The 144,179-nt window shown below is 44.3% G+C and overlaps 2 protein-coding genes across 3 annotated transcripts; one reads left to right on the top strand and one right to left on the bottom strand.

Moving 5' to 3' along the window:
- Positions 1 to 29,819: 29,819 nt before the first annotated feature.
- suclg1 (succinate-CoA ligase GDP/ADP-forming subunit alph) lies at positions 29,820 to 117,214 on the bottom strand. Of its 2 annotated transcripts, none has more exons than XM_052042446.1 (9): positions 117,120 to 117,214; positions 94,546 to 94,652; positions 82,966 to 83,082; positions 80,631 to 80,843; positions 79,297 to 79,354; positions 69,092 to 69,175; positions 67,746 to 67,897; positions 44,251 to 44,439; positions 29,820 to 30,063 (listed from the first exon to the last, which is right to left on the bottom strand). In XM_052042446.1, the coding sequence occupies exons 1-9, from the start codon at positions 117,151 to 117,153 to the stop codon at positions 30,037 to 30,039; spliced, it is 981 nt and encodes a 326-aa protein (XP_051898406.1). In that variant the 5' UTR covers positions 117,154 to 117,214; the 3' UTR covers positions 29,820 to 30,036. The 2 variants fall into 2 exon arrangements, with proteins under 2 accessions (XP_051898406.1, XP_051898416.1); XM_052042456.1 differs by having other exon boundaries at positions 94,546 to 94,646; positions 117,120 to 117,171.
- A 3,029-nt stretch (positions 117,215 to 120,243) lies between these two features.
- rpia (ribose 5-phosphate isomerase A (ribose 5-phosphate epimerase)) lies at positions 120,244 to 142,420 on the top strand. The gene is made up of 9 exons (XM_052042469.1): positions 120,244 to 120,443; positions 124,044 to 124,104; positions 132,382 to 132,437; positions 133,652 to 133,711; positions 135,580 to 135,644; positions 136,409 to 136,477; positions 138,785 to 138,926; positions 140,045 to 140,144; positions 141,142 to 142,420. The coding sequence occupies exons 1-9, from the start codon at positions 120,276 to 120,278 to the stop codon at positions 141,237 to 141,239; spliced, it is 819 nt and encodes a 272-aa protein (XP_051898429.1). The 5' UTR covers positions 120,244 to 120,275; the 3' UTR covers positions 141,240 to 142,420.
- Positions 142,421 to 144,179: the final 1,759 nt, after the last annotated feature.

Here is a 144,179-nt window from a genome sequence, read left to right as displayed (position 1 = left end):
ACGATCTACATACTGATTTAAGAAACCCTCCTAGTTGCACCTAACAAATTCTGCCCCATCTAAACCTCTTGCACTAAGGAGGTCCCAGTCTATAGTGGGGAAGTTGAAATCACTCGTGATGCTGTTTTTACATCTTTCCCTGATGTGGATTGTTCTTCTTTCAGTGAGAAAGGTTAAGAATGAATTTAATTAAGGTATTTATAATGGTTAACACTTTCCACTGGCAGATACTTGGTAACAAGAGGACACTGAAATCGTTAGCTGCTTCTCTTTCCACGGATGCTGCCTGACTTACTGAGTGTTTCAGAATCAGAATCAGGTTTATTGTCACTGACATATGTCGTGAAATTTGTTGTTTTGCAGCAGCAGTACAGTGCAAGACATAAAGACGTAAAAGTACTATGAATTACAAAATAAATATTGGTATTAGTATTGGTATATTATTGTCACTTTTACTGAGGTACAGTGAAAAGCTTGTCTTACAAACCGATCGTACAGGTCAATTCATTACACAGTGCAGTTACATTGAGTTAGTACAAAGTGCATTGAGGTAGTACAGGTAAAAACAGTAGCAGTACAGAGTAAAGTGTCACAGCTACAGAGAAAGTGCAGCGCAATAAGGTGCAAGGTCACAACAAGGTAGATCGTGAGGTCAGAGTCCATCTCATCGTATAAGGGAATCATTCAATAGTCTTATCACAGTGGGGTAGAAGCTGTCCTTAAGTCTGGTGGTACGTGCCCTCAGGGTCCTGTATCTTCTACCCGATGGAAGAGGAGAGAAGAGAGAATGTCCCGGGTGGGTGGGGTCTTTGATTATGTTGGCTGCTTCACCAAGACAACGAGAGGTAAAGACAGAGTCCAAGGAGGGGAGGCTGGTGTCCGTGATGCGCTGGGCTGTGTCCACAACTCTCTGCAGCTTCTTGCGGTCCTGGGCAGAGCAGTTGCCGTACCAAGCCGTGATACATCCAGATAGGATGCTTTCTATGGTGCATTGGTAAAAGTTGGTGAGAGTCAAAGGGGACAAACCAAATTTCTTTAGCCTCCTGAGGAAGTAGAGGCATTGGTGAGCTTTCTTGGCCGTGGCATCTATGTGATTTGACCAGGACAGGCTGTTGGTGATGTTCACTCCCAGAAACTTGAAGCTCTCAACCCTCTCGACCTCAGCACCATTGATGTAAACAGGTGCATGTACACCGCCCCCTTTCCTAAAGTCAATGACCAGCTCTTTTGTTTTGTTGACATTGAGGGAAATGTTGTCATGACACCAATCCACTAAGCTCTCTATCTCTTTCCTGTACTCCAACTCATCATTGTTTGAGATACGGCCTACAACGGTGGTATCATCTGCAAACTTGTAGATGGAGTTAGAACAGAACCTGGCCACACAGTCATGGGTGTATAGGGAGTAGACGGCTGAGGACGCAGTGTTGAGAATAATCGTGAATCTTCAGGGTCCTATTCCTCCTCCCCGATGGTAGTAACAAGAAGTTACAGAGATAAATAAATAGTGCAAAAGAGGGATAACGAGGTAGTGTTCATTGGTTCATGGACCATTCAGAAATCTGATGGTGGAGGGGAAGAAGCTGTTTCTGAAATGTTGAGTGTGGGTCTTCAGGCTCCTGTACCTTCTCCCCGATGGTAGTAACGTGAAGAGTGTATGTCTCGGGTGGTTAGGGTCATTAATGATGGATGCTGCCTTCTTGAGGCACCGCCTCTTGAAGACGTCCTTGATGGCAGGGAGGGTTGTGTCTGTGATGGAGCTGGCTGAGTCTACAACCCTCTGCAGCCTCTTTTGATGCTACACATTGGAGCCTCCACACCAGGCTGTGATGCAGCCGGTCACAATGCTCTCCACTATACATCCGTAGAAATTTGCAAGAGTCTTTTGTGACATATCAAATCTCCAAAAACTCTTAATGAAGTAGAGCCACTGGCGTGCCTTCTTCATGATTGCATCAATGTGTTGGGCCCAAGATAGATCCTCCGAGATGTTGACGTCCAGGAACTTGAAGCTGCTCACCTTTTCCAGCCCGACCCCTCAAAGAGGATTGGTGTGTGTTCTCCCGACTTCCCTTTCCTGAAGTCCACAATCAATTCCTTGGCCTTCCTGGATTGGCTTCCAGCATTTTCTCTTTTTTATTTCAGATTTCCAGCATCTGCAGTTTTTTTTTGTTTTTCATTTGACAGAGTTCAGATCAGATCTTTATTTATTAGTCACATGTACATCAAAACACACGGTGAAATGCTTGTTTTGTGTTACTGAGAATATGCTGGGGGCAGCCCACAAGTGTCGCCATTCTTCCGTCGCCAACATAGCATGCCCACAGCTCCTAACCCGTACATCTTTGGAATGTGGGAAGAAACCGGAGCACCTGGAGGAAACTGTTATGAGACAGACTCGAAAGGTCTCAAAAGTAAAGGACTCCGAACACAGTCTGGCAAGGAAGGATTTTATTTACAAAGACAAACACGGGAAAAGATAACGGGGGGCAATACACACATGCACACAGGTGATCGCAAACGGGGGTGGGGGGGGAAATCGCAACAAGGGTGAGATGCGCACGCACACACACACAACAACCTGGGTACAAACGAATCAAGGAAGAAACAATACGCTGCCTGCCACCCCTCAATCTCAGTGCAAGCACGGCTCTATGATCCCAGGGATCCTTAACTAATTTCTCTTAAGCAGTGCACAGCTTACCTCAGCGTCCCTCAGAGACAAAAGAGGCAGAAACAAGCATGTAGCACTGTTTATACTGCTGGACAGCTGGGTGGTTCAGCCCAGGTAGTTCAAACAGGCCAATCGCCCGTGTGCCAGGTACAAAGATGTTTAAAGCAACCAATCGTCAGGTGTGCCCAGAGGGGCAGGGGTGGAGCCAAACCTTGATTGACAGTGTCTTCCGACCAGATGGGGTCAGTGTTGTCATGTGACAATCACGACCAACCACAAGGCAGAAGCCCACGCAGAGGAACTGGGGACGATGCAGAGACATGGCAGGGACGTGGCACTAACAAAAAATCCACATTTTCCATGCACAGTTTGTGTCCTGGAGCCCAGCACTTGAAAGGGGATGTGGAAAGGGTAGCAAAAGGATAGTCAATAATGAAATTCAGAGGAATATTTGACCTACTCTTGTAAAGGAGAGATTTGCAGGTGAATAGAAAGCAGGACTCATCAGACTGCGCTCTAAGCAGCTGGCACGGACATGATGGGTTGAAGGGTCTCCAGTGGTGCTTTAAGTTCATCAATTCTGTTTGCGTACTGTCAAATACTTGAAGTGCTCACAATAATATTGCAGTCAGGAAACGGCCAGAGGTAGCAATCAACAAACAAATGCAGTTTAAGGTCCTGACATTAGACTCCTTGAAAAGGTGATGGAAATAGCACTGTCATTTTTATTGAGCAGCAGCTGTTGATGCACAGAATTTCCACCCACACACATTGACAGCCTTATTTACATAAAGACAATTGTGAGTTGAGTGGTAAAATTTGTTTTGTGAGTGCGTATGTGTATAAGATGATGAGAGGTATTGATCGGGTAGATAGTCAGAGGCTTTTCCCCAGGGCTGAATTGGTGGCCACAAGAGGACACAGGTTTAAGGTGCTGGGGAGTAGATATAGAGATGTCAGGGGTAAGTGTTTTACTCAGAGAGTGGTGAGTGCGTGGAATAGGCTGCCAGAAACGGTGGTGGAGGCGGATACGATAGGGTCTTTCAAGAGACTGTTAGATAGGTATATGGAGCTGAGAAAAATAGAGGGCTATGGGTAAACCCAGTAATTTCTCGGGTAGGGACATGTTCGGCACAGCTTTGTGGGCCGAAGAGCCTGAATTGTGCTGTAATTGTTCTATGTTCTATGTTCTATGTTCTATGTGTGTGTGTGCATGTGTGTATGTGTGTGAAGCGTGTGTGTGTGCATGCATGTGTGTGCATGTGCATGTGCGTGTGTGTGAAATGTGTGTCTGTATGCAGGTGGGTGTGAAGTATATGTGTGTGCATATCCATGTATATGCACATGTGTGTGTGTATGAGTGTATGCATGTTCACACACACATGTATGTGTGTGAGTGTAGACATGTTCACACACACATGTGAGTGTGTGGAGGGAGAGGTTGGGCAGCATAGGAGACTGAGGGGTGACTTTATTGAGGTGTGTGGGGGCATAGATAGGGTGAATGCGCTCTCTTTTTCCCAGGGAAAGGGAATCAAAATTTAGAGGGCACAGGTTTAAGGTGAGAGGTGAAAGATTTTAAAGGGACCCGAGGAGAACTTCTTCACACAGAGGGTGGTGGATATATGGAATGAGCTGTCAGGGAAAGTGGTTAAGGCAGACACATTAGGGACATTTACGAGACTCTTAGATAGCCACATAAATGATAGAAAAATGAAGGGCTATGTGGGAGGGAAGGGTTGGATAGATCTTAGAGCAGGATAAAATGTCAGCATAACATTGTGGGCCGAAGGGCCTGTACTGTGCTGTAATGTTCTATGTTCTATGTACAACAACGTTTAAAAGACACTTGGTAGGTTTCATGGAAAGGTTTAAAAGGATATGGGCTAAATGTGGGCAAAAGGGACTAGCTTAGATGGGCATCTTTCTCAGTGTGGACCAGTTAGGCTGAAGGACCTGTTTCCGCACTGTATGATTCTATGACTATATATGGCTAAGGAACCATTTTAGGCAGGGATAAAACCAACATTAATTGGCTAACAGCCTCCCTACCTTGCTCCTATTTACACTTACAGAGGAAGTAAGGGCAAGATTTATCAAGGCATCATGACTAGAATCATAGAAACAAAGCTGTGGAGAGCAACTCTAACTAAAACATCAGCACGTATTCCATTATACAAAGTGATCAATCATGTACATAGCACGCATCCTCTTAAATCTTCGAGGCTTTTAAGGAAGCGACACAGTGGTGCAGCTGGTAGGGTTGCAACCCCTCAGCCTCAGTCACCCGAATTCAATGCTGACCTCGGATGCTGTCTGTGTGGAGTTTGCACGTTCTTCCTGTGCCTGCATGAGTTTCCTCCAGGTGTTCCAGTTCCCAAAAATATGGGGGTTGGTAGGTTAATTGGCTACTCTGTTTCTCCTTGTATGTGTGTAGCTGAGTGTTAGAATTTTGAAGAGACTGTTGATGGAATGTTGGGGGAATAAAATGGGTCAGGGTTAAAATGGGTGCTTGATGGTCGGTGCAGACCCGATGGGCTGAATTACCTGTTTCTGTGATATGACTCTATAAAGCTTGATAAAGATGTAGTAGTGTGGTAGGAGGCTCAGGTGGCTACTGTGTATAGTGGTTGAACTACTGGACCAGTCTCCAGAGACCTGGACTACCTCTCCAGAGACACCAGTTCAAATCCCGCCATAGGAGTTATTTACTTCAAGCAATTAAATAAAGCTGGAATATATATGGAAATAAAACTAGTGCCAATAATGCTGGAATGAAAGTACTGAGTTCCTGGGAGTGAACATCACCAGTAGCCTATTCTGGTCAAATCACGTAGATGCCATGGCCAAGAAAGCTCACCAGTGCCTCTACTTCCTCAGGAGGCTAAAGAAATTTGGTATGTCCCCTTTGACACTCACCAACTTTTATCTATGCACCATAGAAAGCATCCTATCTGGATGCATCATGGCGTGGTACGAGAACTGTCCTGCCCAGGACCGCAAGAAACTGCAGAGAGTTGTGGACACAGCCCAATGCAGCACAGAAACCAGCCTCCCCTCCTTGGACTCTGTCTTTACCTCTCGCTGCCTTGGCGAAACAGCCAGCACAATCAAAGACCCCACCCACCCAGGTCATTGTCTCTCCTCTCCTCTCTTGTATCTTAGAAGATACAGGAGCCTGAGGGCACGTACCACCAGGCTCAAGGACAGCTTCAATCCCACTGTGATAAGACTATTGAATGGTTCCCTTATACGATGAGATAGACTTTATCCTCATGATCTACCTTGTTGTGACCTTGCACCTTATTGCACTGCACTTTCTCTGTAGCTGTGACACTTTACTCTGTACTGTTACTGTTTTTATCTGTACTACTTCAATGCACTCTGTACTAACTCAATGTAACAGCACTGTGTAATGAATTGATCTGTACGATCAGTATGCAACACAAGTTTTTCACTGTACCTCGGTACAAGTGACAATAATAAACCAATACCAATACCAATAAACTCATCCGGTTCACTCACTTCCTACACTGAAGTAAACCTGCTGCCTGTGGTGTCTTGTGGGTTCTTCTGCACTGGTCTGTAGATGAGAATCTTATTGATTCGATTAGAGATGGGACATCATGTAAAACACAACCATTCGCTGTGGCAGTAGGTCTTTAACTGAAGCTTCCAGCACAGCACTACAATGTTACTTGGTTCCTTAGGGTAGTAGCAACCCACTCACTTGAAGAGACTGCTTTAATCACAAGTAGATATGCACCACCCCTACATGATTTGCCCTCAACTGCCGAATTGTCCTTGCAAGCCAGGGACACCTAGTAACAGACAAGAAATGCTGGACTTTGCCAGCAGATGCCAATTCCCTGCAAATGAATGAATTAAAAAACAACATAGAGAGGAAGGAGTAGGATGACCTGCTGACCTGACCTCAGTGTCTGAGGAGTTGGCGATTCTATTTAACATCTGGCTGTGCCATCTTCTCGCAGCTACCAATGGGCAGGAGGTACAGAAGCCTGAAATCCAACACCAGCAGGTTTAAGAACAGCTACTTCCCTTCAACCATTCGGTTCTTGAACCAACCGGCACAACCCTGATCACTATAGCACAGCAACATGTGACCACTTTCATTACTTTGCACTGAAATGGACTTTCTCTTTTTTTTGTTCTTTCTTGTAAAAATTGTGTATACTTTATGTTTGATTTTGGTTTTTTTTTGTGAATGCTGCTTATCTGATGCTCTGTGCCTGTGATGCTGCTAGAAGTAAGTTTTTCTTATGCATACATGTACTTGTGCATATGGCAATAAACTCGACTTTGACATCTAACATCAGGCCAGAAACACTGTTTGAAAGCATGACCCAGAATTTATTAAAGAAATGCTGAGATGAACAGTAGTCGGCAGCATCTGTAGAGGGAAATGAACCGTCACACGTACATCAAAACACACAGTGAAATGCATCTTTTGCATAGAGTGTTCTGGAGGCAGCCCGCAAGTGTCACCACACTTCCAGTGCCAACATAGCATCCCCACAACTTCCTAACCTGTACATCTTTGGAATAAGGGCGGAAACCAGAGCACCTGGAGGAATTGAACCCAGGTCGCTGGCTCTGTAATAACATTACGCTCACCGCTACACTACCGTGTCTGCCCATATCTTAAAGATATCTTACAATGAACAGTCAACTCCACAGATGCTGGCTGACCCACTGAGTTCCTCCAGCAGTTTGTTTTTTGCTCCAGCTTCCAGCATCTGTGTCTCTGAAATGAACGGTGATGGAGTTTGAACCCATGACTGCTGCTTGAGAGGTGGGGAACAGCAATGTTCTGCTGGCACGATTCAAGCCATCACAAGGAATTCTGTCAGGGTATCAGGCATACAATGGTAAACAACTACCACCTACAATTGCTCAGTGTAGTACATCATGGCCTCTTAGCTGTTGTCTAGAACATTGAACATCTATTATGAGTGAAACATAATATTAGAGCATTCTCAAGTATAGAATAAAGCATAAACAAAAACTGATTAAACCTTTGAAGCATGACAATTCCTTGTGAGGGTGTCAGAATAAAATATTTTGTTCAAAATACCTTCGGTCATTACAGACTCGTAGGGCATTTTACTAATCTTAACTAAGCGCTGAACAAGTACGTGACATCCCTTATTACCAGAGGATTATGTTCTCATTTGATTGGAGGTAGAAGGGAATAGTGTTTCTCTAAAGATGTTGTGCGGGTAAATAAATTTAACGATTTATAACAGTGAAATGATCTCTGATTCTCTATCTTCAACTGAATGTAGCGAGTATTTAAATACCAAACAAGGAAAAGAACATTAATGGAATAATTTCTGTCTTGGCTTGCTTCCTTCCAGAAACCAGTGCTGTGGAATTTGGAATGGATTCAAAGATAGAGACCCAACGATCAATAAGTAGGCGGTCACCGATATGTGGCTGAAGCTCAATTGCACAACATGGTCTTGATTGCTCCGTCCCCACCTCTCCCCATCACTTCTTCACTCCTCAACCCTCCCCCTCCCTCCACATTTTTCCCCAGCTCAACCCTCCCAGCCATCCCCACTCTGTCACAGCCCTCTGTATCCCTTCCCCCCTCAACCCTTCTCCATACCTTCCCACCCCTCCCCACTCTTCCACATTCATCCCCACCTTGATCCTACCACCCCTCCCTATAACTGCCCTTCCCACACCCTCCTCACACCATCCCACCTCGCCTACATCAATGCACTCTGTACTAACTTAATGTAACTGCACTGTGTAACGAATTGACCTGTAAGATCGGTTTGCAAGACAAGTTTTTCACTGTACCTCGGTACAAGTGACAATAATAAACCAATACCAATACCAATACCTTCTGCTTGCCATCCCTCCCCTCCCCATTTCACTCTCCTCCCTGCCCCTTCCCAATCCACCCGACTCCCATCCCCACACCTCACCCCTCCCATCCCCTCCCCACTCCTTCTTAGCCTTCCCCCCTCATCCTCTCCACTCCATTCCTCCCCTTTCCACTCCTTCAGATGCCTTCCCCCCTTCATTCCACACCACCCCACCACTCTCCTGCTCACTCCTTCCCTCCCTACCCCACCCCACCCTACCACTGCCCTCCCACTCAACCCCCGAACCGAGACCTTTCAGGGGGTAAGTCAGCATCTAGTTTGTGGTGGGTCTGGAATAAAATGTAGCCCAGATCAGGTAAGGATGGCAGATTTCCTTCCCAGAAGGACAGTGAGGAACCTGTGGGCTTTAACCACATCACTGATCCTGATTACTGATATCAGACTTTTTAAAAACAATTTCAAATTTATTGTATTATCTTAATTTGAATTTCACCAGCTCTTTGGTGCAATTCAGACTCATGAGTCATAGAGTCACACAGCACTGAAGCAGACCCCTTGACCCATCGTATCCATGCTGCCCATTGTACCTACCTAATTTACCTGCATTTGGTCTGTAGACTCCTGTGCCTTGGTGATTCAAGTACTTGTCTGGATGTTTGTTAAATGTTGTGAGTGTCTCTGCCTCCAACAGTTCTCCAGGCAGCATATTCCAGAATCCAGCCACCATCTGTGTGAAAAAATCCCCCTCAGATCTTCTCTGAACCTCCTACCTCTCACTTACACCTACGCCCTCTTGTCTTAGATACCCCTACTATGAGAAAGACATTTTTACTATCCATCCTTTCTATTCCCCTCATTATTTTATATTCTCTATCAGGTCACCCCTCAGCCTCCTCCGCTCCAGGGAAAACAAACACAGTCTATCCAATCTCTCCTTATTACACTCTGATGAGTCTCCTCTGCACTTTCTGCAGTGCAATCCAGTGTGGAAATTAGAACTGCACATAGTACTCCAGGTTTTATAAAGCTGTAACATGACATCCCAGCTCTTATATTCTATATCACACTGACAAAGGCAGGCATGACATATACCTTCTTGAAGAAAAACACAGTGATGCTGGAGGAACTCAGCAGGCCAGGCAGCACCTGTGGAGAAAAGCAGGCAGTCAACGCTTCGGGTCAGGACCCTTCTACAGGACTGAAGGTAGGAACAGGGGAAGCCCAATATATAGGAGGGAAAAGCAGAGCAGCGATAGGTGGACAAAAGAGGGGAGGCGGGGTGGGCACAGGGAGGTGATAGGTAGATGCAGGTAAGAGATAGTGATAGGCAGGTGCGGGGTTACATACACCTTCTTTCACCACCTTTTCCACTTTCAGGGATCTGTGGACTTGTACTTCAAACTCCCTCTGTTCAACAATACTCCCCAGGGCCCTACCTTACTGCCTACATCCAAACGTCTTCCCAAAATCCATCATCTTGCATATGTCAGGATTAAATTCAATTTGCCATTGTTGCACCTAACTTTCCAGTTGAACTATGTCACACTGAGGCCTTAGACAACCTTCCACACTATCTACAACACCACCAATTCTCATGTCTCTGTTAAAATTGAATCAGAATCAGAATTGGATTTATTATCACTGAAATATGACGTGAAATTTGTTGTTTTGCAGTGATAGTACAGTGCAAAAACATAAAAATCTTTAAATTACAAAAATAAATAAACAATGCAAAAAAAAGGAATAATGAGGTCAGGTTCGTGGGTTCATGGATGGTTCAGAAATCTGATGGTGGAGGGAAAGAACTGGCTGGTGTTCTGGATACAAGTCCAGGAAGAAACCTACATAGCCCATGTTGCGATGAGTTACAGCTGTGACTCCACAGGCAGCTCTCCCAAAGAAAGTCCTAGTTTCCAGCTACTGCTTATTGACACTGGTCCTTAGGTGAGCCTTGTGAAGTAGTTGTGTGGAAAGGGCCCAAAAACTGTATTCCGGCCACTGTCTGTAAGGAGTTTGTACCTTCTCCCCATGTCTGCATGGGTTTCCTTTGGGTGCTCCGGTATCCTCCCACATTCCAAAGACGTACGGGTTAGGAAGTTGTGGGTATGCTATGTTGGCACCGGAAGCGACACTTGCGGGCTGCCCCCAGCACATTCTACGCAAAAGATGCATTTCACTGTGTGTTTCGATGTATATGTGACTAATAAAGATACCTTATCCTATCTTATATCTAATGCCTGAGAGCAGCTGTTGAAGACCATGGAAGGAGGATCATATGTTTATCAGGCACTTGTGGTGCACCAGGATACTGGGGCTGAAATTGGGTCCCTTTTGCGCACAGTTTATTTAAATTCATCACATAAACCATGGGATTCCTCCTCAATTATTGTAATTATTGTATTCACGTGAACAAGGAGTTTCATTGCACCCTGGTGTATGTGACAATAAACTAATCTAATCCAATCTGATCTAACTTAACCAATACCTTAACACTAGGCCAATTTGCAATGGGGAATTTTTACCCTCACACCCAGCTCCCTGCAGGGCCCAGCACAGTGAATTCATTCAAGTACATTCAGAAGCCACTGTAGCTCAGTTAGAGTCATAGAGAGATGTGGCATGGAAACAGGTCCTTCCACCCATTCAGTCCTTGCTGACCATCAACCACTCACTTACACTTATCCTACACCAATCCTATGTTATACTAATTGATAATTGGTTTATTATTGTCACAGGTATTGAGGTATCGTGATATGCCATCCAGTCAGATCATTCCATACATAAGTACATTGAGGTAGTATAAAAGGTAAAAGAACAGAATGCAGAATATAATGTTACAATTGAAGAGAAAGTGCAGTGCAGGTAGACAAATAAAGTGCAAGGGCCATGACGAGGTAGACTAAGAGATCACCTTTATCGTACAAGCGGTCCATTCAAGAGTCTTGTAACAGCAGGATAGAAGCTGTCCTTGAGCCTGGTGGTACATGTTGCATCTTCTTCCTAACGGAAGAGGGGAGAAGAGAGTATGTCCGGGGTGGGGAGGCATCTTTGATTATGTTGGCTGTTTTCTCAAAGCAGTGGGAAGTGTAGACAGAGTCATAGAACATAGAACATAGAACACTACAGCACAGTACAGGCCCTTCGGCCCACGATGTTGTGCCGACACTTTATCCTGCTCTAATATCTATCTAACCCTTCCCTCTCACATAACCCTCCATTTCTCTATCATTCATGTGGCTATCTAAGAGTCTCTTAAATGTCCCTAATATATCTGCTTCCACAACCCCTGCCAGCAGTGCATTCCATGCACCACCACTCTCTGTGTAAAAAACTTACCCCTGACATCCCCCTTATGCCTTCCTTCAATCACCTTAAAATTATGCCTCTTCATGTTAGCCATTTTCACCCTGGGAAAAAGTCTCTGACTGTCCACTCGATCTATGCCTCTTATCATCTTGTACACCTCTATCAAGTCACCTCTCATCCTCCTTCTCTCCAAAGAGAAAAGCCCTAGCTCACTCAACCTATCAATGAGTCAAAGAAGGGGAGGCTGGAGTGTGCAATAGACTGGGCTCTCTGCAATTTCTTGCGGTCACGGGCAGAGCAGTTGCCATATCAAGCCATGATGCATCTGGATAGGATTCTTTCTATGGTGCATCCATAAAAATTGGTGAGGGTTATCGGGGACATACCAAATTTCCTTAGCCTTCTGAGGAAGTAGAGGCACTGGTATGCATTCTTGGCCATGGTGTCTACGTGACTGGCCAGGACAAATTGTTGGTGATGTTTACATCCAGGAACTTGAAGCTCTCAACCATCTCCACCTCAGCACTATTTGACACAGGCAGGGGTTTGTGCTCTACCCCACTTCCTGAAGTCAATGACCTGGTCTTTTGTTTTGCTGACATTGAGGGAGAGGTTGTTGTTTTGGCACCATGCCACTAGGCTCTCTATCTCCTTCCTGTACTCTGTCTCATTCCTGTACTGCGGTGTAATGTTCTATGTTCTATGGTGGCGTCGTCTGTGAACTTGTAGATGGAGTTGGAGCAGATTCTCCCCATATTCCCTCTCCAGTCCCTCTGCCTAGATGAGATGTCCAGATGAAGGGTCGAGAACCAAAACATTGGCTGGCCGTTACCCTCCATAGATGCTGCCTGACCTGCTGAGCTCCTCCAGCGCTTTGTGTGTTGCCTCTGTTTATACTTCTGGCCCAAAAATTGCCATCTTTTACAGCAACACAAGAGCATATAAAAGGCCAACCAGCACCTCGCACACATGGCACCAACCCGTGAGATCGTGGGTGAAGTGTATGGCAACTCCATTTTTCCACCTTAGTTCTGCAAAACTCTAATGTCAAAAATGTAATGAACTGGAAATCGAGGAAGGCAGCAGGTGTTGTTGTTTAATCGACTGGGAAAGTGGAGGTTTTTTTCAAGCTAAGCACATTGCCCATGCTTCCAATCTCTAAAATGAATATGACAATTTAATTAAAAGAGAAAACTGATCGAGAACCAATCTACACATTGCTGGAGCAATTTCACAACCTTGTAATGTGACATTTACAGAGGGAGTGTATTGGTTACACTCCCTGAAAAGGTGTTTTTACCTTTTTACAAGCGAGAAGTTTAAATCAATCAAAAAGCAGAGGTGCAAAGTTTGAGACAGTCACATCACATGCACATGCTGGGAGTGTTTGTATACTGGAGAGCTGAGCTACATAAGATATAGTTTTAGAGGCAACCATTCCAAATTTCAGTATATAAAATCAAATTGTTTGAACATTAAAGTGCCCAGGACGGCCCATCAAAGATCACCCTACAGTACATAAACTCACCAGAAGGTTATATTTTACATTGCATGGTCTCTGTGACTTTGTTGGGGAGGTTATCAGTGTTTAGTAAGTGGTAGAGGGCCTCATACTTGTTGTAGTGACAGATTCTCTGATAAAAGACCAAACATTTTGGATCATATGTTAATGAGTGTGATGTCACCAATGACATATTTGATCATCTGCATGTTGCGTTATTTAAATAAACCAGACACACCGGTCACCTGTCACTTTAATTCTCCGTCACATTCCCACTCTGGTCATAGACTCAAACAGCATAGGCACTAGACTTTTGTCCCACTGTTCTATGCAGGCTATCAAGTACCTATCTCAGGGAGGCATAGAGTCATACAGCATGGAAACAGGACCTTCGGCCCAACTGGTCCATGCCGACCAAGATGCCCATCTAAGTCAGTCCCACTTGCCCACATTTGGCTGATATCATTCTAAAGCTTTCCAATCAATGCACCTCTCCAATTGTTTTTTAAATGTTGTTATTGTACTAATCCCAATTATCAGCACTTGATCCATAGCCTACTTTGCCTTGTCAGCTCAAGTGCTGGTCCAGATGTTTGTCAAATGCTGTGAGAGTACCACCTCCACCAATCCCTCACACAGTGCATTCCAGATTGCAACCACCCTCAGGATGAAAAAACTCTTCCTCAGATCCCCTCTAATCCTCCTACTCCTGATCCTGATCTCAAACCTTTGCCCTCTGGTCTTAGACACCTCTGCCATGGGGTGGTCCCCACAACCTCCTTTGCTCCAAGGAAAACAAACTCAGTCTATCCAGTCTCTCTTTGTGACTGAAATGTTCCGTCCCATGCAATATCCTGATGAATCTACTCCACTATAACCTCTGTGTATGTTGTTTTAATGATAACCAGGTACTGAGGCAGGGAAGGGGAGGAGATACACTGGCAGGAGTGATTAAATGACAAATAGTGACTCTGCAAAGCAAAAGGAATGTGGGACACAAAGAAACAAAAGATGGGTCTAGCAGAGAATAAATGGGGAAGGCAGAACCATTAGCAACACTTAAGCCAGGAATAGCACCTCATCTTTCGACTGGTCCCAACAGTGAGTACAACAACTTCAGATCCAAACCACTGCTCCCACTAGGTGTTGTCTATGGTTCTGCCATCCGCATTTATACCTTTGCGAGATCTTTTGTTCTGTTGTGTCTCACTACCCTTCTGCCTTGCATAATCACCATTTGATATTTATTCTCCTCCCCTTCCTTACCTCAGTACTTGTTCAAGATCTGTTATTGCTTGCTGGTTGATGTACAGAGGGATCTTGGGGTCTAAGACCATAGCTTCCTGAAAGTGGCCATGCAAGTGGATAGGATGGTAAAGAAGGCATATGGCAAGCTTTCTTTCACTGGTTGGGGCACTGAGTATCAGAGTAAGGAAGTCATATAAAATTGTGATTAGGCTGCATTTGGAGTATTACATTTGGAGTAGGCTGCATTTGGAGTATGGCTGCATTTGGAGTATTAAACATCAATAATGATGTTTAAGAGGTTTATAGAATGATCTCATGTAGGTGTGATTTAGCTTTGTCTAGTTTCAATGCCAGATGCAAGTGGGGAAGAGGTAGTTTTTTTTAAACATATCTTGTTCTGCTAGAAACTTTATGTAAACAATTGCCTGTGTAAGTGTAACTTCTCACCTACTTTTCCCTCAAAAATGGGTATTAAGGTATGCTGTAGCTGAGTCCTCTTTGAGTGGGCTTCGGTATAGAGTTAGGGTTACATGGTTTACTCTCTCTCTGTATTTTCCCACTCCCGCTAGCGAAAGCCAATAAAGCATTTATCAAAAGTTCTTTGGTTCTGCTGTTGTCTGATTATTTACAGAAGAGCAGGTTGACTTTGACACCATCTTGTCCCGATTTGAGGAGTAGCAAAAAAAACTGCAATGCCTTACTAACAAGGTACTTCAAACAAGCCACAAAACATTTTCATTCTTTATGCTTCAACTACATACTTACAGAACTCATTCTACATTTCCTATAACTAGCCTTGAGTTTCCTTCTGTGCTGCGGAGCTGATTCACTTTGAACTCACTGACGCCTTGGTTTTTAAATGGGGTACTAGAGCAGAGGGAACGAGCAGTACAGATTCACAACTCACTCAGCTCATTAAGTTTATAAGAATGGACAGCTTTCAAGTTCTGCAGGGTTTTGATAAAGAGGAGAAACTTTCTTCTTTGTTTTCACAGACTCACAGCCATGTAAGGAAGTGATTAATAAATCCAGCAAGCAATTCAGGAGAAACTTCTTTACCTTGGGAGTAGTTGGGACTGGCACAACGGGGAGTGGTTCAGGCAAACAGCATGGATGCATAAGGGGAAGGGAACATATATGATGGAAAACATCTTTCTTCTCAGGCAATCCCTGGGGATCAAGGCTGACTTGCCTTCACTCTGGTTGTGTGGGTTCTGAGGTGACTGATGAGGCCTTTCACAGATGAGTCAGGAGGTGATTGACAGCGCATGCAATCTCCTGCCCTTTGTGCTGTCCTGCCCTTGTGGGTGAAGATGGTGATGTCAAAGCAGAGTGCTGTTCAGCTCTGCTGCCTTTAGGATTGTGCATGAGGATCCTGACATTCCAGTCTACATACTGCAGAGTGGAGGTTACCTGTGCACGCTTTCTTTTAATGTGAGGTAACCATTGTACTCGAGATATCACACAGGCTTCACAGCAGCAAACAGTCACGAGTTAACTGGTAGCTCTGCTGCATAGATATTTGTGCTTACACATTAATGGGAACATGTGTAGATGCTGCCCAGCTTATGCACACTGATCACAGGCACACACGTGTGGGCTCAGACCTTGCCCATTGCCCACCCTCCTGGCTTCTGGAGGATATACTGAGAGGGTAAGAAAGAAAGGGAGAAGTCCAGGGTAAAGCACAAGGACCAGCATAGACCAGTGGGCCAAATGGCTTTGTCCTATGCCATGAGTACCACTTAATTCTTTGTGATTTTCACAATGAACTACAAGTGTACATTTCAGTTAACAACACTGAAGACACATAGGAAAGAATCGACAGACATGGTAAAATACTTCTTTCCTGTGTTCTTGGATCCTGAGTGATTTCCTGAATTTTTTTTGAAGTTTTGTGTGAGGTCAGAGAGGAGACGGAAAAATACTGAGGGTGGAATTCCAATCCCCTCACATGATGTGGAATAATGATATGAGGTTGTACGTTCAGTGCAGAGCTGAGGACATCATTAGAGATTTCAATTCATTCGTTTACTGGTTCGATGTAATTAAAACAGTCACGAACAGAGCACTGGAAAGCTTTGCCTGTCATGCACGGTGAATCCAATTTCATGCACGTTGTATGGGTCCTTGATTAGAAGCTTAACAAGTGAATGTCACTGCACTTTAAGTATTCCAGTTTCCATTATATTAAAAAAAATACTCACACACCATAAAAACAAAGTTATCCAGCTGGAGAAAGCAAAGTTGTGGATGGTTATTTCTGATCTGCCTAGACACAAGATTAATTAAAGTACCATCATTACTTTGCATGGTTTAATTTAAAGAGCCACTGCCACAAGAGTCAAATGCTTTCGTGTGTCCCTCCTTGTTATGTAATGCCGAGGTACAGAAGTCTTTATAAAATGCAAGACGATACTCCCACGCCAATACTCATGATATTTGAACTAATCAAGGCCCTTTTACACATCTTATTCTTGGAAGAAAATCTGTCTCCAAACAGCAAAGTTCAGCTTCTACAGAGGAAACAGAGGTTCAGGTCATTTAGAGTGGAACTGCAGTTAGTTTTGAGAACTTTGCAAATTGAAGAGAGCTTGTTAACAGCAACTTGAATTTACCTTGGAGCAACAAACAATCTGCTGGAGGAATTCACCAGGTTGAACGCGTTCTGTGTGGGGTAGCGGGAAGGAATTGTCAATATTTCGGGTCGAAACCCTGCATCTTTTGGTGCTTTTGACCCGAACCGTCGACAGTTCCTTTCTTCCCCACAGATGCCACTGGGCTCCCTGAGTCCCTCCAGCAGATTGTTTGTTGCTCCAGGTTCCAGCATCTGCAGCCCCTTGTGTCTCCATCTTTCATTTACTTTGCGCTGTAGCACAGTGAAATTCTCAAGGCATCTCACAGTGGTCTTATACTTTGTCCAAGCCACCTGAAAGGCAAAACAATTGTGTTTGCAAAGTAAGAGAGAGGTAAATTCCAGAGATTAAGGTCTCAGCAGCTGAAGGTACTAATGCCGATGGTAAAGCAATTAAACTTAGTGATAATTGGTATTGGTTGGTATTGGTTTATTATTGTCACTTGTACCAGGGTACAGTGAAAAACTTGTCTTGCATACCGTTCGTACAGGTCAGTTCATTACACAGTGCATTGAGGTAGTACAGGGTAAAAACAACAACAGAATACAGAGTAAAGTGTCACAGCTGCAGGGAAGTCCATTGCAGGTAGACAATAAAGTGCAAGGTCAAACAAAGTAGATTGTGAGGTCAAGAGTCCATCTCATCATCTAAGGGAACCGTTCAATAGTCTTATCACAGTGGGGTAGAAGCTGTCCTTGAGCCTGGTGGTATGTACCCTCAGGCTCCTGTATCTTCTATCTGATGGAAGAGGAGAGAAGAGAGAATGACCCGGGTGGGTGGGGTCTTTGATTATGCTGGCTGCTTCATCAAAGCAGCGAGAGGTATAGACAGAGTCCGTGGAGGGGAGGCTGGTTTCCGTGATGTGCTGGGCTGTGTCCACAACTCTCTGCAGTTTCTTGCGGTCCCGGGCAGAGCAGTTGCCATACCAAGCCGTGATGCATCCAGATGGGATGCTTTCTATGGTACATTGACAAAAGTTGGTGAATGTCAAAGAGGACATGCCAAATTTCTTTAGCCTCCTGAGGAAGTAGAGGCGCTGGTGAGCTTTCTTGGCCATGGCATCTACGTGGTTGGACCAGGACAGGCTATTGGTGATGTTCACTCCAAGGAACTTGTAGCTCTCAACCCTGTTGACCTCAGCACCATTGATGTAGACAGGTGCATGTACACCGCCCCCTTTCCTGAAGTCAATGACCAGATCTTTTGTTTTGCTGACATTGAGGGAAAGGTTGTTGTCATGACACTATGTCACTAAGCTCTCTATCTCCTTCCCATACTCCGACTCATCATTATTTGAGATATGGCCCACTATGGTGGTATCTTCTGCAAACTTGTTGATGGAGTGTTACGGACTAGGTTATTATTGGTGAATGTCCCTTTAAGATAGAGCATTGTGTGTGTGTGTGTGTGTGTGTGTGTGTGTGTGTGTGTGTGTGTGTGGCGTGGTTACGACAACAGAAGATAAAGGACGTAATGACATTTTGGAGTAATCCGGTGGAGTCCACTTTGTCGTTAACCTGTAGAAGGAAACAAGTATTTGTGTGGATGGTTATGACTCGAGTGCCTTTCGGGGTGGCAGATACTTTGGAACAAAGGAATGGAGATCATCAGTGATTGAGGTGTCATATGAGCTTCATCGTGGAACATTTGGATTTCGTAATTACTCTCTATTTTCTCTCTACATTTCCTCTTCAGTCAACAGTGGTTTTGCAAAAGCCTTTGTTCACGTTTCACCTTACGGCTTGCTGAACCGAACTTTGAGAACTATTCCTGGACTTGCAGTTTGGGAATTTGCCACACACACACTTTGAGTTTAGTTTTTGGGGTTAATGTTTAAGATTTAACATTTTTACTTCTATCATTCTAACACTTTTACTTTTATTTTTCTTCTTATTATAAGTAGTTATTAATAAAGTAGTTTTTAACACTGATACATGACTCGGTGTGTTTCTTTTGTTGCTGGTTCGTAACAGGAGTTAGAGCAGAATCTGGCCACGTAGTCATGAGTAATCAAGGGCAGAATTGGAGGCACACAGTGATCTCATGGCCATTGAGTTGGTTGAGGTGGGAAGGGCAAGACCAAGGAAGGGTTTGAAAAGAGGGAAGTTTAAAACTGAGGTAATCCAGAGGAGTGAGTGTTGATCAATAGACAGGGGCATGATAAGTTTCTACTCTGTCAAAGGTAGATTTTAATGCACTTTTTGTTTCTGATGTCTAACATAGGGGATGTGTGAGCCAAGATACAGGAATAGTAATAGTTTTTCACTTGAAAAATCCATTGGTTAGGTGGAGTATCACAGCCTGGTACGGCAACTGCTCTGCCCAGGACTGCAAGTAACTGCAGAGAGTTGTGGACACAGCCCAGCGCATCAGGGACACCAGCCTCCCCTCCTTGGACACTGTCTTTACCTCTCATTGTCTTGGTGAAGCAGCCAGTATAATCAACAACCCCACCCACCCGGGACATTCTCTCGTCTCTCCTCTTCCATTGGGTAGAAGATACAGGAGCCTGAGGGCACGTACCACCAGACTTAAGGATGGCTTCTACCCCACTGTGATAAGACTATTGAACGGTTCCCTGATACAATGAGATGGACTATGACCTCGCGATCTACCTTGTTGTGACCTTGCACCTTATTTCACTGCACTTTCTCTGTAGCTGTGACACTTTACTCTGTACTGTTATTGTTTTTACGTGTACTACATCAATGCACTCTGTACTAACTCAATGTAACTGCACTGTGTAATGAATTGACCTGTATGATCAGTTTGTGAGACAAGCTTTTCACTGTACCTTGGTACAAGTGACAATAATAAACCAATACCAATGGAGACTTAGCTGATCTCAACAGCAGGACCTTGCTTAGTTAAGACACTGGAATGGTCTGCTCAATAGCTGGGTCATGTTAACATTGCAGTCGGCAGGTGGGAGGATGAATTAGTGGCAGGAGATTGCAGCCAAGTTCCTGTGGAGATGGTTCCCAACAGTGGTAGAGACAAAGCCCAAGCCCACCCTTGAGAGAGGAGGGTCAGTAAAGGGAGGGAAACCCACTCATGAAATGCAGGGGCTGGGGCAGTAATCTCAAGTATGGGGTGCAGAAAGAAAGCTGAGTGGTTAGGGTTCCAAATGTCTCAAGTCTCACATTTAGAGCCTTAACCATTCAGCGTCCTTAATTCCACTGAAACATTAATTTACATAATACAACTCTTCAGAGACGTTCAATTAAGACAGTTCTCAGTTCTGAGGAAAAATTTAGGAATCCAAGCTTTTCTGTTGGGAAAAGAGGTTCTGAAGTAACAAATTTAAACATCTAACACTGCATAAAGAACTGATAAGGTTGATGAAACTTGACAGATGAAACACCAGGGGACACTAATGAAAAATTATTGAATTAAGAGTTTGGCAGAACTGTTTCTCCACAAAGGTAATCGAGCAAGTTAGCAGGGAAAAGCCGTTGTGTTAGATGTTAAGACCAAATGAAATATATGGCTTCTTGGTGAGTCATCTGACAATACTGCAGAGGACATTTACAGAGGATTAGAGAATATATAAAGCTCTGTGTAGGAGCTGTTGAATTAGTGAACCATTAAGTAGAACAGAATATACTGTAGTTATCATGTAACAATCGTGTAGTACTAACGGAGTGCTATACTATTAGAAGTGACATTTATGAGTTGCAATGTTAAACCAGCTGTACACAGGCAGTCCTGATTTTGGGAATTCTCGTTTAACCTTTGTTGTGGATGAAATATCACTCAAGAGTCTGGAGGTGGGCAGGCACGGTGGTGTTACAGTTAGCATAATGCTATTACAGCACCCCCAACCCAGATTCAATTCCCGCCGTTGTCTGTAAGGAGTTTGTACATTCTCCCTGTGTCTGCCTGGGTTTCTTCCAGGTGCTCTGGTTTCCTCCCACATTCCAAGGACGTACGGGTTAGGAAGTTGTGGGCATGCTATGTTGGTGCCGGAAGCGTGGTGACACTTGTGGGCCACCCCCAATACACTCCATGCAAAAGATGCATTTCACTGTGTTTTATTAATAGTTTTATACAATTGGAAACAAAGATAATTCATCAGTCTGAGATCTATTTATGGCTCTTTTGAGCGCAGCCCATTCTCCTACATAGCAGTCTGAGACAGAAGACCCTCTTCATTATCTCAATGTCTTCATGGCACCAGATTTCCTCATTTCCACATGTATTGTGACTCTGCAATACACCCCATCCACCTGTTGTCTCTTCTCCTTATCCATGATCCTGGCCTTCAAGGCCCTGATACAAGTTACCATTTTTTGTTGGCTGATATTTTTAACCTGTCATTGCTAAACTGCCGATCCTTCTGTCTCAGATAGGGATGATAGAATTCTCACTTTGGTAAAGAACCCCGTGATTAAACTGCATTCAGTATATTACAGAGCAAAGTATATAATTAAGACTGAAAATGTTACAGTTACTACACAAGCTACAGTGATCACAGAGAGGACTGGAGGCCGATATTTGTGGTTCATATATTTATTGCCTCCCCCACTAAACTATCTTTAGGAAGTACATTTATCCGTAACATATGCCCCAAAGGCCTCCCTTGACAGTACTCTGTACCAACAAGGTCAAATTCAATTCTGGTTGAGAGGCAGCATCAGTGGCTATGCCCAGAGATCCCACTGGCCGCACCCATCAAATACATCTCCCATCGATCCTCCTCACCGACCGGTTGGACTGGGCTACAATGGCACTTGTTAAAATCCTGGCCAAGTTTGAGTTTTAATGGAATGTCATAGAGACATGCAGCATGGAAACAGGTCCTTCGTCCAACCAAGTCCACGTGAAACTACAGGACTGCCACATAAAAAAGATCCCCGTAGAATGAGAGAGATACAGCATGGAAACAGGTTCATCTGCCCACCAAATCTGCATTGACCGTTGTTGGATTTGACTGCTTTAAGCAGTTTTTTTTAACACACGTAGTGTTTAATACACCTCAGTGGCTGCACAAGGAATGGCTGATTCCGAGATTATTGGTTCGTCCATCAGGTGAATATGTATTTTTTCACTGGTTGGTTTGGCCACAGGTATCTAATAGGTTTTCTGATTGGATTATTGTTAGCTAAGGAATACCTCTTATCTCAGGTATAAAAGGTGTCGTTTTTTGTTAATCACTCTCTTGCCTCTATCTCTCTCTTGCTCTCTTCCCCCCACCACCGGCCCGAGCTCATCTTTAGTTCCTTTTGTCTCGGTTCATCTCCCAGTAGTAAAGCTAGTGCCATGTGCTCTGTGACTGGTTCTTTGTTTCAAACTTTTCCAATAAAACTTTGTGAAGCACCAAGTTGTTTTCAACTCATTCTTGGACTCCTGAAAGAACCTGCAGATTCGAAAATAACCGGATCCGATACCATCAATCACGCATTTGCACCAATCCTACATTACTCCAATTTTTTTAATTCTCCCCACATTCTCACCAGTTCCCCACAGATTCTACAACTCATCTACACATACTAGGGACAATCTACAGTGGCCAATTAACTCACCAAACCACATGTCCTGAGGTATGGGGGGAAACTGGAGAACCCGGAGAAAACCCACACGGTCACAGGGGGAACGTGCAAGCACCACACAGACTGTACCCGAGGTGACTCTGCTGGCTGTACCACTCTGCTGCCCCGATGCCTTTATATGAAACTGTGTAGGAGGCTAAAATTATACTTTTACACTGCTCCAACAAAGCTCTTCGTAAGCTCAAGGAAGAGCACCTCATCTCCCAACTAGACATGTCACAGCCCTTGAGGTCTCGATATTTTTAATTATTTCAGATTTTCCTGAGTGAACTGTTCTCTCTTCACAAATGCTGCCTGACCAGTCTGGTAGTTCCAGCACTTTCTATTTGATTTCAGGTTTTCCTCCCACCTTCCAAAGACGTACGGGTTAGGAAGCTATGGGCATGCTATGTTGGCACCGGAAGCGTGGTGACACTTGCGGGCTGCCCCCAGAACACTCGATGCAAAGATGTATCTCACTGTGTGATTCGACGTTCATGTGACCAATAAAGATATCTTATGTTTTGTTTCATCCTCTAGTTATATCTCTGCCAGATACATCAGCTAACACCACAACTTTAATTCCCTCCCCAGAGATGCAGTCTGTTCTGCAGAATATTTCCAGCATTCCTGCTTTAATCTGTCTGGTCATTTATTTCATTACTGTTTGTGGTGGGTTGTTGAGTGCCAAAATGGCTGCTGCCTTTTCTGCATTACGATAGTGTGTACTGTTTAAAACTTGCTCATCAGTAGTAAAGTGCCTTTTGCCAAGGCTGCGAAAGGTTGCAAATGAATAGAATGCTTTTCTCTTGTTTTATCTAAATGTACAAAATTGCTCCATTAATATTCATCATATTAATGTGGCTGGCAATGATCCACACCGCGTCGCTTGTTTATGAGACTGGACATCAGTACAGTTTTCTGATATACCACCAAAAAATACAGGGAAAATTACATCAGTAGACACGTTCATTGTACAATAAACTTGACACGTTCTAATGTGAAAGTAGGTGTAGATAGGCTGTTCTATATTCTTTATCCATCATAATCCTACAGGAACAACTGGATTTGGGTGGAGAGATCAGTATCACAGTTGCAGGGCCCATGACAGCTCAGATCATGTCTGGAGGGTAATTCTGGCATTAAAATCCTACTATTTCCAGAGTAACTGCTGTTGTCAGCTGAGATAAAGTCAGCAATCGCCTTCTTGAAAAAGGTGGTAAATGCAATTACTGTAGAAACACAATATCATCGGTTGCCAAACAGAACTGATTGGCAACTAGAATCATAGAGTTATACAGCACGGAAACAGGCCCTTCAGCCCAACTGGTCCATGCCAACCATTTGTCAGCGTTTGCAGGCACGGCAGTGTAGCGGTTAGCGTAACACTTTACAGCGCCAGCGACCCAGGTTCAATTTCTGCCACTGTCTGTAAGGAGTTTTTACGTTCTCCCCACGTCTGCGTGGGTTTCCTCCAGGTGCTCCGGTTTCCTCCCACATTCCAAAGACGTACATGTTAGGAATTTGTGGGCATGCTTTGTTGGCGTCAGATGCGTGGCGACACTTGCGGGCTGCCCCCAGAACACTCTACACAAAAGATACATTTCACTTGTGTTTCGATGTACATGTGACTAATAGATATCTTATCTTATAACCTTCCCAATCTTTCCAATCCATGTACCTGTCCAACTGTCTTTTAAAAGTTGTTATTGTACCTGCCTCAACCACTTCTTCTGGTAGCTCATTCCACATACATACCACCCTTCGTGTAAAAAAACTTGCCCCTCAAGTTCCTATTAAATCTTTCCACTCTCACCTTAAACCTATGCTCTCTAGTTCTTAATTTCCCAACTCTAGGAAAGAGACTGAGTGCTGTCACCCTATCAATTCCCTCATAACCTTATACACCTCTATAAGACCACCTCTCAGTCTCCTGTGCTCTAAGGAATAAAGTCCTGGCCTATCCAATCTCTCCTGATAACTCAGTCCCCGGCAACATCCTTGTAAATCTTTTCTGCTCTTTCCAGTTTGATAATTTCTGAAATTGATGATAGTTTCTACATTCAGCATGTCTGTGTTGGCGCCCTTCAGGACGACATCATTAGTTGTCTCCTTGGTTTCCTGTAGCTCTGTTTCTTATTCTCTCCCCACATGTCCATTAATTCCCATTCAATTTTTCATGTCATTTCTTTGCATGAAGGGGTGATTTACAGTAGTCAATTAACCTACCAGCAAATCTCTGGGATGTGGGAGGAAACCAGAGCACCCGGTGGAAACCCGTACAGTCACAGTGAGAACATGCAGACTACACAGACACCACACAAGGTCACAATGGCACTCGGCTCCCTCGAGATGTGCAGCAGTAGCACTAACAGCTACACCATCATGCTGTCCAAAGATTTGAACCTGTTTGGTAAATGCTCTCTTTCTCAAATGTATGCATAGGGCCATGGGAGGTCCTAGAGGTCTACCTGGCTACCCAGGCACAACAAAAACGGTCACGGTCACATTTGATGTGTTGTCAATCACTTGTCATGTATTTTCTAATCTTCTAATTACAGAATACTGATCGGTAGTGTAATAATGACTGGGGATGCAGGTTCACAAGGAGGAATCTTAATGCCAATCCAAATGTACAATTTGGGACAATTCAGAGGGACCTTCCGGTGACTGAAGAGTCACTCGGAGCCCAGAACTATAGATGGAACAGGCCTTTATTCAGTACAAGCAACTGCACAGGTGAGATCAGGTGGAAGAATCCAAAGATCAAAGACATCCAGTTTTGCAAATTTTAGATACAATGATATGACAGGTGATCGACAGCCCATCAAATGTGACCGTGAGCATTTTTGTTGTGCCTGGGTAGCCAGGTAGCCCACTGGGACCTCCCATGATCCTATGCATATGTTTGAGAACGAGGGCATTTGTGTTTCAATTTTGCTAAGTATCTTAACATTAAAATGTCTGGTGCTTCTAATGCCTGGACCATTCATCTAACTTTTCCCTTCTCAGTCGCCTGCTACATTTTACCTCACTACAGTACATTGATCTCCTGATCTTGAACTCAGTGTGTGGTGGCTTTGAGTTTTGATGCATCTCTCAAAGAGTTTGTTGGGATCCAATTAACATTGCCCTTTGTCTCAGCCGTCTCAAGATAACCTCATTTGGTGTCTTCTACCTTTGGCCAATCATCCTGAAAATGTCTCACGGTCATGTCACATTTGCTCTGTCCTGATATTGAACATGTTGAACATGTACCCATTGAGGAACCAATTGTTTGTACAAACACTGTGATCTGTTTCCAGAACAATTATGTCAAGTGACTGCCTGCTGTGTGTGATATTGCAATTGCTGTTTCAACAGAAAGTAGTCTTCGCTTACAGAATTATACCTCATAATTTCAAAACTGATCACTGCTTGTATCAATACATTTGGTAGTAGTTTGAAGTCTGGTTCATGCTTATACCAATCATTTCCAGATTAATCATATGCCTTTTGACTATGTCTCAGTTTGACAGACCTGAATAGATTGAAGCCAACTCTTACACCTATGTAAGTGGTATCACCACTCAATCATCAGTCTAGCAATGAGATACTTAATGTCGTTTATCATGGCAGCACGTGGTTAAATTACTGAACTAGCAATCTCAAAGCACAGACCAATAATTGGAAGACAGGTTTAATTTAATGGAGAAATTTAAATTCAGTTGATTAAATAAATTCTGGAATTAAAAATCTAGTCTTAATACTGATGACTATACTACAACTAACTTATCACTAATTACTTGGGAAATCAACTGTCCTTACCTGGTCTGACTTGTGAGACTCCTGACTGCAGCCTTTCATTGTCCTCAAGGGCAATTAGAGAAGGGCAATAAAAGCTGACAAACCCCATCCCTGAGAATAATACCTACAAGATCAATACTACTGCATGGACCTTTTCGTGAATTCTAAGGTTCAGCTGCCAATACTCAGCAAGGCTGTGACACAAGTCTGTGATGTGATCCTCTCAGATGCAGAACTGCTCAATCTGATGATTTTTCCAAGGAATATTCAGAAGGATTTTTGTTTGTACCTTATACTGGAGGCACCCTGGAGCCAGAAGTCAACCTTGGCCATCCTCCCACACACACTGCTCCAAATGACCCGTGCTAATTATTTCATCCTCAGCAGGATACATGAAATGATTATTCGCCACAGGACACCATTCAACTCAAACTCAAGACCATCATCACAAATAAAAGGAAAGGTTTCTAAGTTTTCTTGTAACCTGGCAACTAAATCTAAGTACCAAACTTTCATGGACTCTGTCTACACTTCACACTGCCTCAGTAAAGCAGCCAACATAATCAAAGACCCCCCCACCCCAGATATTCTCTCTTCTCCCCCCTCCCATCGGGCAGAAGATACAAAAACCTGAAACCATGTTCCACCAGGCTAGAGAATAGCTTCTTACAAGTTATAAGCCATTTGAACATTTCCTTTGTACAATAAGATAGACTTCTGCCCTCACAATTTACCTTGTTATGCCCTTGCACCTTATTGTCTGCCTGCACTGCATTTTCTCTGTAACTGTAACACTTTATTCTGCATTCCATTATTGTTTTCCCCTGTACTACCTCAATGTACATACTTTGAAATGATCTGTATGGATGGCATGCAAAACAAAGTTTTTCACTGTACCTCAGTAACTGTGACAATAATAAACCAATTTACCAATTTAAACTTTCACAGCACTAGATAATATCAAGACTCCCACCAATACTACAAGAGAATAAAAATATGTTGAAGTAAAAGCATGGACACTGGTGTTGAAAAGGACAATGAACATAATGTGAATTAATGTTAATGAGAACATAATGATTTTATACAGGAGCAACACTCTAATGACCCCTGGAGGTGGGGATTTATTCTCTAATCCTATGAGGACAACAGCAAACAGAAGCAAGCTGCTTTAGATTGGCTGAGCATCCATTAAAGCTAAATTTCTACAAACGCCATTCGTATTTACAAAAAATTATACAAGCGCATGGGAAGGACAATTAAACTTCACTATTCTAAACGTAGTGGTATTCCCTTCTCCCACGTGTGTACCTATTAACCTTATTTACATCCTTACTGAACCTAAGCAGCATTCAGTCATGATCATTTGAGTTGCACTCACTGCCTTGTAGGTCAATGTGATCTAAAATTAACTGAATATTAATTGAGCACCAGACTCTAAAGTAGGATTGTAAATCTGTCTTGGTGCATTATTTCTGATAAAAACAATCATCGTAATTACAGAGACGCAAGAGATTGCAGAAGCTGGAATCTGGAGCAACAAAAATACTGGAGAAACAGCAGGTCAGGCAGCATCTATTGAGGGAAATGGACAGTTCACATTTTCATCTGGATTGCCAGATGAAGGGTCTCGACCCAAAAACATCAATCATCTGAATTACATTGGTTTACAGCAGAAAGTTAGGACATGAATATGGTGTCAACGTGTCCTAACAGGTTGCTTACTAAGATGGTACCGTGTGCTTGAGATGAATACTTGTAGTTTGTAGGATGGATTTGTTTCGTTTCACAGGGTTCTAGAAATTAAGCAGATACCGATCTTTGCTGTTTGTCAGCAGGCTTATTCCTGCTATTATTTATCATCAGCAAGCAGCATACTATATCATCGATATCTAAAGAAGGCAGGGTATCTGATCCAACACATCCACATTACCTCAAAAAGAGTAGGCTGATACTGATCCCTTCTTGCTTTCAGACCAAATCCCTGAAGGTTTATGGCATGTCAAGTGCTCCTCCTTTTTAAATATTAAGTGCATTTGTGTCTTGACCGCCATTTCAGTATGATTGTTTCAGATTCCTACTACCGTTTTGGTGATTTATTTTCCTGCTACATAAAATGTGCACCATTCTTGAGGAAGGATAGAGGATATGGTGAGAAGGTGGGTCAGAGAAAGATGTGCAAACATACAGTGGGCAAGTTAGTGTTAGCTACAATCTACTGTTCCTAAAATTTGTACTGAAAAAAATCTTCAATTAAATCTGAAAACAGTTAATGTAGTACAATAAATTACAATTTATTGTTAATAAGTACACAAATGGGAGAAGGGAATACCGATACATTTCAAATATTAGAGTTTAATTGTCCTTCCCATGTGCTTGTATATGTTTCTATAAATATAGATGGCATGTGTAGAAGTTTATTTTCTCCTAAATATTCTACCAATTACTTTAAATTTGTGGGGCACAATTAAGGCCCGTACCATCAAGGTCCTAAGAAATGCAATTATCACCAAATTAAGGGCTCTCCTCATCTTAGCACTGGCAGCAAGTACGGCGGAAGCCAAACTGAATGAATTGCATGTCTGATTGGGTCCAGACTCAGCATAAAGGTCCGGTAGCCCAGCTGACATTAAGTGGGACTGGATTCTGCTGTGGATACCCTCTCACTAGACATTATCCATATTTACATGCACAGAGTAGCACTTAGATCATCTATGGAACATAAAATTCTAGTTATGTTGCAGCTGGATTACAGAGGACATTTTTGGTTACTGCATTACTGGAAAGTATGTTATCAGAAGAAAGGATAAAGATTTAAAAAGAATGTTTCCTGGACTGGATTTTAGTACCTAGGAGAGATTGGTTAGGGCTGGGCTGTTAGAGTGGGAAAGGATAAGGGGAGATTTAATTGAGGTGTAGAGATAGATTGGATCGACGAGACTATTTCCTATAACAGAAGGATTAACTGAGGTGTAGATTAAAGTAATCGATGAATGGTTAGGAGACAAGATAATTTCTTCCCCCACCCCCACTTAGGTTTAACTCTGATTTTGTAATAGCAAAGGAGTTGTGGAACAAACTGTGGGCCATTTCATATCTACAGAGGTTAGCAGTCATTGATATACAAAATGAATGTAATTCTTGAGAAAGGATAGAGGACATGGTGAGAAGGTGGGTTAGAGATAGATGTGTAAATATACAGTGGGCAAGTTAGTGTTAGCTATGATCTACTGTTCCTAAAATTTGTACTGAAAAATTCTTCAATTAAAATCTGAAAACCAGTTCATTTTTGAAAATTATTTATTTTGTGTGTTTCATCTAGTGTACACATTCAGACAAAATAGACAAAACATAACGTATATGGCTCTGTTCTCATTCAATAAGGACCAGTCATTGCATCCAGCCGAATGAATGGTTAAATGGATGATCAAGATAAGGAACCGTTTAGGAAGCTTCTGGTCATTTTCTTTTCTGAAAAAAAAACTTCTCTGTTGGACATTCACAGCAACTTCCTCTTCTCAAACTCCTGGAATAGAGGAAAAAGATATAAGGAATGGTTCAGTCTCATTGATCAAAACACGTTTCATTTGCAACCCGTCTACTTGTAAAAGGAAGTATTTCAATCCTCGCTGAGTTATAAACTTTACTTTCTTTTGTTTGAACCTGTCACGCCTTGTCCTTTTGTATTTAGACTTAATGATTATTATAGAACAAGCTCCACCCCAGCCCCCTTACATTATATTTCCCACGATCAAAAATGACTTTGCTCGTTGTAAATATAAAAATAAAACTATTTCATTCTGCTGTTCAAAAGCTTGAACTATGTGCAGACTGAATACACTTCTCAACTCCTCCTCACTCTGTGGGTCCGAAACCCGACCTCTCAAGCACCTGCACTTTCCTCTAGCCTGGATACTTTCTGCTGACGAGGCCTCAAGCTCTGCAATGCTCTCCGTACAATCTCGCTGCTTCATCAAGATGCTCCTCAAAAAGACTAGCTGGTCGACCAAGCTGAAAATCACCTAATGCAATTTTCATGTCCGACAATCCCTGTTTGCCGCATAGGAAGCTTTACATGTTAACAGGCACTACAAAACTGGAAGTTATTGACTGAGTCACACCGGCAGATATTAGCTGACACTCCACAAATTAGTATCCAGTCGCCCAGTAAAGTCACTGGATTGGTATCCAGAGTCCTAGCCCACTGATGCTAAAATGCATTCAAAGATTCCACCTCTCCAGCTGTGTGTGAAAGTTAAATTCAAGTAGCTTAATAAATCTGGAAGAAAAGGCCAGTATCAGTAATGGTGACTGTGAATCTACTGGATTCATATAAAAATCTGGTTAACTCATGTTCTTCAGGGAAGAAAATCTGCCATCCTTACCTGGCTAGCCAATATTAGACTCCATACCCACAGCAATGTGATTAACTCTTAACTGCTGTCTAAAATGGGTTGGCAAGCAGTCAGTGCAGGAGGCAATCAATAAATGCTAGCCATGCCACTAACACCCATAGCCCCTGAACAAATAAGCAGTAAGCTGTGTTTCCTTCTGCCCAACTGGAGCAAGAAGTGCAATACCTTTCAAAAGATAGCACCTTCAACAGAAAATTAATTTCAGGGTCAGAGGTATTTGTGGGGAGGTGAGGCAGGAAGGGAGACATGCAGATAACCAATTGCAAAAACACTCACACCCTGTCTCTCATACAGGAAAGTGGCAAGACAGAACGCCAAGAGATGCTTTGAGTATCGGCTGGTTGGCAAAAGGCGAGACAGTGTTGCAGACAAGACAGCATGATGCTGCTGCTAGAAGGTGCTGAGAAGGTCAGACATTTCCCTGCAGGGTGAATGAAAAATGGGCAAATTGTACCCGAGCTGCCAAATGCATCAGAATCACAGGTCCTCCTGCAGAACACCTGTTCACTCGAGCTTTTAATAAAGGCAGATGGAGAAGGAAAACCTGAATGTAGATTAGAACTATAATACAAGGCTGGAAGCACCAGTATAAAAGATTATAGCTGTTGGAGGGATCTTGAACTGCATGTCCTTATTTTCCTGAAAGCAGCAACACAACTAGGTAGGTGGTAAAGCAGGCCTATGGCATGCCTGACTTCATTGGATGGGGTGTTAAATATAAAAGTTAGGAAGTCCTGTTGCAGCTGTACAAAACTTCGGTTAGGCCACATTTGGAGTATTGTGTGCAGTTCTGGGTGCCACACCATAGGAAGGATGTGGAGGCTTTGGAGAGGTTGCAGAAGAGGTTCACCAGGATGTTGGCTGTATTTTAGCACATTAGCTATAAGGAGAAGTTGGACAAACTTGGATCGCTTTCTCTGAATGTCAGAGGCTGAGGGGGTAACTTGATAGAAGTATAAAAAATTATGAGAAGCAATACTAGGATAGATAGTCCGTCTTTTTCCCAAGATGGAATTGTCAAATCCGAATCCCAGAATCAGGTTTATTATCACTGACTTATATGTCATGAAATGTATTGTTTTGCGGCAGCAGTACAGTGCAAAGACAAAAAAATTACTATAAATTACAAAATAAATAAATAGTGCAAAAGAAAAGGAATAATGGAATAGTGTTCATGGACCAGAAATCTGATGGCGGAGGGGAAGAAGCTGTGCCTAAATTGTTGACTGTGGGTCTTCAGGGTCCTATTCCTCCTCCCCGATGGTAGTAACAAGAAGAGGGCATGTCCCAGATGGTGAGGGTCCTTAATGATGGATGCCACCTTCTTAAGGTACCACCTCTCGAAGATATCCTCGATGGTGGGGAGAGTTGTGTCTGTGATGGAGCTGGCTGAGTCTACAACCCTCTGCAGCCTCTTGTGATCCTGTGCATTGGAGCCTCCATACCAAGCAGTGATGCAACCAGTCAGAATGCTCTCCACTGTATGTCTATAGAAATTTGCAAGCGTCTTTGGTGACAAATTCTAAAGGGTATACTTTTAAGGTAAGACTGGGAAAGGTTAAAGGAGGAGATTTGTGAGGCAAGTGTGTTTTTGTTTACACAGAAAGTGGTAGGTACCTGGAATACGCTGCCAGGGGAGGTGATAAAAGCAGATATAATCAGCAACATTTAAGAGGCATTTAGGCAGACACAGCAGGGAATGGAGGCATATGGACCATGGGATTAGTTTACTTTGGCTCCATGGTTGATGTAGACATGGTGCGCCAAAGGGCCTGTCCCTGTGCTGTACTATGTTCTGTGGTTCTATATTTTACAGTCACCATCCTTGCTCCCCATCACCATTTAATAACGCTTCCATGGATGAGCTCACATATGAATAGACTGCTCATGGTATGATGTTCAAAAGTCAAGTAACTCACTGCAACTCCATGTCAGGGCAAATAAGTCAAGGGAAAGGCAAGCAAAGACTCCAATAACAGCTGTGAAACTATGATCCTTAGCTCTTAGGCACTCTGCTTGCAGCTGTTCATCATAAATAACTCTCAATGAAAATAGCTTCTGAGAAATAGAAAGATCGACTGCAATAAAATTTAAACAGGAGTTTTTTTAAAATTTAATTTATACTACTTTCAGTAAAAATGCTTCTCCATCTACAATGGTTTCTCCTGCTTAATTGCAGGATTTAAAATACACATCTACGTATTCACAAAGCAAGGTATTGCTGCCTACCTATAGGTTTTAATAAATTCTAGTCCATCCACTGACAATATTTTCCTGTCCTTGATCCTGTTGCTGCAGCATATTCCCTTTTGGTTCAGTTTCTTGGGCAAGACAGAAAAAACTGTAGGGGAGCAACAGTCAGTACAGAAATTGTTTATTCAATTTACTTTGCTGGACGCTAAAGAATTTTATTGCAAGTTCTCTCCTACTCCTTTCATCCCGGGCAGTGCTTTGTATCTTCGCCTAGATTTATCAGTAATGCAGAACTTGCTGCCCTTGGTCCTCCTACCTTCCTCTGCTCCCTTCACTAGCTTTTGTTTTTACATTATTTTTGCATTTAGTGAATACTCTGCCAAAAGATCAATGCAGCTGCTCTCCTGAACAAAAATACAGAATTCAGAAACAGACCCTTCCCATCCAGAAACTACTATTGTATTACGACAAACAATGGAATGATTGTTCTCCAAAACAAGTCTGGCTTAGCTGACAGATACAAGGTGGAATTATTTAAAATAAAACACATACACCTTAGCTAATAGCAACAGCCTCCGATTTAGAAAAATCGCAGTTCAAATCGTGCCCGAGAGGAATGTCTAGCCCGAATACTGCGGAGAAGTACTGAGGGAGCGCTGTGCTTTAGGCGGTGTCAGGATGAGATATTAAAATCCGAGCCACTGTCTGTTCTCTCAGGAGGATACAAAAGATCCAGTGTCAGTATTCAAAACAAAGAGGAAAGGTGTTCTCTCTAGTTCTGGTCAATACTTATCCTTCCACTAATATCACAGACATATTACGGTCACGTATTTCACTCTGAAGCAAGACCTTGCTGTGCACAATCCAGCTGCAATTCCCTATAATACAACAATGGCAACATATCGAGAACACTCCACTGGCTGCAGTGCACTTTGTGCTTTTTATGGAGTTATAAAAAGGCACCAAGCAAATAGCACTTTCATAAAAGTGGAGCTCTGCACTGTTAGATTAAAAGGGTCAGTATATTACCAAGCTACACGACTACGTGCCTCCAGTTTGAACTGGTAAAAGTCAGGGATACAGAAGAAGTCTTTAACCCCCTAGCTGGCGAGCAATGTTGAAAAAACAAATAACCTGGAATTAAGCTGAAATTGACTAGTTATTTCATCAGGGTCCCTGTTTATCATAACCCTATGCCTTCAAAACAAGAATTGGTCTTCACAGCAATCACAGAGGCAAAGAAATATCAATAAATTGTGCAATGCTGCCACTCAGTGGCATTCGCAAGCATTGGCACTTTAATGGAACTGTTGTCAGTCCTTGTTCTTGAATAAACAAGGCAAAACCCAGATTTATAACAGCAATTCTGACTAATATTTTAGGGGCTGTGGTAATCAGTTTTGTCACAGTAGTTTAGTCTAGAAAATACAAGGAGCTGCTGCTATGTACAAATCAAATCTATGTTTTCTAATGACTTAATAAAGCCAAACTTGCTCTGAATAGCTAGCATCAAATAGAGACACAAGAAACTGCAGACCCTGTAATCTGGAGCAATCCATTTGACTCCACAGATGCTGCCTGACCACCTGAATTCCTCCAGCAGTTTGTTTTTAGCCGGGATCAAATCTTTGTTTCAAAGCTATATAAAGCCCACCAAAATTCCAGGTAGGATTCCATATTAAGTGAGCTGATCTCAGTTGGGACAGTAATGCCCCACAAATTCCCTGGGACAGGTTAAAAATCAACCGTCACCCATTGAAGAGACACAAGTGCCAGCAGCAACATGCAGCTGTCAGCCACCACTGCACGGGCTTACCTTGTAGTGCCCACCTCGGACAGAATCCTAGAGCCCAGCAGTATGAACAGAACAAAGAGAAAATAATAAAGGAAAACCAACTTCAAGAAGATGAAAGAGTGATATGAAGAGCTGTTGTATGGCAGAGGACCAGAAAAGCAGGTGGCATAGAATTTTGGCCATATGGAGTCTGCAGATACCTTTTAATCAACTGGTCACTGGTGGGCTGTTGATTGGTTTATAAATTAACACTCAATTTCTACAAAAAGTGATTAAAAAGGAACCAGCTGCCCTCATAAACTTAAAGCACCTACACCAAGTGCACCACGGCAATTTGAATTCCATTTGGCTTTTAATAAAGTTATCCCAGTCTAACGCTATGCAGTTGATGTTCAAACCACTTCATTTGCCCTCAGGATTACATGATGAATTAGCTTCCACACTGTGAGACTGGCACAGGAGCAATTCCTTTCCAACTCGTTTTTGCAGCTCTTGATTCTGCTAATTTCTTTTGAGACATGGGTTTTATAGAACATAGAACAATACAGCACAATACAGGCCCTTCAGCCCACCATGTTGTGCCGACCTTTAAACCTCGCCTAAGACGAACCCCTAACCCCTTCCTCCCACATATCCATTTTAAATTCTTCCATATGCTTATCTAGCAATCTTTTGAATTTGACCAATGTACCTACCTCCACCACCACCCCAGGCAGTGCATTCCATGCCCCAACCACTCTCTCATATCTCCCTTGAACTTCCCACCCATTACTTTAAAGCCATGCCCTCTTGTATTGAGCATTGGTGTCCTGGGAGAGAGGTGCTGGCTGTCCACTCTGTCTATTCCTCTTAATATTTTGTACACCTCTATCATGTCTCCTCTCATCCTCCTCTCCAAAGAGTAAAGCCCTAGTCTCTCCTCATAATGCACACTATCTAAACCAGCAGGCAGCATCCTGGTAAATCTCCCCTGCACCCTTTTCAATGCTTCCACATCCTTCCTATAATGAGGCGACCAGAACTGGGCACAGTACTCTAAGTGTGGTCTAACCAGAGTTTTGTAGAGCTGCATCATTTTGCTGGCAAAGGCCAGAATTTGTTGCCCACCCCTGGCTGCATTCATGGATCACTTCAGAGTGAAACCACAATGATTAGCCACTGCTATCTAGCATGTACCGAGATATGGCCAGAGCAGTTTTTCCCCATCCCAAAAGGACATTTTTATTTTAAAACTCTTTCACTGACCTGACAACTTTCTGGTCACATTCGATGATACCAGATATTTGCTTATTTTAAAAAGTGAATTCAAATACTGAGATTTGAACTTGCATTTGCTGGATTGGCCATCCATACCTCCAGATAACAACAATCACTAACTGATTTCATTGAGGGAAGCCAGTCTGAAAATGCCACACAAGAAATCAAATTTTCTGGAATAAATTTCACACTACATTGAAGATGCAGGCAGACTACATCAGTTAGTTTTAAGCACCCATTATTAAACCTGTGGTTTCATTCAGCCGAGACCCTGCTAGTTGCCTGAACCACAAAAACATTCCAGCCAGGAGGTGGGCATTTGGCCCATCAAGTCTGTGCCAGCTCTTCATAAAGCAATCCAAAGTAAGTATTTTAGAAATAAGTCTTTAACATTTGGAAAATCTGTTTTGACAGATACCTCTCATCCCATGGCATTTTTCCATCAATAAACCCAGCATATCACGTCAATAATACAAATTAATAACGAGTTAATTTGTTTGAAGTGAAACACTGTTAACCATTGGTTTACCCACCATTAGAATGAATTTGTATGCAGCCTGCACATAGCTGCAAAAGGCCTCTGTGAACCAGATGAAATTCTGCCACACCTGACTGCTATTTTGTGCAAAGAGCAAAGGTGGATATTATGAGAGACCTTTGCAGTCAAACTGCTCTTTCTGCTATGTCAAAAAAAAGAAATAAATTTGCATTCAAATAAAACCACCTTCAGGATGACCCAGTGTTCCACAAGGTAGGAATTATCTTAAAATCTAGCTCCCAGAGTCTTTTAGAAAATCCCGACACCCAATTTATGCACCGCAAGGCCCACAAACAGCAACTGAGATAAAACTCACTGAGAAGCAACTTCGAAGCACCTCAGTTTTAAATGACTGGCCCCTTATTTTATAGTTATGTCCTTTTGTTTCCACTCTCACACTAGTGAAAATATCTTAACATCTACAGGATCAAGCCTCGTAGGATGTTATGCTATAAAAGGTCACCCCTCATTCTTCTGAACTACAAGCAATACATAGAACAGTACAGCACAGGAACAACCCCTTCAGCCCACAATGTTATGCCAAACTAATTAAGCAAATGACGCCTAATTAAACTAATCCCTTCTGCCTGCAGATGGTCCATATCCCACAATTCTTTGCACATTCACGTGCTTAAGACCCTCCTAAGTACCTCTATCATATTTGCCTCCACCACCCGTGGCAGTGCACTCCAGGCACCCACCACTGTGTGTAAAAGAAACCTCACCCCACACATCTCCTTTGAACTTAACCCCTCTCACCTTAAATGCATGCCCTCTATTACACATTTCGAACCTGGGAAAAAGATATTGGCTGTCTACTCTATCCGTGCCTTTCACAATCTTATAAACTTCTACCAGGTCTTCCCTTATCCTCTGCCACTCCAGAGAAACAACCCTATTCTGTCCAACCTCTCCTTACAGCACATGCCCTCTAATCCAGGCAGCATCTTCTGCACCCTGTCCAAAGACTCCACATCCTTCCTATAGCAGGGCAACCAGAATTGAATGCAATTCTCCAGATGCGAACTAACTATGGAGTTTTATAAAGCTGCAACATAACTTCCTGACTCTTGAACTCATAGGCAAGCATGCCATAGGTCTTCTTTATCAGCCCATCAACTTGCACCAAAATGTTTAGCCTCTCTTGATAGGACAACCCTCTCATCCCAGGAATTATCCTCCTGAATCCCCTTTGGACCACCTCCAATGCTACTACATCCTTTTTCAGATAAGGGGACAGTATTGCAGGTACAGTGGCATGCAAAAGTTTGGGAACCCCTGGTCAAAATTTCTGTTACTGTGAATAGCTAAGCGAGTAAAAGATGACCTGATTTCCAAAAGGCATAAAGTTAAAGATGACACATTTCTTTAATATTTTAAGCAAGATTACTTTTTTATTTCCATCTTTTACAGTTTCAAAATAACAAAAAAGGAAAAGGGCCCGAAGCCAAAGTTTGGGCTCCCTGCATGGTCAGTACTTAGTAACACCCCCTTTGGCAAGTATCACAGCTTGTAAATGCTTTCTGTAGCCAGCTAAGAGTCTTTCAATTCTTGTTTGGGGGATTTTCGCCCATTGTTCCTTGCAAAAGGCTTCTAGTTCTGTGAGATTCTTGGGCTGTCTTGCATGCACTGCTCTTTTAAGGTCTATCCACAGATTTTCGATGATGTTTAGGTCAGGGGACTGTGAGGGCCATGGCAAAACCTTCAGCTCGTGCCTCTTGAGGTAGTCCACTTTGAAGTGTGTTTAGGATCGTTAGCCTCTTGTAGAAGCCATCCTCTTTTCATCTTCAGCCTTTTTACAGACAGTGTGATGTTTGCTTCCAGAATTTGCTGGTATTTAATTGAATTCATTCTTCCCTCTACCAGTGAAATGTTCCCCGTGCCACTGGCTGCAACATAAGCCCAAAGCATGATCGATCCACCCCCCTGCTTAACAGTTGGAGAGGTGTTCTTTTCATGAAATTCTGCACCCTTTTTTCTCCAAACTTTCCTGAATCCTCACCACAAAATTCAGCATCAGAAGTTTGCAAAGGAACATCTAAACAAGCCTGATACATTTTGGAAACAAGTCCTGTAGACTGATGAAGTTAAAATAGAACTTTTTGGCCGCAATGAGCAAAGGTGTGTTATATCACTGCGTGGAAAAAGGGATCCAGCTCTGCCATACTTTTTCAGCTCTTGGTCCCCAGCCTCGTTAAGTCCCAGGACTTCCAAGTGTTCACGCAAGTATCCTTTAAAGGCAGTGGACGTCTTTGCCCCAACACCTCTTCAGACAGCAGGTTCCAGACCCCCATCACCCTTTTGAGTCCAAAAATTCTTCCTCAATGCCCTCATTCTTTGACAATTAATAACCCCCCCCTCCCCCAACTAAAGGAAACAAGTCCTTCCTCTGCACTCTGTCTAGACACCTTATTATTTTAAACACTCTAATCTCATCCATTTCAAAAAAAAGACAACCTTTTCCGGGTCTTTCCACTTGGGCCAAAGCTGCCCAATCCTGGCAAGATCCTTATAAATCTCCTCTGTAGTACAAACACATCCTTCCTGTGACACACTAATCAGAATGCACACACCATCCAGCTTAGCCATTGTATGGTCACCACTGCAACTGAAATGATTACAGACTGAAGACTGTGACAGTGTGATATTTCTATATGCTGCCATCCTTGTGACCTGAAATTTCGAGTAAGTGACCAGGACAGCATCATCAATCCTTTAGATTAAACTGATAAATGTTTTTAAAAAATCCATCTTTCCCAGTTACTCTAAAGATACTTTCAGAATGGAAATGCATTCTGAATTTCAATTTCTATGAGCTTTAAAAGTCAGAAGATGCGCAGATTGAAAAATGTTTGACGTGGCTTGGAAAGGCTCTAAAGTAGCCAGCATCAACTGCTTTTCCCTGGAATGACCACCTATAAAATGACTGAAGCTGAAGCAACGAAAGAGCAAAAATGCAAACATTTGTATCCTAACTTTCAGTGGCTCTAGTATTTCTTGTTAAAACAGCAGCAGTCTTCATTTAAGTCATCTCAGGAACCCATCTTATGTATGCCTCAGTTCAATACAGCAGGGAAAGCCAGCGGGGTTGCATGTCAAGTTGCCCAACAGCACGGATGACAGTGTATCAGGCTGCTTTGTAGACTGCCACTACGGAGAGGAAAGCAGCAGCCTGCAGTGCAAAGCAACACGCAGAGCAGTGTTGTGAGCAGAGCTGCCAGACAGAAGAAACATGCCAATGAGAGTGACACAACAGAAAAGGAGGCCACACTGAGCAAAGAGGCGTGCTACAGCTAGGCAAGATAGATAGCAGCTGGATAAGAAAAACAAAGCAGCGAGACGAGCAAGTCAGCCGAGCACTCTGCTTAGACGAGTCAGAGCACAGCAAGTCCTGGAATAATGGTGTTGTGTTTTAAATTGAGCTCTAAAAACGACATTTTATTGAAATGTTGAAACCTGAAAACACACTGTACCAGAAGCTATGCTGCTATTTTCAGTACTTTCAGTTGCACTCGACCATGGTTTTCTTTTAAAATAAGTTGCTGAGAAACAGCAGGAATAGGAAATTTTAATGTTTTCAGTGAACCTTTAATCTGCTGCATATGAAAGAGGGAGAAAGACAGCAATATTACCTTCAAGATCAGAATCAGTACTGAGAGTCCTAGATTACAAATGAGCAATAAATTCTGTCAAGCGTCACCTCAGCTTAATGGTGTGGGTCAAAAATAGAAACGTACGAAACACCGAATTTGTAAATTTCACACTAAAAGACTCAGTTCGACAGGTATCTACAAGATCGCTTGTCAATTGGAATAAGCAAGTAGATTCTCTTTCAAAGAAGTTATTTCCTTCTTGTAAGAGGACTTGCACCCTCCACTCCTTCAGACAACACTTCCACATTAACATTAACCTAGCCAATGTTTTTTCCAAAAACCTGGCACATGCAGAGCAGGCAAACCACCCACTTTCTGAGAAAGATTCTATGAAATGGAAATGAATAATGCAGAATGTCAGAGTGACATAAAGGAATACTTGTGCTGAAGTGTGGTTTAAGATTAAATCCATTTCAATTAGAAAGATGAGTTTTAATGATAGAACTACTTTAGGTCAGCTGGAAGTGTGAGAAAAGTTCACGTTAGAATTGTGCAGTCAGTGACATCTTTTAGGAGTTTGGTAGCAGCTAATTAAAACAGTCTTCAATCAAGGACAAGGAAGCTGCTTGAATAAACACTGTTGTCTGCAGAGAGCCATTCCTCAATGAAGTGGGAACAAAAAAAGGCTTTTTAAGGTGTGTGGTTTCCCAATAAAGATGTTTGAATATTCAGAGGTGTTCTTGTCAGTTGAAATATGCTCCCATTGCAAATGTGTAACCCTACTGAGCCATTTGCCACAAAAGTGTTGAAGTTGAAACTGTATTTATCCACCTGCTGTTAGCTTTGTGCTTAAAGAGTAGAAAATGTCAATATACTTTGAGTTCAGTGAGATTTTACAGAGGGATCATCCAGGAGAGAATCTTCCACCAGGTTAACTCCTGAATGTCTGCTTGAGCTGACTAAAGAACTTTTACATCTACAGCTCGTCTTCATGTGGCTCAAAGTCACATTTGGGGGTTCATCCAGGATCCGCTTGTGACCCATTACGTGGCCAGTGATTTCAACAAGGGGGTGAGTATTTTTAAGTCGATTTGTTTGGGCCAATGACCAGGGGTTCATGACAAGGATGCATGCTTAGCCCACTGCTCTACTCTCTCTACACTCAGGACTGTGTGGCTAGGCACTGCTGAAACGTTATCTATAAATTCACTGATGACAATAGTTGTTGGCAGAATCTCTGATAGTGATGAAGCGGTGTGAGATAGATTGGCTGGTTGAGTGGTGTCGCAACAACAACCTCAGCAAGACCAAGGTATTGATTGTGGACTTCAGGAAGGAGAGGTCGGGAGAACACACACCACTCCTCATTGAAGGGTCAGCAGTGGAAATGGTGAGCGGCTTCAAGTTCCTGGGCATCAACATCTCAGAGAACCTTTCTTGGGCCCAACACAATCACAAAGGCAGAACCCAGCAGATCTACTTCATTAGGAGTTTGGAGGAGATTCGGTTCTTGCAAATTTCTACAGATGTATGGTGGAAAGCATTCCGACTGGTTGCATCATTACCTGGTATGGAGGCTCCGAAGCACAGGATTGAAAGAGGCTAGAGAGGATTGTGGACTCAGCCAGCTCCATCATAGGCACAAGCCTCCCCTCCATCGAGGGTATCTTTAAGAGGCGGTTCCTCAAGAAGGAGGCATCCATCATTAAGGACCCTCACCATCTGGGACATGCCTCTTCACATTACTACCATCAGGGAGGTGGTAGAGGAGCCTGAAGACCCACACTCAACGTTTCAGGAACAGCTTCTTCCCCTCTGCCATCAGTATTCTGAACGGTCCATGAACACTACCTTGTTATTCCTCTTTTGCACTGTTTATTTTTGTAAATTATAATAATTTTTGTGTCTTGCACTGTACTGCTTCGCAAAACATCAAATTTCACAACATATGTCAGTGATAATAAACCTGATTCTGATTTCAAAGAATCATGGTTGAGTACTGGAGAGGTAGATGTAAAATGCAATTGTATGTGTGAGGGAACAGCTACCAGACAGCTCTGGGTGGTTTGGTGTGACAGAGTCACAGGTTGTGGTACGTGGTTATTCAGTTCAGGACATAGGGGCATGTACACTTGCTTGGTGGGCACTCACAATGGAGGATGTGCACCTATGTTAGTGTAACTACTGAGGCTGTTTGGTGGTGTGGCAGGTACTATTGGGAAACCAAAGGGGTACATGTACACTTGTTTGGGAAACCTTCATTGCAGAGTGTTTTTTCTAAAAGTGTGTGCAGAAGAAACCTTGGCAATGGCACAAAAGGGAGAAGTCGTAGATGTGTTCTTTTATTTCATTCCATGTCTTTTGTTTGCTACTGGAATTGAACAGGTTGGGAGAGTAGGCAAAGAAGTGGCAGAAGGAATATAGCAGAGGGAAGTGTGGGGTTATGCACAATAAAAGGTGTAGACTATTTTCTAAATGGGGAGAGAATTCAGAAAATTGGAGATGCAAAAGGACTTGGGAGTCCTGGTTCAGGATTCCCTTAAGATTAATTTGCAGGTTGAGTCGGTAATAAAGGCGGCAAATGCAACGTTAGCGGTCATTTTGAGAGGACTAGATCATAAAAGCGAGGACATCCTGTTGATGCTTTATAAAGGCATTTGGTCAGACTGCATTTGGAATATTGAGAGCAATTTTGGGCCCTGTATCCAAAGGAGTATGTGCTGGCCCTTGAGAGGGTCTAGAGGAGGTTCACAAGAATGATCCCAGGAGTGAAAGGCTTATCATACAAGGAGCATTTGATATCTCTGGACCTGTACTCAATGAAGTTCAGGAGGATAGGGAGGGGGCAAAATCTCATTGAAACCTACCAGATACTGAAAGGTCATGATAGAGTGGAGGTGAAGAGGACGTTTCCATTAGTAGTAGTCTAGAATCCGAGGGCACAGCCTCAGAACCTTTAAAGGGATGCCCCTTTAAAACTGAATTTCTTCAGCCAGAGGGTGGTGTTACCACAGAGGACTGTGGAGGGCAAGTCATTAAGGCAGAGGTTGATAAGTAAAGGGGGTCAAGGGTTACAGGTAGAACGCAGGAGAATGGGGTTGAAAAATCAACATGATTGAATAGCAGAGCAGACTCAATGGGCTGAATGGCCTAATTCTGCTCCTTTATCTTATGGTCCTTATGGAATTGATAATGGAAATACTTGCAGGAGACAACTAGGTGTCAGACACAGTTTGCAAGCAAAGCATTGAGAACAGTTAAACAATGTGTAAACCAGGCCAGATAGATACAAAGAACAACAGACAAGATGCCGGAGGAACTCAGCAGGAATACTGAAAAGGAAGGTGATGAGGTAGATCCAGAAGTGCCAGCCCAGTCAGTTGATGAGTGTGAATACAGCAATGAGGAGAGATAGCTGATGAGCCTGCCACGGGCTTCGTGTAAATATTGGACCTATGAGAAACAGCTGGGGACAGATAATCCAGTGCACGATGATCCAGGTCTTCCTGAATACAGATCTACTCGAGTTACAAATGCCTAACGTATGTACAGCCTGTAGAGACAAATAAGCATCAGAGAGACGAGCAGGAGGGATTCGATGTCTGCTGTGGGGCCGCAGGTGTCTTTTGAAGTGTGGGAACTCTGTTCACAGCAATATCTGAATGGTTGAGTTAAACACTTAACTACGCATTGCCCTTGGTTGGCCCATTTTTAAAAAAATTAAATATATTACTCCTGAATGTCTGCTTGTGCTGAATAAAGACCTTTTACAGCTACAGATCCAGGCTCCATGTGGCTCATTCCCAAGTCACAACAGTTCACATTACAAGGGGAGTTGAAATGCAGATCTTACAGACACTGGGAAACATCCAGGGCTCAAGTCTTACACTCTGCAAACTCCAAATCTTAAACTAATATTTACCTTTAGTATGGTGTTACCCAGCTGGGCAGGAGACATGCTGATCACCACACCAGCATGCTGAAGGGCAGCAATCTTCTCTTTGGCTCCACCTTTACCTCCAGCAATGATGGCACCAGCATGACCCATTCTCCGGCCTGGGGGTGCAGTAAGTCCAGCAATGAACGACACTACTGGCTTAGCATTGGGCCCCTAGTAAAACAAGAAATAGCAATTTAATCACTGAAAAATACGATAGGATTTTACTGTACTATGAATAAAAAAACAAAAACCAATTATATGACATATTGTCACTAAAAAAACCCCAGCTGGTTCATGAACATTTGGGGAAGGAAACTTGGCCTGCTTAATTACCTAATCTGGCCCATGCACAGCTCTAGTTCATAACAAGGTGACTGGTAACTTCACCCTAAATTGATCACTTGGATCCAGAATAGATGGACCATAACTGACAACTTTGCTAACAACACCTTCTTTATGAGAAAAGGTTCTAATAAAACAGGTCCACTGTTTATTCAAGTAAATTATGACCATGTTAGAGAAGTTGGTTAAAAACAAAATAATTTTACAATCACAGCGTAGTATAATTCAATAAAGCTGTATTTTTCCCTTCTTTATTATAGTATAGCACTCTGTCAGGGAATTGAGTATAGGAGTCGGGAAGTTATGTTGCAGTTATACAAGATGTTGGTGAGGCCGCACTTGGAGTATTGTGCACAGTTTTGGTCACCATTATAAGAAAGATGTTATTAAACTAGAACGAGTGCAAGAAGACTTACTAGGATGTTGCCTGGACTTGGGAGCCTAAGTTACAAAGAGAGGTTGCATAAACTACGACTTTATTCCCTGGAACATAGGAGATTGAGGGGGTGACCTGAGAGAGGTAACACAAGATCACGAAGAGCAGATGGGGCGAAAGTGCAGTCATTTTCCCAGGGAGGGAACACTTAAAACAAGAGGGCATAGGGTTAAGATCAGAGGCGAGAGGTTTAAAAGGGACATCAGGGGCAACTTCTTCATGCAAAGGGTGGTATGTAGCTGGAATGAGCTTCCAGAAATAGTGGTTGAGGTGGGGGACATTAGCAACATTTAAAATAAGTACATGGCTAGCAGAGATTTAGAGGGCTATGGGCCAAACCCAGGCAGATGGGACTAGCTTGCTGGGCAACACATTCAGCATGGACAAGCTGGGCCAAAGGGCCTGTTTCCATGCTGTATGACTCTACACATGTCAATGCCAATATAAGAAAGTACCCATCCTATAATGTACAACATTTTCCAAACTCAAGTCCCTGGGCCTTCGACTGCAACTTGTATTAGAAACTACAATTCTCATTTATACAGCAGAACAGAATGAGGTCTTGAGGTCACAGAGGAAAATGAGAAGTGGATCTCATCAGCATCAGGGAAAAGTTGTGAAGGATGATCAGAAGATTGGTCAAAAAGAAAAGCTTTCCAAAAAACTTGGTGTCAAATGAGAAAAGGCCAAAAAATAAAAATTGGAGAGAAAATGGCATCTTAGATTAAAGGAACCAAAAGCACAAATAAAAAGATTTTTGAGAGGGAGGAAAGAAAATTTTGGATTAAAAGAGACAAAACATAAAGATTAACAAAAGGTCAATAAAATAAGCAGCGCAGTGGTTGAGAAGTAGCAGAGCAGGCAATGCCTTTAGCACAGGGAAATAATTGAAGCAGTGAAAGCCTAGGCAAAGAAAGTTTGAGCGCATCCATAAGAATACTACAATGGCAATAGGAAAGTTTGAGGCTTTGAGAAGAGGCCATAAGAATGCAAGGCTGTGCAAGGATGAGGACAGTGGCTGAAGAGGTAAATTGGTTTATTATCATCAGATGTACCGAGGTACAATGAAAAACTTGTCTTGCACACCGTTCATACAGATCAACTCAGTACAATGGTACATTGAGGTAATACAAGGGAAAACAATAACAGAGTGCAGAATAAAGTGTTACAGTTACAGAGAAAGTGTAGTGCAGGTAGACAATAAGGCGCAAGGTCATAACAAGATAGATTGTGAGGTCAAAAGTCCATCTTATCATACTAGGGGACCATTCAATAGTCTTATAACAGCAGGATAGAAGCTGTCCTTCATCCTGGTTTCATGTTTTCAGGCTTTCGTATCTTCTGCCTGATGGGAGAGGGGAGAAGGGAGAAGAGTGAATGTTCAGGGTGGGTGGGGTCTTTGATCATGCTAGCTGCTTTACCGAGGCAGCGAGGTATAGACAAAGAGTCCATAACGGGAGGCTGGTTTCCGTGATGCGCTGGGCCGTGCCCTCAACTCTCTGCAGTTTCTTGCAGTCACAGGCAGAGCAGTTGCTGTACCAAGCCATGATGCATCCAAATAGGATGCTTTCTATAATGCATCGATAAAAATTGGTGAAGGTCAAAGGGACTATGCCAAATTTCTTTAACCTCCTGGGGAAGTAGAGGTGCTGGTGAGCTTTCTTGGCTGTGGCGTCTACATGGTTGGACCAGAACAGGCGACATTCACTCAGAGGAACTTGAAGCTCTCAACCCTCTCAATCTCAGCACCATTGATATAGACAGGTGCATGTGCACCACCCTCCTTCCTAAAGTCAATGACCAGCTCTTTTGGAAAGGTTGTTGTCATGACACCATGTCACTACGCTCTCTATCTCCTTCCTGTACTCTGACTCATCGTTATTTGAGATACGGTCCACTAAGGTGGTGTCATCAGCAAACTTGTGGATAGAGTTAGAGCAGACTCTAGCCACGCAGTCGTTAATGTATAGAGGGCTGAGGACGCAGCCTTGTGGGGCACCAGTGTTGAGAATAATCGTGGTGGAGGTGTTGCTGCCTATCCTCACTGACTGTGGACTGTTCCTCAGCTGTTTTACATGAATTGGAATTTTGTGGAGAAAGGGACCCATTCGGTCCACGCTGGCTCCCTGAAGAGTAACTCCATCAGTCTCATTCCCTTTTTGCCTGTAATACTGCAACTTATTCTCTCTGATACCCATCATGGCCCTTGTGCCCTTTTCCCATTTATCTACACACTTGGATCATTTACAGAGCAACTGGCAGGAACCTACACAACCACAGAGAGGAGACAAACTCCACAGACCAGGCCCGGGGTCAGGATTAAACCCAGAACCCTGGAACTGTGAAGCAGCAGCACCAACTACTACACCACCAATGCCAGCCCATCAAGTGTTACTGTCAAATGCTCCAAAGCACAGCAATACATTAAGGGAAATGGCACAGTGATTACCTGCAAGTGTAGAATGTGGAAGACTACTTACTTATACATTCCTTATTATGAATTTGTTTCTCATAGAGTATTGGAGTTATACAGCATGGAAACAGGTCCTTCAGCCGAACTCATCCATGCTGACTGAGGTGCCTTCCCAAGCTAGTCCCATTTGCCTGTGTTTGGCTCACGTCTCTCTAAATCTTTCTATTCCATATATATGCCCAAATACCTTTTAAATGTTGTGTAATTGTACCCACCTTTACCACTTCTTCTGGCAGCTCATTCCATACACCCATTACCCTGTGTGGGAATACTTGGCCCTTAAGTCCCCTTTTAAATCTTTTCCCTTTCATCTTAAACCTATGCCATCCAGTTTCAGTATCCACTACCCTGGGAAAAAGGACTGTGACAATCCATCTTATCTATGCCCCTCATGATTTTATACACCTCTATAAAGTCACTCCTCAGCCTCCTTTGCTCCAGTGAAAACAGTCCTAACCTATTTAATCTCTCTTTATAACTCAAGCCATCCAGTCCCAACAACAGCCTTGTAAATCTTTTCTGAGCCCTCTCTAGCTTAATCACAACCATCCCACAGTATGGTGGCCAGAACTGAACACAATATTCCAGGTGCAGTCTCACCAACAGCTGTAACATGGCATCTCAACTCTTGTACTCAATGCCTCTACCAATGAAGACAAGTGAACAAAAGCCTTCTTCACCACTTTGTCTACTTGTGTCACCACTTTCAGGGAACCATGTACTCCTGGGTGTCTTTGTTCTGCAACACTCCCCAGGGCCCCGTCATTCACTGTGTATGTCCTGCGCTGGATTAATTTTCTAAAATGCATCACTGCACACTGGTCTTGGTTAAATTCCATCTGCCATTCCTTGTCCCACTTTCCCAGTTGATCTAGATCCTGTTTCTGGACTTGGACAACTGCACTGGCATTTGCCTTTCAGTAATCTCACCAGACTAACGAAGAAATCCCAACAGATGCAAAGCATCAAAGAGGGGAATAAAATTTCATAGATACAAGATGCTTGTCTGTAATTCCACATCACCTAGCAAAAAGTTAAGGGTTGGGGAGCCGAGAAGAATGTTGCTGTGCATTAGATGTCCAAGACCAAAACAAACACTCAAAAGTATGGTAATTCTATGTGCACAGACATAATCGAGAAATTTAAACAAAACTGTCAAGAGTCAAATTCCCCCGACAAGCATCTGCCAAACCTAAGCCTCCTTTTGAACATCCCCAACATGCTGTGTTGACAATGCCTTAAACCACACTTTTTGGTGTCACTCAAGAGCTGTCAGACTAAAAAGGAAATCAACATCTTGTTCCTTTGGTCTATGTTCAAACTCAAGTCCAGAGAGAAACAGCAGCAACCAAGATTAATGTTACATTCAGCGCTACCATCTGGCCTTTGTGCCAGCCGCAATCTTCAGTGTGATCAGCATCAAATCCTCACCGCCCATTGCACAGCGCTTCAGCACTCAGAATTATTCAAGAAAGTTAAGAATTTAATGAGATAGCACAGTTACCATCAAATCAGTGTCTGGGATCCTAAATTTCTTTTTTGAAAAAATAATCCAATTTGCCAGAATAGAAATGCCCAGAAAACTTGCATAAAATTAAATTCCTCCCAACAGAAAAGTCACAGCTCGAGTATCGGACCTAAATCAGGTCAAGGCTGAAAGAACACTGAATGACGAGTTTCCCTCATGGTTAGGTTAGATTAAGCTGATCAGGGAGGTTTCAGATTCAATATCTAGGTTAAACTTACTTGTCAAATCTCACAAGAACATGAAAACACAGCAAAAAGGAGTAGGAAAAGGCCATCTGTCTCCTCAAGCCTGCCCTACCATTCAATACAATTATGGTGCATCTGTGCCAGGCCTTAACTCTTCTATGCTAGTTCCCCATAACCCACAATATCCAATCTTTCAAAAATTTATCCACCTCTTCTTTAAACGCCTCTATCAATTCAGGGCAGACAATTCCAGACATTCATCACCGTCTGTGAGAAGAAATCACTACACACTTCCATTTTAAATAACTCCTCCCTTATCTTATATTTATGTCTCCCTGTTCAAGACTCTCCCACTTGTGGAAACTTCCCAAAATGTATCCGGTCATACCCCCTTAGGATCTTATAGGTTACAGCTGGGTTAGACATAAAATTAGTATGTGCTCCCACCTTGACAGCAGTCCAATAAAACTGCAGAAACTGGAGGAATGTAGGCAGCATCCTGCTAATCTGCGATACTCTTTCTCTCGGAGTATTCACTGGTTATGTCTACAGGTTAATTTCTTTGGGCAAACTGCCAAAGAAATCAGCATCTTCAAAGCTATACCCCAGCAAGAACAACTTGCATTGACATAGTACTTTTAGGTCAGGAAACAGCACCAAGGTAGGAAATGGAAGAAATACATTCTAAAATCTCTTAAAAATTAGTGAAATACAAGAAAGAACACTTCCATGAGAAATTGGGCTTTACATATAGGGACACCGCACAGAAGCAAAGAGGTGTCATTAAATCTATATGTATCACTCATTTGGCTAAAGCCAAAACATACATAGATTTTGACGGTAGGATGGGTTTCCAGGTCTTTGTTGCAGAAGTGATTCATAGAACATAGAATAGTACAGGAACAGGTCTTTAAACCCACGATGTCTGTGCCAACATGATGCCAAACTAATCCCTCCTTATACCTCGCACACGGTCCTTATCCCTCTATTCCCTGCCTATTCACAGTGTCTATCTAGATGCTTCATTAAACATTGTTATGTCACCTGCTTCCACCACTTCCCCTGCCACTGCATTCCAGGCACCTACCACTCTGTGGAAAAAAAAGTGCCTTGTAAATATCCTTTAAATTTTGTCCTTTTCACCTTAAAGCTATGCCTTCTAGTATTTGACATTTCTGTACTGGGAAGCAGACTCTGACAATCTATCCTATCTATGCCTCTCATAATTTTATAAACCTCGATCAGGTCACTCCTTAGCCTCAGATGTTCCATGTAAAACAATCCAACTCTGTCCAACCTCTCCTTATAGCTGATGCTCTCCAATCCAGGTAACATCCTGGGAAATATAGAAACATAGAAAAACTACAGCACAATTCAGGCCCTTCAGCCCACAAAGCTGTGCCGAACATCCCTACCCTAGAAATTACTAGGCTTACCCATAGCCCTCTACTTTTCTCAGCTCCATGTACCTATCCAACAATCTCTTAAAAGACGCTATCGTATCCGCCTCCACCACCGTTGCCAGCAGCCCATTCCATGCACTCACCCCTGACATCTCCTCTATATCTACTCCCCAGCACCTTAAACCTATGTCCTCTTGTGGCCACCAATTCAGCCCTGGGGAAAAGCCATAAAGTACCAGGCAAGAAAAAAAAATCTGCGTGAAAGTTAAGACTTTCATCTCATTCTTGACTTCTGAAGAACCTTCTGGACAACATCATCTCCAGACCTAACAAAACTTAATTTGGAACATGCATATTTCCAATGTGACCAAAGTGTCCAAAGTACATCTTAAAAAGTACATTTTCATATCTTCTGCACCCTCTCAAAGCCTACATATCCTTCCTGCACAGCAGCGACCAGAACTGCACACAATACTCCAAGGAGGTCTAACTAAATTTTTATACAGCTACAACATGACTTGCCTACTTATTGCCCTCACTGATGAAGGCGAGCATGCCATGTGCCTTCTTTACCACCCTCTCAATTTGTGTTGGCATTTTCAGGGAGCTATGGACTCACATATCAAGATCCCTCTGTACATCAATACTGCTAAGGGTCCTACCATTTACTATACATTTTCCTCTCGTTTTTGACCACCCAAAGTGCATCACTTCACACTCGTTCAGATTAAACTCTATTTGCCATTTCTCCACCCAAATTTCCAACTGAACTACATCCTTCTGTATCTCTTTGACAACCAGCCTCGTTGTCTGCTTTTCTACCAATTTGTGCCATCCACAAATTTACTAATCAGACCACCTATATTTTCATATATTACAAACAGAAATCCCAGCATTTATCCTGGTCACAGACCTCCAGACAGAATAACACCCCTCCACCTCTACCTTGTTTGCCACGACCAATTTTGAATCCAACTGTGCATCCCATGCGACTTGATTTTCTGCATCAGACTACACTGAGGGATATTGTCAATTGCTTCAAATCCATAAACAGAAATACTAGGAATGAAGTGCAATAGTTATGGACAAAACTGCTGAAATTGGTTTTGTTCTGCTGAGTAGGAACTTGACAAGGTAAACGGTGGCTTTAGCTCTTGACCTTCTGGTTTTAGCTTCACATTGATGAAACTAATTTTGTTTAAAAAAAATAGTCGTGGCATGGCCTAAACTATAAAATTTATCAGTAACTTAGTCTATTTTAATAGTTGAAGTTCTGCAAATTCAACCAATGTGAGATGGAGAAACTAAATCCACAATTTGAAGTTTTAGAAATTAATTGCCCACCTTGAGTTGCATTGGAGAAGTTTCTCATATTTCCACAAGAAACCATTTTATACCTAAACCCAGACAGACATTAACAGATGACACAAGCTTGAAACAATGAATTTGAAGGCATCAGCAAAAAATCCACTTCTGCGCAGCCAAGCCCCACAAGGGAGCTCTGAATAGAGATTAGGGGCAGCAGATTTTATCTCCCTCCACGCCCAATTCCCCAGTTTGCCAAAGATTGCAGAATTGCAGTCTTGCAACTGCAGAATCTGCACAGTCCAAGGAACAAACCTAGGAGTGGCCTTAGTTGCACAATTACTGACAGAAATGGAGTTATACAGGTCGTCCCTGGGTTACAAATGCCCGACTTATGGACATAAATACAAGCTAGCTCCCATAAATATTATTAAATTCAAATAAGAACCAGTCTTGTAAAAGGTTTTTTTCCATGTATGCTCCCTGCTGTAATCATACCCTCTAAGAAAAGAGGCTGCCAGTTTCAATGTGAGAACCATCCACTTAAGAGACAGTTGCTTTGGAAATTGATACTTAAGCAATGATATGCTATTAAACAATATAAAATCCACTGATACTTCAAGCCTATCAAAACTAGCCACTAAGTGTGGGACATCCCAATTCTGTACCACTGTAACTAGGCAGGGGAAGACTATAAATAAATGATCATGTTAATTAGCCCTCATCAACACCATTCACTACAATACTGTGAAGGTATGGTTACCATATTGAGTGATTGTGTACTTTCCAATTTACGGATAAAATAGACTTATGGAACCCATTCATAACTAGGGAGGGACTGTTGTTTCATTCAGCACAACACATTAGCAGGAACCTTCGATTCACTTGATCACAGGTTAATAAAGTCCAATGTCCTTTCCATCATTTCAGTGCAATTAAAACAAAAGCTTGCAGATATAGTGCCTTTACCAGAATAAACTACCCAAAGGCACTTCATAGGAACATCAACAGAACGCGAGACTAAAGAGGTACCAGAACAGATGACTATCAGGAGGTATTTTATTTTAGAAACGAATATCTTATTTAAAAATAGTTTCATATATGCTTCTGACACAGTTGGCACATCAAGTCTATGCTACCTCTCATGGTATTTCCATCAGTTCTACTCCCCCACTCATTTCCCTTTAACCCATGCTCTTTCACATGCCCATCAACTCTCCCAATTCTCCTGCCACCCACCTCACCAGGGGTAGTTTACAGTAGTCCACTAACCTACCAACCTGCACATTTTTGGGATGGGGAGGAAACTGGAGTACCCAAGGGGAACACGTGGTCACAGAGAGAACATGTAAGCTCCACACAGACAGAACCCTAGATCAGGATCGAACCTGGATCACTGGCACTAAATGAGGCCATACTTGGGGGGTGGGGTGGGAAGGGGGAAATCTTGAAGGCTTGCAGGGAAAAGAAAGTACAAGGTCATAGAGAAATGGAAGGGCAGCACCATAAAATGACTTCATATTGTCAGATCTTTAAGTGTAAAGCTTCACCGAATCAGGACCAATGTCGGTCAGCAAACAAAAGGGTGATGGGTATACTGGACCTGGGATGCAGGCAGCAGTTTTGAACAGACTGAGGCTTACTTAGGGTGGAAGCTGTCCAGTTTACGGGAAGAGTCATGTGTATATAGTGAAGGTAATCTGTCGCCCTAGCCAAGTATAGATTTAGGGAGTGTACTAAATATGGTAATGCATTGTAACAAATAGTATACTGTAGCGACCCACCGTCTGAGCAAGCGAACCGGCTCTGCGGTTGGGTCACGCGTTGTAGGAGCGGCGAGGCCCAAGATGGCGTTGGGTCTTCATCTTCCCCGAGCGACAGGGAGAACCCGCGCGCAGGAAAAGCGCATACGTCATTTCCATTTTTGGTGGGCGGGAACCGTTTTTGTTCTGCAGCCCACCGACTAGTGTCTTGCTTTCACATCGCAGTAGCAGCCGCTACATTGGTGACCCCGACGGTCCAAATGGATTTTGGACCTGCACAATGGACGACAACACAGCAGCCAACGCAGTGGCACTCAAGCTGCCCACCTTTTGGATACTTTGGCCCAGCGTCTGGTTCGACCACGCTGAAGCACAATTCCAACTTTGGCAGATCACCTCTGACTCCACAAAGTACTACCATGTGGTCAGCTCTCTGGACCAGGAGACAGCCGCCCAGGTTGGAGACTTCATCCAGTCTCCTTCGGAGGAGGATAAGTACCCGGCTTTCAAAGACCTTCTTATTTGGACCTTCGGCCTCTCCTGTCGTGAGTGTGCTGCCCCCCTGCTTCATCTCGACGGCCTGGGGGCCAGATCCCCATCGGCCCTAATGAACGAGATGCTGGCCTTGGCTGAGGAACACAGGCCTTGCCTAATGTTCAAACAGGCCTTCCTTGAACAACTACCTGATGACATTCGCCTGCTGTTGCCCGACGCCGATTTCAGCAACCTACATGAGGTAGCTGCCCGGGCAGATGTCTTGTGGAAAGCCAAACGCGAGAGCGGGTCGTCCGTCGGCCAAATCGCCAGGTCGCGGGCCCAACGCCTACCTAAACCAGTCCCAGCAACCAAGCGACCACACCCCAGAAACACAGACGACGTCACTGGCAACCAGCTGTGTTTCTACCATCAGAGGTGGGGCACGGAGGCCTGTCGATGCCTCCCACCCTGCAAGTTTCAGGGAAACGCCAGGGCCAGCCGCCACTGATGGCTACGGCGGCTGGCCGCCAACTCAGCCTCCTATTCATTCGGGACAAGCAGTCCGGGAGTCGTTTCCTTGTCGATACTAGAGCAGAGGTCAGTATTTTGCCCCCGACTGGCCGTGACACTCGTAACAGGCAACAAGGTCCTGTAATCAATGCCGCAAACGGCACAACGATACAGACTTTTGGTACCCGTACAGTTCAATTACAATTCGACGACAGCCATTTTACCTGGAACTTTACCCTTTCCACCATCGCCCAGCCACTCCTGGGAGCCGATTTTCTTCGGGCCCCACAGCCTGTTAGTCGACCTGCAAGGGAAGCGGCTAGTGCACACTAGAACTTTCCAAACCTACCCCCGGGAGAAGCCAGACTACCAGCCCCGCACCTAGACTCAGTTTCCCTGTCTGGCAACGAGTTCACCAAGCTCCTAGCTGAGTTCCCATTGGTTTTGGCACCTCAGTTTACAAATTCGATGCCCAAACACTGGGTGCAGCACCACATCATTACCACAGGGCCACTCCTTCATGCCCGAGCATGACGACTACCTCCAGACAAGCTCTGCCTGGCAAAGGAAGAGTTCCGCCGCATGGAGGAGCTGGGGATCGTTCGCAGGTCAGACAGCCCCTGGGCCTCCCCCCTGCACATGGTCCCCAAAGCCACCAGAGGGTGGAGGACCTGCGGTGACTACCGCAGGCTGAATGACGCCACCACCCCAGATCGCTACCCCATCCCTCACGTCCAGGACTTCGCAGCGAACCTATGCGGGGCCCACATCTTCTCCAAAGTGGACCTTTCCCGGGGATACCACCAAATCCCGGTCCACCCTGACGACATCCCCAAAACCATCACTCCATTCAGCCTCTTCGAATGCCGTTCGGCCTTAAGAACGCCACACAGACTTTCCAGCGACTGATGGACGCGGTAGGCCGAGACCTGGACTTCGTGTTCACTTATTTAGATGACATACGAATCGCCAGCCGTGGCCGCCAAGAACACCTTTCCCACCTCCGCCAACTGTACTCCCGTCTCTGTGATTTCGGCCTCACTATCAACCCGGCCAAATGCCAATTCGGACTTGACTCTTTCGATTTCCTCGGCCACAGAATCACCAGCGAAGGAGCAACACCCATACCCGCCAAGGTAGATGCTATCCGCCATTTTGCCCGTTCCCAACACGGTCAAAGGCCTGCAGGACTTCCTGGGGATGGTCAACTTTTACCATCAGTTCATCCCTGCAGCAGCCCTTATCATGCGCCCTTTGTTCTTGCTGACGTCTGGCAAGGACAAGGACATCGCCTGGAACGACGAGGCTGCGGCTGCCTTCGTTAAGGCCAAGGACGCCCTGGCAGACGCCGTGATGCCCTAGGACAGACGTCCCAACCACCCTCACAGTGGACGCATCCAACACCGCGGTTAGTGGAGTACTGGAACAACTAATCGAAGGCCGTTGGCAACCCTTGGCATTTTTCAGCAGGCACCTTAGACCACCTGAACTGAAATACAGCACTTTTGATCGGGAACTTCTAGCGCTGTACCTGGCGGTCCGGCATTTCCGGTACTTTTTAGACAGCAGGACTTTCACTGACCATAAGCCTTTGTCCTTCACCTTCTCCAAGGTCTCCGATCCCTGGTCAGCTCGTCAGCAGCGACATTTGTCCTACATTTCTGAATTCACAACAGATATCCAACATGTCTCCAGAAAGGGCAATGTCGTTGCTGACGTGCTTTCCAGACCGACCATCCATAGCCTGTCCCTGGGTCTTGACTACATGGCCCTGGCTGACGCACAGCAAGCCGACGACGAGCTGTCTCGGGCCTGCAGCACCAAGATTTCTTAATCGGTCCAGGTCAGCAGACCCTCCTTTGCGACATCGCAACAAGTCAACCCCGCCCTACAGTTCCTGCAGCCTGGCGGAAACACGTTTTCGACTTGGTACACAGGTTGGCGCACCCGTCCATCAGATCAACTGTTCGACTGGTCGCCAGCAAGTTCGTCTGCCATGGTCTGCGCAAACAGGTCAGTGAGTGGGCCAGGACTTGTCCGCACTGTCAGACATCAAAAATCCAATGACACACCAAGGTCCCGCCACAGCAGTTTGAGCCTACCCGTAGAAGGTTCGACCACATCCACGTCAACCTCGTTGGTCCTCTGCCAGTTTCAAGAGGATCCCGCTGCATCCTTACCATCGTGGACCGGTTCACGAGGTGGCCAGAGACAACCCCTCTATCCGACATCATGACTGATTCCTGCGCCCGGGCACTGCTCACAACTTGGATCTCATGTTTTGATGTTCCGGCCCACATCACTTCAGACTTGGGCACCCAGTTTACCTCCAGCCTCTGGTCTGCATTAGTGAACATGCTAGGGACTCAACTGCACACCACCACTGCCTACCACCCTCAGTCAAACGGGTTGGTGGAATGTTTCCACCACCATCTAAAATCAGCCCTGATGGCCCGCCTGAAGGGTCCTAACTGGGTCGACGAACTGCCTTGGGTCCTGCTCGGCACATGCACGGCCCCCAAGGAATATCTCTACACTTTGTCAGCTGAACTCGTGTACGGGGCGCCCCTGGTCGTCCCAGGGGATTTCATACCTGCCCTTCGGGGCCAAGAGGAACAACCCACGGCAGTCCTGGAAAGACTGCGCGAGAGGCTTGGCAGCTTGGCACCGATTCCCACTTCGCGGCATGGTCAAGCCCCATCCCGTGAGCCCAAGGAACTACGAGACTAAGTTCGTTTTCGTTCGCAGGGGCACACCCCGGGCACTGTTGCAACAACCATACGAGGGGCCGTTCTGGGTCATCAGGAATAATGGGTCCACCTTTATTTTGGACATTGGGGGCAAGGAAGAGGTCTTCACGATGGACCGCCTCAAACCGGCCCATTTAGATCTACAACAGCTGGTCAAGGTCCCAACACTGCGACGCAGAGGCCGACCTCCTACGCAACGGCTAGCACAGCCCGCAAACCTTGGGGACCGTATTGCTGGTTTTGGGGGGCGGGCGTTGTGTAGCGACTCACTGTCCGAGCAAGCGAACCGGCGCGGCGGTCAGGTCACACGTCATCGGAGCGGCGAGGGCCAAGATGCCATTGCGTCTTCGTCTTCCCTGAGCAACAGGGAGAACCCGCGCACGGGAAAAGTTTGATGACATAGTGTATACGTCATTTCCATCTCCGGTGGGTGGGAACCGTTCCTCTTAAAAGGCCCACGCAAGGCGGGAAAATAAATCAGTTTTTGTTCTGCAGCCCACCGACTAGTGTCTTGCTTTCATATCGCGGTAGCAGCCACTACAATACGCTTCAGTTCTATTCAACTTTTACCTGCCTGATCTGCTGCAGCATGCAAATATTCTCCCTTCAAACAAAACTATTATAAGTGTAATATTAGTCCCTGGCAATATTGTGCACAATTGTCACAACACAGAATATTTAGCAACAGTGTTGAAAATTGCACTGTAAATTGTATCGACACCACAGAAACTGACCATTCAGCTCAACTGGCCTATGATAGTATATTATGTTACACACAAACATCTACCAACTAATTTCATCCAATCCTCTCGAAGCAATTTCTTTCTTTCTCATCAACTTGCCTCCCAAGTTGATGAGGAAGAAAGAACATGGAGATGTTCCTGAGATAAGTGCTCCCTTTGTCACGAACCAGCAACAAAAGAAACACACTGAGCATGATTCAGTGTTAAAAACTATTTTATTAATTACTACTTATGACAATACGTAAAATAAAAGTAAAAATGTTAGTATGTTAGAATTCAAAAAATGTTAAACCTCGAACGTTAACCCCAAAACTAAACTCTTCGTGTGTGTGTGTGGCAAAGTCCAAAACTCCCAGTTCCGGAATGGTTCTTAAAAGTTCAGTTCCGCAAGCCATAAGGTGAAACATGAGTAAGGGCTTCTTCAACAACCACCGTTGTCTGAAGATAAGACGTAGACGTAGAGAAACATAGAGAGAGTAAATACGAAACCCAAATGTTCCACGATGGAACCCAAACGACACTTCAGTGTTTACTTGGTAGTGACTTCCTCACCCCGAAAAGCATCCGAATCGTGGTCGTCCACACACAAATACCTGTTTCCCTCTACAGGTCAGCAACAAAGTGAACTCCACCGGATTACTTCCAACTTCCATACATGGATTTCAGTGGCAGACACAGTTATTGTTTCTCATCCATCGATAGAGAAAACAAGCAGGCTGGTGTCTCTCTCCCTTCTCTCTCTCTCTATCCTTCTTCTTCTTCTGACTTCTCCAACAACGTCATTACGTCCTTTATCTTCTATTGACATAAGCACGCCCCACACACACATACACACACACTCTCTATCTTAAAGGGACTTTCACTGAGTCCGTAACACCTTACATAGAACATAGAAGAACATAGAACAATTACAGCACAATTCAGGCCCTTCAGCCCACAAAGCTGTGCTGAACATGTCCCTACCCTAGAAATTACTAGGCTTACCCATAACCCTTTATTTTACACAGCTCCATGTACCGATCTAACAGCCTCTTGAAAGACCCTATCGTATCAGCCTCCTCCACCATTTCCGGCAGCCCGTTCCACGCACTCACCACTCTCTGAGTAAAAAACACCCCTGACATCTCCTCTATATCTACTCCCCAGCACCTTAAACCTATGTCCTCTTGTGGCCACCAATTCAGCCCTGGGGAGAAGCCTCTGAATATCTACCTCTCATCATCTTATACACCCCTATCAGGTCCCCCCTCATCCTCCATCTCTCCAAGGAGAAAGAGAAAAGGCTGAATTCCCTCAACCTGCTTTCATAGGGCATGCTCCGCATCCCAGGCAGCATCCTTGTAAACCTCCTCTGCACCCTCTCTATGGCTTCCACATCTTTCCTGTAGTGAGGTGACCAGCACTGAGCACAATACTCCAAGTGGGGTCTGACCAGAGACCTATATAGCTGCAACAATACCTCACGGTTCCTAAATTCGATTCCCCGATTGATGAAGGACAATACACCAAATGCCTTCTTAACCACAGAGTCAACCTGCGCAGTCGCGTTGAGCGTCCTATGGACTCGGACCCCAAGATCCCTCTGATCCTCCACACTGCCAAGAGTCCTACCATTAAGACTATATTCTTCCAACATATTTGACCTACCAAAATGAACCACTTCACACTTATCTGGGTTGAACTGCATCTGCCACTTCTCAGCCCAACTCTGCATCCTATCTATATCCCTCTGTAACCTCTGACAACCCTCCAAACTATCCACAACACCCCCAACCTTCGTGTCATCCGCAAACTTACTAACCACCCCTCCACTTCCTCATCCAGGTCCTTTATAAAAAAATCACAAATAGTAAAGGTCCCAGTACAGATCCCTGAGGTACACCACTGGTCACCGACCTCCACTCAGAATACGACCCCTCAGCAACCACTCTTTGCCTTCTGTGGGCCAGCCGGTCCTGGATCCATACTGCAATGTCCCCTTGGATCCCATGTCTCCTCACCTTCTCCATAAGCCTCACATGGGGTACCTTATCAAACGCCTTGCTGAAATCCATATACACTACATCTACTGCTCTTCCTTCATCGATGTGCTTAGTCACATCCTCAAAAAATTCAATCAGGCTCGTAAGGCAGGACCTGCCCTTGACAAGGCCGTGCTGACTATTCCTAATAATATTATACCTCTCCAAATGTTCATAAACCCTGCCTCTCAGGATCTTCTCCATCAGCTTACCAACCACTGAGGTAAGACTCACCGGTCTATAATTCCCTGGGCCATCCCTACTCCCCTTCTTGAATAAGGGAACAACATCCGCAACCCTCCAATCTTCCAGAACCTCTCCCGTCTCCATGGACGACACAAAGATTATCGTCAGAGGTTCCGCAATCTCCTCCCTCACCTCCCACAGCAACCTGGGGTACATCTCATCTGGTCCCGGCGACTTATCTAACTTGATGCTTTCCAAAAGTTTCAGCACCACCTCTTTTCTAATATCTACATGCTCAAGTTTTTCAGGCCACTGCAAGTCCCCACTACCATCACCCAGATCTTTACGTCAGTATTCACCACGGAAAAAGTATTCATTAAGTACCTCCGCTATTTCTTCCGGATCCGTACACACTTTCCCACTGCTGCACTTGATAGGCCCTATCCTTTCACATCTCATCCTCTTACTCTTCACATACTTGTAGAACGCCTTGGGGTTTTCCTTGATCCTGCCCGCCAAGGCCTTCTCATGTCCCCTTCTGGCTCTCCTAATCTCTTTAAGTTCCTTCCTTTTAGCCTTGTACTCTTCCGGATCTCTAACATCACCTAGCTCTCTGTACCTCTTCTATGCTTTTCTTTCCTTTTGACTAGATTTATTGTAGCCTTCGTACACCACGGTTCCTGTACTCTACCATGACTCCTGTCTCATCGGAACATGTCTATGCAGAGCTCTACACAAATACCCACTAAATATTTGCCACATATCTTCCGTACTTTTCCCAGAGAACATCTGTTCCCAATTTAATCTTCTAATTTCCTGCCTGAGAGCCTCATAATTCCCTTTACTCCAAGTAAACACCTTTCGAGCCTGTCTGTTCCTATCCCTCTCTAGTGCTAACATAAAGGAGATAGAATTATGATCACTATCACCAAAATGTTCACCCACTGAGAGATCTGACACCTGACCAGGTTCATTTCCCAATATCAAATCAAGCACAGCCTCTCCTCTTGTAGGTCTATCTACATACTGTGTCAAGAACCCTTCCTGAACACATCGAACAAACTCCACCCCATCTAAACCCCTCACCATCTGGAGATGCCATCTGGAGATGCCAATCGATGCTTGGGAAATTAAAATCCCCCATCACCACAACTCTGTTATTCTCACACCTTTCCAGGATCTGCTTCCCTATCTGCTCCTCAATAACCCTGTCACTATTGGGCGGCCTATGAAAAACACCCAGCACCGTTATCGACCCCTTCCTGTTCCTAACCCCCACCCACAGAGACTCCGTAGACAATCCCTCCACAACGTCCACCTTTTCCGCAGCCGTGACACTATCTCTGATCAACAGTGTCACTCCCCCACCTCTCTTGCCTCCCTCCCTATCCTTCCTGAAACATCTAAAACCCGGCACTTGAATCAACCATTCCAGCCCCGGAGACATCCAAGTCTCCGCAATGGCCACCACATCATAGCTCCAAGTATCGATCCAAGCTCTAAGCTCATCCGTCTTGTTCACAACACTCCTTGCATTAAAATAGACACATCTCAAGCCTGCCTGAACACGTCCCTTCTCTATCACCTGCCCATGGCATCCAGTCCTAGCCTCCTCCACTCGAGAGCCAAACACCTCCTCCCCAGTCTCTCCAATACGGATCCCACTCCCCCAACAATTCTAGCTTACCTGCAAAGTTTACTCCTAATTACTTTTCCAAATTACTTTTGTGGATTTTTTTTTAAAAAGATCAAACTACTGAAATATCAAAAACCAGTTTAACTAATGCAATGCAGCAAGTATTTTCATTTTGTATTTTAATGTAGCACTTCCAACTAAATACAATGCTGGTCATTACTTTAGAGAGATTACGTACACAAGATTGCTTAAGATTCCTCAAATTTTGGTTCCATAAATCTCATCTGCACAATATTGCAGTGTTACAATGGAGAGAAGAAAATAATTCCTGTCAAAAACTTTTAACTGGGACAGGCTTGGAAGAGGTCCTCAGCCCTTCCTCAATTTCCGCATCAACCAAGCAGTATAATCCCAGCCCAGCAGGTGAACAAACCAAATGACAAGCAACAACCTTTTGCAAAGTGTAATAAATCTCATGTCTCCTAACTCTCGGATAACCAGTGATGTAAGAGGGTAAAAGAAAGATGTAGCATGATTAACTTCAAAAGAATGCAGGAAGAATGATTTATACACACAGGGAGAAGTAAATAACAACCTCCAGCCAGCAGCAACAACTCAACCTGCAACAGATCAATTCCCGAAAGCAAGAAACACGTGAAAATGGAATTTAAAATTAGTAATGAAAACTTAAAATGAAGACCTTTGAGCTCTTGGAGAGCTTAAAAGGCAGAAAAAGCTCTTCACCATTCAATAACATATGCTCCACAACCAGCATGCAAACATTTTTAGCAGAGTTCTTCGTAGATTTATTTTTTTGTTTACATGTATCTAAGATGAGAAAAAAACCTGAAACCAGGGCCACCTTGTGAAAAGGTTCAATGATTTATATATTGAACAGTACAGCACAGGAGACAGGCTCTTTAGCCTGCCATGTCTGCACCGACCATGATGCCAATCTAACTAACCCCATCCAGATCTCCCGGTGGCCAATCACTTCAATTCCACTTCCCATTCCACACCGACATGGCTGCTCAGGGCCTCCTCCACTGCACGTCGAGGTCAAATGCAAATTAGAGGAACAACAGCTCATATTCCACCTGGGCAGTCTCCAACCTGATGGCATGAACATCGAATTCTCAAACTTCTGGTAACTGCTCCCCTCTATCCCTTTTCCCCTTTTTTTCTTTTCTCTCTCCTCCTGATCCAACTGGCTCCCATTACCTTGTTTCTCCCCTCCCCCACCCTAGCCATCTACCCATCGCCCACACACTTCTCCCACTGGTTCCCCTCCCCACCTTCCTCTCGTATCAGATTACACCATCTTCAGCCCTTTGTCACTTCCACCTATCACCTCCTAGGTTCTGACATCATTCCCACTCTGTTCCCCCCGCCTCCCCCCCCCCCCCCACCACCTGCCTATTTGCCCTCCTCACCTGGATCCGCCTATCACTCGCCAACTCTTGCTCCACCCCTTCCCTCCAGCTTTTTATTCCAGCTATCTCCCCTCTTTCTTTCTGTCCAGATGAAGGGTCTCGACCCAAAACGTTGACTGTCCATTACCCTCCACAGATGCTGCCTGACCTGCTGAGTTCCTCCAGTGCTGTGTATGTTGCTCCAGATTCCAGCATCTGCAGTCTTGTGTGCCCATCCAGATCTTGTTTAAATGAGCACATAACATGCATTGAAAACTGACAGACAGCTCAGGAACATGCCAAGGAAGAGACAACAATGCGGTGTGGCTACTGGTTCCTTGATGCCCCTTGTCTACAAAGTGCAGTGCTATTATGATCTGCCAATTAAACAACTGATAAAGTTAAATCTACATTGGTAAAAGCTGTGCAAAAAGCACTTCAAACATTTGTTCCTTTTTTTTTGCATTTTCCTTACTGTTCATCCAATATCTACAGATAACCACAGAGTTAGAAATGTTAAGATAAGATCTTTATTAGTCACACGTACATCGAAACACACAGTGAAATGCTTCTTTTGCGTAGAGTGTTCTGGGGAAAGCCCGCAAGTGTCACCACACTTCTGGCTCCAACATAGCATGCCCACAACTTCCTAACCCGTACGTCTTTGGAATGTGGGAGGAAACCAGATCACCCGGAGGAAACCCATGCTGACATGGGGAGAACGTGCAAACTCCTTACAGACAGCGGCCGGAATTGAACCCGGGTCCCTGGCGGCGTAAAGCGTTACGCTAACCGCTACACTACTGTGCCTGTGTAGATATGGCATTGAATGCATGCTATTTCTTATACAGATACTTCCACATAATCACAGTCCAGGAGGTTTAGGCATGGGATGGCTCAATTAAGACTTATAGACAAGCATCCGCAATATAAATTACTGGTCACCCCAGTAATGCACAAAAAAGCAGAAAATGGTGGAAACACTTAGTAGGCAGGACAGCATCTGTGGAAAGAGAGTCAGAGTTAACAGTTCAGATCAGAGTTCTGAAGGCTCTTCAACCTGAAATGTTAACTCTTCTTTCCAGAGATGCCTGCCTGATCTGCTGAGTTTTCCACATCTTCTGCTTTTGTCTATGCTCATTAAATCTTGGTACTTATTCATTACAGCCTATAGCTACTCTCCTTCCTTTTCTGAGCATGTTAGTTTTTATTCTGCTCCATTCTGAGAGCATTGCCTCTTGGCATTCTCCAGTTCTATGACCCTCGACATTAATCAGTTGGTCTCCTTGAGGCAACTACTCCAACAACTTTTCTCTGAGCCTCATCTCACTATCCTTGTGCACTCACACCACTACAGTGTTCCAAGAATCCCTGGAAGAAATCCAATAACCAGTGTCAAACAAAACAGGGAGCAATGCTCTGTACATGTTTGCCTCAATCACTCCAAACATATTCTATTCTATGCAGGCTGAACAAAATCAGTAACAAGTAAAAAAAAATTAACCATTTTCCTTTTCTCAATGACAGAACTGTATTGCTGCTGCAAAACAACAAATTTCACATCATAGGTCAGCGATAATAAGCCTGATTCTGATAGAGGCCTCCAGTCTCACATCAGTAACATGTAAAAAAAAAATTTAACCATTTTCTTTTTCTCCCAAAGGCTCTAGCCCTAATGATACAATGACAGAACTGTATGATAAACATAAACTCTTGATGTCTCAATCTACCTCATCATAGCCCTTGCACCTTATTGTCTACCTGCACTGCACTTTCTCTGTAACTGTAACACAATATTCTGCATTGTTATTGTGTTCCCTTGAGTACTACCTTGATGCTTGGAATGACCTGTCTGAATGGCATGCAAAACAAAGCTTTTCACTGTATCCCAGTACATGTGACAATAATAAACTAATTACATGACCATTCCTTGTGCACACCAGCTAATAGTTTACAAATGTATGGAGCAACATCTCAGAACAGCCCTCAGCTGTACACAACTACTGGTTCCTACAGAAGTCTCTGAATAGCAGTCTCTAGGGAAATCTGCCTGAATCCCTCCTCTTCACCTCTACAGGAGGGCCGAGACTAGCTGCAGTGATTCTCACTGGCTTTCTAGCTGTGAACAATAGATTGAGCACAATAGCTGTAGCAATACTCATCTCCCAAGCCCCAGGAGAATGGCAAAGCAAATTTATTCTTATTTTAGTAGAAAAAATATGCAACTTGATTGATGGAAATGGTCAGCTACAGCTCAATACATTGGACTCTTGCTTAGGAATCAAAAAATTGCAGTTCAAGTGCTAACATGGAGCCTTAAGCACAAAACTCCAGGGGGAGACTTCAGAGCAAAACTGTAGCATTGCTACACAGCTAGAGATGGTGCCATTCAGAAGAAATGTTAATCCACAGCTCTGTTTGGTCTCTTAGGTGAATATAAATGATCACATGGCATTGTTTCAACAAACAGCAGGGATATTCTCCCCAGAATCCCCCAACCAACAACATTGAATTTCAATCAGCAAAATTAAAACAGACTATCCAGTAATGTTCATAATGGTATTTGTGGGAGCTTGCTGGGTATAAAATGACTGCAGCATTTCTTTCATTTCAATAGTGCCTACAGTTTAAAGTACTTTACTGGCTGTTAAAGCCCTTTGGGACATCCTGAAAAAGTACACCGGGTGCTTTATAATTCAATTTTTTTCTCACTATCCATTATGAAGACCTTCCTTGAATCAGAGAGTCATACAACATAGAAGCAGGCTCGTCAGCCCCCACGTCCATTCCTGGCATCAAGTGTTGCACTTTGGGAGGTCAGGTGTAAGAGGGAAGTATATAGTTAATGGCAGGACCCTTAACAGCATTGATAATACGAAGGGATCTTGGAGTACAAGTCCATAGGTCAGTGAAAGTGGCCATGCAAGCAGATAGGGCGGTAAAGAAGGTGGATGGCATACTTGTCTACATTGGTCAGGGCATTAAGTCTGAGAGTTAGGATTTCATGTTGCAGCTATATAAACTTTGGTTAGGCCGCGCTTGGAGTACTGTGTACAATTTTGGTCGCCCTACGGGAAGGCTTCGGAATGGGTGCAAAAGAGGTTTACTGGAATGCTATCTGGATTAGCGGGTATCAGGAGAGTTTCAATAAACTTGGGTTGGTCTGGAGCGTCAGAGGCTGAGGGGAGACCTGATAGAGGCATAGGGTAGACAGTCTGAATCTTTCTTCCAGGATAGAAATATCAAATACTGGAGGACATGCATTTTAAGGTGTGAGGGGGAAGGAGATGCGCAGGGCAAGTGATAGGTGCCTGGAATAGGCTGCCAGGGGGAGTGGCGAAAGCAGATACAATAATGGCACCCAAGAGGCTTTTAGATAGGCGCATGAATATGCAGGAAATGGAGGGATATTGATCATGCACAGGCAGATTTAGTTTAGTTCAATTTAATTTAGCATTGTTTGGTGCAGACATTGTGGGCTGAAGGGCCTGTTCCTGTGCTGTACTGTTCCATATTAATCTCATTTTCCAGCACATAGCCCATAGCCTTCATTACCATGGCATTTGCTCACCTAAATACTTCAAATGTTGTGAGAGTACCTGCCTCCACCATCCCCTCAGTCAGTGAGGCTCAGGTTTCTACCACCGTCCGGGTTGAAAAATTCCTCCTCAAATCCCCGCAACAGAAAATGCTGGAAATACTCAGCAGTTCAGGCAGCACCTGTGGGAAGAGAAACAGAGTTAACGTTTCAGGTCGAAGACCCTTTGTCAAATCAGAAACGTTAACCGTGTTCCCTTCCCACAGATGTGGCCTGACCTGCTTAGTATTTCCAACCTTTCCTGTTTTCATTTTAGATTTCCCAGAATCCGCAGATTTTTCTTTTAAATTTCACTTGACAATCACTCTCTGCCTCCCATCACCAAGCTAATTTTGGATGCAATTTTCCAAGTTGCCCAGATCCCATGGGCTCAAATAGTCCAGTATCCCATGTGGGAATCTGTCAAAGATCTTACTGAAGTCCATGCTGACAACACCTATAGCATTATCCTCATCAACACACCTCAAAAATTTCAGTCGAATTAGTCAGATAGGATGTGCCTTTAACATAATCATGCTAACTATCCCTAATCAATCCATGTCCCTCTGTACAGATGAATCCTACCTCTCAGAATCTTTTCCCAGTAATTTCCCTACCACTAATGTTAAACTAATTATCACACTAATTAACACATGAACCTGCAGCTTCTTCAACAAAAATATTTAACAGAAGCTCCTAGGGCTCATAAAGTAGGAAACCATACACATACCATGTTGTGCTGTTGCAAAAATTCTGCTGCATTCTCCTCAGCATTGCCTCCAATCTCTCCAATTAAAATGATGCCTTCTGTTTTAGGGTCCTTCAGGAAGACTTCGAGGCAATCAATGAAGTCTGTTCCGTTGAAAGGATCCCCACCAATTCCTAGGATTAATAAAATCAAAATCACCAATGTTACTGGGGACTTCATCACTACAAATTAAGATTGTGTGACTGTTTTATTATCTCAACCTCACAAATCCAGCTATTAGAGAATAACCTCCAGGTTTGTTTGTTTTGGTTGCAAGTTGTCAGTCAAACCAGTTTCTCACTTTCCAGATGTGAAGACCACAGGGAAAGGTTTTTCTTCTTTTTAAGTCACGACAAACATTATGAAAGGCTCTGGCTGACAGCCAGTGTGCCAGCTGCAAGATTAATGCATTATGAACAAAGACAAAGGAAGCCGTAGAGAACTGGACTCTGTCATGAGGAGAGATCACTAACATTCATTCCTCTGCATCCTATATCCAGCATACTCCCAAACCAGCAGTGATCAGACAAACTCGTACATCATTTTAGGATGGTGCAATCTGCCCCCCGTAACCTGCAGTGAACATTTTCACAATGCCGCAAGATTCAGATAGGGTCTATTTGGAGAATCAAGTTTCCCTGATTCTTTCCTTCCAAAAACAAATGGACCAGCACACCAGTGAAGAATAGGAAAAATAAAGTGTTTTGTATCCTCTTTTCATATACTTGAATAGATATGCCAAATAACTCCAATTTACATGGAAAACACAAGCTAGCAAATACATGTTTATACCATCTTTTAAAAGGCTGCCAAACTATGAGAGAGCAAAATAATGCTGAGAAAATGTGATGTCTTCCCATTTAATTAACATATAATACCCATTATTTCCACAGCTGTAATTGCTGGATGCCAAGGGCAAGAAAGACTCGGCAATAAAGTAATTTAAAAAAACAAATAAAACCAACTCTAAAAGTGGTTTGAGCTATTTTTATATCGTCTGCACTGGAGTGGTTTGTATTGCTGCTTAGGAGAAGACTAGGTGTTGAGTTACTGCCAACAGCATTAATAACAAGCTGTAGGCTAGTGTCCATAAAATCCAACATGGTTTTGTCTTGCAAACAAAAAGGGAAAAGGAACTGCAAGTCCTAATATTACAGTGCAACTTCAATCAAGACGCACACTCCACTCACAACTGGAGTACCAAAAGAGGTCATGAATCAATGCACTCAATTTGAAATTTTCTTTGCACAGTCACATGCGGCAACACAACACGAAAACGCTAGCATACGCAGGACAAGTCTGACGCTGACAAGGAAGTACATGCTTACCAACACACAGAGACTGGCCCAGGTCAACCTGCGTGGTCTGGTGAACAGCTTCATATGTTAGTGTACCAGATCTTGATACAATACCTGAAAACAAGTACATTTGTTTAGTGAAAGCATGACAAATGGTTTCATTCTTAAAATAATTTGGTATGCATTATCCTCCATACAATCCTGATTTAATTACTACAAGTCCATAACATTACCCAGAGGAGAAGTGTAGTCAAGATCCTCAATCTGAACTAAATTGGTCATCCTCAGATGGTGGCTCTTGAGGCTTTAATACTGGCATTTAACAAAGTAATTGCTCAGCTAATGAAGCAAACAGCACCTTCCTGAGCAATGACAAACAACATTAAGGCATGGGCTGCTAAGTGATTGGCAAAATTTGTGTCACACTGGTTTACAACCAGAGAGAGTCTAACCATTTCCCCTTGACAGACAATAAACATTTCACAGGTCATAGGATAAGAAAGTGGTTATTTAATCAAATTTAGCATGTTCCTCCAATCAGTGAAGGTTGATTCTTAACCTAACTCCATTTATTGGCCTCTCGGGAGATTATTTATTCACGTTCAGGACCCAGCCAACATTTACTGTCCATCTCTAAATAAGATGACGACGGTTTGCCACCTCTTGAAGCAATGCAGTCCTGGTGAAGACATGACTCTATGCTAGTTGGGGAGTTCCAGAATTTAGGCCCAGCAGTGGATGGAAGATTGACTGACTGGCAGAAGGCAAAGAGTGGGAATAAAGGGGACCTTTTCTAATTGGCTGCCGGTGAAGTGGTGTTCCGCAGGGGTTCTTGTTGGGTCCACTACTTTTCACTTTATATGTTAATGATCTGGATGATGGAGTTGAGGGCTTTGTGGCCAAGTTTGCAGATGATACAAAGATAGGTGGAGGGGCAGGTAGTATTGAGGAAGCAGGGAGTCTGCAGAAGGACTTAGGATAGGTTGGGAGAATGGGCAAAGAAGTGGCAGATGGAATACAGCGTAGGGAACTGTACGGTCATGCACTTTGGTAGAAGGAATAAAAGGTGTAGACTATTTTCTAAGTGGGAAGCGAATTCAGAAATCGGAGGTGCAAAGGGACTTGGGATCCTAGTGCAGGATTCCCTAAAGGTTAACTTGCAGGTTGAGCCGGTAGTAAGGCAGGCAAATGCAATGTTAGCATTCATTTTAAAAGGACTAGAATATAAAAGCAAGGATGTAATGCTGAGGCTTTATAAGACATTGGCCAGACCACATTTGGAGTATTATGAGCAGTTTTGGGCCACATATCTAAGGAAGGATGTACTGGCATTGGAGAGGGTCCAGAGGAGGCTCACAAGAAAGATCCTGGGAATAAAGGGGTTAATGTATGAGGAGTGTTTGATGGCTCTGGGCCTGTACTCGCTGGAGTTTAGAAGGATGAAGGTGGAATCTCATTGAAACCTACTAAATATTGAAAGGCCTGGATAGAGGGGACATGGAAAGGAGGTTTCCAGTGGTCGGAGTCTAGGACCAGAGGGCACAGCCTCAGAATAGAAGGATGTCCCTTCAGAACAGAGAGGAGGAGGAACTTCTTTAGCCAAAGGGTGGTAAATCTACGGAATTCATTGCCACATACAGTCGTGGAGACCAAGTCATTGGGTATATTTAAGGTGGAGGTTGATAGGTTCTTGATTAGTAAGGGTGTCAAAGGTTATGGGGAGAAGGCAGGAGAATGGGGTTGAGAGGGAAAAATAAATCAGCCATGATCGAATGGCAGAGCAGACTCGAAGGGCCAAATGGCATAATTCTGCTCCTATGTCTTATGGTCTTATAAAGGAACAGTGACATATTTCCAAGTCAAGACAGGAGCAAATTAGAAGGAACTTGCAAGTGGTGGTGTTCACATGCATGTGCTGCACAATTCTCTGTAGGATCATGGAAACTTCAAATCAAATCACCCTTAACTTCTTAAGTTCCAGCAAATAAAACCGTCTTCTCAGAATTTAATTTTAAGTTGTCCATGTACCACTCTGGCAATTCTAACCTTCACTCACTCCAATATACCCATCCTAATAGCACAATGCCCAGAAATGTTCACACAATATGTAGATGTGGCATAACTCCTATTCTCCAATCCTTGGGAATGCAGTGGCTAGTGTTCTTTTAGCCTTCATGATTATCATCTGTCCCTGTCCATGACATTTTAATGACCCATGCACACAGAACCCCTACATAAATCCTCTTTGGATTGCTGATGACTGCTTCTAGCTTTTCACCATTTATAAAGCACACTCCCCTGCCGGTCCTAAGTTCAAAGTGGATAACGTCATACTTACCTTCACTGAAATGGACTAAGCATACTTTAGCTCATTTACAATTAATCTCTTGTTAATTCAGTGTTTCTACCTGTTCTGCTTACAAAACCATCTGTGTATACCATGGCAAAACTTGGATGTAGCTTTCTATCCCATCATCTAATATAGTCGGTGAATAGTTGCAATCCCAAAGAAACAGAATATGATTGAAGCCGCACCTTCTCAAGTAAGAACATCCCAGTTTCTATTCTGTCCCGTGCCACTTAGCCCATTTCCCTGCCAGATCAACAATTTGCCTTCAATCCCAAGAGTTTTTAAATCTTGGCTAATAATCACTTTTGTTGCAGAAAACAACTCTGAACACGTTTCATGAATTAACTACCTTTTAATCATGTGGAAGTTGCAATCTATATGAAAATCAAATGTATCCTCCTTACCCATCACTGCACCTTCACTATCATCAGTACAATTGTCACATGAACCTGTCACACGAATACTGTAGCTACAAGAGCATGTCACAGGCTGGCTACTCTACACTGAGTGAGTTACCACACTATCTCCAAAAGTCTTTCCAGCGAAAGTGCAAGTCAGTGCAACAATACACGAAAAGTGCTGGAGGGACTCAGCAGGTCAGGCAGCATCCATGGAGGGAAATAAACAGTCGACGTTTTGGGCTGAGACTCTTCATCAGGACAAGAAAGGAAGAGGGTAGAAGCCAGAATAAGAAGGGGGGGGGGGGGAGGAGGGGGACGAGCACATACAGGCAGGTGATAGGTGAGTTCAGGTGAGAGGGGGAAGGTAGGTGGGTGGAGGGGGGGGGATACAATGTAATAAACTGAGAGGTGATAGGTAGAAGAGGTAAAAGGGCTGAAGGAGGAGGAATCCAGTAGGAGAGGGCAGTGGACCATGGAATAATGTCAGTGCAACAGTTGCCTCCAAGTACAGCTGAGTGGATGAGAGCAACTACACCAACACTCAAGAAAACAGCAAACAGGACAAAGTTACTTGTGTGATTCCCATCCTCCTATGGCTCTTCATCACCAACGACTTATGGCTGCAATGTGCACCAATTACAAAATGCAAAAACAACACCAACCAAACACGCAACTACTACCAGTTCGAAGGACAAGAGCAACAGACACACTAGAACATCACCACCTGCAATTTCCCCTTGAAAGTCTCACTCCTTCCTTGTTTAAAAATACAATTGCTGTTCGCTCATAGAAGTGGATTTAAATCCTGAAACTCCCTAGTCAACTCTGTAGGAGTGGCAAGTACATAGTTCAAGAAGGTTGCTTCCCTCTACTTTTGAGCACAACAGGGAATGGCAATAAATGTTGGCCTTCCCAGGTGCTTCCACATTCCATGCATAGGAAAGCATTTTTCTTCCTGGGAAGTGGCTTTAATCTGGATACTTTCCTCACTCTCAAGTGACAGCTTCTGAACTGCATGTGTGCAGATTCATGACGAGTACCGGATTCAATGGAGCTGTCACGCCTCTCTAGTTTTAACAGCATGCCAAGGCTCTTAAAATAGGGAGCAAATGGGTTAAGTATTGCAGTGGAATCCACAGGCATGGAATCATAAAACAGCAAAATGTTAATTCCTTTAAAAGGGGTAGTAGTAGAAGAAGATACATAGATATATCATATTGGGTTGTATTGGTGGACAAGTAACCAAAAGTTCCAACTAACAGCATGGTAGTGCGTGGACAGGCATGGTAGTGTAGTGGTTAGTGTAACACTTAGCATAACACTATTGCAGTGCCAGCAACCCGGGTTCAATTCCATCTGCCGTCTGTAAGGAGTTTGTACTTTCTCCCTGTTTCTGCGTGGGTTTCCTCCGGGTGCTCCGGTTTCCTCCCACATTCCAAAGACATACGAGTTAGGAAGTTGTGGGCATATGTTGGCACCGGAAGCGTGGCAACACTTGCAGGCTGCCCCCCAGAATACTCTAAGCAAAAGATGTATTTCACTGTGTGTTTCAATATACCCGTGACTAATAAAGATATCTTGTCTTATCTAAAACTAGGGCAAAGCCCATTAAGATAGTTTGAGAAGGAGTTTAATTTAAACAAAAACACTAGAAAAATAAGCAATAGCTGTAAAAGTGACTGGACTATTCCAGAGGACATCTGTTTAAGGTCAGAGGATGAATGTTCTGGGGAGATGTCAGAGGTAGGTTCTTTACACAGAGAGTGGTGAGTGCCTGGAACGTACTGCTGGGGGTAGTTGTAGAGGCTGATACAATAGGGACATTTAAAAGGCTCTTTGATAGGCACATGGAAGTAAGAAAAATGGAGTATTGTGGGCTGTGCAGGAGGGAAGGGTTAGATTGATCACAGAGGAGGTGTTCATACAGTTCAGCACAACATTGTGGGCTGAAGGGCCCGTACTGTGCTGTACTGTTCTATAAAGCCAGATTGCAAATCCCAACTGGCTCACAAAAGTTCTTTAAGGATGGAAAACTTGAGCTGTGCCTTGATCCTTTGTGTAGGCTGCTATTCACCAACAGTATGCATCAAGTGAAAATCAAAAGAAACAGCAGATGTTGAAAATGTAAAATAAAAGAAAACAAAGGATGCTGGAAATACTCAACAGGTCAGACCACAACTGTGGGAAGAGAAATAGAGCTAACACTTAAGGTCAAAGACCCTTCTTCAGAACTGGGAAGGAGACAAGAGAAGCTCATCAGGGAGGAAAGGGGAATTCTAATAGGGTAAGACTGAGGTGACCATGGGAGTAAGATTTAAAAAAGGTCATGTGGTCAATGAGTGAATGAGAGCAGTTAGTGTGAGAACATAGACAAAAGAATGCAGGAGCGCAAAATGCAGAGCAGAAACACCTACCTGGCGGGTCAGGCTAAGCACTCAGAGGGGGAGAAAGGGAGAAAAAACACTAAGTTGCGCCAATATGGGCAAATGGGACTAGATGGGAATCTTGGTCGGTTTAAATTAAATTCATTCTCAAACTGGATGGGAATCTTGGTCAGCATGGACTAGTTGGGAAGAAGGACAGGTTTCCGTGCTGTGTGACTCTAATATCACAGATGGGCAACCGGTAACAGAGAAATCAAGTTACCTGAAGTTGTCAGAAGGCTGCACTGTGTCCAGAGGGAGGACGAGGTTCTGTTCCTCAAGCCTGCATTGGGTTTCATTGTAACCGTGCTGGAGGCCCCAGACTTATAGGTCAGGTGGGAGTGGAATGGGGAATTACAGGGGCAGTCAACAGGAAGGTCAGGGTCACTCGAGCACTGAACACAGGTGTTCTGCAAAGCAGTCACCCAATCTGCATTTGGTTTCTCCAGCATAGGAGAGAACACATTGTGAATGCCGAATGCAGTACAGCACACAGAGTGCAAGTTGATCACTACTTCATCTGGAAAGACTATTTAGGTCCCTGGATGGTGGGAACGGAAGTGGTGAAAGGACAAGTGTTGCATTGCTTGAGGTTGCAAGGGAAGGTGCCGTAAGACAAGGATGGTTGGTGGGAATGGTAGAGTGGACCAGGGAGTTGGAAAGGGAACGGCCCCTGCACAATGGAGAGGAGAGGGGAAGATGTGTCTGGGTAGGGGAATCTCTTTGAAGTGCATGGTTTGAATTGTCTATTTCCTTACCAAGACCTTGCTTGTTTACTTTTTAATGACACAGGTAGCAGTCATTCAGCCAATTTGATCCATGCTGGCTTCCAGCTGACCAATTCCACCCCCAGTCCCAGATCCACCTCCCCTTCTCTAACATCTCTGCAAGATATGCTCTAACATGCACATCAAAGTCCTTTGATTCTTCTGCAACACAAAGGACCAATTTACACTAGCCAATTAACCTACCACACATACAGTATCAGTGGTCAGGATCAAACCTGCGTCCCTAGGGCTGTGAAGCAGTAGCACTAATTGCTGCATAATTGCAGAATGATTTCAGCTAACTTTGTGTAGTTGTCATTACCCTGTTATAGAAAAGCCATTATTAAGCTGGAAAGAGTGCAAAGAAGATTTCCGAGAATGTTGCCAGGACTCGAGGGCCTGAGTTACAGAGAGAGGTTGGGCAGGCTTGGACTTTATTCCTTGGAGCATAGGAGACTGAGGGGTGACCTTATAATTATGTGTAAAATCACGAGGGGCATAGATAGGGTGAATGCACACGATTCCCTTTCCCTGGGAAAAAGACCAAGAACTAGAGTGCATAGGTTTAAGGGAGGAAAGATTTAAAAGGGACAGGAGGGGCAACTTCTTCACGCAGAGAGTGATGCATATATGGAAAGAGCTGCCAGAAGTGATTGAAGCAGATACAATGCAACATTTAAAAGACACTTGGACAGGTTCATGGATAGGAAATGTTTAGAGGGATATGGGCCAAACACTGGCAAATTAGGATTAGTTTAGATGAGCATTTTGGTCAGCATGGATCAGTGGGGCCAAAGGACCTGTTTCCACGCTGTATGACTCAATGGCTCTAAATTTGCCCCATCCACATCAGGAACTCCAGATCTCGTGGGGTAGGGCTCCACAGACGTATACTATTTAATGCACTCTCTCTACAAAGCAGCCGAGGTAGAATGAGTCTCAACATGGTTAGCATAACACTTTACAGCACCAGCGACCCGGGTTCAATTCCAACCACTGTCTGTAAGGAGTTTGTACGTTCTCCCCGTGTCTGCGTGGATTTCCTTCGGGTGTTCTGGTTTCCTCCCACATTCCAAAAGACGTACGGGTTAGGAAGTTGTGGGCATGCTATGTTGGCGCTGGAAGCGTGGCGACACTTGCAGGCTCCCCCCAGAACACTACGCAAAAGATGCATTTCACTGTGCGTTTCGAAGTACATGTGACTAATAAAGCTATCTTTAAAATATTAAATCTTTTGCTGACAGTTGGAAGAGAACAGCTGGCAAAGTGTTCATTACAAGCCATCGGATGGCAAAATAAGTTCATAGAACTGATCTGAGAGACAGAGGATGGTGGGTATATGGAATGAGCTGCCTGAAGGATTGGTAGAGGCAGGTACAAATACGATGTTTAAAAGACACTTGGACAGGTGCATGCACAGGAAAGTTTTAGAGAGACGTGGGCCAAATGCAGACGTGGAATTAGTGAAAATAAGCATCTTGGTTGGCATGGATGAGTTGGGCCAATGAGCCTGTTTCCTTCATATATAACTGTATGAAAAGCCCTTTAAGGTTGAAAAGCTTGAGCTCTGTCCTGGTCTGACCTAGGTGCCGTTTTAGGCCAGCAATATAGCAGATCATAGGGTTACATCATGGAAACAGGCCACTTGGCTCACCATATCCCAACCAATCAGTATGCACCTATCTGTATCAATCCTATCTTCAAGCACTTGGCCTGTACCTTCTATTGCCTAGGTGACTTGTGCTCGTCTCAACATTTCTTAAATGCCTTCAGCAACTCTGCTCCTACCACTCTCTCAGACAGTGTAGTCCAGGTACTCACTGGGTGAAAAGGATCCCCTACAAATCACTTACTCTAAGACTGCGTCCATTAGTTTTATCTACCTCCAATGTGGGGAAAAATTCAATCATTTCCCCTCTGCTCCAGGGAAAACAGACCTAGTCTCTCCAGTTTCTCCTCATAACTGAAACGCTCCTTCCCAGGCACAGCCCAGTGGATATTCTATGAATCTTCTCCAGTGCTATCACATCTTTAAGAGATGACTCTTTCTTTGAAGAATCATCTCACACAGTTGTTTCCTGATTTCTACACCGACACATTGAAGCACAAGAACCAGGAAGGTGCTGGAGGTCAGATACTAACACCTGTTGGCCACCTGCTCTGCCAGCAAACTCAGACTCACTCACCAACTTAAATGGAGAGGCAAGTCTAGGCAAAAGGGCTTTCCCCCCCCTTGTTTCAGTTAACATTAATACATTTTAATTAAATGATGCGTTAAATGAGTTTTAAAGTAAGTTTTAATAATTTTTATATTTAATTACTTGGCTATCAAAAGGCCATAAGGGAGATCTGAGCAGGGGTTTGGCATCTGTCACTTGAGGCTTAGTAGCTTCCTACAGACTACTCCACTTCACAGGATGGCTGTGGCAGAGAGGCCTCCTCTATTTGACCCATGGGGCCACAAAAGATTTGTATGGCAGGGGGATTATGTGGGAGCCAATGCAAGATATGTGCCAGATCCAGCATGATTTGGCCCAGCAGGTTTTAGCATAATCAGATTTGCAAATTGAACACAATCCTGCACTCAACTGAAAGCCAGAGCAGAAATCTGGACTAATATTTTGCCCTCCTTGACCTCCAGGCCCTGGATGAACAGCAGTACCCTAATTACTATTAGGAATGAAAATTTTAATTCAACAGATGACTAAGAAAGAAAGCTTAATACTTTTCTTATCTGTATAGTTCAGATAGACTTGTGAAACCATATTATTCCTAAATTCATTTTGATTATTTCAGACTTAATGGAGAAATTGAACACTCAACTAAAACAAATCCCAGGATCCTTCTAACTGCTACTTAGTGACATCTATTAGAAAATGTCCATGAGTGGGTGTCAGGTGACAGCAGGATTAGTCTCAGTTTAATGCTCTTCACACTTATGGGCTACTGATAATTAGGTCTGGATTTTGCAGCCAGTGACAAAGAAACAGCTACTTTGAGAAAAGCTGTCCACAACAATCTTTCCATCACTCTAGTGTGAATTTGAGACAAGCAATGCATAACTTAAATACTTCCAACATTGGTTACTAGTGGCTCCAAGAGATCTCCGGGATTCAGTAGCAGTGAGCAGTCAACCGCATTGAGGAATTTTCAAGGAGTATTGGAAATATAAAGCACAATTTACATAAAATCTTCAACATTTTGCAGAAAAGCAGTGTGTGGATTGAAACACAGAAGATTAAGGTTACAACTAAAATGCTGCACAAATGCTTTCAAACAAAAATTATAAAGCAAGGAATTCTGAAATAATCCACGGATGACAATCCACATGGAAAATTAGTCTATCAAAGCTAGGGAGATTGTCGAGCAGTAATTATGTCTCAGAACATCATTTACAAAAAAGCACTTACAATTCAAGGAATAAGCAAAAAAGTTTTCAGGGATAGTCAAACTGAGAAGAGTTTGCAAATACCAAAGGTTCAAGATGGATCACCACTTTCTGAAAATTAAACCAAAGGAGGTTCTAAAACAGAACAAGCTATGGAGGAGCTGAGGAATCATTCATAGCATTACCTGAATTTCTGCATTTAATATGCACGTACATGCTTCGGAAACTGCTGCCAGCTTTATGGAGTAATGAAAGGGGATGTTGATAGCTTTGCCATTATTACAAGCACAATAGATTTAGGCATAAATAATGCCCACAAACTAGATATCTGAGGATTGCCTACCATCGGGGAGGTGGTACAGGAGCCTCACTCAATGATTCAGAACCAGTTTCTTCCCCTCCACCATCAGATTTCTGAACAGTCCATGAACACTACCTCGTTATTCCTTTTTTTGCATTATTTATTTGCTTTTTATAGTAATTTTGTGTCTTTGCACTGTATTGCTGCCACAAAAACAACACATTTCACGTCATCTAAGTCAGTGATAATAAATCTGACTCTGATTTTCATTTCTTTCCTCAAGTTATGATATGCCCACCCAATCTTTTTTTTAACCCCCAATTTGTAGATATCCTCTCCCCACCATTCACAATAGTTCCTTCCGCTGTCTGCATCCCACAAGCTGGGATCTCTTCCAAATTCTCATCTTCATCTCAATGTCGTATCATTCTCACAATCAAATCTTTGGGCACGTGCCTTAATCATTCCCCAGGTTTGACACTTGTTGCCCTTGCTCTTCTTAAGTGATTGCATTAAATATAAAAATGCAAATTGAAGTTTCCTTCAGTACATATTACTGCCAAAAGTTCTTGAGAGATAAAAATCAATTTGGCTTTGATACTCACCAATTCTTCCCTTCTTATGGATATGTCCAGGCATGATTCCAATTTTACACTCTCCAGGCTAACAAAAAAATTAATTAATTCAGGAGGTTATTGCAAGTTAAAGCTCATGCACAGCAGTTGAAGTAGCAGAATGCAAAGAATAAGAATTGCTTTGAACATTTATTTTAAGGGAAACATGCCGTAACAACAAAAGAAAAACAAGTGAAGTCAATGTTAGCAGCTCAAACGAAGCTAATTTAAAAAAAGGGGATATATGACAACAAGATACATAGCAACCTCAGAATGAAGATCATTACAGTGTACTACACAGGGAAAGCAATTGTGCTTGTTCTTAGTACATGATGTCCTCTCCATGGCATCTGGGCACTGCTGGCAAAGCAGCATTTAGGAATAACGATATTCATTACTCATCCCTTAATGTTCTGAAAACTTTAAGAATCTATCACCCAATGCTGAACTGCAGCTCTGGAGTTACAGCCTGGAGAGGGGTGGTACATTTCCCACCCTCCTAGAGCTAGTTTGGATTTTTAATTAGTATGCTTTTCATTTTTTTTTCCCAAATATACACAAAAAGGATAAAATTTATTAGTTCCAAATTTACAGCATAGAATGTGAACAGGCAACACTCGGATTCTTACTATCCCCTCCTGCTTCTAATTTGCATGTCTGTGAGTGTGTACATCATATGTACGTACAGCAAGTAATTGGAAAGACAAATGGATGGAGTACAAAAGTAGAGCAGTCTTGCTTGCTACCACTGTAAGACTTGGTGAGCCCACACCTGGAATATTGCAAACAGTTTTGACCTCTACGGAGAGGCGTATACTTGCATTGGAAGCAGTTTAGAGAAAGTTCACTGGATAGATTCCTGGGAAGAAAGGCTCATTTTATGAGGGAAGGTTGGGCAGAATGGAAGCGATCCTCGTGAAACATAAAAGATGCCGAGAGAATGCTTGCCTTGATGGGGAAATCTTGGAAAAGAGTGTAGTTTCAGAATAAGTGGTCACCCTTTAAAGAGGGAGATGAGGAGGGATTTTTTTCTTTCACTGCTGAAAGATGACTGCATTTTGAGACTGTACCCTACAGAGCTGTGGCAAGCAAGTCATTGAATATATTCAGAACTGAGAGACAGTTGATACGAATAGGAAACAGGTAGGAAAATGGAATTAAGACCAAGATGAAATCAGCTGCAATTCTAGGGAGAGCAGGCTCAACAGACTCTCCCAAGTCTTATTTCTCATATCCACATATTTCACATATTTTATTTCTGGGTTATCAAACAACTGGCAAAAGTTCACTAAAACAGCAATAGATTACTTAGCAAAGACACTTACATTTATTACTCCTGGACAGTTGGGGCCAATGAGGCGAGTCTTACTCTGTCGCAATAGCCTATGTTTCACCCGTACCATGTCCTGCTGTGGAATACCTTCTGTGATACAAACCACCAGCGGTATCTCAGCATCTATTGCTTCATGGATGGCAGCAGCTGCAAATGGAGGAGGGACGTAGATAACAGATGCATTGGCTCCTGTACTTTCTTTAGCCTAAAAATACAGACATCAGAGTAGTTTATTCTTTATGGGGTTCAGAAAATTTTGGCTGTTAACCTTTTCACTTTTGATGAAATATGCTGCAGCAAGCAGAATGATACAGGATTAATGCATCATGGCAAACTCCAATTCTCATACATTGGCACTAAAGACTACCTGGTGAGAAAATACAAGGAAGAAAGCAACCCTGCTCATATTATGCACATCCCAGCTGAGGAAACGACTGAACACCGTGCTGTCAGCTGGGAAACTGACATGAGATGCTACGGTGTATACAGCAGAATAAACAAAATGCAAAGAAGCCCATCCCAATGCATCTCAGCCTATAATGAATCACAATATACACACTTGCAAGCAGAACAAGCATTAAAATGTGCAAATAACTTTAAAAATACACATTACGTGATGAGATTAATAAAGTCCACTTACTGATGAAAGGTGTTAACAGTAAGTGGATTTCATTAGTTGGCCGAAAGCTTGATTGGAGAGATTGGGTTTATAAAGGATCGCAAGAGAGGAAGACACTGATGGCTTTTAAACAGCAACTTCTAGAAAATGAGGCTGAAACTATTGAAAGCAAACCTCTCTGTAGTAGGGCAAAGGCAAGGGAGGTGAGCAAGAGGTCTTTATCAGCCTTTATCTGCTACTACCAGAGTGAACTATTTCAATACTTTCCTAGCTAGCTTCCCATGCTTCATCTCATCCAAAACTCTGCTTGCATGTCCGTGCCTATGGTCCCAAATGCACACTGTTAGTACCACTGGACCCCACCTGATGCTCCAAAGTAAACCTCTAGTTCCTGTTTGAATCCTTCTCCGTGGCTTTCCGCCAGTTCTATAACCTTCAACCTGCCCCCAAAGAACTCTCCACTTCTGATAAGACCCCCTTGCTCACCTCCCTTCTGATAAGAGGGTTTTCTGATAGTGGAGTTATGTGGGAGGGAAGGGTTAGATAGATCTTGGAGCAGGATAAAATGTCGGCAGAACATTGTGGGCCAAAGGGCCTGTACTGTGCTGTAGTGTTCTATGTTCTATGTGCTATGGAGAGCTCATTGCCCAATTACAGAGAGCTTTGCTTTCAGCAAATTCAGCCCCGTTTTCTAGAAGACACAAAAGACTGCAGATGCTGGAATGTAGAGCAATAAACAATCTGCTGGAGAAATTCAGTGGGTTGCGAAACATTTGTGGTGGGGTGGAAAGGAATTGCTCATGTCCTGATGCAGGGTTTCAACCTGAATCATTGACAATTCCTTTCCCCACATGGATGCTGTTCAACCCACTGAGTTCCTCCAGCATGTTGTTCGTTGCCAATTTTCTAGCAGTCACTGCATAAAAGCCAGCAATGTCTCCTCATTTAAGATCCTCTTTAAACCCACCTTCTCTAATCAGGTTTATGGCCAACTCTTTTTTAACATCTCCTCTTGCTGTATGGTGTTTCGATTTTTGTCCTGGCGTTTCTGGTAATCGTCAATGAAGGGCTTTTTGTGTAAATTGTTGATGTTGGTAAGTGCCTCAAACAAGAACTCTCTCATGGGATGGGTTTTACTCAATTATTTTACACTACAAATCTTGAGAGCTGCAGTTAACGGTTAAAGTCATTACCATTATAACAACATGAAAGTCTTTTGGCCATGGTACAATAAAATACAATTGCTTTCTCTCCACAACTTCAGCCCAGTCTATTACTGTCCCAAGGGGCAAAATGACTTCCATCACACTAGTAGTTGCTTTGCCTGTGGGATAAGCAATTACATGAGAGCGATTTAAATTAAAACTCTGCAATGCTGCATTATTGGTCAGTAAGATACTGTTGGCAATTAATAAGACACTGTGGCAACTATATATTTAAACAATGTTTTAAAATAGATTTTAAAACCGATTCTGAAATGGTGAGAAAATGACTGCTAGAAAATGGTGAGAAGATATGTGCAGATTCCATATCATTTTTACACCTCTCCAAAAAAAAGCTTCAGCATGCAGAAATTAGTCGTCAGGAGAAATCGGCTTTACAAATTATGATTGATACAGTCACAAATTTTTTGCTGAATTTATTGAAACAGGGATAATTCTCTTTAGTAATAAGTCACCACTGAAAACATGAAATCAACTGCACTTACCTCTTGAACAGTGTTGAAGACAGGCAAATTCAAGTGTTTTTTACCACCTTTCCCTGGTGACACACCTCCTACTAAATTAGTGCCATACTCCAAAGCCTGCTGGCTGTGGAATGTTCCCTGGAATATAGGAAGAATATGGAAAAGTAAATCAGCACAGATCAAAATAGCATCTTGAAGTACAAACGATATGCTGGAGGAAATCAGTGGGTGGAGCAGCATCTGTGCAAGGAAAAGGTTTTGTTTTGAGAGAGAGATTTCTCTATTAGTCACATGTACATCAAAACACACAGTGAAATACGTCTTTTGTGTAGTGTTCTGGGGGCAGCCCGCAAGTGTCGCCACGCTTCTGGCACCAACGTAGCATGCCCACAACTTCCTAACCCGTACGTCTTTGGAACGTGGGAGGAAACCGGAGCACCCGGAGGAAACCCACGCAGCCACGGGGAGAATGTACAGGTGTAAATTTCAAAAGTAAACTTTATTGATAATAAAAAATATATACAGAAAATAAAAAGTATAAAGCTCTTTACATTCTTAGTGTCATTTAAGCAAGACATTCAGTACTGTTAGCACATTTTTTTTGTGCACAGCAACATTAACACTCTTGTGGCCTCCTGGGGCAAATGCACCCTTTTGTTGTTTGAGGGACTTCCCCTGGGTCTCAGCCCCTCGACGTCCAGTAGCAGGAGGACCTCAGATTGCAGTCCTTCCCCACAGGTTCCTTGCACTGGTTGCATCAAGCTTCAGTGCATCCCTTAGCATGTACTTCTGTAGCCTGGAACGTGCCAGTCAGCAGCATTCCCTTATGGACATCTTGCTCTGCTGAAAGGCCAACAAGTTTTGAGCAGACCAAAGAGCGCCCTTCACCGAGGTGATGATCTTTCAGCAACACCTGATGTCTGCCTCTGTGCGTGTCCCTGGGAACAGCTGGTAAATCAGAGTGTTGTATGGGAAGGGGGTAAAAATGGGAGGAGCTGAGGTGGATAGGAAGGAAAGAGATCCAGCATCTACAGCTTCTTGTGCCTAGCATCTTGAAGTACTAAGCACACTCCTTCTGCCTCCCCATTCCCAGAAATTGCTCAATTATCTCCTCTCTAGTATATCAAACAGATTATCTGTCAAGCAATGAATTGGACTTGCCACAAGAAGTCTACCGTAAAACGGAGTCAACTTACTCAAAGGACAGAAACTGTTGAACGAAAGACAAAACAGAAATCGCAGCAACAACCTAGTAAAAGCAGGGTGGCAGCTCTTAAAAATTACAATAAGTGGAGGATAGTTATTTATAAATTGTGTATAAAACTAATCAATCACAGCAATGGGGAATTAAGGGTTATGGGGAAAAGGCAGGTAGGTGGATGCGAGTCCAAGGCCAGATCAGCCATGATCTTATTGAATAGTGAAGCATAGTGAATAGTGAAGCAGGCTCGATGGGCCAGATGGCCTAATCCTGCTCCTATTTCTTATGCTCTTATGTAAAGCGGTCACAATGCTTGACCAGTAAGTGAATTACTCAGTCACCAACACTCTACCTGGCAATATTGTTCCCACTATGCAGTTTTTATTTAATTTTAACTTGGATACACTCACAATTCGTCAATGAAGCAACACATTGGCAATATTCAAGGTGGGCATGATGCAAGGCATCAATACTATTTATCAATTATCTACCCAGAAAATGACAGTTGCCCTAACACGTTATGGCATTGCTATTATCAAATGCACCAGCACCCCAAGTTCAACCCTCACCAGAAACTTAAACATGAAACTTAAATAAACCAGCCAGGTGAAGCAGGTTAGAGGCCAAATTTTTGAAAGCAAGTTAATCAGCTCCCAACTCCCCAAAGCCTTTTCAGCCCTTCTACCATACATGCTATGGTTGACAAGCTCTACACCACCCAGAACAGAGCTGCCACTCAAATATGAACACATTAAACATTTCACTTCTTGTTCATCATCTATGTTACAACAATTCCCCAAGGCTCCTGTAATAGTTTTCCAGGATTCACAAACTCTACCACCTAGAAAGACAAAGGCTGAAAGCACATGGGAAATATCACTATTCCCTTCATCATAGCAGGATGAAAACTCAAGCACTGCAACACACCCACACACAGCATGCAGTGGTTCAAGTAGAAGACTTACCACAACCTTCTTAAGGGTGACAAACTCTGATTTTTTTTAAGCAACACCCACATCCAGTGAATGATTAAAAAGAAAATTAGCACTGTAAATAAAATGCACAAAATGGAGCATCCAATTTTGAAAGGTACCACAAAACCAATTCAAGTAGAAAGGTAAAAATTTGTGGTCCTCAAAGAAAACAATTTGACAGTAGATAAGATGTTTATACATTAGTCACATGTACATTGAAACACACAGTGAAATGCATCTTTTTGCATTACTGAGAATGTGCTGGGGGCAGCCCGCAAGTGTCGCCACTCTTGTGCACAAAATGGAGCAGAAAAATCAAAAGAAAGTTGCAAATGTTGGGAAATCCAAAATAAAAACAGAAAATGCTAGAAATGCTCAGCAGGCCAGGCCACATCTGTGGGAAGAGAAACAGAGTTAATGTTTCAAGTCAAAGATCCTTTGTCAACACTGGGAAGAAGAGAAAAGCTTGTTAAGCTGCAGGGAGGATGAAAAAGGGGGGGAAACATCTATGATTTGGTCAAACTAGCATTACACTACAATGGGGATAAGCTGCAAGAAAAGATTATCTGATCAACGTGTGAATGGGAGCAGTTAGAGCATGAAAACATTGACAAAACAACACTGAGAATAGAATGTAGGAGATGCAAAATGCAGAGCAGGAAGATGTGCCAGGCAGGTCAGGCTGGGCTTGTACTCCACTCCCAGGAGGAAAAACAAAGGGATAAAACAAACAAGCTAAGCCAAATCACATATGGACGACTGACACAGACAAAGAAATCTAGTTACCCAAAGTTGTAGAATTCCATATCGAGTCCAAAAGGCAGCACTGGTACAATGACGCCCTATGGAAGCTTGAGGAACAGCACTTCATATTCTGTCTGTGTACATTGCAGCTTCAAGACTCAACACTGAATTCTACAACTTCAAGTAACTTGATCTACATGTCTACACCTACAATGGAGATACCACTTCACACAACTATCCACTCTATGCATCCAGTGAGAGCATCAGAATAATAGGGATGCAAAATAGCATTTCATCAGAAGTTGAAATTAAAGAGAATTAATAGAATTAAATTACTTTTGATGTGCTCAAATCACAGAAGAAAAAAATCTATTAACCAGGTAGCACTTAACATACACAGTACATGAAAGCATGAATAAAAATTAAAGTATACAGAATTAACCTCTTGGAAGCTAATGCTTTGCTCATACACAGTATTTACAATTCAATTGAAAAAAGATTATATAAACTTTGAGTTTTGTTGTAATGCAAGTTTTTTTTCCCCCCAAATAAAGCCCAAGAAAAATGTAACCGAACTGAATAAATACCTAAAAGGCAAAGGTTGTATCTAAGCTGAGCAGAGAATGATTTACCATCTGACAGATTTAATGCTCTGGAGCCCAAACTAAATAGATTTGCATTGTATTAAAATAAAGCAGGAAATGCTGTCAAGTCTCAGTAGGTTAAGCTGTTTCAGATTTCCAGCATCTACAGTTTCTTGACTTTCATTTTATTAAAACTTTTCTTAAATTTTGATGCAAATCTACTCTTTGCAGTTTTATGAAGATTTTTCAATTGAAATCCAATTCCCTCACCTGCAATCCCCAAGTATACTCAGCAACAACTACAGCAATTAATGAAGTTATTCGTAAGGCTTATCACAGAAGAAATTAATTATCTACCATATAAAAACAGATCATCACAAATTCTTAAATTCTGAGGAACATAATGTCAGATGTGGAAGATGGAAGATACAATTCCATTCAACAGTTGTTAAAAGATGATGAATTTGTAGCCATTGGTACAGGTGACTTGGAAAAAAATGAAAGGGCTACAAATGCACAAATCTGGATAATATTTTAATACTAAAAAGGATAAGATTATTATTTAATAGATAAATATTATCATTTTGCTCAAACAGCTCCACACCATTTGTGAGTTCCTCATCAGTTCACACACCTTTCTTTCCCCAATAATCCACATTGAAAAGTGGATAACGGATTTTATGCTGGATACACAAATACATCACGGGATCTGGAGCAGAACAACAAAACTCAAGGAGGTGATTACAATGCAAAAACCTAGCAGGGAACAATGCCCAAAGAGGAAAAGCGATGTCAAATGACTGTGCTCATTAAAGCAGAGAAGATTAAGAGTGGGGAGGACTTTGAATTTAATGGAAGTAAAGAGCTTTAAAAAAAGGACTACATCCGTTGGCAGAAAGGTCAGTAACCATGGATGCTACCTGCCCAACTAATTAATCGCAGCAATGTTTTAAAACTTTACACAGACTCATTTGTACACTGACCATTTTGTGCTCTAGCTTGCTAGTTAAACATCTATGAGTTAACTTTCCACAGAGTTTATTGTACCCTCAAAAATCTATCAGTACCCTCAGATTCCTCAACTGCACTATGTTCTGTTACAAGCAGACAACAGGCTAGAGCGCACTTAGAAATTTGGCAGATCCCTGCTGAACTGCAAGCATTCACTCCAGGTGGTGCCAGGAACACAGACAGACCAAATCTGCTAGACTCTCAAAGCTAGGATTTTCCTAACTGTATTTGAACGATTAATTCTTCATGGAGTCCAGCAGGGAGATATCACTGCAATTCTCCTCTAGTCACGCTGGGAAATCTACCCCATGAACCGGACAGCAAGTTCATTTATTTCAATAGAGAAGAATTGCATCAATGGACAAGGGTAAATAGTGGACAATTTCCAATTATTTTAACCATTTAGGTGAAAGTACTTCTAAACCATAGAACCATACAGCACAAAACAGGCCCTTCGGCCCACCGTGTCGTGCCGTCCATCAGACCACCCTCACACTACCTAACCTCTTCCTCCCGCATATCCCTCTATCTCACGTTCCTCCATATGCCTATCCAACAAGCTCTTGAACCTGTTCAATGTATCTGCCTCGACCACCACCCCAGGCAGTGCATTCCATGCACCAAGCACTCTTTGGGTGAAAAACCTCCCTCTGACATCTCCCCTGAACCTCCCACGCATAACCTTAAAGCCATGACTTCTCGTCTTGAGCATTGGTGCCCTGGGAAGGAGGCGCTGACTGTCTACTCTATCTATTCCTCTCAATATTTTATATACCTCTATCATGTCTCCTCTCATCCTCCTCCTTTCCAGTGAATAAAGCCCTAGCACCTTAAGCCTCTCCTCATATTCAATACTCTCCAATCCAGGCATCATCCTGGTAAATCTCCTCTGCACCCTCTCCAACGCCTCCATATCCTTCCTATAATGAGGCGACCAGAACTGAACACAGTACTCCAAGTGTGGCCTAACTAGAGTTTTGTAAAGCTGCATCATAACCTCGCGGCTCTTAAACTCAATCCCGTGATTTATGAAAGCCAACATCCCATTGGCCTTCTTAACTGCTCTTTCCACCTGTGAGGCAACTTTCAATGAACTGTGAATATGAACCCCCAGATCCCTCTGCTCCTCCACACTGCCAAGTACCTTGCCGTTTACCCTGTACTCTGCCCTGGAGTTTGTCCTTCCAAAGTGTACCACCTCACACTTCTCCGGATTGAACTCCATCTGCCACTTGTCAGCCCAGCTCTGCATCCTATCAATATCCCTCTGTAAACTCCGACAGCCCTCCACACTATCCACAACACCGCCTATCTTAGTGTCGTCCGCAAACTTACTAACCCAGCCCTCCACCCCCTCATCTAAGTCATCTATAAATATCACAAAAAGTAGAGGTCCCAGAACCGATCCCTGCGGGACACGACTAGTCACTGCCTTCCAATCCGAGGGCACTCCTTCCACCACAACCCTCTGCTTTCTACATGCAAGCCAATTCCTAATCCACACAGCCAAGCTTCCTTGGATCCCTTGGCCTCTGACCTTCTGAAGAAGCCTACCATGAGGAACCTTATCAAATGCCTTACTAAAATACATGTAAACCACATCCACCACACTGCCCTCATCAATCTTCCTGGTCACCTCCTCAAAGAACTCTATCAGGCTTGTGAGGCAAGATCTTCCCTTCACAAAGCCATGCTGGCTGTCCCTAATCAGTCCATGATTCTCTAGGTGTTCATAAATCCTATCCCTTAGAATCCTTTCTAACAGCTTACCCACCACAGACGTGAGACTCACCGGTCTATAATTCCCTGGCCTATCCCTATTACCTTTTTTGAACAAGGGGACAACATTCGCAACCCTCCAATCCTCCGGCACCACCCCCGTAGACAACGAGGACTCAAAGATCCTTACCAGCGGTTCAGCAATCTCCTCCCTCGCCTCTCGAAGCAGCCTGGGGAAAATCCCATCAGGACCCGGAGATTTATCTGTCTTAATATTATTTAACAACTTCAACACATCCTCTCTCTTGATATCAACAACCTCGAGAACATTACCCCTACCAGCACTGCCTTCCGCATCATCAAGACCCCTCTCCCTGGTGAATACCAAAGAGAAGTACTCATTCAGAACTTCTCCCACTTCTGCCGCCTCCAGGCAAATTCTCCCACCTTTGTCCTTAATCAGACCTACCTTCACCCTAGCCATCCTCCTACCCTTCACGTACTTGAAAAAGGCCTTGGGATTTTCCTTAACCCTACTAGCCAAAGCCTTTTCATGTCCCCTTCTAGCTCTCCTCAGCCCTTTCTTAAGTTCCTTCCTCGCTACCCTATATTCCTCACGGGCCCTGTCTGAACCTTGCTGCTTATACCTCACGTATGCTACCTTCTTCTCCCTAACAAGTCGTTCCACCTCTCTCGTCACCCACGGTTCCTTCACCCTGCCATTCCTTCTCTGCCTCACCGGGACATATTTATCCCTAACATCCTGCATAAGATCCCTGAATATCGACCACATCCCCATGGTACATTTTCCTTCAAAAAGGACATCCCAATTTACACTCCCAAGTTCTCTCCTTATAGCCTCGTAGTTAGCCCTTCCCCAATTGTAAAACCTCTTGTCCTCTCTGCACCTGTCCCTGTCCATGACAATTTTAAAGGTTATGGAGTAATGGTCACTGTCCCCCAAATGCTCACCCACCAATAGATCCTTCACCTGTCCCGGTTCATTTCCTAAAACTAGATCTAAGATGGCATTCCCTCTAGTCGGCCTGTCAACATACTGCGTCAGGAATGCCTCCTGGACCCACTTAACAAATTCTGTCCCATCTAAACCTTTGGCACTAAGCAGGTTCCAGTCTATATCTGGGAAGTTGAAGTCTCCCATCATAATAACCCTGTTATTTCTGCTTCTCTCCAAACACTGCCTGCCAATCTGCTCCTCTATATCTCTACTGCTACCGGGGGGCCTATAGAATACTCCTAGTAGAGTAACTGCCCCTTTCTTGTTCCTTAACTCCACCCATACGGACTCTAGAGATGATCCTTCTACAACATCCATCTTTTCCACAGCCGTAACAGTGTCCCTGACCAGTATCGCCACCCCTCCACCTCTTCTCCCCCCTTCCCTATCCCTCTTAAAACACCGAAAACCAGGAATATTCAATATCCACTCCTCTCCTGACGTCAGCCACGTCTCAGTAATAGCCACAATATCATAGTCCCCCATACTTATCCAAGCCCTCAGTTCATCCCCCTTATTCCTGACACTTCTTGCATTTAAGTAAACACACTTCAGTCCATCTACCTTACTACTTTTACAGCCTGTATTCTGCTTCTCCTTCCCCAAAGCCTCTCTACCTGTTTGATCTAACTTTTCCCCATTCCCTTCTTCCTCTGACCTACTCCTCCAGTTCCCTTCCCCCTCACAAACTAGTTTAAACCCTCCTGTACCACCCTAGCAAATCTCGCCACAAGGATATTGGCCCCCTTCTGGTTCGGGTGTAGCCCGTCCTCTCTGTACAGGTCCCACCTTCCCGAGAAGAGATCCCAATGATCCAGAAATCTAAAACCCTCACTCCTGCACCAACTTCTCAGCCACACATTTATCTGCCACCTCCTCCTATTCCTACCTTCACTATCACGTGGCACTGGCAGCAATCCCGAGATTGCTACCCTTGAGGTCCTGTTCCTCAATTTTCTGCCTAGCTCCCTGAACTCACTCTTCAGGACCTCATCCCCCTTCCTACCTATGTCATTGGTGCCAATATGGACCACAACTTCTGGCTGCTCTCCCTCCCACTCAAGAATTCTGTGGACCCGATCAGTGACATCCCGGACCCTGGCACCTGGGAGGCAACATACCATCTGGGATTCATGCTCACTGCCACAGAACCTCCTGTCTGTTTCCCTGACTATCGAGTCCCCTATCACTACCGCATGTCTCTTTCCCACCCTTCCCTTCTGAGCAGCAGTACCAGTCCCAGTGCCAGAGACCTGGTAACTGCAGCTAGGCCCTTGCAGGTCATCCCCCTCAACAGCTTCCAAGGCAAAAAACTTGTTACTGAGGGGAACAGCCTCCGGGGCTCTCTGTCCTGTCTGCCTGCCTGACTTCTTCTTCCTCTTCCCTCCCCTGACCGTCACCATTCTATCTGCCTCCTGAACCTCAGGTGTACCTACCCTAAGGGGGGTGACTGTCACCTGATGCACCGTGTCTACATAACTCCCTCCCTCCCTTATGCTGCGCAGTGTTTGTAGCTGCGACTCCAGCTCATCAACTCTGAGCCGAAGTTCGTCCAGCCTCAAGCACTTACTGCAGATGTGGCCATCTTGGACCGCAGCAAGGTCCACGAGTTCCCACATCAAACAGCTGCAGCACACCACCATGTCCTCCATCTGACTACCTTTTTTTTTCCCTAGTTAGTCCCACCTACAAATCTATAATGACCAAAAGCTAAACCTTGCCTTTACCTACTTACCAGCTACTTACCCTCCTTGCCCCTTCATGCCAAAGCCCCTTGAGCCAAAGCCCAGAACACTCTGCTGCTACTCACTCCGCTGCCCGCTCCGACGCTGCCCGCTCTCTAGGCTGTTTGCTTTTTAAGCTGCCTGCGCTGCGCCTGCGCAGTCCAGCCCCCACTCGACTACTTGAAAAACTTATTAAAAAATCTAAACCTTACACTAAAAACCCTAACAAAAACTAACCCTTACACCCAAAAACCCTAATAAAAGTGATAAACAGAGAAAACACTTAGCTGCTCCGAAGTCCTCCGAACCGAAGCCCGAGTCCTCCGAAGTTTTTTTTTCCTCTCCTTTTTAAGCTGGTTTTTAAACTGGTTTAATACTTTTAATTGATTCGTTGACTTACAGCTTTCATTAACTTCAAATGTTTCTCACAGACGCTGCCTGACCAGCTGAATATTTCCTCTGTTCTGTTTTTATTCCAGTGTCATTGGGAACCAATTCAATAATGAAAAAGAAGAAGAAAACTAGGAAACAAATAAAATATTTCTACATCGGAAGCTAATCATTCCCGTATTTTTGTTTTGTAACAGAAGTTCCTTTTGTCATCAAGTCCACAGAAGTTCATAGTGACAAATGACCAAATCTCCATGACAAACCGTGATAACCAGTTACCAGGAGACAATAGGCTGAGAGCCCCTTACTGTCCATAATGTGGCAATCTCTTTTCATTTCTATCTTCAGGCTTCTCTAAAAACAAAAATATCACAGCAAAGCAAAAGCAGATTTACATGTAATAAGTGATGTATACTGATGGTGCACGACAACACTGCCTCTAACCCATGCTGGGACAACTCAATACCTCTTACGTAGACAAATTCAAAACTGACAAAAAAAACGAGGGAATCATTAAAAGAAAAAAAGGGGGATGCTGGAAAAACTCATCAGGTCACACAGCATCTATAGAGAGAGAAATGCAGATCCATATGTTTACATTGGAGATTGCTTGAACAGTGCAGAAGGCCAATGGCAACTGGAAGGTCAGAGTCAACTCTCGTAGTCTGAACAGAGGTATTCCACAAAGTGGTCACCCAATCTGAAGGTGAAAATTTTAATCCCACTTCAAGGATTTAGGAACATATTCTGGCATGTTCAGTCTAATACTGAGATAAGGCTCATCATGGACAATTTATCTTTCATTCATCCAAGCAATATTTCAAATTATGGCTCTATCTACTTTTTTTTTGTCTGCCACCATCTATTATCCACCTGCCCCCATCTCCCAACTTCACCCCTCCCTACCTAGACCAACCTGCCCATCATCCTTCACCACCCCCCCCCCCCCCCAACCAGTCCACCAACTTCCTCTGGCCCCCGTCTCACCACTTCCCCTCCCCTTTATACTGGCTCTCTCCAGTTAATCCCGATGTGGGGTTTCGATCCGAAGTGACAACAGTTCCTTTCCTCCCACAGATGGTGCTCAACCCACTCTGTTCCCCCAGCAGATTGTTTGTTGCTTCATATTCCAGCATCTGCAGTCTCTTGTGCGTCTTTCAAATTATTGGTACGCATGGAATTATTAATGATGAACCATTCAACACCTTAGGAATTCTGTATCATACCGGACTGCATGTGTGCTCTCAGTATTACCCAGACAGCAAGATCTTGCCTATTGTCAACTGACGGTCAAAATTGGCATCTTTCAGCTGAGGCATTAAACCAAAACAATGTCTACCCTTTCAAATGGTGTAAAGAAACCTGTACCACATATTGCAGAGTAGCTTACATTGTGTTATTGATGGAACTGGCATTCAATTGCCCTGGAGAAGCTGGTGGTGAACCTTTTGGTGAAGGTTCCCTACCCCACAGGACCATGGGGTAGGGAATTCAATATCTAGTGATGATGAACAATGTCCAGTCCCTTCAACAATACTCATCCCTCAATCAACATCATGGGCGGCCCGGTAGCGTAGCAGTTAGCGTAATGCTATTACAGCACCAGCGACCTGGGTTCAATTCCCCCTGCTGCCTGTAAGGAGTTTGTACGTTCTCCCTGTGTCTGCGTGGGTTTCCTCCGGGTGCTCCGGTTTCCTCCCACATTCCAAAGACATACGGGTTAGGAACTGTGGGCATGCTATGTTGGCGCCGGAAGAGTGGCGACACTTGCGGGCTGCCCCCAGCACATTCTCAGTAACGCAAAAAGACACATTTCACTGTGTGTTTCGATGTACATGTGACTAATAAATATCATATTTTATATCTTAATATCAAAAATGGACATCATGTTATTCATTAAGATGTTGCTTATGAAATCTTGCTTTGTGCAAAAATAGGTGTCACATTTAAAAATACTTCGTTGGCTCTGAGGTGATGGACAAAGGTGATGGCTCAGAAAAAGGTTTATTGTACTGAAAATTTAGAAAATAAAAGGGAAATGTAAAATTAAAAGTAAACTGATTTGCACAGAGTCCAGAGGAGGGCGCCACTGTTCATATACCAATACTTCAGGTTGAAAATTCAAAGAAAATGAAAACTCACATGCTAAGCGAAAAATTTAAGTTACGAAGCAGAAATAAATGTTGTCGTTAAATACTGCTCAAAGTCAAACAGGAAGCAAACAAATGTGACACACCTGCTTTCCTGTAAAACCCTGGCAGATGACCTTTGTTGTCTTGTCTATGTAGAGGTTTTGTCTTGAGCTGGTGTAGCAGTGTCTCACTCCACTCCGTTCCACTGCAACTGACAAAAAGGCAAAGTAATATTACACGATTCAGTACATACTATCAGGACTGTCAAAGAGGTCCAATAGGAAAGTGACAATGTACATATGATATAATCATGGTGCATTTGTCACAAAATATGCACACCAGGTTAATTTCTTAAGAACATTAGAAATGGGAGGAAGATATTGCCACATGACATGTGAGCCTGTTCTGCAATTCAATAAGATTATTGCTGATCCTCTGCCTGCACTCTGCTGTCCTGCCTAATCCACACATCACTGGAGTCCCTTGTTGTCCAAAAATCTATCCAATTCAGTCTTGAATGCAATCAGCCACCAAGCAGCTACAGCCTCCGAGGTACTCTATAAATTCATAATCCTTGAGTAGCAGGTAGTGCTGCTGCCTCATAGCTCCAACGATCCAGATTCGATGCTGAACTCTGGTGCTGTTTGTGTGGCGTTTGCATGTTCTCACTGTGATCGTGCAGGTTTCCTCCAAGTGGTTCAGTTTCCTCCCGCATCACAAAGACGTGCAGATTGATAGGCTACTTAGCCTCTGTACACTACCACTCATGTAGGTGGGTGTGAGGAGAATCAGAGGAAGTTGTTGGGCGAGTGAGGAGGTTTCAGAGAAATAAGTGAGGGAAATGGGACTGATAGGAACACTCCAAAAGTCTGCATAAACTTGATGGGCTGAATGGCTTTCTTTTATGTCGCAAGGAAACATGAAAATATGAATACAAGGCCATTCTCACCTCACACTTAAAAGATTGACCCCTTGTCCTGATACAAGGTGGAGGAATGTACATTGGTCAAATTCAAGAGATTACTAGATAAGCATATGGAGGAATTTAAAATAGAGTGATATATGGGAGGAAGGGGTTAGATCGTCTTAGGCAAGGTTTAAAGGTCGGCACAACATTGCGGGCCGAAGGGCCTGTATTGCGTTGTACTGTTCTATGTTCTATACTATGCTCCCTCTGTCTATACTCTCCAATCAGATGAGACAGCTACTCAATATTCACTCTGTCAATCCCTTCAGAAATTTTCCAGGTTTCAATTAGTTCAACAGTCAATCTTTAATGTACATTGTAATATAAACATTCATCAATCGGCTTCAAATGTCTCCTCGGAGGATAATTCCCTCATCTCAAGACTCAAGTCTCAAGAATCTAAGGAGTGGCAGAATCAATGGTCCAGAAATTTGCTGCTAGTCTTGTGACTTAACCACTAAGCTATTGTGGTTTCTAGAATTGTAGCAAGACTTCTTCATTGTCTCTCCTCATTCTTCCTACCAAAATGTATCACCTCATATTCCTCCACATTAAATTTATCTGTCACCCCTCTCTCCACCCATTCTACCATCCTGTTTATATACTGCTGCAATCCATCACTATCCTCTCTGCAGTTCACAATCCTGCCAGTTTTGTATCATTCATAAATTTACAAATTGTGCCTTGTACCCCCAAGTCTAGGTCAGTCATACAGATCAAGAGAGCAGTGATCCTAACACCGATCCTTGGGGAATGCCACAATTCATCTTCCTCCACTGCTAAAAGCAACAATTTATCTCTTACTGAGTCCGTCTTTTATCCATGACCCTATTATGCCATGCGCTTCTACTTCACTGAATAAGCCTGGTCTGTGGCACCTTATCAGAAGCCTCTGGAGAACCAAATACGCAATGACCATCTTATCCTCATCAACTCCAATATCTCACCAAAAATCACTACGAAAGTAATCTCACCAGCAACCAGAAAGGATCCAGCTTTATAGAATATGAATATGGAAAAATAAAAAGATACAAACTTTTAATACAACACCTAGATGTCATCCAAACAGAAAATCTCATATGGGAATAGGCAGTGATTTCCATTATTAATGCAAGATAAACCCAAGTAATGTGGATTATGCAAGGGATCATGCCCTTGGCAGTCCACAGCAACATCATACTTCATGATAAACTTTGCATGAGAAATGAAAGTAGAATAAGTATCAATGTGTCTGAAACACAAAAAGGATTCAATTGCTTTTAAAAGCAACCCCTTCTGAATTCCAGACACACTAAGGAGAAATAGTAATTTACAATGTGACATCTTTAAACCAGTGTTACTAACTTTTGGAAAAAAGCCACCATGAAGAGTGGAAAAGGTTAAGAAAATGTTGTGAAGGTCAGCATTGGTTCCTAGTCCTCTGACTGTAGATGCATCAAGTCATAGAGGTGCATAGGTTTGTGCAGTGGCATCCAATGCAACACAACAATATAGACCAAGCATTCAGAAACAGGCCTTCACGATGCACCCGATTCCCAATTCAATGAAATTTAAAAGGGCGTCTACCTTATTAGATGTAAGACTATGGAGTTTTGTGCTTGGATTCACCTAAAGAGAGTTGTTTTCTTTTAAAAATAAACTTACCCTTTCTTCTGACCACAAGAAATGTCCTCCAAGCCCTCCAAGAAAAGGAGTTGGTGGATCCTGTCAAGTGGGTCCCCAAGCAAGCTATCAAAATAGCTAATCAAACAAGCACCAGGACTTTAATGAGTTGGTGGTGAGAAAGGCACTCTGTCAGATTCTCCTTGCATAGCTGGAGTACTACAGACACCACACATCCTCTAAAGGTAGCCATACTGGCAATGAGACCGTCATTGTGTGAAACATGCACTGGAGACCTGCGCATCACCGGTTTAGCGTGCCTTTCCCAGCAGAGGATCATTCCTAGACCTGCGAACCCAGAGCTGTTTCCCCCTCTATCAGCTACAAATATCAAGCTTCTCTTCTCCCTTTGGCAGTCAGTCTCATTACTTGTATCTGCAATTTCTTTCTCAAGCAGTACCACACGTGGGCACGCGTACTCCAAGTGTGGACTGACCACATGTTTAAAAACCCGGTGCAAAATTCCTTTTAGACTTGTTTAATCTGGTGTACAATGATCTGTCATATTGTTCAGACCTTAGCAGAAAATATGCTATCATTTGCAGACTCTTCCATAAATGATGGTTAGCAAACTCTATTCCATTTGTCCAGTATTGTGGTTAACTATGCTTTTTGCTCCCCTGTAGAATGTAGTTAATATCAAACATTATTAGATTATATTTGTCAGTTTGATAACTAGTTTAAATCCTGAAAATAATTAACTGCATCTCTCAACTTTATTGATGCAAATTTGACAGAGCAACTGTAATTAGTTATAGCACAAAGGTCAATTATGCAAAGCAGAACAAACAAGAGCTTATTCACTGGTACTGGGTGAACCTGCAATGCTTCATTCTACATCTCCCCAGCTTGGCATTACATCTCTACAAGTATACTTGCATTTTTTTAAATACTTTTTTTAAAATCTAGTGCTATGCTTTGGTCTGGATTCCCAGTTTTCACTTGATTCAGAAGGCTTCCAAGAATAACTTTACCTAAGGCTTTGAAAGTCCAAACAAACTGTGTGTACCAAACTCCACTTAATCATTTTATCTTTGCACTAACATCATTGTTATTTTTGTGTCATGTAAATTATGCATAATTTATGTTACTTTAAGCTTATGTCAACTTATGTTTGTCATGTTTGTAGTGTACTGCACTGCAAAAAAAAACTAATTTTCAATGCACTTATACCCTATGTATACCCATGACAATGAACTTGAACTAAGGCAGCCCTTCAGTAACGATGATGACCAGCTCCACTCCAGATTTGCTGGTTCTAAGGTGACTGATGAGGCCAACTTGGGAACCGTAAACTCTTCCACAGAGGGGGCAGGAGATACTTGATGGGGAAGCTGGGTGAGTAATTTCCAAGGTAGGGCGGTACGGTGGTATAGCGGTTAGCGTAAGGCTATTACAGCACCAGCAACCTGGGTTCAAAACCTGCCGCTGTCTGTATGGAGTTTGTGCGTTCTCCCCGTGTGTCTGCGTGGGTTTCCTCCAGGTGCTCCGGTTTCCTCCCACATTCCAAAGACTTACAGGTTAGGAGCTGTGGGCATGCTACGTTGGCGCCGGAAGCATGGCGACACTTGCAGGCTGCCCCCAGCACATTCTCAGTAACGCAAAAAGATGCATTTCACTGTGTGTTTCGACGTACATGTGACTAATAAATATCTCATCCTACTGCCATTTATGAAAAGCTTCTTTTTGCTCCCAATGCACTGACAAGAGATTCTCAGTACAGTCCTGAAGTTCTTAATACCATCGTGATTGTTCCTTCTCCACTAAGTATTGGTTTTCGACAAAGTCCTTCATGGTAGGCTCATCCAGAAGATAAAGGCAACATGGGACTTAGTAGATTGGATCCAAAATTAGCTTGGCCATGGTAGACAGAGTAGTAGAGGAAGGGTGTTATTCAAAGTGATGGTCAATGACCAATGGTGTTCTGCAAGGATCAGTGCTGGGACCTCTGTTGTTTGTGATATGAATGAATGGATAAATAAATAATTTGGGCTAAAATGTGGATGGGCTCATCAATAAGTTTACACCTGAAAAACATTGGAAAAATTGTGGATAGTGAGCAAGGTTGTCAAAGGATTCGGCAGTTGGAAGAGAAATGGCAGAGTTTAATGCAGACAAGCGTGAGGTGTTGCACTTTGGGAGGTCAAATGTAAGAGGAAACTATACAGCAGGTAGTAGGACCCTTAGGAGCATTGATGTATAGAGGGATCTTGGGTGCAAGTCCATAACTCCCTGAAAGTGGCAACACAAGTAGATAGTGGCAAGAAGGCGTACATCATACTTGCCTTCATCAGTCAGGATGTTGATTATAAAAGTCGGGAAGTTGTGTTGCAGCTGTATAAAACTTTGGTGAGGCCACATTTGTTTACAGTTCTGGTTGCCACATTGCAGGAAGGACTTGAAGGCCTTGGAGAGAATGCAGAAGAGGTTCACCAGGACATTGCCTGGATTGGAGAGTATTAGCTACAAGGAGAAGTTGGACAAACTGGAGTGTTGGAGGCAGAGAGGCACCCTGATAAAAGTATATAAAGTTATTAGAGGCATACATAGGATAGATAATCAGAGTTTATTTCCCCCAGGATAGAAGTGTCAAATACTAGAGGGCATCAGTTTAAGGTGGGAAAGTTTAAGGGAGATTTACGGGGCAAGTTTTTTTTGCTTTTTCTTTACACGTAGAGAGAGTGGTAGGCGCCTGGAATGAGCTGCCAGAGGAGGTGATGGAAGCAGATATGATAGCAATGTTTAAGAGGCATTTAGGCAGGCACACAAACAGGAAGGGAATTGCAGGCAGATGTGCAGTTTACATTGGCATCATGGTCAGCACAGACATCGTGGGCTGAAGGGCCTGTTCCAGTGTTGTACTTTTCTATGCTTTTTCTCTTAGTAGCTACAGCCTCAAAGCAATCAAACCAGAATTTATCCTTCGTGAATTTAATCTGGCTGTTCATAATTACTGCTATCCAGGGACTCCTCCTGATGTCAGGCTATCAACACATTATCCAAGGGTCAAGTACAGGAATACCACATTCACAGTCTGTTATTTACACCCACCATTTTAGCATCCGTGAAGGAAGTGGAATCAGTGGCTTAGGAACAGATTTTGTATCTTTTGAGTGGTACGCACTTGCAGAAAGTAAATGTTTAAACTGGTGAATAGGGTTCTTGAAGTCAATGGCTTTGGCATTCCCACCCAGTCAACTGAAAGAAATTTCTGCAAGTTAAATAGGGAGAAGTATCACCCCAATCTCCTGCAAGTCAGAGCTTCAGTAAACCTATAGAGAAACATAGAAAACTACAGCACAATTCAGGCCCTTCGGCCCACAAAGCTGTGCCGAACATGTCCCTACCCTAGTAATTACTAGGCTTACCCATAGCCCTCTATTTTACTCAGCTCCATGTACCTATCTAACAGTCTCTTGAAAGACCCTATTGTATCCGCCTCCACCACCGTTGTCGGCAGCCCATTCGACGCACTCACCACTCTGAGTAAAAAACTTACCCGACATCTCCTCTGTATCTAGTCCCCAGCACCTTAAACCTACGTCCTCTTGTGGCCACCATTTCAGCCCTGGGGAAAAGCCTCCATCTATCTACCCTATCAATACCTCTCATCATCTTATACACCTCTATCAGGTCCCCCCTCCTCCGTCTCTCCAAGGAGAAAAGGCTGAGTTCCCTCAACCTGCTTTCATAAGGCATGCTCCGCATCCCAGGCAGCATCCTTGTAAATCTCCTCTGCACCCTCTCTATGGCTTCCACATCCTTCCTGTAGTGAGGCGACCAGAACTGAGCACAATACTCCAAGTGGGGTCTGACCAGGGACCTATATAGCTGCAACAATACCTCACGGCTCCTAAATTCAATTCCACGATTGATGAAGGACAATACACCATATGCCTTCTTAACCACATAGTCAACCTGCGCAGCCGCTTTGAGTGTCCTACGGACTCGGACCCCAAGATCCCTCTGATCCTCCACACTGCCAAGAGTCCTACCATTAAGACTATATTCCGCCAACATATTTGACCTACCAAAATGAACCACTTCACACTTATCTGGGTTGAACTGCATCTGCCACTTCTCAGCCCAACTCTGCATCCTATCTATGTCCATCCGTAACCTCTGACAGCCCTCCAAACTATCCACAACACCCCCAACCTTTGTGTCATTCGCAAACTTACTAACCCGCCCCACCACTTCCTCATCCAGGTCGTTTATAAAAATCACAAAGAGTAGGGGTCCCAGCACAGACCCCTGAGGTACACCACTGGTCACCGACCTCCACTCAGAATACGACCCTTCATCAACCACTCTTTGCCTTCTGTAGGCCAGCCAGTTCTGGCCACTGCAATGTCCCCTTGGATCCCATGTCTCCTCACCTTCTCCATAAGCCTCGCAAGGGGTACCTTATCAAACGCCTTGCTGAAATCCATATACATTACATCTACTACTCTCCCTTCATCGATGTGCTTAGTCACATCCTCAAAAAATTCAATCAGGCTTATAAGACAGGACTTGCCCTTGACAAAGCCATGCTGACTATTCCTAATCATATTATACCTCTCCAAATGTTCATAAATCCTGCCTCTCAGGATCTTCTCCATCAGCTTACCAACCACTGAGGTAAGACTCACCGGTCTATAATTTCCTGGGCTAGCTCTACTCCCTTTCTTGAATAAGGGAACAATATCCGCAACCCTCCAATCTTCCGGAACCTCTCCCGTCTCCATCGACGACGCAAAAATCATCGTCAGAGGCTCCACAATCTTCTCCCTCGCCTCCCACAGCAACCTGGGGTACATCTCATCTGGTCCTGGCAACTTATCTAACTTGTTGCTTTCCAAAAGTTTCAGCACCACCTCTTTTCTAATATCTACATGCTCAAGTTTCTCAGGCCACTGCAAGTCCCCACTACCATCACCCAGATCTTTACGTCAGTATTCACCACGGAAAAATTATTCATTAAGTACCTCCGCTATTTCTTCCGGATCCATACACACTTTCCCACTGCTGCACTTGATAGGCCCTATCCTTTCACATTTCATCCTCTTACTCTTCACATACTTGTAGAACGCCTTGGGGTTTTCCTTGATCCTGCCCGCCAAGGCCTTCTCATGTCCCCTTCTGGCTCTCCTAATCTCTTTAAGTTCCTTCCTTTTAGCTTTGTACTCCTCCAGATCTCTAACATCACCTAGCTCTCTGTACCTCTTCTATGCTTTTCTTTTCCTTTTAACTAGATTTATTATAGCCTTCGTACACCACGGTTCCTGTACTCTACCATGACTCCTGTCTCATCGGAACATGTCTATGCAGAGCTCTACACAAATACCCACTAAATATTTGCCACATATCTTCCGTACTTTTCCCAGAGAACATCTATTCCCAATTTAATCTTCCAATTTCCTGCCTGAGAGCCTCATAATTCCCTTTACTCCAAGTAAACACCTTTCTAGTCTGTTCCTATCCCTCTCCAGTGCTAACGTAAAGGAGTACGTAAAGGAGGTCACTATCTCCAAAATGTTCACCCACTGAGAGATCTGACACCTGACCAGGTTCATTTCCCAATATCAAATCAAGCACAGCCTCTCCTCTTGTAGGTCTATCTACATACTGTGTCAAGAATCCTTCGTGAATACACCTAACAAACTCCACCCCATCTAAACCCCTCACTGTCTGGAGATGCCAATCGGTGTTGGGGAAATTAAAATCCCCCATCACAACAACCCTGTTATTCTCACACTTTTCTAGGATCTGCTTCCCTATCTGCTCCTCAATAACCCTGTCACTATTGGGTGGCCTATAAAAAACACCCAGCACCGTTATTGACCCCTTCCTGTTCCTAACCTCCACCCACAGAGACTCCTTAGACAATTCCTCCACAACATCCACCTTTTCCGCAGCCATGACACTACCTCTGATCAACAGTGCTACTCCCCCACCTCTCTTGCCTCCCTCCCTGTCCTTCCTGAAACATCTAAAACCCGGCACTTGAATCAACCATTCCAGCCCCGGAGCCATCCAAGTCTCCGTAATAGCCACCACATCATAGCTCCATGTATCGATCCAAGCTCTAAGCTCATCCACCTTGTTCACAACACTCCTTGCGTTAAAATAGACACATCTCAAGCCTGTCTGAACACGTCCCTTCTATCACCTGCCTATGGTACTTACTCCTAGCTGCCTCTATTTGAGAGCCAAACATCTCTTCCCCAGTCTCTCCAGTACGGATCCCACTCCCCAACAATTCTAGTTTAAACTCTCCCTAGTAGCCTTAGCAAACCTCCCCGCCAGTATGTTGGTCCCCCTGGGATTCAAGTGCAACCCATCCTCTTTGAATAGGTCATACCTGCCCTAAAAGAGGCGCCAATGATCCAGAAAACTGAATCCCTGCTCCTTACTCCAATCCCTCAACCACGCATTTAACCTCCTCCTCATTCTGTTCCTATACCCGCTGTCGCTTAGCACAGGCAGTAATCTGGAAGTTACTACCTTTGAGGTCCTACTTCTCAACTTCCTTTCTAATTCTCTATAGTCTCTTTTCAGGACCTCATTCCTTTCCCTACCTATGTCGTTGGTACCAATATGTACCACGACCTCTGGCTGTTCTCCCTCCCCCTTCAGGATATCTTGGACGCGATCCGAAACATCCCGGACCCTGGCACCTGGGAGGCAAACTACCTTCCAAGTTTCTTTCCTGCGTCCACAGAATCGCTTGTCTGCCCACCTAACTATAGAGTCCCCTATCACTAGTGCCTTCCTCACTCTTTCCCTACGCATCTGAGCCACAGTGCCAGGCTCTGTGCCAGAGACACAGCCTAACTGGGGGAAGCAACAGTGGCAGTCTCCCCCAATAGTACTTATTGTCAAGGGGTACAGCCACAGGGGTACTCCCTAGTACCTGACTCTTCCCCTTCCCCCTCCTGACTGTGACCCAATTGCCTGATTCCAATATTCCCGGTGTGACCACCTGCCTATAACTCCTTTCTATCACCTCCTCATTCTCCCTGATCAGACGAAGGTCATCGAGCTACATCTCCAATTCCCTAACACGGTCCCTCAGGAGCTGCAGCTCGACACACCGGGTGCAGATGTAGCCTTCCCGGAGACGGGGAGACCCTGGGAACTCCCATATCTGACACCGAGTACAGGAAACTGCACTCATACCCCTTCCTTAACTCAAGTCACCTACCTTTCCTTGCTCCTTTACGCCGACGCCCCTTGAGCCAAAGCCCAGAACACTCTGCTCCCTTTCACTCCGGCCCGCTCCGATGCTGCCCGTTGGATATGGCGGTTGGCTTTTTAAGCTGCCCGTGCCGTGCCTGCGCAGTCCAGCCCCCACTCTACCACTTAAAACTTTTATAACCCTTATAAAAGTACCTTATAAAAACACTAACCCTAATAAATTACAACCCTATTAAAGACTATTGTATGTAACATATTACATGCTCCTTTAATGAGGAGAACCAGATACAATCAAATACAAATCAATTTTTTTTCCCCAAAAAAAGGTTTGCATACTTAACACCCAAGGTAAATGAACCATTCTGTTGCCACATGCAGCAAGACCAAGATTTAGGTTTGGTCCGAAAAGCAACAAGAGACATTTGCGCCAAAGAAGCAGGGAAACAATGACCATCACTGAGAAGAGAGCCGAACATCTCCCCATGACACTCAATGGCACGGCCTTCACCGATTCTATCCCCACTACCACATGCCCCATTACAACAACTTGCAATAACTCACCTCCCAACTCAAAGAAACCTTTCCATCTGCAAAGACATATTATGTCAGATGGAAGTGTCTACTTTTAACAGAATGACCCCCACCTTAACACCATCTAGGACAAAACAATTGACCTGAATGGAACCTTAATTTCATCAGTTTACACATTCACTTTTTCCAACACTGGCACACCTGTGTTACCACCTAAAAGATATAATGCAAGAATGCATCAAGACTTCTTCAACAACGCCTTCCAAGCCTGTGACATCTACCACCTCATAGATCAAGAAGCAGAATTTCAAAAAACACCACCAGCACATTGTCGCCAAATCACATACCATCTTAACTTGGATCATATCGCTATTGCATCAAAATCCTGGATTCCTTACCTAACAGTAGTCTACCCTCATTGTGCACACTACATCAGTTCAAAAGGAAGCTAATCACCAGCTTCTCAACAGCAATTAGGAATGGACAATAAACACTGGTTTTACCAGCAACTGTCAGGTCCAAGACTTAAAAATAAAAAAAACTTAAAGCAGACACTAAGTGGTATTGTCAGCATCATCCACCACTTAATTCACGTAAGCTGCTGAGTTAGAAGACTGAATTCCAGTCCACGTCAAAAAAAATCTATGCTAGTGTTCCAATGAGGAAAGGCTACATTGTTGGATGCGTCATCTTTCAGACGGGACACTAAATCCAAGCCCCATTTCCCCTTTTCAGCCAGGTGTAAAAAATTCCGTGGCACCATTTGAGAAGAGCAGCATAACTAACTCTCTTCTTTCGTAGTGTGTGCCCAATCAATACATATCCCTGACTCAATGCAACTGAAAAACAGATAATGTTGCTGTCAACACATTGCTATCCGAGAGCTTCCTGTATACAAACTGCCGCTGCGTTTTCTACATTACAGTAATGACTTTATCTCAAAACTGCTTCATTGGCTGTCATGCACCCTGGGATGTATGAGGTGCTGAAAAATATTGTGTAATGAACGCTCTTTTTCTATTCTATTCTGTCAGCATTCTCAACTGAAGAGTACCAACAGCATGATATAATTGGTGAAACACCTTCATCAAATAAAGCTCCAATAATTTCTGAGCAAAAATATTTTAAAACATTTATAGAATCTGAGTCTGTACAGCATGGAAATAGCCCCTTCGAACCACTGTGTCTTTGCCAACCGTCATGCTTATCTATACTAATCCTACTTGTGTGCATTAATTCAATTTCCTTCTGCACCTTGCTCATTCAAGTACCTGCCCAAATGCCTCTTAAATGTTGTTACTGAATTTCTAAAACATCTATTTTGTGGTCATTTCACAGGTCGGTAAATCTAGCTGTGGGTTAAAAGTCACATGGGGAAAGGAATGAAATTCACTCTTTCAATAATTTCTTAAGACCAAACCAGGATCACCAATATAATTACTGACTGGAAGTTCATCACAGGAAGAACAAACATTATAGTCAGTACACAAAAAAAACATGTGCTTTCCTCCAGATACATGAATTTGCAGCCATAACTAAGAGGTCAACAAGTTTATCCAACTGCAATCAAAGTAGTTGAAAGCAGTATAGGAAAGAGCCACCAGTTTTGGATTTGTGAAGACAGATTGAAAGGAGGTGGCACAGAGGTTATCTTATAGTAAAATAAATTGAGGAAAGGAGAAAAAGGACATTTATTTAAATCTAGAAAAAAAATGAAAATTGGAATTGATATGAGGAAATTATCCACACAAAATGAGTGATCCAGCAAGAAATCAATGTCTAGTCAGGGCAGAGTATGTCAAAAATATTAACATCAAAGAACAATTGAATGCTGCTGTGGAGGATATTCAATTTACTCTGAGAGGACAAATGGCCTCATCATCTACAGTGACTTGGGGCTTTTACCTTTAATTTCCAGAGAAAATGAGGTCATAAGCGAACAAAGATGTAGGACACTAAGTTAGTTCAAAGCTTTAATTTTGCACATGACTCACGCTATACCAAAATTGGAAACAGAATCAAGTAATATACAAGGCAATATATGCTGATGGATTATCAGAGCTTGATCAAGGGTTAATAATTCTGTCAACCAAAAGGTCAAAGTACTGGGCAATGTTAAACAAAACCTTCAAAGTTTAAATGGAAGTATGTGGAAGTTTATAAAATTTAGGAGGAGATATAATCTACTCAATTATTTGGAAAAAACTGCAGATGTGGCAATCTGAAATATAAAGAGAAAGCATTTGAGATATTCAGCAGGTCGAGCAGCATCTCTGGAGAGAGGAAAACTGAGTTAACATTGCAGGCGGATGACCTTGCATCAGAACTGACTACTTGAAACAAAACAGGAACATTCAATGCTTTCAGATAACCAGCCTCTCATGTGCGTCAGACCTGGCCAAGGTCATCCACTTTGGTCAGTCTTTTCTCTCTTCACAGATGCTACTCGATCTACTAGCATTCCCTTGTGTTTCAGATTTCCAATAATTGCTGTGTTCTGAATCTCACATTTCCAGCACTGCTTTTAACTCTCATCTGCCCCAGTTCAGCTCCCTCTATTTACACCTCCAGAGAAATTAGCATCTGTACAAACGGTATGCAAAACAAATTTTTCACTGTACAAGTGACAATAATAAACCAATACCTCTATAAGATGGCACCAAAAGCATTTGTTTCACCTACGTTCACTTGGTGTCCACCCAATCAGACATAGCTCTTGTTCCCTCCACCTACGTGCACGCTTATTTTCATACTTTTCCAGTTCTGATAAAAAGTCATCAACCCAAAACGCTAACTCTAATTCTCTCACCACAAATGCTGTCTGACCTGCTGAGTATCTCTGACATTCTGTTTTAATTTCAAATTATTTGTTTTTTTTTAAAAATGGGCCCACGGTTTACTGATAAAAACAGAAAATGCAAGAAATGCTCATCAGATCAAGCAGCATCTGTGAAGAAAGAACCAGAGTTGATTTTTATTTTGTCGATGACAAGTTTAAAATCATGGGTCGATGGTTACTCTCCCTTGTTGAGCTGGTCATTGCCTGGCACTGTTGTTGCATGAATTTTACTAGCATCTTCTCAGCCCATGCTTAAATGTTGTCTAAGTCTTGCTGCTTCACTTGCCAAGAAGGTGCGAATGAAATTGAACATTTTGCAATGATAAGCAAACATCCCCACTCCTAACCTTATGAAAGAAGGTCGGTCACTGACAAAGCAGCAGATCATTGGACCCAGCACACTACCCTGAGGAACTCTTGCCATGGTGAACAGAAGTGGAATAATTGACCTCCAAAAAGCACAACCATTATGCAAAGTATCACTCCAGCCACTGTAGTCAGGGCTGCTGCCACACAGCTCCAGTGACCTGGGTTCAATCCCAACCTATGGTGTCAAGTATGCACATGCTCCCTGTGACAGCACACATTTTCACCAAGTGGTCCTCCTTGTTCTCACATCCCAAAGGCAGCTGGTTGGCAAGTTAACTGGCTACTGTATATTATCCCTAGTGTAAGTGAGTGGTGGGAGAATCACGATGAAGTTTATAGGCATGCGAGAGAGAACAGATCAAGGGAAATAAGGGGAGGAATGGATTCATGGGAACGTTCAATGGGCCAAACAGCCTCTGTCTACGTGGTGAGAAATATGTGGAAAATATGAGAAATATAACGATTGACTTATATAATGGGAATGCTCTGCCCATGGAAAATAAAATTGATATGGTGCTGAATAACAGCTTGAACATCCTCACTGGAAAAACCACATTGGACATATGGAGAGCTCTAGCAGAGGAGAAAGGAAATGGCAAACAAAAGATGCCAGACACCCTCTGTGATTGTGACAATAGGTAAACTATGCCAATCTGGTCGCTGATTGAGGCTGGTGCATATACAGTTCAGGATCTTGCAGATACAACCAAATTTTGCACTGCATCTGGCAAAGGTATATGACTGGTGGATGAAGTTGAGAAGCTGCAACAGACTGAGCACAGTCTGGCTACCCTGACTTTCCCAAGAAATGTTTTGGTTGAGTTTGCAAACAAATTTGCAGAAGCACAAATGTAGACTCTCTTATAAACCAACAATTGATTAAATTCTACTATCTTCTATTTATCTTAAAACTTTGTAAATAAGAGGGCTCCCAGTGCTTTTGAACCTGTACAATCATAGTCATAGAATCATACATTACAGAACCAGGCCCTTGAGCCCACCATGCCCATGCTGACCATACTAATCACTGACTGGCCCCCATCTCACCACTCCCCCTCTTTTTCTTCTCCACTCAACAAAGAACATAGAAAACCTACAGCACAATTCAGGCCCCTCAGCCCACAAAGCTGCGCCAAACATGTCCCTACCATAGAAATTACTAGGCTTACCCATAGCCCTCTATCTTTCTCCAGCTCCATGTACCTATCCAAAAGTGTCTTAAAAGACCCTATTGTATCAGCCTCCACCACCGTTGCCCGCAGCCCATTCCACGCACTCACCACTCTGAGTAAAAAACTTACCCCTGACATCTCCTCTATACCTACTTCCCAGCACCTTAAACCTGTGTCCTCCTGTGGCAACCATTTCAGCCCTGGGGAAAAGCCTCTGACTATCCACACAATCAATGCCTCTCATCATCTTAAACACCTCTATCAGGTCCCCCCTCCTCCTCCGTCGCTCCAAGGAGAAAAGGCCGAGTTCCCTCAACCTGCTTTCATAAGGCATGCTCCGCATTCCAGGCAGCATCCGTGTAAATCTCCTCTGCACCCTCTCTATGGCTTCCACATCCTTCCTGTAGTGAGGCGACCAGAACTGAGCACAGTACTCCAAGTGGGGTCTGACCAGGGCCCTACATAGCTGCAACATTACCTCTCGGCTCCTAATTTCAACAATTCCTTCCCCCCCACCAAGTTCCTCTCGCATTGGTTGTGTCTTCTGACCATCAAATGCCTATCTATATTCCATTTACCAGCACTTGGCCCAGAGCCCTCTAGGTCTTGGCAATTCAAGTGCTCATCCATCACACTTGTACTAATGAAACAAAACAGATTAATACAAAAGATCGCCAGGAAGGGCTGCAAATATCAGAAAGTCATCACAGTAAAAAAAAATTCAGGTTCATGGCCACTTTCCTGCTCAACTATCAACGCAAGGCATTACAAAGGCAGGATAAAAAGGCTGCAGAAATCTCTAACCTTATTTATTACAACATTGGAAGTCATTCTGTACATCAGGTAAAGCAAACCAGCAATCCCATTCCCCTTCTCTAATGTCCTATAGCCCTGCAACTTATCTTCTCTCACACACCCATCAACTCCCCTTAGTTTATTTTCACTATTTCCCTACACTAAGGGATAACTTACAGTAGCCAGTTAACCCTATCAGCGCATCTTTGGGATGTGGGAAGAAACTGGAGCATCCTGCAAAAACTCACAGATGCCCAGGGAGAATATGAAAATTCCAGAGACAGCAGCTGAAGTCAGGAGCTAGCCCAGGGACGTGTTAACTGCTGCACCACTGCTGGATTTCACTCGCACTTCAAATTCCTTGATCTTTTAACTTTGTTCTGCCAATTTTTAAAATTCATTCAAGGGATGTGGGCTTTGCAGGCTGAGAAAGTAGTAAATTGCCCATCCCTAGTTGCCCTCGAAAAGGTGGTGGTGAGCTGCCTTCTTGAACCCCTGAAGTCCTTGAGGTGTGGGTGTACCCACAATGCTGTTAGGCATTCAGGAGTTATGGAATCATGTGAATATACCAGGCATTAATTCAAACAAGAACCAGTCTTCAGTTCTTAATGTAAATTACAAGCAGTAATCAATTTGAAGTTAAAAAGAACAGTTTTGTAAACAAACAGGACCGCTTACAGAGGACAGGCTGCTGGCCCACAGCAGGGAGCTGGCTGCTCATGAGATATGGTTTGCAAAGTAAAATGACCGTGAGACATTCTTGTATGCATCAGCCAAGCCCAAGACAATGGGGGTATGTTAATTGGCCCACATCAAACCAGGCAACACTGACTAAATTATTTTACACCATTGTGACAGAGTTCATGGAAGCTTCCAGACCAGACTAATATAGTCACTTAGCACATCAAACACGGTCACAGGCATACTTGATTGATCAATAGTTGGGATATTTGTGTACTCAGAGAGTCAGCCCCCACAACACTAATTTCAGGTGTCTGGAATCTCTGTCCTCAGAAGCTTTTAAACCATCCATGTGAATTAGTTTATTCCAGCAAAGGTATTTGAACATTCAGAGGTGTCTCCCATTATAGATACAGTCATCATTAGGAAAGGCCAGCTGCCTAGCACTCTGAAAATTAAAATAAATGATGCCCATAAAGCAGGAGAAGGCTATAAGAAGATAGCAAAGCGGTTTCAGGTAGCCGCTTCCTCAGTTCGTAATGTAATTAAGAAATGGCAATTAACAGGAATGGTGGAGGTCAAGTTGAGGTCTGAAAGACCAAGAAAACTTTCCGAGAGAACTGCTCGTAGGATTGCTAGAAAGGCAAATCAAAACCCCCGTTTGACTGCAAAAGATCTTCTGGAAGATTTAGCAGACTCTGGAGTGGTGGTGCACTGTTCTACTGTGCAGCGACACCTGCACAAATATGACCTTCATGGAAGAGTCATCAGAAGAAAACCTTTCCTGCGTCCTCACCACAAAATTCAGCGTCAGAAGTTTGCAAAGGAACATCTAAACAAGCCTGATGCATTTTGGAAAACAAGTCCTGTGGACTGATGAAGTTAAAATAGAACTTTTTGGCTGCAATTAGCAAAGGTATGTTTGGAGAAAAAAGGGTGCAGAATTTCATGAAAAGAACACCTCTCCAACTGTTAAGCACAGGGGTGGATCGATCATGCTTTGGGCTTGTGTTGCAGCCAGTGGCATGGGGAACATTTCACTGGTAGAGAGAAGAATGAATTCAATTAAATACCAGCAAATTCTGGAAGCAAACATCACACCGTCTGTAAAAAAAAGCTAATGATGAAAAGAGGATGGCCTCTACGACAGGCTAATGATCCTAAACACACCTCAAAATCCACATTGGACTACCTCAAGAGGCACGAGCTGAAGGTTTTACAATGGCCCTCACAGCCCCCCGACCTAAACATCATCGAAAATCTGTGGATAGACCTCAAAAGAGCAGGGCATGCAAGACAGCCCAAGAATCTCACAGAACTAGAAGCCTTTTGCAAGGAACAATGGGCGAAAATCCCCCAAACAAGAATTGAAAGACTCTTAGCTGGCTACAGAAAGTGTTTACAAGCTGTGATGCTTGCCAAAGGGGGTGTTACTAAGTACTGACCATGCAGGGTGCCCATACTTTTGCTTGGGGCCCTTTTCCTTTTTTGTTATTTTGAAACTATAAAAGATGGAAATAAAAAAGTAATCTTGCTTAAAATATTAAAGAAATGTGTCATCTTTAACTGTATGCCTTTTGGAAATCAGGTCATCTTTTACTCGCTTAGCTATTCACAGTAACAGAAATTTTGACCGGGGTGCCCAAACTTCTGCATGCCACTATTTGTAACTCAATGGAAGCATTGTCAATCTGAAAATATTGGAGTAAGCAATGTCATTGCAGCTATTGAAATTATATTGAATCACCTGCTGTTACCTTTGACCTTAAGGGTATAAAAATGTGATGTACTTTGAATCTGGGAGACTCTACTGAGAGGGTCTCCAGGAGAATGCCTGCTTGTCATGATGAATAAAAACCTTTCTATCACCAGCTTTAGTGTCTCTCCAGTAACTCAACTCACAATCACAAGAGTTCCAGAATCTTGACCCAGCAACAGTGAAGGAATGGTGATACATTTCCAACTCAAGAGAGCGTATGGTTTGGGGGGCAACTTCCATGTGTTGGTGTTCCCACACTTTTGCTGCCCTTGCCTTTCTAGTTGGTAGAAGTTGTGGGTTTTGGAAGGTGCTGTCCAAGGAGTCTTAGTGAATTGCTACAGTGCAGTCTGTAGATGGTATAAACTGCTGCTACTGTGTGTCTGTGGTGGAGTGAGTGAATGGTTCTAAATGGGGTGCCCAAGTGGGCTACTATGTCCTGTATGGAGTTAAGCTTGAATGTTGTCGAAGCTGCACTCACCCATGGCAAGAGGAAATCCAACAGAAGCTCCAATCCTTCCTACAGAGCCCCACCACACGGATGAAGTACCAGAGCATAGCTAAAGGCTTTTGAACAGTGCATTGTTAAAAGTCAGCATGGGGGTACTGAAAACACTTATCCACTTTCTGTGCACCCAGCTAATAGCTTATTCCAGACAACCTGAAGCTTTCAAACAGTGAGCTTCATTAACAGCAACTTCATTTACATCTTGAAACCACCAAGTATGCACTCACGGCTTTAATACAAGTTCAATCCAACAAAGGAAGAGAGAAAGAGGAAGATAGACCAAAATATTGAACAAAGGGTCAGTTATGGGTGGGGGAAGGAAGCTAAGTGGATGAACTGAACAAGGATGGGGAAGAAAAATGAGCCTGAAACGTGGGAGAATAGGCAAGAAATAATGGAAGTAATCAATAAGCAAATAACTTGGAGCGAAAAATATTTGAGAAGAGAGTTGAGGACGAGTTATACCTCAAGGAAAAATAATGTCGACTTTAATATCAGTCTTTTTCAAAGAAAGATGTCAAAAAGCATTAACCAGTACTATAGATAGTACTTAATGTTAGAAAATTCAATATTGTAACATTCTCAAATGTAAAAGTGTGTTTCAAACCTTTTTTAGCTGTCTACATTTTCCTCAATTTGAACCTTCTCATTTAGCAGCACTTTTTTAAAATAGGTTGTTTATACTCTTTATAAGGTCACAATCATTTAGAAATACTTCAGCAATGAGCATCACTTCTAAAGAACTAGCTGGACCTTCAAATATTCCACCTGTTGCTGCCAAATTCATTTTAACATTGTGTGTTATCTCTCAACTGCTCAACCACCAGCAGTCTCAAGTTAAAGAAAATTGCTATTCTTCAGGCCACTACAGGTGCAGCAATATTCACAGCAGTCAAGATTTCAGCTGACCAATTAGTCTGGAATCCCTTGAAGGATCACTCATCCCAAAACCTGTGGTAAATAGATTGTTTATAGTTTCTTTATTGCAACATTAAGATATTATAACTTGCGCGACCTTTGCATTTTTTTTCTTTTGAAGTGCTCAGGAGAGACGGGCAATTGAGAAAATGATCACCTTCTCCCGAAACACAGTTCAGGTCTCATGTTTTGCCTTAGATGAGCAGCCTGGAAATCAACTGGATTTCTTATTGATCCTGGTTACACACAACTTATCTAATGTCTTTTGACTACCAAGTTGACGGCAATGATTCACAGAAGTACAATTAGTGAAAGACAATAAAAACTAGCCTTGTTGGCAATGTTCACATCCTAAAAGCAAACACAAGAACCAATCTGCAACAATGCTGCGTAATTTACCACAAGCAAAAATAAACCAAAAAAATTGCCATTAGACTGTAGTGATTACCTAGCCCTGGGCAGCGATACTTAACAACAGATTTTTTTTTGAAAAGAGTACATGCAGATCTTATAGTGCAGAAAACATTTGAAATATGCAACAGATGAAAGGTGAATCTAACTGAGAAAACTAAAGTACCACAAGACATTCCTAAAATTAGCAATAATCACACAATCACAATATCTGTAAAGTTGTTTTAAAAAAAGTACAAAATTAAAAAAGGCAAATGGAAATTGTCAATGCCAAAATTAGCAGGTAGCTAAGGTGAAGCAAAAGCTCAGGGAAAAACAATGACAAGCAACAGATATTGAACCAAAGCCCATTTATCCCTATCCAGCACAGGACATTATGCCTCCATCCATTCCAAACCCCATTCCCGACTACTAAACCCAAGCCCCTCTAACGATCAGCTCTGGACCCAAGCCGGCGCGCCCCGGGCACTGGACCCAAGCCGGCGCGCCCCGGGCACTGGACCCAAGCCGGCGCGCCCCGGGCACTGGACCCAAGCCGGCGCGCCCCGGGCACTGGACCCAAGCCGGCGCGCCCCGGGCACTGGACCCAAGCCGGCGCGCCCCGGGCACTGGACCCAAGCCGGCGCGCCCCGGGCACTGGACCCAAGCCGGCGCGCCCCGGGCACTGGACCCAAGCCGGCGCGCCCCGGGCACTGGACCCAAGCCGGCGCGCCCCGGGCACTGGACCCAAACCCACACACCCCGGACACTGGACCCAAGCCCACACACCCCGGACACTGGACCCAAGCCCACACACCCCGGGCACTGGACCCAAGCCCACACACCCCGGGCACTGGACCCAAACCCACACACCCCAGACACTGGACCCAAACCCACGCACCCCGGGCACTGGACCCAAACCCACACACCCCGGGCACTGGACCCAAGCCCACACACCCCAGACACTGGACCCAAACCCACACACCCCGGGCACTGGACCCAAACCCACACACCCCGGGCACTGGACCCAAACCCACACACCCCGGGCACTGGACCCAAACCCACACACCCCGGGCACTGGACCCAAACCCACACACCCCGGGCACTGGACCCAAGCCCACACACCCCGGGCACTGGACCCAAACCCACACACCCCGGGCACTGGACCCAAGCCCACACACCCCGGGCACTGGACCCAAACCCACACACCCCGGGCACTGGACCCAAACCCACACACCCCGGGCACTGGACCCAAGCCCACACACCCCGGACACTGGACCCAAACCCACACACCCCGGACACTGGACCCAAACCCACACACCCCGGGCACTGGACCCAAACCCACACACCCCGGGCACTGGACCCAAGCCCACTCACCCCGGGCACTGGACCCAAACCCACACACCCCGGGCACTGGACCCAAACCCACACACCCCGGGCACTGGACCCAAGCCCACACACCCCGGGCACTGGACCCAAGCCCACACACCCCGGACACTGGACCCAAACCCACACACCCCGGGCACTGGACCCAAGCCCACACACCCCGGGCACTGGACCCAAGCCCACACACCCCGGGCACTGGACCCAAGCCCACACACCCCGGGCACTGGACCCAAGCCCACACACCCCGGGCACTGGACCCAAGCCCACACACCCCGGGCACTGGACCCAAACCCACACACCCCGGGCACTGGACCCAAACCCACACACCCCGGGCACTGGACCCAAACCCACACACCCCGGGCACTGGACCCAAACCCACACACCCCGGGCACTGGACCCAAACCCACACACCCCGGGCACTGGACCCAAGCCCACACACCCCGGGCACTGGACCCAAACCCACACACCCCGGGCACTGGACCCAAGCCCACACACCCCGGGCACTGGACCCAAGCCCACACACCCCGGGCACTGGACCCAAGCCCACACACCCCGGGCACTGGACCCAAGCCCACACACCCCGGGCACTGGACCCAAACCCACACACCCCGGGCACTGGACCCAAGCCCACACACCCCGGGCACTGGACCCAAGCCCACACACCCCGGGCACTGGACCCAAGCCCACACACCCCGGGCACTGGACCCAAGCCCACACACCCCGGGCACTGGACCCAAACCCACACACCCCGGGCACTGGACCCAAGCCCACACACCCCGGGCACTGGACCCAAGCCCACACACCCCGGGCACTGGACCCAAGCCCACACACCCCGGGCACTGGACCCAAACCCACACACCCCGGGCACTGGACCCAAGCCCACACACCCCGGGCACTGGACCCAAGCCCACACACCCCGGACACTGGACCCAAGCCCACACACCCCGGACACTGGACCCAAACCCACACACCCCGGGCACTGGACCCAAACCCACGCACCCCGGGCACTGGACCCAAACCCACGCACCCCGGGCACTGGACCCAAGCCCACACACCCCGGGCACTGGACCCAAACCCACACACCCCGGGCACTGGACCCAAGCCCACACACCCCAGACACTGGACCCAAACCCACACACCCCGGGCACTGGACCCAAGCCCACACACCCCGGGCACTGGACCCAAACCCACACACCCCAGGCACTGGACCCAAACCCACGCACCCCGGGCACTGGACCCAAACCCACACACCCCAGGCACTGGACCCAAACCCACACACCCCGGACACTGGACCCAAACCCACACACCCCGGACACTGGACCCAAACCCACGCACCCTGGACATTAACCCCCAGCCCCTCTCCCCATGAACGTCCCTCTGCCCTTTGCCCACCCCCAGGTGTGATGTTCCAGCCTACATGCGCTTCTCGCTGCTCCCCAGAGTCGGGGCGCAGCCCGTGCCTCAGGCTCCGGCGGAGGGTGAGGCGGTGGGGAGGCGGGGCGGTGCGGGGCCACTCACTCACCGAGCAGACGCGCCAGCCGCCCAACGTGCGCCATCTCCTCTCCCCAGCCCGGGGTCAGCGCCAATGACAGCCCGAGGACCCGGGCAGGGGAGCCTGAGCCCCGCCTGAGCCTGAGCCTGAGCCTGAGCCCGGACCCCTGGCCCCCGCACCCCCGCCACCCTACAACAACCCCTCCTCCAATCCCCGTTTCTTGTTCTTGTCCTTTACTTTATTTTTGTTATCAGGCGATCTGCCTGGTCTCCTGGAATTTGGAGGCGTGGCCGGCCCTGGCGTTCGAATGGGATTCTGGGATCTGTAGTTCTCATGGGTGGAAGAGCAGTGCAGAGCAGCAATCTTCTACTTGGGCAGTTCCCTGAGGATAGTTCCACTCCAGTTTTATGGGTTATGTGGTGATTAATGATGCCAACGTGGGAACATAGATGGGGCAGGGGGTGGCAGACGTGACGGGCAGGGAGCAACAAACAATCTGCTGGAGGAATCCAGTGGATCTGGCAGCATCAGGGTGGGAGGGCAAAAGAATTGTCAACATTTCAGCTGGAAAGCATGCAGATAGTTTGTGAATTAGTGCAATCCTTCTGCCACTTACACAGGGCTTCTTTGTGCTCCTAGTGCATGGCCTTGAGGTTCTGAATTGCCATCCTGAATGTTCCTATTCTATTTTGAGTGAATATGGATCAAATAGTTCCCAAGAGTCTATGGGAATGTGGGCAGACCCCGATATCATGTTCTAGGAGCAGTTTAATTGCCTATCATCATTCATGACCACACCTGATGAGTCAATCTAATCCATTGGTTGTGAGATTACTTAACACTGTTAAATGCAACACGCAAAAGAGTTGGAGGAAATCAGTGGGTCAGGCAGCATCTATGGAGGGAAATGGTCTGTTTAATTGTTTATCATCATTCATGACCACACCTTATGAGTCAATCTAATCCATTGGTTGTGAGATTACTTAATGCTGTTAAATGCAACAAGCAAAGAGTTGAAGGAACTCAGCGGGTCGGGCAGCATCTATGGAGGGAAATGGACAGTCGACATTTGGGGTTGAGACCTTTCATCTGGATTGAAAGAAAGAGGGGAGATAATCAGTATAAAAAGGTGGGGGGAAGGGGTGGAGCAAGAGCTGGTAGTTGATAGGTGGATCCAGGTGTGGGAGGGGATGATAAACTGACGGGGAGGGGGAAGAGTGGGAAATTATGTCAGAAGCTAGAAGGTGATAGGTGGAAGTGACAAAGGGCTAAAGATGATGGAATCCAATGGGAGAGGATGGTGGAGCATGGAATAAAAGGAGGAAAGTGGGCAGTGTGTGAGTGATGGGCAGATGGATAGGGTGATAGGAGCCAGTGGATTAAGGCAGAAAGGGAAAAGGGACAGAGGGGAATGGTTACTGGAAGTTTGAGAATTTGATGTTCATGCTGCCAGGATGGAGATTGTGCAGGTGGAATATGAGGTGCTGTTCCTCTAATTTGTATTTGGCTTCTAGCTGGCAGTGGAGGCTACAGACAGACATGTCGGTTTGGGAGTCGGAAGTAGAATTAAAATGGCCGGCCATTGGAGCGAAGGTGTGATCACCCAATCTGCGTCCGGTCTCACTGATGCAGAGGAGGCCGCAAAAAGAACACTGGATGCAACAAATAACACCGTGGGATTCACATATGAAAGACTGTCTCAGCTGGAAGGGCTGTTTTGGACCCTGGATGGTGGTGAGAGAAGAGGTGTAGGGGCAGGTGTTACAGCTATCCTGCATCACTTCATCACCGCACTTCAAATGTACTTCATGGGTTGAAATTGTGACTTCCTAAAAGGCCTATAAAAGACAATGCAGCAATGCTGAAGTTAAATGGACAAACAAGAGACTACAAATGCTGGAATTTGGAGCAAAAACAAACAGCTGGTGGAACTCAGCAGGTCAGGCAGCATTCGTGGAGGGAAATGGGCAGTCAATCTTTCGGGTCAAGACCCTTCATCTGGACTGAAAGATAGAGAGGATACTGTCTATGTCCCTTCTATCTCCCCTCCATCTTTCAGTCCAGATGAAGGATCTCGACCTATTACAGCGCCAGCAACCCGGGTTCAATTCCAGCCGCTTTTGGAATAAAAGTAGAAAATGCTGGAAACAGCAGGTCAGGCAGCAAGAGAAACAGAGTTTATGTCTTTGGGTCAGAGACTCTTTGTTTCTCTTTCCAGGGATGCTGCCTGATCCATTGAGTGTTGCCAGCATTTTCTGCTTTTGTTGCATTGTAATGTACCTCCATAGCAGAGTTGCTTTAACTCTAGCATTAAAACAAACTGCTGGAGGAACTTAGCCGGTCAGGCAGCATCTGTGGAGGGAAATGGACAGTCAATGTTTTGGAGCGTAGAGGGTTCTGGGGGCAGCTTGCAAGTGTCGTCACGCTTCTGGCTCCAACACAGCATACCCACAACTTCCTAACCCATACGTCTTTGGAATGTGGGAGGAAACCGGAGCACCCGGAGGAAACCTACGCAGACATGGGAAGAACATACAAACTCCTTACAGACAGCGGCCGGAATTGAACCCGGGTCGCTGGCGCTGTAATAGCGTTGTGCTAACAGTGACACTACCGTCGCTGCATGGATTTAACTTGATAACCAATTTATTTGCTCCAAGATTCCATCACCTGCAGTCTGGTCAGGCACGGTAGTGTAGCGGTTAGTGTAATGCTATTACAGCGCCAGCGACCCGGGTTCCATTCCGGTCGCTGTCTGTAAGGAATTTGTATGTTCTCCCCGTGTCTGCGTGGGTTTCCTCCGGGTGCTCCGGTTTCCTCCCACATTCCGAAAGACATACGGGTTAGGAAGTTGTGGGCATGCTATGTTGGCGCCGGAAGCGTGGCGACACTTGCGGGCTGTCCCCAGAACACTCTACACAAAAGACGCATTTCACTGTGCATTTCAATGTACCTGTGACTAATAAAGATACCTTGTCTCCCAACTTGGTAACCAATTTGTTTGTTCCAAGATTCCAGCATCTGCAGTCTTTGGGTCTCCTAACTTGGCAACCAATGGTAGGTTGGACAGTGCAGGCTGGGAGTTGTAGTGTGCCGGTGAGAGGACTACATTTCCCAGAGAGCGGGGGCTGAGAGCGGTAAGGTGAGCCCGGCCGACTGGCCCGCCTGTAGGGAGGGGGTGTGGCGATGTGGCAGGGACTGCTCGGTCTGGTAGCCTTGGGGCAGAGGCTCGGGGGAGGTGCGGCGCTGTGCCGCCGGCTGGACGCGTTGACAGTCAGCAGGAAGTTCAGCGCAGGCATGGAGGAAGAGGCGAAGCAGAAGGCTGGCTACATGGCTGTGGACAACCATGTGCAGGTGAGCGGAGCCGCCGCCAGTGGAGAGCCGGCTTCAGCTCCCACCGGGGCGTGAGGGAGGAGAGTGCCCGGGGAGGGGGTTAGTTATGGAGTTGGTGGGGGAAGGGGAGGTTGGAGGTGAGTTTGGGAAGGGAATGGAGACTGGGGTTTAATGGGAGGAGGGGACTGTTTATGTTGGGGGTGGGGGGTTTTGGGAAGGAGTGTGGTGAGTTGGGTGGGGGGGGGAGGTTCGGAGTGGTGGGAGGGGAGAGGGCTATGTTATGGGCCCGCTCTGGAGGGTGAGTGGGGATAATGGAGGGGCAGGAGAGTTGTGGAGGGTGTTTATTAAGGGAGGAAGGGTTGGGTTTTTTTTTGAGGGAAGGAGATTTGATGCAGAAGGAGAGATGGTTGGATAGTTGGAGTTGGTGGCATACTGAGCCTAAGTATGCTGGGGTGGATACTTCTGAAGCTTTGAGAGTACTGCTCACAAAAAAAGTTGGAATGTAAAAAGTTTGTTAACATCTGAGAATGACTCTTCCTTGCCCTGGTAACTGATATTCACTCAAGGCCAGCTACTTCACTCCCAAGTGAAAGCCAATAGATCCAAACCCTGATGGCACAGTGCAGTTCTCACTGTTGTACAAGGACTGTTCACACCACCACCTCTCTGCTTCCGTCCTGTGTTGTATGGGTTTATGCCAGTTGCACTAACTTGTGAGAATCTAAATGTTGGTTTTACTGATGAGGGGAAACGAGGCTGAATCCTGTTCTAATTTCCCTTGAAAACATGATGGATAAAGAAAATTGCTAATTTTGATTTATTCAAGCTCCTTCCACTGTCTTGGGATGTTCCAAAGTGCTTTACAGTCAGTGACTAGTGTAGCCATTCTTGCAGCCTAAGAAATGAAGAACATAAAAGAAATAGAAGAAAAGCCATTTGATCCCTCGAGCCTGCTCCAGCAGTCAACGGTCATGGCCGATCTCCCTCAAACACCTGTTTTCTGCTCCATATCCCTTAATTCCTTTAATATAAGGAACCTTACTCTGGATGGTGTTCAAAAGTTTGAACGCAAACGGTGACTGAATCTCCGCAGACCTCGAAGAGAGAATTCCAAAGATTCTCCACTATTTGACTTTATAAGTCTCTCCTCAACACAATCCTAAATGGCTTCTCCCTTATTTTAAGACTGTGACCCCTATTTCTAAGACTCCTTAGTCAGGGGAAGTATCCTCCCTGCGTACAACTTGGCAAAGAGCCCCACTCGCCACAAGGTGGGAATACAATCTGACCAACCCTGAGGGAAAATCAAATAAACTGCAGATGCTGGAAATCTGAAATAAAAGTGGAAAATGCTGGAAATACTCAGCAGGTCAAGCAGCATCTGTGGGAAAAGAAATGGAGTTAGTGCTTCAGGTTGAAAACCCTTTGTCATAACTCTGTTTCTCTTTACATACGTTGCCTGACCTGCAGAATGTTCCAGCATTTCCTGTTTTTTTTAATCACAGTGCTTGCTTGTTGAATGATTGCTTGCTGGGGAATGGAGGCTGTTCCACCAGACGGTTGCTGGGATTCCACAGCGGCTGTGTGTGACTGTGAATTCCCACAGACACAAGTGGGTGGTTGTCCGCCAATGCCAACACCAATCTCGGATTTTACTCAAAATTTTCTTTTGGTGAAGGATGTCACCAGAATATCCAGCCAGTTTAGAACATAGGACAGTACAGCACAGTACAGACGTTTCAGCCCACAATGTTGTGCCGACATAGCTAGTCCCTCCTACCTGCAGAATACCTATATCCCTCTGAACTATTTACTCTGTTAATCGTCCACTTTTAGTGCTGGATCTCACCTTTTCATTAATGTTCAATCAACTTGCACTCCTCTGTCAAGGAACAGCGGAGATGGACAGACTTGTGTCACCTCCTCCACACTGATGCAGGCAGGAGTGCGTCCACTGTAGCTCCCTACCCTCTATTGCCAGCGAATCCCCAGCAAGGCCACGGACCTTGTATTGGTAAATGGGATTGGTATGGGTGGGTACTTGATGGTGGGATGAAGGGCCTGTTTTTGCGCTGCATGACTGTTTGGACTGTGCCTTAGCACCATGGAACTATACTGCACAGAAACAGGCCCTTCAGCCCACTGAGTGCGCACAGACCATCGAGCACCCATTTACACTCATCCTATGCTAATCCCATTTTATTCTCCCCAGATTCCCATCAACTCCCCTCAGATTCTCCCACTCACTTGCACACTAGGGGTAATTTATAGTAGCCAATTAACCGACTAACCTGCATGTCTTTAGGAAGCCAACACAGTCACATGGAGAGTGTGCAAACTCCACACAGACAGCACCCAGTATCAAGACTGCACCCGAGTCACTGGTGCTGTGAGGCAGCAGCTCCAGTCACCACACCATTGGGCCACTTTTGTATCCATGAGCTCGGCTTACGTTGGCATCTGGGCTGAAGAAAATTGGAAGTAGCCTTTGCCTTTCATGGGGTGGCCCCGAAAAACTGTGTCTAGAAGTGGGCCCAGGAATTGCTGCATCCTTTTCAGCTCCCAATCAACGTGTTTGAGGTCCTTTCCTTGAATCATATGAAGTCTTCTGAAGCCGTGTCTGCACCCCTCATTTCTGCTGGCAGCTGGGCTGAAAAAAGTTGGAAGAACCTTGATTAACCTTGATGATAAGTGGCTGACTGGGAATGTGAGGAGACCATTGAGCCCATAGGCCAGTTGCCAACAACAATGTCATCAACAAACGGGAGCACGTTAGCATCTGTACTTATAGAGCATAGAACAGTAAAGCACAGGAACAGGCCCTTCAGCTCACAATGTTGTGCCGAAGTAGTTACATTAGTAATAAGATGCCCAACTAAACTAATCCCTTCTGCCTACACAATGTCCATATCCTACCATTTCCCTCACATTCATGTGCCCATCTAGGAGCTCCTTGAATGCGCCTATCGTATTTGCCTCCACCCCCACCCCAGGCAGCACATTCCAGGCACCCACAACTCTGTGTGGGGAAAAAAAATACTTGCCCCACACATCTCCTTTGAACTTTCCCTCTCTCACTTTAAATGCATGCCCTCTGGTATTAGACATTTCAAACCTGGGGAAAAGATACTGTCTGTCTATCTATGCCTGTCCTAATCTCATCTCCCTAACCCTCTATGATTTCTCCCCTCAGCCTCCACCGCTCCAGAGAAAACAACCCCAGTTTGTCCAACCTATCCTCATAGCATATGCCCTCATAATCCAAGCAGCATCTTGGTAAACCTCTTCTGCACCCTCTCCAAAGCCTCGATATCTTTTGACCACAACTGAATGCAATACTTCAGAGGCAGCCTTGCATTCACACTTTTTACTATACTGTCCAACGCTGTTTTGGGAAATTATGTTGTTTCTGGACAAATGTTCTTGTCTGTGACTAGTTACAAAGAGAGATTTGTTCTTGCTCAACTTCTTCCATGACCTTCCAAAGTTTAGTTATTGTGTAGTCACTGTGGCAAGATAGGAACAACTGTGTGCAGTCACTGACAATGCCCATGACACCATAAAATACAGCATCATTTTAACAAGAATACACTGACCCAGCTAATTGTGTTTATACTCCAGAATAACCAAGCTTTGGGTATCGGGAGTGGATCCACAATAGTCTATGCCGTGGAGAGATTAGGTGAGTGCCAAGTATGACTCTTATGATGTAAAGTTATTAATAATCTAATCTGTAGGAAATTCCTCTTGCTCCATTTTCATACCATCACACTTTGATAAGTAGCTGAACTATAGATTAAGGATCCTAACATCTATGCTGATAAAGTAAAGGCTTTGTTATCTAGCATTTTACAGTCCAGCGTACTCTCAAGATGGAGGGGCAGGCTAAAGGAGGAGCAGTGCTGAGGAAGTGGCTGCATTAATCCTCAATTAACTGGCAATATGTTGAGTCACCATGAGCTCAGCTGATGTTGCCATCTGGGCTGAAGAAAGTTAGAAGTAGCCTTTGCCTTTCATGGTGTGGACTCTGTCAAGTCTTAGGATTGTAGAACTTTGCAAGAGACCATTCAGCCCTTTGCCAGCTCCCTAAAGGATCTTTCCAATTTGTCTAATTACCTTCTGTCACGTACCAGCAACAAAAGAAACACACCGAGTCATGTATGTGTTAGAAACTGTTTTATTAATAACTACTTATGATAATAAGAAAAATAAAAATAAAAGAAGTTACAAGTAAAAATGTTAGATATCGAACATTAACCCCAAAACTAAACCCGAAGTGTGTGTGTGTGGCAAATTCCCAAACTCCAAGTCCAACAATGGTTCTCAAAGTTCAGTTCTGCAAGCCATAAGGTGAAACGTGAGCAAAGGCTTCAGCAAAACCACTATTGACTGAAGAGAAAATGTAGAGAGAAAACAGAGAGTAATTACGAAATCCAACTGTTCCACGATGGAACCCATACGACACCTCAATCACTGATGATCTCCATTCCTTTGTTCCAAAGTATCTGCCACCCCGAAAAGGCATTTGAGACATGGCCGTCCACACAAATACCTGTTTCCTTCTACAGGTTAACAACAAAGTGGACTCTACTGGATTATTCCAAAAATACATACGCGGATTGTAGTGACAGACACAGTTATTGTTTTTCATCCATCGATACGGAGACCAGCAGGCTGGGTGTCTCCCTCTCTCTCTCTCTTTTCTCTGACTCTTACTGACCCAAAAAAAAGTCCTTATCTCCTGTTGTTGTCGTAATCACAACGCGCGCGCGCGCGCGCACACACACACACACACACACACACACACACACACACACACAACTGTGCTATGTCTTAAAGGGACATTCACCAATAGTAACGTAATCCGTAACACTATCTTGTGGTCTTGTGATGCTTTTTTCTTTTCGTGTATTTATCCTAAAACCTTTCTGAAATTTGCTCTTAAGTCACTCCTGCCGACCTTTGAGTAAATGTGTTCCAGATCATGGTGTTTTGCTCTTCTCCCTTTTCCCATTCATACACCATGGAGGAACTCAGCAGGTCAGGCAGCATTTGTGGAGGCAGAGGGATGGTCGAAGTTTTGGGTCGAGACCCTGTGTCAGTGTTTAGTAGTCCGGAGAGCAATTTGAACCCACAACCTTCTGACTGAGAGGCAAGAGGGTGGCCACCTCCACAGCTGACTGGCACGATCTTTCAGATCTGCCCTTGTGCATCTAGGCACTGAAGTTGCAGGTGTGCCTTTGAGAGGCCTTCAGAGGATGTGTTGCTATGGTTGTCAGATCAACAGCACACTGAACTGACTTTGTTCACCCACTCTCCATGAATCAGAAGAAGATTTACAACAGGCCGTTTGGTCGGTCATAGAAATAGGATGGTGGAAGACTTTTGGTCTCCTGCACTGGTCAGAAATGAGACCTTAATCTCACCTTCCAGCACTAGATCCATAGTCCAGGTCAGTGCTCTCTGAGTGCATGTCTGAGTACAGTTCCTCACTCAACCACCCTTTCAGGCAGAGAGCCCACCACCCTCAGAAGAGAAAAATAAGATCCCTTATTTCCCCTCTAATCCTTCTAGCAAATACTTTCAAATCTAATTCTCCTGATTTTTATTCCCTTTGCTTTAACTGTACATCTCAATTAACTCTCCCTTTTGTTTCCTTAGTTCCAAGGAAATCAATCCCACCTATCCAGTCATTTCTTATAGCAAAATTTACCAATACTGGCAGCATACTCGTAAATCTCCCCTGCACCTTCTCCTGTGTGATCACATCGATCTTGAAATGTGGTGACCAGTACTCAAGCTGTGGCTTAACTAATGTTGTATACAATTGTAACATGACCGGTTGAGCAAGCTAGGGCTTTTCTCTTTGGAGTGATGCAGGATGATAGGCGACTTGATAGAAATGTATAAGAATTTGAGGGGCATAGGTAGAGTGGACAGCCAGTACCTTTTCCCCAAGGCGGCAATGGCCAACAACAGAGGATATCCATTTTAAGGTCGAAGGAGGAAAGTTTAGGGGAGATGTCAGAGGTAGGTTTTCTTTTACAGAGAGTGGTGGGTGCTTGGAACACACTGCCGGGGGTGGTGGTAGAGGCTGATACAATAGGGACATTTAAAAGTCTCTTAGATAGGTATATGGATGTAAGAAAAATGGAGTGTTATGGGCTCTGTAGGAGGGAAGGGTTAGATTGATTAGGGAGTAGGTGTTTATATTGGTTGGCACAACATTGTGGGCTGAAGGGCCCGTACTGTGCTGTACTGTTCTATGTTCTAACCTCCCTGCTCTTATATTCTACACCATAGCTAATGAAGTAAAACATCCTGTCTGTCTTTCTAACCACCTTCATCAACCTCTCCTACGTGTCTTTATCTTAAGAACATAAACTCTGAGTTCCTTCTATTGCTCTGTCCCTCTCTATAAGCTGCCATGTACTGTGTACACCCTTTCTCTCTTGTATCTCTCCAAATATGTTACCTTAGATTTTGCTGGATTGTATTTCATTTGCCACCTTTCTGACCAACTAACTATTCCACTGATATCTTCCTGCAGTGAACTACATGGCCAGTTTTTTTCATATTAAATGCAAACCTCTTTATCATGCGCTCTACATTAGCTCCATAGCCGAGGTCACTGCTCTCCAATTACTTGCCTGAGTACTGTTCCTTTCAGGTAGAGAGTTCTAGTGCTCTACCATCCTTGGAAGAAAATACTTTGTTAATGATTTATGTCTAAATCATTGATCAACAGCAAGAGACTGAGTACTCCGCCTTTGGGAACCCCACCAGTATCAGCCTTCCAGTTCACCAAAATGCTTACCAATCATTTCCCTTTGCTTCCTGTCACTGCTAAGTTTGGATTTGATTTGTCACTCTCTCCCTTGGATCCCAGTTTTTCTTTTGACCGATTGCTGCAGAGTGCCTTATCAAAATCTATGTGGATTATATCATATCAAACATGCTGCTGTCATTAACTTCCCTTGTTACCTCTTCAAAAAACACACCCTTCCCTTAACAAATCCATGCTGACTATCCCTAATTAACTTGTGCCTTTCCAAATGAAGGTTGATACTGTCCCTCAGAATCCATTCCAATAATTTGCCCGTGACTGAAGTTTAACTGGCTCGTGATTACTTGGTTTATTCCTTCCCTGTCTTTTTAAACAATGGTAGAATGTTAGCAGTCATTCGATCTCTGGCACTGCTCTGCAGTTTTCTCCCTCTTTTTATCAGGATATAATTCATCCAAAAGAGACACAAAAGCTGCTGGAATCTGGAGCAAGAACAAACTACTGGAAGAACTCCATGGGTCAGGCAGCATCTGTGGAGGCAAAATGCTGCTTGACCCACAGTTCTTTCAGCGGTTTATTTTTGCTCTATATTTCATCCATAGATGGTGATTTTAATTGACATAGTTCTAATTCTTCCATCCATTAAATCCATTTTGGCTGAAAAAGAGCTATCCGGTTAAATCCCACTGCCCAGCTCTTAAGAACATAGAACAGTACAGCACAGAACAGGTCCTTCGGCCTGCAATGTTGTGCCGACATAGCTAATCCCTCCTTCCTACAGAATGCCCATATCCCTCCATTTTTCTCTCATTCATGTGCTCATCCAAGCCCCCCTTAAAAGCCCCCAATGAATTTGCCTCCACCACCCTATCAGGCAACGCACTCCAGGCATCCACCACTCTCCAAGTAAAAAACTTACCCCTTGTGTCTCTTCTGAACCTACCCCCTTTCACCTTAAATGAATGTTCTTGCTCAGTAATGGGAAAAAGATATTGCTTGTCCACCCTAGCTATGCCCCTCATCATTTTATACACTTCCAACAGATCACCCCTCAGCCTCCGCCGCTCCAGAGAAAAGAGCCCAAGTTTGTCCAGCCTCTCCTGATAGCACATGCCCTCTAATCCAGGCAGCATCCCAGTAAACATCATCTTCACCCTCTCTAAAACCTCGACGTCCTTCCTATAGTGAGGTGACCAGAATTGCACGCAATACTCTAAATGCAGCCTAACCAGAGTTCTATACAGATGCAGCATAAATTCTTGACTCCTGTACTCGATACCCCGATTAATGAAAACAAGCATTCCATAAGCCGCCTTAACCAGCCTGTCTACTTGTGTAGCCACTTTCAATGAGCCATGGACTTGCACCCCAAGGTCTCTCTGCTCTTCAACACTGTTAAGGGTCTTGCCTTTAAGAGTGTACTGCCTCTTGACATTAGTCCTACCAAGGTGCAGCACCTCACATTTATCCGGGTTAAACTCCATCTCTTGTTCTGTATCCTTGTATGTTATGGGTAATTAAGTATTAATTGTGGTAATAGTTTTTCCTCCGCGGGTAGTGAGCTACATACCACCAGCATTTTCTGGGTGAAACACTTTTCCACAGCTCCCAATTCCCTGAAGCCCATTCACATAAGCGTTGGTGTGGGATCTTCCTATGCCCCCATCTTGAAATCCATGTAATTATCACAGTGTGAATGCAGGGAAATCTCCCCGTGAGGCCTTTGCACTGAAATTCATTGCGCTTGATGGAGTGTATGGCAGGCTATCACCCTCCACTAAAAGGCCAGGGTCCTTTCAACATGTGGACGATGGTACCATTTGCTGATGGTCTCTGACCAGCCCTGAAGTGGCTGGTCAGGGACCACACTGGAATGCTTGTTCGGAGTAGTTTGAACCATAGTTGGTTATTGGGCAATGTCAGGTGACCAGCTGCTTGGTGTATATGTTTCGTTGCAGTGTAAACCAATCCCTGTTGTGCTATAGTTCAATTTTCTTAAAGGTGTCACCTCCGAGTGTGCGATTGCGACTTGATCTCTGTCCTATCTCCAGCACTGCCTTTCCTCATGAGTGAGCTTTGATGATGTCCATTGTCCAAAACGTGGAGGTGAGGCATCCAGGCATGAAGTTTGGAAACTCTTCCACAGGCCAAGGGTGGTAGAAATCTGGAAGGCTCTTCTGTAAATGGCAATTGTTAACTTTAACACTGAGGTAGATTGATGATTGTTAACCAAACCTATTAAGAAATATTGGGGAAAAGCAAGATGTATGGAATTGTGTTTTGAATTGCAAAACTGGTTCGGTGGGTGAGGTGTGGCTGTTACACGACCCGCTGTACCAATGTTTCTCTCTCGATCTGGTGCCACATTGTAGAAGACATTCTCTTTTGGATAGATCTTAGCCAAGGTCTTATCTGCCCTCTCAGGTCTATGCATAAGATCCCAAGATACCATTTCAAAGCAGGGGAGTGACCTCCTGATCCCTGGTCAATATGGATCCCTCAGACAACATTAAGATAAGATATCTTAATTAATCACATGTACATGGAAACACACAGTGAAATGTATCCTGCATTAAAATAACATTAAGAAAGATTATTCAGGCATTATCACTTTAGGAATGTGGGGAGGGGGCAGGCAGGAAGGACAATCTGATCTTGCTTTTGTGTCCCCAGTGTCCCACCAAGAGGAGAAAGATCGTGATCTGGCATAGAGACCTGGGTTACCTTCTCATGTCTATCACTGGGACCAGTAATTCAGCACAGTAGATAGTGCCTCGTGGAGTATTGGGTCTTGTATTGTGTTTGCAGATTTAAACCTGTTGGCCATGAAGCTTGACGGCAAATATTTACTTGATTGTTAGGCAAGCAAAAACAAACCAACACTCTACTGAATTTTCTGAATTCCTGACCTTTCTCTAACCGGTGAGGAGGAGAGATGAGGCTGTTTTTCACTCCTCTGGGATAAGTATTTGTTCTGAAATATCTCATACCTGAGGAGATCTAGACCTGAATTTGTAAAGCACCTTTCACAGCCCTGTGGGAATATCCCAAAGTGCTGTAACCATTGCCACAATGTAGGAAACACAGCACAGTACGATCCCACAAACAGCACAGTCAAAAAATATTACATAGTGTCTGAGGGATTACTATTGACCGGGGATCCGGAGGTTACTCCTCGGCACATCTTTAAAATAGTACCTTGGGGTCCTGGGCAGGCACGGTAATGTAGCAGTCAGTGTAACGCTATTACAGTGCCAGTGACCCGGGTTCAACTCCTGCTGCTGTCTGTAAGGAGTTTGTACGTTCTCCCCGTGTCTGCGTGGGTTTCCTCTGGGTGCTCCAGTTTCCTCCCGCATTCCAAAGACGTACGGGTTAGGAAGTTGTGGACATGCTATGTTGGCACCAGAAGCGTGGCGACACTTGCGGGCTGCCCCCAGAACACTACACAAAAGATGTATTTTACTGCGTGTTTCAATCTACGTGTAACTAAAAAAGATCTTATCTATCTTATCTTTGCGTAAACCTGAGACGGCAGGCCAGTTCTTGGTTTAAGATTTAATCTGAATGACAGTGTCTCCAACAATCCATCAGTCCGGCACTGGAACAACAGAACTAGACTTTTGTGCTCACGGTTTTGGAGCGGGGCTCCAGCATTCACTGCTGAACTTGCTAAACTGCAGGTAGTATGTGGTTTGGGAAAGAAGTCACAGAAAGCTAGCAGCAGATCAACCTTTGAGACTGGGAGATCAGTTGTAAGGATTTTTCTTTTAGATTTATTTGTAAAAAGCCAAGTTCTTTGGACAGGAAGGATGTGTAGTTGTATATCCACCTTCTTCAACAGTAGGGGGAACAAACAATGAGCTGGACGAACTCAGCAGGCTGAGCAGTATCTGGAGGGGAGTGGTCAACGTGGAATTGTCAACATTTCAGGTTGAAACTTTGCATCTGTCTTGATGCAGGGGTTTCGATCCTAGGTGCCAACCATTCCTTCCCCCCACCACCCCACCCCGCCCCCCCCCCCCCCCCCCCCCCCAACACAGATGCTGCTCGACCTGCTGTGTTCCTCCGGCTCATTGCTTGTTGTTCAAGATTCCAGCATCTCCAGTCTTTGTCTCAACAGTAGGGGGATCTTTCTCCAGTCTGTGCATGCGGTTCTGTCAGGTGTCAATTGGGAAAATTAGGAGCTCTCATCCTTTCTGGACTAGGCTGCGATGACTGTTTGTCCAACATTCTAAATCCTGGTTCAATGACGTTAATTTGAGCCATTAAGTATGGGCCAGAACACTCCTGCTCCATTTTGGATACCTATTCAATCATTTAAGCCCACCTAAGAAAGTAAATGAGGCCTGAATTTAATGCTGTAACAAAAGGCAGCAATGCCGTACTGCACAGTCAAGCTACATCTTGTGTTCTAATCTCTGGAGTGGAGCTTTCCGCCTCACCTTACTGTCTCAGAGGATGTAGTCTTTCCAAATGAGCAACAATTGGCATCTTACGCGAGATACTTGAAAACTCTAGTATCCAACTCCAGTGAGCACCACTGATGTAATAGTCCACTTAGAGTAATACAGCACGGCAACAGGCCCTTCAGCCCAACTGGTCCATGCCAACCAAGATTCCCATCTAAGCTAGCCCCATTTGCCCACATCCCTCTAAACCTTTCCTATCCATGTACCTGCCCAAGTGCCTTTTAATGTACCTGCCTCAGTCATTTCCTCTGGCAGCTCATTGCATATACTGACCACTCTCTGGGTGTAAAGGTTGCCCCTCGGGTTCCTATTAAATCTCTCCCATCTCACTTTAAACCTATGCCCTCTATTTCTTGATTCCCCAACCCTGGGAAAAAGACTGTGCGCCTTACCCTATCTATGCACCTCATGATTTTATGCACCTTATGATTTTGTACACCTCTATAAGATCACCCCTCATTCCCCTACGCTTCAATGAAAAAAGTCCCAACCTGCCCAACCTCTCTCCATAACTCAGTCCCTTGAGTCCTGGCAAGATCCTGGTGTGCTTGGTGTAAGATTTATTCAATTGCTGGTAATTAGTATACATTATGTTTTCTGCAGCAGATCATTATGTCCAAGACGTGGTCACTTGATGACTATCTGGGCTGTGACCAGACTTGCTTCGTGCCCTTTTAAGAACTTTTGTCTCTATTCTCTGCAGCTAAGCGGGTTCGAGACGAGAATCTGAAAGTCGTGTGTGTACCTTCCTCCTTCCAGGTGAGATGAAGCTCTTTCCTTCACTGTGTACCTCACAGCCACTCTGGCGGCATCTGAGACACACATTGAGATTTCTGGAAATGCCCTGGATTTCTGCAAGGCCGCTCACAATCTCAGGATGTCCCAGAGTGCTTTACAACCAGTGATGTATTTCTGAAGCGTGGTCGTTGTAGTAAGTTAGGGAATAGAGCAGCCACATTGTTCACAGTCATCATGAGCTTATGACCAGATTTACTTTTTGGTTGATTGACAGGTAAATGTTACCCATGATACAGTGAGAGGTGAGGAGGAACAACTGCTCCTCTTGATATAACCTGCTGAAAGAGCAGATAAGGACCTAGTTTGGCATTTTATCCCAAAGATAATGGTAGTGCAGATTCTGGAGTGGAGTCTGTGGTCAAAAGTCCATCTCATCCACCTTGAGTTCTGTTTCTATGCAGATCCACATGGGTCACTGGTTATTGATCAGTAAACGAGGCTTGAGTCAGGTGTGGCTCCATTTGTAGCACCCTTGTCTCCAAGCGTTAAGTGTTGTGGGTTCATGGTTCACTACATTGTCTTGAGAGCAAATACTTGGGCTGACGCATCAGGGCAGTAATGAGGGAGTGCTGTACTGTAGGTGGTATTGTAAGACAATAACCTGAGGCCCTGTCTGCTCTCCTGTTTAAAGAACAGTGAAGTTATCATTGGTACTCTAGCCAATTCCTATCCCTGAGTCCTTGTCATTGGAACTGAATGTCTGGTTGTAATCACCTTGCTCTCTGCAGGAACTTGCTGTATGCAAACGATCTGCCACTTTGTCTACATTATGCTACAAATATTTCATAAATATTTCACTGGCTGTTTAAAAAAAAATCGCTTTGGATCTTTCCAAAGTTGTGGAAAGCACTATATAAATGCAAGTCCTGTTTTTGCTCCATCTTAATTTGGACTCACGGACGTCAGCTGCAGTATTTCATTTTCATTCCTGGCTTGTTGTAACTACTTAAGAATACTAAGAATAAAATGTCCTTTATCAACTACTTTTGGAAAGAAGCCAAGGCTTTTTCTGGTGTAAATATTTGATTGCTTCTTCTCAATGACAGAAAGGAAGTTTCTCTGTCAATCCTGTGATTGCCAAGGGATCCTATTTATACAAGGGAGCTGGGGTTTTTCCTGCATCTCTATGTAGTAGTTTCAACTCAATAGGCATTTCCCATTTATTCTCCCTGCAGGCCCGCCAACTGATCCTACAGCATGATCTGCCCCTCAGTAACTTGGACAGACACCCTGAGGTAGGACATGTTTGTTGACCTTATGGAGGATGGTAGGTAGGGCTCTGGCATGTGGTATTAAAGCGGACAGTACATTCAACCAAGTAGCACAGACGAGCTGGGGGAAGTGGTGTTGTGTAGTGCTCCAGACAAACATGCACGCACACAGACACGTGCACACACTCCGTGCTCTCCATTCCTGCATCTCTCACCTAGAGTGGACCACCAACAGGATGCATGGCAGTGACTCACAAAGACTTTCTCGATCATTTGCAACCTCTGCCAGCTATTACTATTGGTTTATTATTGTCATGTGTAAGGAGATATAGTAAAAAGTTTTTGTTTGCATGCCATTCAGGCAGGTCATGCCATACGCAAGTACATTGAGGTAGTGAAAAAGAAACAGAATGCAAAATATAGTGTTGCAGTTACAGAGAAAGTGTATTGCAGGTGGAAGACTGAGGGTAGTAGGCGCAGGGAAACGTCACTCCTGCCGTCATACAGCATCACCTCCTCCATCATTGCTGCGTCAAAGCGTTAGAATTCCTTCGCTCACTGTTCAGTCAGAGTACCTTGACCACGTCACCTGACTGTAGTGGTCCAAGAGGGTAGAACATAGAACACTACAGTACAGTACAGGCCCTTCGGCCCACAATGTTGTGCCAACATTTTATCCTGCTCTAAGATCTATCTAACCCTTCCCCCCCACATAGCCCCCTATTTTTCTATCATTCATGTGTCTATCTAAAAGTCTCTTAAATGTCCCTAATGTATCTGCCTCCACAACTTCTGCTGGAAGTGCATTCCACGCACCCACCACTCTCTGTGTAAAAAAAAAACTTACCCCTGACATCCCCCTTGTACCTTCCTCCAATCATCTTAAAATTGTGTCCCCTCGTGTTAGCCATTGTCGCCCTGGGAAAAGTCTCTGACTGTCCAGTCGATCTATGTCTCTTATCATCTTGTACACCTCTATTAAGTCACCTCTCATCCTCCTCCTCTCCAAAGAGAAAAGCCCTAGCTCACTCAACCTATCCTCATAAGAGGGTAGTTCGCCAACACTTCTCAAGTTGGGGGCAGGCACAGTAGTGTAGTGGTTAGCGTAACGCTATTACAATGCTAGTGACCCAGGTTCAATTCCAGCCACCATCCATAAGGAGTTTGTACATTCTCCCCATGTCTGCGTGGGTTTCCTCCGGGTGCTCCGGTTTCCTCCCACATTCCAAAGACATACAGGTTAGGAAGTTGTTGGCGCCGGAAGCGTGGCGACACTTGCGGGCTGCCCCCAGAACACTTTATGCAAAAGATGCATTTCACTGTGTGTTTCAATGTACATGTGACCAATAAAGATATCTCATCTTAATGTTTTCTTACTACATAGAAGGAATCTATTCGGCCCATCGTGTCAATGATGGCTCTCGGAGCAATCCCATTAATCCCATTCCTCTACTTATTTCCACATCTCACATGCCCCTCAACTCTCCATCCACTTACACCCACTGAACCCACCAACCAGCACATTCTCATCAACTGCTGCCAGATTCTACCACTCACGTACATACCAGGGTCAATTTACAGTGGCCTATTAACCTATCAACCAGCACATCTTTAGGATGTGGGAAGAACTGGAGCAGCACACAGTCACGGGGAGAATGTGCAAACTTCACACAGACAACACCCAAGGTCAGGATTGAACCCGGGTCCCTGGAGCTGTGAGCTCTACTAGCTGCACACAAGATACGGCCAACAAGTCTTCTGACGCTGTAGCCCAAGAAAGAATAACTATGTTAACAGTATCCAGGAGAGTGTACTTGTGGATAGTGGAGACGGCCACATTGTGTATTTACTGGACTGCTGCATATTATTTTTTCCTTCCACTATTCTCACAGCTTGATGTTGCCATTGACGGAGCTGATGAGGTGGACTGTAACCTCAACTTAATCAAAGGCGGAGGGTGAGTGTTACTCGGGAACTTTGATGTTGCCACTTCTTGAGTTGCCCTGTTTATTTAAAAAAAAGCAACTCTTTGGGGCAAAATGCGAGAAGGCAACTTGCTTTTATATTGATGTCTTTGTTTTAAACAAGCGTGTAAACAAGCCGTGTGGTTATTGGTCCAAAAGCAAAATACTGCAGATGCTGGTAAACCGAAATTGGTAAAACGGAACACTGAATGGGTCAGGCAGCAACAATGGAGAGAGCAACAGTTGTGTTGTTTCAGGGTGAACACGCTTCAGCAGAACTTATTACCCCAGCTCCTTTTCCCAGCCCTTGCACAGTCTCCACCACCAGTCAACAATTGAACACATCGTGGGAGAAGCTCAAAAACAAATGGCAGATGCTGGAAGTCTGACATAAAGCAGAAAGTGCTGAAAATTTTCAGCAGGTCAGGCAGCTTTTGTGGAGAGAGAAAATCAAGAGTTAATGTTTCAGATCCTGACAAATGGTCTTCACTCTGAAACATTAACTCTGTTTCTCTTTTAAAGGTTAGAGAACATTTTCTATTTTTAATTAATGGGAGGAATTGCCTCACAAGTTTGCCCTGACTTTAAGACGTAAATCCGCCGAGGTTTGCTGGACCAACCAGGCATTGTCCATGCTGGAGTGTGTGATTTACTATCACGTCTTGGATCAAATGCTGGAAATGCAGATGGCAGCTTGAGTGCTTGGGTGTGACGCTGCTGTCTGCTCTTCTGACACTGCTGTCTGCTTTTCCAACAGAGGCTGCTTGACTCAGGAGAAGATCATTGCTGGCTGTGCAAAGAAGTTCATTGTCATTGCTGACTACAGGTAAGGGCCTCTCCAAATAATTCCAGTCACTCCTTCAGAAAAAGGAACTGTGCCCATCGGTGGTTTGAAATCCTGGATGGGTTCAGCTGCAAGAGCCACCTGAATCTCATTCTCAGTTCCAAACCATCTTCCTATTGCAGCTTGTAACATTCACTTGGCTGGGGAGTCATGTTCTCCCTGGACACACTATGGATGCGAGCAAGTGTTCACCTGCAGCACAGTAGTCCTGGAATGGGGAACATGCGTACTGTTACCTGCCCTCAAAAGAGGGCTGCCTGCTGTGTTCAGGATGGCAGCCAAGTCTTAAACTGAGGTTGCACATGTACACGTACGTTCAAACTGGAAGCAGAAGGCGGCCATATCTGCTCAATTCTACTCTGATGTTTAAGAAAATAGCAACCCTTCTGATTGTAATCTCGGCTTCACATTCTCATCTGCCTTTCCCACTTGCTTATTAAATATCTCTCTACCTCTGCCTTAAATATCAAAAAATTCTGCTTCCACTATCCTTTGAGGAAAAGAGTACTAAAGATCCTCTGAGAAAATTTTCCCTCATTTCCGTTGAATAGGTGACCCTTATGTTTAAGCAGTGACCTCCTAGTTCTAGATTCTCCCACGTGAGGATATATCTTCTCCATGTCCACCATGTCAAGGACCCTCAGGATCTTGTGTTTCAATCAAAACCTTTCTCGTTCTTCTGAACTCCAGTGATACAAGCCTTGCCTGAAGGTACAGAAGGAAGCCGCCAAAGGATGGCTCCAAGTACTGACCCTGAGCAATGCCAGCATTCCATGAAGCAATTAACAAAGGAAGCTGCTAGTCTTCCAATTGATCCCTGGAGTGATGTCACCAGTTACTCCCCCAGGCAGATTGTACCCCTTGTGTGGTTGATGTGGACTTCAGTAAGGCTTTTGACAAGGTCCTACGTGATGGGCTTGGTCTAGAAGATAAAGGCAGAAAGGATCTGAGACATGCTGGCAAACTGGATCCAAAGTTGGCTTGGCAATAGAAGGCAGAGGCTAGTGGGGAATGGGTGATTTTCTGACTCGGTCTGTAACAAGTGGTGTACTGCAGGGATTGGTGCTGGGACTTCTGTTTGTTTTAAGAAGTATATGACTTGGGTGGGAACATAGTGGTCTGGTTAGTAAGTCTGCAGATGACGTGAAAATTGCTGAAATTATAGATAGTGAAGAAGGTTGTCTAGGATTCAGTGGGACATAGTTTAGCTGGAAAGTTGGGTGAAGTGGTAGCAGATGGAATTAAATCCAGACAAGTGTGAGATAATGCACTTTGGGAAGTCACATTCTGGTAAGACGTATAGAGTAAATGTCAGAGACCATAGGGGCGTTGATGTACATAAGGACCTTGAGGTACAAGTCCATAGCTCACTGTAAGTAATGGCACAGGTGAATAGGGTATTGGCGAAGTTGTCTGGCTTGTTTGCCTTCATAGGCAGTGCTATTGCGTACAAGAGTTGGGACATCATGTTACAGCTGTACAAGACATTGGTTAAGCCGTACTTGGAACATTGAGTGCAGTTCTGGTCATGACACTATAGAAAGGATATGTTGGTGCTGGAGTGCAGAATAGATTCATTGGCATGTTGCCTGAAATTTGAGGGCTTTATTACAAGGAGTGGCAAGATTTTCACCGAAAGGGTGGTGGTTATCTGGAACTAGCTGCCAGGGGAAGGGGCAGGCACGGTAGTGTAGCAGTTAGCAAAACGCTTTACAGCGCCAGCGACCCGGGTTCAATCCAGCCACTGTCTGTAAGGAGTTTGTACGTTCTCCCCGTGTCTGCATGGTTTTCCTCTGGGTGCTCCGGTTTCCTCCCACATTCCAAAGACCTACAGGTTAGGAAGTTTTGGGCATGCTATGTTGGCGCCGGAAGCGTAGCGACACTTGTGGGCTGCCCCCAGAATGCTACGCAAAATGATGTATTTCACTGTGTGTTTCGATGTACATGAGACTAATAAAGATATCTTATCTTAGAGGCAGTTGCAACATTAAAACAACATTTGGGCAGGTACTTGGATAGGAAGGGTGGAGAGGGATACAGGCCTAATGCAGGCAAATGGGATTAGTGTTGGACGCCCTGGTTGGCATGGCTGAGGTGGGCCAAAGGTCCCCTCTCTGCTGTACAATTCTGTGATCAATCCTGCCTTCCTTTCAGTGACTCAAATAAACTTCTGTAAATCATGGCCTTGTGTATGATCTTCAGTTTTTGGCCAGTCCCTACAGATCTGTGTCATACCATGATACAATTCAGTGCCCGGTGACGTCTTTTCAATTCCTCTTTTTTTTTAAGGAAGGATTCTAAAAACCTGGGTGAGAAATGGAAAAAAGGAGTTCCAATCGAAGTCATCCCGATGGCTTATGTGCCGGTGACCAGGGCGATCGTCGCTAAGTATGGAGGGAATGTTGAGCTACGAATGGCTGTCAGCAAAGCAGTGAGTGCAATACTTAAAGTGGCTTCTCAACCTTAGTTCAGGGTGTAGAGTGGAGGAGATCTGTCAGTGTTTGGCTCCCTTTAAGGAAGGGCTAACCTTGTTTAACTGCCATGTGAGCCATTCACACTGCTCAGGTACACAATATAGAACAAGTGAGTGGTGGGGGGGTGGCGTGGTCCCGTGTTCCCATGTTCCATCCCCCTCACTCACATCAGCCGGTGCTTAGTTAACTAATTTCTCCCATGATAACTGACAGTAGGAATGTCAGATTTCCCCTTCCCTTCCTGGGTCAGCAGAAGGATTATTAACCAAGATTCCTGCTCCTAAAAATTACCCAATGATCTATTTTGCAAGCACATTGTAAAATCCATTGCAAAAGAATACAGGAAGTGGCTGTAATATTTGTTTAACTTCCTGGCTTCATGGCCGATTATGATTCTGAAATTCTTTTCTTGGGTCCTGGTACAGTACACTACCTGTACACTACACTTGGGTCCTGATACACTGCACTACCTGGTACAGTACACTACCTGCACACTACACTTGGGTCCTGGCACACTACACTACCAGATACACTACACTTGGGACCTGGTGCACTACACTACACTTGGGTCCTGACGCACTACACTACCTGGTACACTACACTTTGGTATACCACACTCGGGTCTTTGTACATTACCTCTATTGGGTCCTTTTTTGCCTGTCAAGGTGCTGGATGGCTTTACAAGGTCCCACTAGCTTTAATGAGTTCTGGCTCAGATGCTGGTTGAGAGACAAATATTGGCCGGACCACCTGAGGGAAGTCGTTGAGGAATCTCTTGTACCATTTGATAAGGAGAATGGGCCCCCAGTTCACTGTCTCACCTGAAAGCCTACACCTTTGGTACAGTGCTTCATTGAGGTGTCAGTATAGATTGTGAGATGGAGCTTCTGTAATGGGACTTGAACGTACAACCTTGTGCGTTGTGAGGTGAGTGTTACTCAGAACTGTGGCTGTGGGGCTGTAACACTGCATCTAACCCCTCCAGGAGGGTTCATCGGAACCTCTTGCCTGGGACACAGCTTGTGCAGCTTGCAAGGTAATGAAACTGTGTGACTCTGATACTGGTTTATTCTAGGGTCCAGTGGTAACGGATAACGGGAACTTTATCCTGGACTGGAAGTTTGGTACTATTTCCAATTGGAAAGATGTCAATGTGGGCATTAAAATGATCCCAGGTAAGGACATGAACTGTGAAAACATGGTTTCTAACCTTTTGCGTTACTTTATCTGTGTCCATAACTTCAGTTATTGTAGTAATTTTCACCATTAACAGGTGCTTGGACAGGTACATGGATCGGAAAGGTTTAGAGGGATATGGGGCAAACCCAGACAAATGGGACTTGTTTAGGTGGGCATTTTGGTTAGCATGGACGAGTTGGGCCAAAGGGCCTGTTTCCATGCTGTATGACTCTTTGACTCACCTCCTCTGTTCCCCCTCCTCCCTTCCATCTCCCCTCCTTTTTTCTCCCTTGCATGTCACTGTAGGACTCTGACACTGCCCATAATGCTCTGTTGGGAATTTGGGGATGCAAGGTATTGGGAAAGTCCATTGCATCAGGTCCCCTGTAGATCCAGCATTCAACAGGTTATCTGATCTGTGGCCTTGCTCCGGACGCGTGCCTTTGCCTGACATCGCAACTTAACTTGCTTAATAAAAATCCATCCATCTCAGACCTGATGGTAATGACCTCACAGTGGATTCTATTTGCAGGAGAGATTTCCAAATTCCCACCACTGTCTACATGTAGCAGTGTTAACAAACTTCACATCTGATGAGCCTGGCTGTGATGTTTGAGACTCTGCCGCCTGGTCTTTCAGTTCCCAGCCAGCTGTAAACGTTGCTCGAGCAGATCCTCAGCAGCTTGGAAACTTTGATCCAATCTCTCCATTGCTTCTTAACCCTCTAAATTCCAGGGAACACACGTGACCTGTTTGTGAAATCCAAGGGACCTGTGTGTCTTTTCGTGTGACCTGGGCAACAACACCTGTCCCCCTGTTAGTGTGACCAGGGCAACAGCACCTGTTCTCCCCCACCCCCGTCAGTGTGAACCAGGGATTGTGTGTCCCAGGGAACGCAGTATGTGTGACCCACAGTAGAAATGCACCATGTGTCCCACGGGACTGGCAGTGTGTGCTGTGTGGACAAGTACTAAACACTCTCTATCCCTGTAGGAGTGGTGGAGACGGGTCTATTCATCAATATGGTGGAGCGAGTTTACTTTGGACTGGAAGATGGAGCTGTCTGCTTTCGGGACAGACAGTCACACTGACGAAGCACAAGAGGAACCAAGTCTTCCGTTGAATGTGAAGAACACTTTGCCTTAAACTTTCTGATTTAATATGTTATCCTGCCAAATATCTTATTTACTATTTTTTTTAAAGTTCTTTTTATGCAGCTCCTGACAGATCCTCAGCCCTTGCTGGAGTAGCTGTTTACAGCTGCCTTAGAGTTATTCTGTCCGGTAGGGGCTACACAGATTCCTACCTCAGCCTCCATGCTGTTGACTACACAGCCTGGGGATGTTGTGGGTTATCTCTCTGCTTTGGTCACATGAAGATTACCTAAGAGCAGGCTGAGATGTAACCCCTGTAACGGGGCAGCATGTGCCCTTGAGAATCCTTCCAGATTACAAACCACCCCTGCAGACCTGGGTCACTGCCTTCTGGAGAGGAGATGATGAAATGTACAGTAGATCTTTGGAAATGCTGTGGAGTTTGCTCTTCACTGTCATCTGGTCTTGCACTGCTGGTGACCCAAACCATACCCCAGCTCCCGATAGAGACACTGGTGAAGGGAAGTAAATTAATGCCTGTACATGCTGACATTTAAGCTGGGGTGAGGGATTTGTGTGCGGAACCCAGGCCGTGTGTATTCCCACCCACTTTTATTACTGAGCTCACTGCCTGTTGTTGCCAGGTACTGGTTATTGACCACAGTGTTAAAAGGGGCATATCATTGTCTGGGGAAGGAAGGGTTATGGTTCCTGCCAGTGAGACGCTCCCTCTGACATCGGACAATCCCAGGGCAAGTATTAATTCACTGAAGACATAATTCCCCGGGTGAGGGGGTATTCCTTTGTATGTAGCACCCTGTGAATCAGTAATTGTTATTTTGGGACTGACTTCTTATTTACAGTTGTCAATGTCATTCAACCATTCTCTTGGACCCAGTCATGGGCTCAGTCCTGCTGCTGCCTTAAAGGACCAGTCACCATAGTCCTGCTTGGTTTGATGGCTTTGTGTTCAGTGTTTATTGTTCCTGCTTCTTGCCCAGCCTGCAGCTGACTGGTGTTTGGCAAGTTTTTGAGAAATTCTCAGTTGATCGATTCAACACAAATCAAAATACCTTTTTTTAAAAAGGAAAAATAATTGATATAAATGCATCATTTTGGAGATTTGCCATTCTTGTATTTTTTTTTCTGTTTTATTTTAAATACATCACTGAACACACTGTGTCAGTTGTTTTATTGATTTTGTTAGCAATCACAGGGGCACATCTGTGCTAATATCAGGTGCATTCTCTGATGAGGGGTTTTCATGGACTGAAGGACCTGTTCCTGTGCTGTACTCTTCGTTGTTCAGAAGACCTCAGTGCTCTCCACCCACTGTTTACTGCCAGGCACCCATACTAACAATCTGCTTGTGACATTGACATATCACCCTTGCATGCTTTGTCCTGGATTTTAAATTTCCCCTGCTCCTTGTTAAACCCACTGATATGAACAGCTTTCCTCTATTCCCTTGATCTAAATTCATTAAAATCTTACTTAAGAAGGATATATAGATATAAGGTATCTTTATTAGTCACATACACAGTGAAATGCATCTTTTGCATAGACTATTCTGGGGGCAGCCCACAAGTGTCGCCACGCTTCCAGCACCAACATAGCATGCCCACAACTTCCTAACCCGTGCATCTTTGGAATGTGGGAGGAAACCGGAGCACCCGAAGGAAACCCACGCAGACACGGGGAGAATGTAGAAACTCCTTACAGACAGCAGCAGGAATTGAAACCAGGTCGCTGGCACTGTAATAGCGTTACGCTAACCGCTACACTACCGTGCCTGCCCGGATATATCATTAAGCTGCAGAGGGTGCAGAAAAGATTCACAGTAAATCACAAGCTTGAGTTATAAGGAGAGATTGGTTAGGCAGGGACTTCTCCTGGAGCAAAATAAGCTGAGGGTCATTAGTCACGGTCTTTTTTCCCATGGGAGGGGAGTCTAAAACTAGAGGGCATTGATTTAAGATGAGAGGGGAATGAATGAGAAAGGGAACTGAGGGACAACTTTTTCATACAGAGGGTGGTGGGTATATGGAACGAGCTGCCAGAGGAAGTGGTAGAGGTGGGTACAATTACAATGTTTAAAGGACATTTGGACATGGATAAGAAAGGTTTAGAGGGAAATGGACTAAAGACAAGCGAATGGGATTAGCTTAGGCATTTTGGTTTGCACGAATGAATAGGTCCTGTTTCTGTGCTGCATAACTCTATGAATCTCTGTCAAATCTCATTTGAACTTCCTTTGCTCCAAGAAGATGAAAGTTTATAACATTATGAGAGGCATAGATAGAGCAGGCTGCTGGTATCTATTTCCCAGGGTCGAAATGTCTAATACTAGAAGGCATGCATTTAAGGTGAGAGGGGGTAAGTTCAAAGGAGATGTGCAGGGCAAGTTTTTTCACACAGTGATGGGTGCCTGGAATGTGCTGCCAGGGGTGGTAGTGGAGGCTAATACGATAGAATCATTTAAGAGGGTCTAGTTACATGAAAGTGTAGAGAATGGAGGGATATGGATAAGATAAGATCTTTATTAGTCACATGTACATCGAAACACACAGTGAAATACATCTTTTGCATAGTGATTTTGGGGGGCAGCCCACAAGTGTTGCCATGCTTCTGATGCCAACATAGCATGCCCACAACTTCCTAACCTGTATGTCTTTGGAATGTGGGAGGAAACCGGAGCACCCAGAGGAAACCCACACTGACACGGGGAGAACGTACAAACTCCTTACAGACAGTGGCCGGATTTGAACCCGGGTCGCTGGTGCTGTAAAGCATTGTTCTAACCACTATGCTACCATGCCGTGCACACATTGTGTAGGCAGAAGGGATTAATTTAGTTAGGCATTTAGTTCCTAGTTTAATTAGTTCAGCACAACATTATGGGCTGAAGAGCCTGTTCCTGTGCTGTACTGTTCTATG

Source organism: Pristis pectinata, chromosome 2 (genome assembly GCF_009764475.1).
Source record: "Pristis pectinata isolate sPriPec2 chromosome 2, sPriPec2.1.pri, whole genome shotgun sequence".
NCBI classification, from domain to species: domain Eukaryota; kingdom Metazoa; phylum Chordata; class Chondrichthyes; order Rhinopristiformes; family Pristidae; genus Pristis; species Pristis pectinata.
Note: the sequence above shows the minus strand (reverse complement) of the source record. Positions and strands in the feature narration are given on the sequence as shown.

Coding starts and splice junctions, on each gene's coding strand:
- suclg1 (XM_052042446.1), bottom strand. CDS start 117,153: ATGGCGCACGTTGGGCGGCTGGCGCGTCTGCTCG. Junction 83,083..94,545: donor AGGGTTTTACAGGAAAGCAG/GTGTGTCACATT, acceptor CCTATATTCCAG/GGAACATTCCACAGCCAGCA. Junction 67,898..69,091: donor GGGCCAGTCTCTGTGTGTTG/GTAAGCATGTAC, acceptor TATTAATCCTAG/GAATTGGTGGGGATCCTTTC.
- rpia (XM_052042469.1), top strand. CDS start 120,276: ATGTGGCAGGGACTGCTCGGTCTGGTAGCCTTGGGGCAGAGGCTCGGG. Junction 135,645..136,408: donor AACTTAATCAAAGGCGGAGG/GTGAGTGTTACT, acceptor CTTTTCCAACAG/AGGCTGCTTGACTCAGGAGA. Junction 136,478..138,784: donor ATTGTCATTGCTGACTACAG/GTAAGGGCCTCT, acceptor TTTTTTTTTAAG/GAAGGATTCTAAAAACCTGG.